The sequence below is a fragment of the Polyodon spathula genome, chromosome 17, assembly GCF_017654505.1.
Source record: "Polyodon spathula isolate WHYD16114869_AA chromosome 17, ASM1765450v1, whole genome shotgun sequence".
Taxonomy (NCBI): Eukaryota; Metazoa; Chordata; class Actinopteri; order Acipenseriformes; family Polyodontidae; genus Polyodon; species Polyodon spathula.
Genome location: NC_054550.1, coordinates 33,073,711 through 33,217,889, shown reverse-complemented (window position 1 = coordinate 33,217,889; position 144,179 = coordinate 33,073,711). Strand labels below are relative to the sequence as shown.

Genomic DNA, 144,179 nt, shown 5'->3' with positions numbered 1-144,179 from the left:
GAGCATAGAGCATAGAGAGCTCAATTAAAAACAAGTAATCAAAACTACAGATCACCCTGTAATGAAACAGTTTCAATTAGTTCTTAGAATATCAGCACAACGTATTCGTAACAGATCGAATTCAATTAATTCACATTATAAAAATGGAATCACACGAGCAGCAGGCTTCATTTTTCTTGATTAAACGTGTTTTTTTTGATCACGGTTCAAGCTCTGTAGTTTTAAACCTGCATACCTTTGTGTACCTAGGGGAAAATTCCTGTTGGAAAGCATGCCTGTTGGGTTTAATATGATGATCAGTAAACAGGTGGTCTTCAGAACAGTATAAAACACATGAAGCTCTAAAGTGTACCATTAGAGAGGTGAACTCACCGCTGGATGGTCTTTTCCTAATGTCTTCTCCCGAATAGACAAGGCATCGTTAAGCAAATTTGCAGCTTCTTTGTATTTGTTCTGATCCCTAATGAAAAAATGCAAATAAGTATATCTCTATATACACATGGATAATGATAATCATGGATAATCAAAAATAATTATTTTCCAACAAAGTAAGTAAAATAACCATATGGTTGATATGAAAATGGTGGCATTACTCAAATCCACCCCGTTTACATCAATTCAATACATCCCATTGCCATTTGAAATGGTGGTTTCCTTTGCATTATTTATTTATTTACTTTTTTTAAAGAGAGATAATAAAAATGTACATGTGTATATCAAAACAAGGCAAGCATATGAAGAAGATCCATTTGAGGTAATCTAGTGAACCCACACTGACCTGTACACCAGGGCGAGGATATTGAGCATGGTGGCGACGTCGGGGTGATCGTGCCCAGATGTTTTCTCCAGATCCTCGAGCGCCTGTTTGCACAGCGGCACGGCTACTTCATACCTGCCCTGGGACGCATACTGAATGACCAGGTTGTGCAGCGTCCTCAATCTGGCAGGGATCTCATAGCCTCCTTGTTGCAATGCTGTAGCTGCACTGCTGTTGTGCGGCTGAACTACAAACAGAGAATACGAATAGAAAAATACATTACAAGAATATAAAAAAGTCTGCAAGGCAGAGCTTGAATTTCCTTTTGTGCAATAACTTAACTGCAATGCTACTGAACTGTCATCTACTCTTACCCAGTGTACTCATTGTATATGGGCACATTAAGAAGACTAAAAGCAACTGCAATGTGTGGCTGATTAGAAAGGCACGTATTGTATGTCAGGTTTACAAAGCTGTCCTTTATTTAATGCAATTACTTTTGGGCAGACAGAAATGTATCACGATTATGGGTCTGCTTTAACAGGCTTAGCTGAGAAAAAAGAAATAAAGCGTGTGTGTATTTAAATTTTTTTTTTTACAATGCTACATTGGATAATAAAGGGTCATTTTTTGACACTTGGAATACAATTCTTCAGCAGTGTGGCAATTTAATCTGCTTAGACCTCCATTGGTTTACTTGATAATTAACATCAGAGGAATTATAGTGGACGTCTAGTAATGGGAACTCTGCATAATTTGGCAGAGACCGAGGCTTATTCCAGAAAAACAAAACTGAATTTACTTCCTTGTCCTTGATCATCCTCGTCATTGGGGAAGAGGTCGTCCAGCGGTTCTTTGGAGGAATCAGAGTCTTTGTCCTCCTGTGAGAGAATGCATGGTCAGCACCGCTTCTAAAAGATACAAAATCCTGCCTCCTGCTTTTTTTTTTTTTTGGGCTCACCCTGCCAGGGCATACATTAATTTATTCTGTTAACTACATAAAATGCCAACTTCATCCCCTAGTCAGCAACTCCTTTGTTAAAACAGCACTTCTGCAAGCACCTCTGATAAACTTTGCTCCAGCAGATTTAAAAGTGATCATTATTATGACACTGAAAAGTGTATGCAGACCTCCACTGAATTCATGGTACAGGGTTATAATGGAACGTGAAAGCAGTATTGCAAAACTAGTTTGGTCCACTTCATGGACATGAAAATGTTTGCTAAACTGGATAAGCCATCTCTATGAGACAATTGGGAAATCACCAATTCTGGCAAGCCAAGGATCAAACGTCACTGCACTAGGATTCTGTTTCTAGCAGCCTTGCCATTAATCTAATATTAAATACTTATTGTAGCATCTATTATGTTTAAATGTAAAGGTCACCTGCAGGGGACAATGTTATTGGGTCAGAGATGAAAACCAATGCGAAAGGATAATGCTAATTAGTTTTGCATCTGTCTGTCAAATGAACACCACTGGTCTACTACAGTACTGTCTGATACAGCCCATGACAGTTTTTACAAAAACACGGTTCCCTTTTCGTATTACTGCTACAGATGTTGTTGTTGTTGTTTTAATCTGCCTTTTATTTTGTCTTCTGATCGCTGCTAGTCCTTACCGATGGAGAGATGTCCTCGTCGTATTTCTTGAGCTGGTTCATGAACTCCAGGTGCTTCTTCTCCTCCTCCAGCTGGGCCACACTCTGCTCGCTCCTCTGGAGTTTCTGCTGGGTGTTGGCCAGCTCGTCCCGCAGCCACTGGTTCTCCTGGCACAGCCGCCGCACCTGGGCACGCAGCTTCTGCTTCTCTGACTCCACCGCGCCCAAGTGGCCAGAGAGAGACATCATCACCTGGGGTGAGGGAGCCGGACAGGAGGGGAGGGGAGGGGGGGTACACAAGGGTCTGGTATTAAAGAGACAGGAATGTTTCTAAAGAAACACAGATGTGATTAAAAACAATGATCCCCCCCCCCCCACACACAGATGTAAAACTGAATCAACAGACTACCACTATCATTAGTAAACAATATAGCCCTGTTATGATGCACCACCATTTAGATCACTTGCTACCTTGTAACAAGTTACTTTATCTAATGTCTGAAAATGTCAAAACTAGTCTCAATTAGCCAGAAAGTTGACCAGTAATTGATTTTTTGTTTAAATACTTTTTTTTTTCTTTCTTTCTTTTTTTATTTTATTTCTCAAGCACAGCAGTTTAATTCCAACTCAATAACACTGCAGCCTAAGGGAACTGATTGGATCTCAAGTTGAGTCATAATTAGCCACATGCACTTTTGTTTCTTGTGTTGAATAAAGGAACTAGAGGCAGAAAAAAAGGAAGCACACAAATTTGGATTTAAGATAACATAATGCCGAATTAGCTAAAAGAGAAGGCCAAAATGTTTTTTAAAAGAATACTAAATAAACAAATAAATGAAATAAAATGATCTCTCCTACTTTACTAACCTCTGACAAGCCTTGGTGACCTAATAATTCTAAGGAAAATAATTCCTCCAAGTCTAGTTATGACTTGAGCAGTTTTACTCTCTGTGCTGCAACAATATCACAGTTTGCGTTTGTATGCAGGTAATGAGCGCCATGCTATTTTTCTGAAAGGCTAGAAAGAATTCTGTACATCCAGCAAGTGCTATAAACATGTCATTTTATACCGGTTCAATATCCCTTGATAAGAATTCAGACTGCTCGATATCCCTTTACAGGAATTCACAATTGTATTTATTGCTGCAATTTTTATTCCAAGTTTTGCACCTACTGCAGTTGCATCTGCATGCTTGCTTGTGCAGGCACATCTTTACTGAAAACTAATCGAAAGATGCAGATATTGCTGCAGTCAAATACAAAACAAGAACACAAAGCAGGCGAGAACACAGATAATGAAGAGGTAATCAAATGAGCCTCTAAAAGAACAATTCCAGGGCGCAGAGCCCTTGGGCGTTACCTTGCCCCCTCCTCACCTGCGCCTCGCTGAGCCCCAGCTCCAGCATCTCCAGGGACTTGCGGATCATGCTGGATTTCTCCTCCACCAGGTTGGTCTCCTCATCCTTCTTCAGGCACCTGAGTGTCTCCAGCAGGCTCTGCAGGATGGAGTTGTGTTCGTTCTTCAGGGCGTCCAGACCATGGATCACCTGCTTCGTCTTGGAGATGATCTCGTCCTGGGACAGCTTCTCCATCTTGTCCTCCTTCGAGTACACCATGGTGGACATGTTTTCATACATTCTGCAGAAGAGGGAGACAAACTTGAATTGGTGCTGGGATGAACCTGGGTTTTTGAGGTATAAATAAACTTTCAAAATCTAAAACAAATATTTGAATATTCGCTCATTTTGAATTGGAAGAAAACAAAAGTACATTTCGTGCCGTACTACAGTAAAATAAGCCCAGCAACCCATCAAATTACCTATAAAGTAAAAGGAGAGAAACACTTCTGGACAGGATTGTGTGTTATTTATTTAAGATATCACTTTTGCATTGGTTTACTTTTCAGGATATCTTTTTGAAACAGTTATTTATAAATGATGTTACGTTATCACAACTTGGTTTTAAGCTTCACTTCAAAATAACTTGAATACCCTCATCAGCAGTCATTGCCAGTATTCCGCTCCAAACTACCTGGCCCGTCCATACAATCACAAATAGTGCACAGCCTTGCGATAATGACCAAATGTAAAATTGAACGCAATCAAACTCTGCAATCCAAACAAAGTCACAAACTAAAATTGGGGGGGGGGGGGGGGGGGGGGGGGGGGGGGGGGGGGGGGGGGGGGGGGGGGGGGGGTGGGGGGGTGGGGGTGGGAGGGGGGGGGGGGGTGCGGGGGGGGGGGTTGGGGGACTAATAATGTTATTTTGTCACATTATTAATGTTTTTAAAAAAAAAAGCTCAAATCAAAACATCCAGGATAAATAAACACAACTGAAAAGAGCACAAAAGGAAATCAAAAAGCAAATCAAGGCCACTAGATGAATGGATTAACATTACAATGCCCCCTTTAGTGTGGGACTGCCTTTTCCACTGTGCTGCAAACCCCTGAATGCAACAATCCAGCCTAATTGTATCCATCACTTTTTCACGGTTGTCATTTCTCTGACTAAATCACCGTTTTCACAATTTTTGGACATACAAATGATAGCACTCCCTGCAGACTCTGCTTTAAAACCAATGGGTTCTCCTGGGACATTAATGGCATTCTAATCTCACACATGCATCTGCAAGTCTGTCTGCAGATTGCGCTGTGCAACAAGAAAAATCAATACCAATTGGTAATTTAAAAAAACAGATGTTTGCGATTCGAGCATAATTAGAAATAAAAAAGTTCAGAAAAAACATTTAGCAAACTGCACCACATTGAAGGGGTTTGTGCTTTAGCCCTGAAAGAGGATCAAACCAGACTCTGATGTGTTGCTGTAGCAGAAAGGATATTTGAAAGATAATGTGGCTTATAGAGTAGGTTTGCTGCTTCACAGGCACCCCAAAACAATTAATATTCTAATATCATTACTGCTCCACCCATCACCAGACTATTTCATGATGATCATGATGATGATGATGATGATGAAGGCTTTGGAATGCCTTTGTTGACAAGTCTGAAATTGGCACAACAATGCCCCACCTCCCCAGTCGAGAGTCTGAAAACAGCAGTAACTTAATTTGCATGAGCATGGATGTCCTTCTATTCAGTTATTCTACACAGGCAGGGCTTCCAACTTTCTTCCATGTAAGAGATGCCTTTAACAAAAAACAATACAAAATCGAAAGAAAAAAGCAGATGGGTTTGTTCCCTGACCTTTAAGAAGAATCTACCAAGGAAAATTCTCATTTTTTTGGTCATTTTAGTGCCAGACCCCAAAAGATGGATTTAGATTCTGGATGCGAGGCTTGCTAAAGGTTAGGCCTGCTAATAACGTGAGGTGGTATGGCAAATCTCTGGAGACACTGGGCTTTCTAACTGATTGAAAAATAATATACTGCCTTAATGCTTTCTTCTATAAAATCAGAGATATTAGTTGCCTGAGCATGAAAACCTGAACACATTGTACCCATGGGATGTCAGCACAGAACAAGAGAAAAGGCTAGAATGGTTTGCTTACAGAGCATTGCACTTAAAGCAATTAAAAAGTCATGATGTGGAAGGAAAAACAGCTCTCTGGCTACAACAGAAAGACTAGATGCATGTAATAATGTAGATTATAGTAACATTTGTAATCACCAGTCTAAAGCAAAGCAAGAGATTTTTTAACCTGAGCAATCAAGCTTTGAGATTAACAGCTGAACCGTTTCAAAGAAACTGCAACTCCTTTGAAATAAACCAGTCTCCACATAAAAGTAAAGCTGCTTCTTAGCTTTAAACACGGCCAAGATGCAATAGCTCCACGCCCTTATCAATATAACATCACAGGATGAATGGTACAGAAGGGAGAGGAAGCATCGGCCCGCAGCCTCCTTTGGATCTAAGCTAACGGTTTCATTATTAAATTCTGAGGCAACTGTGTGCGGATGATTCTAATCTACCAGTCTGGTGCAGATATTCCCCTGAAGGCTCTCTCCATGGAAACAGGCCACACAGTTTTCCATTATCCACTTTTGCAGTCTTGCTGCTGGGAATAAACACCGTCTTGAAGTAAATGGCAGGAGTCAGTATTGTTTTATCTAGATGCGTGCTCTGACCCCCACACTTTAACAGTTTAACACAGTGCTGCACTTTTCAATGCCTTGTTCTCCTAAATGAATGATACTGAGGATTTGTCAAGGGGTAACAGTCCAGAAAAACATGCTTTTGTGCTATTATAACTGCAAAGATCAAGCAAACTGTTGTGAAACCACATGCCTGTGCCTCCAGAGTGACATCTGAAAGGAACACAGCTGTGTGGGAGGCTGGGTGCATTTTTCTGTTTTTTTTTTTTTAAATAGTGCATATCTGGTTTTACCTGAACTACATGAAATACCACCTCTCCAGCTGCATATCTTAAGAGTTTTGTGTTCTCTGCACGACTGAAGATGTGCACTGTAGGGAGGGCACTACTGACTATCAGAAGGGAAGGGAGGGGTGTGTGTGTGTTGGTTGTGTGTGTGTTGTGTGTGTGTGGGTGGGTGTGTGGGGTTGCAGTGACATCTGTACTTATTTTCTTAGTACGACGAAGATGTTGACGTGATGGGACTTTACCACGTCTTCAGGCACTCCTAAGTAGGGTTGTTTGTGTTCTCTGCCGATGTCAGTCTTCCACGGATGCTAGGACGGAGCCTCCTGACCATGGTGTGTGTGTGGTTGTGGTGTGTGTGTGTGTGTGTGTGTGTGTGTGTGGAGGTGGGGTTGCATTTATACGACTCAAACATAGATTTTGACATTTTTATTTAATCAACAATATAGCAACTTTCAGATGCCAGAAAAAAAAAAAAAAAAAAAAAAAAAGATCAGGGTGCCAGAAACGGACAGAACCCCCTTCACTTTCTATTGTATGCTGCAAGTATAGCTCCTCTCTCCTGCCCTAAAAAGATGCCATGGCACATTAACCACACCAGGCATGTGATCCAATTGCTAACGTTTAAGTCGCAAGAAAGTCTATGTTGCAAACAGGATCTGCAGTATTTCGCAGGGGTAGCACCAAATAAAGAAAAGGAGTTTAAAAATGACAAGCTGCTTTGGCTATGATGAAATAATGTTATACAATTAAAACAACAACAACAACAACAACAACAACAAAAAAAACGCAAACTCGAAACAGAGTACAAATTACATGAATAAATCACTGCTAGTATAAATGATTCATATTTTTTTTTAAATGTATTTTTAAGAAGTACTGCAATCCAGTGCAGTACGAGTATATGAATCACATGTGAATCATAAACTGGAATGCTGGGTTTAGCACAGTTATTGTCCACTGGCGTGCTGGCTCAACACACTGGCGAGCTGTTTTGTAGAACCACGGTCATCATGCATCCCAGCTGTATCTGCCTGGCTGCAATCCAAACACAGCCAAAGAATGTGCACCTCCAGCCCAACTGCACAGCCAAGGAAAGTGATGGAGATACCACTTGTGCACTGGGATATGGGAGGAGCACAGAACAATGCAATCTGCTTACTCAAATAACTGGCCAATTCAGGGCTGGCAGCAGATAGAGCCATAGCAAAGCCCTGTCAGCAATGGGGAATGCAACACAGTACATTTCTTATACTGAAATACTGCAGCAGCAAGTTTCTCAAAGTCTCATCTCAATAGAGACCATTTCCTTTGTGCCCATTAGAATAAACGTTTGTTCAAATTTTTAAAAGAGACCAACAAGCCAATGTTTAGAAGCATTATGCATAATGTCAAGTGATCTTAATACATCTGCTTGAGTAATGTGCATGTCTTGTCCTTACAAGAAAAGGCACAAAGCTGTAAATATCCTCACAGATCTGAGACACTTGTCTTGAATGAAGTCTTTATTACTGGTATTTTTGTTGCTGAAAACAGAGCTATATAAAGACTCAGCATATGAATAAAGGGCTCTTTACTGTACTCTTGCCCTTTACAAGCACATCCTGAACAGTTCCTGAAAATGAAACCAGCTCGTCTCACTTCCATATTAACCCTTTCCATTCTACTGAAACTTTAGTTAAGAGAATGCAGAACAATTATATTAATATACAAACCAAAAAAAAAAAAAAGAGAAACACAAGCCAATACATACGTTTTACAATACGCTTTTAAACTATTCACCATTACCAAGCACAAAGAAATAGAGACTGCCATGTACAGTAACAGACAGGGGTAGCTAGCAGTCATTTCAGGATTTACCAGGCGCTGAATCAAGCACTGGAGTCTGTCGACCTGCTCTAAAGTTTTATTCTACTTATTGCTGTAGTTAATGCACACTCGTACCTTCTTGCCTTCACAATGCAGCCTACTAGAAAATGTCGCCTGGTTTTGGCATTGTTTACCAGTAGTACCTTTGCTGTCCCGAGAGGTGGTGGCTCAAGGAGTGATAACCAGGACATGTTGAGCTTCTCACAGTGGTAACAAAATACTCAAAATGAAGTCACGGTTAGCCAATTAAATTGGCTTCAAGTGAAAAGTGTTGAACAATCTCAACAATTAATGACAACTCCAAAATTCCAATTCCTTCGAAGGCATTTTAAATTGAACAGGGAATTGATTTTAAAAAAGGAATTGGAATTGAAAAACAGGAACTGACCCCGACCCTGTTTGAAACATCTGTGTACATCCCTGTTACGCAAATAAATAAATGACCTTGTGATTATGTTGCTAACGCCTACAAAAAGTAATAAATACATATATTTTAAATTGTTAGTTACCAGTCCTTTACAGTAGTGCTACGAAACCTAATGAAGGAAACTGACTGTTAAAACATCAGCAAGGGGCCCTTTAAGTTTGCGAACTTAGATCCAGTTTCTCGGATGTCGCAGCAAACAGCATTCCAGAGGGCTGAGGCTAATCCGATAGTGAATATTCATCAGCTTCTATCAATACTCTTACATGTGAAAAAGTACTCAATTACAGAGACTGACATGCCTGAACCACTTCGTATTTCAAAATATGAATACTGTATGATAATCTGCCATAAAACAGAAGACATTGACTACCTGACCAGCGTGAATTAATACTGCATTGCAGGCTTCAGATTAGATACTACAGTGTGCTTTCAGAGGTCTCCTGCAGTATCTGGCATCCATCTGACGATTAGTAAATGGTGATCAAGTCCAATCCTTTAAAATCATCATGCTGGCCTACACCACTACAAACACTAAAGGCTCTATTTTAAAACTGTGATGGATCCTAATGCCATCATTGAATGTTTGTCGCGGACATTATACTGTATTTTTCAGTGATGCACTGAACTGCACTGTAGCCCAGAGCTGGTTTGCCAACAGCAGCAGGACACAGACCGCTGCTGGCTAGAACACCGATCTGGACAATCAGAGTACACTGCCGGAGCAGACTCAATCCAGACAAGCTCACAAACTGTGCTTTCATTTTCAGATCAGCTTCAGTCATGAACTCCAATAGCACTGTACTCTTTTTGTATCGGGGCAATTCGATGCATTGTTGTCATTGGCGTCAACAGTCAGAACACAGGAGCTAGAGGTCTGTCTTGTATCTGCAAATTATTCACGCTCTTCATCAGCAAAGCAGCTCTGATAACTTCAACCAGAGAAAAAAGTATTATCCCTATTGCCACAAGGGGTATAGAGTACCACGGACATCTTACTGGTTTAGTTTTCTGACCAAATCAACAACCACCATAAACCCACAGTACTATTTTGTTTGCAAGAGCCTAACCATTGAGAATCTACAATTAACATGTGCATAATAATAATAATAATAATAATAATAATAATGATAATAATCTGCAGCACTGCCCTACTACTGTAAACAGAAGAAAATGTCCAGTGTGGACTCTTTCTGAACTTCTGCAATAACTACTTGTGAATCCACTTTAATACTTTATTGACATGACATCTTCTCAGTGATTACCACACAGTCTTATGCAGAGACAGCACAGTACAGTACTTTGTTGTTCTACATCAATTTAGTTCCACTGCCGTACATTATAAAAACTCATCAGCAACTGCAGTTCACAGCACTTGCTTGGGCTGCACAACATATGTTATCGAGGGTGGGGAAATTCCTCTGTAGCTGCAAGATTCCATTACAGCAACTTTTTTTTTTTTTTTTTTTTTTTTTTTTTTTAATGCGAGGAAGGTGGTTTCTAAAGAAAAGTATTCCAATTGTTGAATTCCTTTGCGCTGCCAGAAACTCTGCAGATCTGGAATTTGAGGAATAATTGCTGACCCAGTCGTCCTGGGCTAGAAGTACTGGCTGGGAAACACCCTGCGCCTCGGGCAGTTCCAGGCCAAGGTACCTTGATCAGAGAGCTGGGCTGAGCATCCAAACCACAGGCTTGAAAGAGTGTGTGTGCCACTCCCCAGCCTCAAGTAATAATAATAAATAATAATAATAATAATAAACCTTTATTTATATAGCGCAATTCATGTACAATACAAAGTGCTTTACATACAGAAAAAAAATACAAAAATAGAATAATAAACAGTAAGAAAAGAGGACAATTATTAAAAACTGAAGTAACAAAATTCAGAATAAAACATAAAAATGTTATGGAAAAGCTATATTACAAAGGGATGTTTTTAATCGAGATGTGAAGATTGCAACTGAAGGTGAATCTCTGATAAAAGGGGGTAAGGAGTTCCAGAGTGTTGGGGCATGAATGCACTGAAAAGAACTGGATTTGAAAATGTCTCACCTGTACAGTGCCCTTGAGAAAAGAGCTAAGTTCCTGGGGAGAGTAGGAAGAAGAGACAACAAATAAACGCACTGCCCGCCTGCTTGTTCATGTAGCTCACACTTCATTTTATTTTATTATGCACTCCACCTTTGCCTGAAAATTCAACAACTTATTGGAATTGAAAAGCATCTGTAACGTATTAAACTGCAATCAGGAGGAACGAAACAAAAGGAGGAAATCAAGCAAATGGTCAGAAAGAAAGTCTTCCTGCTCTTTTACCCCATGCAGAGGCTGCCTTACACATTTGTAAAACGATTATAAATGAAGATATTCCACAGCACTATTAGTGCCATCATTAAGAGGCTTAACCATGCCGATTCGCATGCATTTATGTATTGGTAAAATGATATGCAGTTCTACATAAAGCGTAATCCTATCTACCAAGGTATGGCGATCCTTAGAAAAAAATCACCATCCTCCCTCACATCCTGTTACTGTAACACTGCCAGGAGGCAATTCTTTGTCCCCTCCCTTTGGATGAGTCATGTGTACCATCCACTATTACTCTTGTACCCAGTACCGCAAGCAGATATGTAAATAAAGTGCAACTTACACAACTGTGTGAAGAACTGTTTTACCCATTGTTACAAGTTTGGCGTTTGTTGTTAAAACGGTTGTTGATAAATCCATCTCCTAATTTAACTAGACGGCTCCCCAGGAAATATCAATATTATTTTTCATTAAAATACTGTTAAGCATCTTAGATTCACACTGCCCTGTGTTTAAAGGATTGTTTAGGGAAGTGAAGCAAATTAGCCAGAGAGATGTAGTTTAGCCAGATTCAGCCTGTGTTTGTTGACACCATGGTCAACACCAGTTCCAAAAGTCTACATGCCTAAGAAACACCTGCCAACCAAGCTCTTCTCTCAATCGTCTATCAAAGTTCTTTAGCACTGTTGCGATCTACAACAATAAAGAACACGCCACAAGGAGATGTAGTTCATATACATTACACTTCCAGAGGGACAGAAGCAGGTGTTTCGATTGTTTACGACCAGGCAGTGTACTGTACATGTGCCGTTACCACAGTCATGTGCGGTATCTTCTCCAAAGATCCCCATGCATTGTTCACTGGCGTTAAGGAAATTGTCTGACACGCATCCCAACAAACCGCGAACACATGATTGCACAGTTGTAAAGCAGCAAAGGTGTTTGAGTGGTTGCTTCAAATCCACTCTCAGCAGAGCGAAGGAAGACAACATGTGTTTAAGAAATATATATTTCTTCTACCAGTCGTTACACATTACCAACGGTTCCATCCATTTTGCAGGAATTTAAATACATAATGATGCCAACTACATTGTTAAACAATAAAACCATATTCAGGTCAAAAAAAGCTTTCAAAGATTCCCATCTGTCTTACTGAAGGCTAACGGGGACATAAAACGGCGTTGAAAGAAATCCTGCTTCGCTTTAATTACAAGAGTAATTCTATAATATTGTTTTTAAAAGTGGCAAATAAGATTTCCTTCTATTTCCCTAATAATACCCGCAGTCATTTGGATAATCCACTTGATTTGCATGCACTATTTGTTTCAAATCTTATTTTCAATTTTAATCTGGATGCAGAACTGAGACTACAAGGCACTTACGCCTCAGTCACTAGCCCTAGCCAGCCATCCTGACAGTCACGGTCTGGTCTAAAACACAAAAACGCAACAATGAAACAGAACACGCATTATTATTTTTCGTTCGTTTCATTGGATCGCTTCACATTAACTTGTACTGGCTTGATAACGCAATTTTAACACGATAACCCGTGGTGAGAACATTTGCCGAAACAAAACCTCATCTGAAACCAGGCAGACGTTGCTATGTGGATACTTTCATCTTATTGATAACATTTTATTTTATTTATTTTTTTTCTGTTGATTTTCTGAGAAAGTTTTAATTGCAACGCAAATAAAGCAGCTTGTCATTGCATTGCTGTACACACTTAACACAGCCTAAAATAGTTCATTTTAAAAATACATTTTACAGTGTGGATTTGTTTTTGAAAAACGAAAGTCTATACAGTGTAATACAGTACAAATATCAATGAAATGGTCAACCCGCTTACATGAAAATCAAAAAGTACAAATCAGAAAAACCACCCTACCATGAATCACACATATTCCAATATTTACCGCTGCAATAACGAACATCCAGATTCTTCGGGGAACTGTTTCACCAGCAACTTCCTCCCTGGTCTCAAGTTTTTTTGATGGCAGATAAGATGAATGAATATCTCTCCACGGGTTTTTTGATATTATTTCGATTTCAAGGCCGACACCCGGCACAGACTAAAGAACGCCCGCCTCCGCTTTCAGTTTTAAAACTCCACCGGTCTCACAGCACCCAGTTCGCGATCAATGTCATTAAAATAAAATAAAATAACCCCGCCACAAGCTAACTTAACGCATACTTCTTAGGTAAGCGTGGCTGCAGTTTGACACGTTGCTCTGTCAATTCAGAGCCCGAATGTGCAAAGGGTGTTTGCTAGTAAATAACGCATTGAGAGCGCATCACTGAGCCCCTGACAGCAGCTCTCACTCGCTCTCTATTCCTCCCTATGAAAATGGCGTTTCCTCTTTCCCCACAATCCTTCTCTGCCTTCCAGTCATGAAGTCGCCCTGTCACTTTTTAAAGCGGCAGCACACAGCAGCATCAGGGTGGCACGGTGTCCGCTACAGTGTCGTCAGATTTGGGTAAGAACATAACTTTCGAGGAAGGGCGGGTAGGGGTAAAGTGACTGTGGCAGAGCAAAGCTCTGCCCTTTTAAATTGGCAGGGATGGGGTTAACTTCCCCTGCCTGCCTGGGTTTATTATGTTCAGGTGGCTGGGGTTGATTAGTTGATTAGGTTGATTAACGATCAATCAGCGCCCAGCCACCTGATATAAAAGGAGGCCTCAGCTTCTCATTTGGGAGAAGGGAGCTGAGGAAGCAGGTTGGTGTTTGTTTTTGTGGTTTTTTTGAATTTTCTAAATCCAGTGAAGGCATTGCCCAGCCTGGAAACTTTATTTTTGTGAGTTTTGTTTTTGCTTTATTTGTGTTTGAGTATCTGTTATTTTGTCCTTGTGCACTTTATTTTTGTTTATTTATAATAAAATAGTTATTTTTTTTTGAACTGCAGTCTGTCTCTGGGCCTCTATCCACTCGCCAGCCTGCCACATTTGGTGTCAGCAGTGGGATAGCGCCACCTAGAGGCTCAGAGCAGTATTTTTGCTTTTGTTTTGTGGAATTTTTGGGATAATTTTTTTTTTTTTTTTTTTTTTTTTTGAAAAAAAAAAAAAATGGGAAAGAAGAGCAGACAGCGGCAAAGGCAGGAAAAGCAGCAGCAGCTGAAGAAATGTAAGCTGCTGCAGCCACCGCTGGAGGACCCGGCCAGCCTCTTCCCCTGGTGTTCCTGGTGTGGGAAGGAGGACCATCGTTGGCGGTCCTGCCCAGACGTGCCACCGGCAAACTGGTGTGGCCGGTGTGAGGAGGACGGCCACAACTGGGCAGGATGCCCCTACAACCAGGCCCAGGAAGAGGTGCCGTGTTCACCCCGGGCATCAGGGGCCACCCCACTACCTCCAGCACCACCACCTTCACCACCGTCCCAGGAGATCTGGGACTGGTTGATGCACCCTGAGGCAGACCTCGTCCACGATCTCCCCATAGTTATCAACACGCTGTGGCGTCGAGATGGGGAGAGGTGGGAACAGTGGGAGGAACAGCACCACCCGGCCTCCTTCCCAGAGGTTGCCCTCATGGTGGTTAATTACCTGGCGGTAGACATGGGAGATCCACCGGTCACTCCAATAAAGAGAGGTGAGCCGCCTTCCCGAGAGCCAGAGAGGGGTGAGCCGCCTTCCCGGGAGCCAGAGAGGGGCGAGGAGCTGCCGTCGCTCCCAGAGCCAGAGAGGGGCGAGGAGCTGCCGTCGCTCCCAGAGCCAGAGAGGGAGGAGGAGCTCCCGTCGCTCCCAGAGCTGAGAGGGGTGAGGAGCTGCCGTCGCTCCCAGAGCCAGAGAGGGGCGAGGAGCTGCCGTCGCTCCCAGAGCCATGAGGGGCGAGGAGCTGCCGTCGCTCCCAGAGCCAGAGAGGGGCGAGGAGCTGCCGTCGCTCCCAGAGCCAGAGAGGGAGCGAGGAGCTGCCGTCGCTCCCAGAGATAGAGGAGTGAGGATCCGCCGTCGCTCCCAGAGCCAGAGAGGGGAGAGGAGCTGCCGTCGCTCCCAGAGCCAGAGAGGGGTGAGGAGCTGCCGTCGCTCCCAGAGCCAGAGAGGGAGGAGGAGCTTTCGCTCCCAGAGCCAAGAGGGGCGAGGAGCTGCCGTCGTCCCAGAGCCAGAGAGGGGTGAGGAGCTGCCGTCGCCCCAGAGCCAGAGAGGGGTAGGAGCTGCCGTCGTCCCCAGAGCCAGAGAGGGGTGAGGAGCTGCCGTCGCTCCCAGAGCCAGAGAGGGGTGAGGAGCTGCCGTCGCTCCCAGAGCCAGAGAGGGGTGAGGAGCTGCCGTCGCTCCCAGAGCCAGAGAGGGAGGAGGATCCGCCGTCAGCTCCCAGATCTGCCGTCGCTCCCAAAGGGAGGGAAGGATCTGCCGTCGCTCCCAGAGCCAGAGAGGGAGGAGGATCAGTCCCAGCTCCGCTCCCAGAGCCAGAGAGGGAGGAGGATCTGCCGTCGCTCCCAGAGCCAGAGAGGGAGGAGGAGCCTCCGTCTCTCCAGAGCCAGAGAGGGAGGAGGAGCAGAGCCAGAGAGGGGTGAGGAGCTGCCGTCGCTCCCAGAGCCAGAGAGGGGTGAGGAGCTGTCGTCGCTCCCAGAGCCAGAGAGGGAGGAGGATCTGCCGTCGCTCCCAGAGCCAGAGGCTGCCGTCGCTCCCAGAGCCAGAGAGGGGGAGGAGCTGCCGTCGCTCCCAGAGCCAGAGAGGGGTGAGGATCTGCCGTCGTCCCCAGAGCCAGAGAGGGGTGAGGAGCTGCCGTCGCTCCCAGAGCCAGAGAGGGGTGAGGAGCTGCCGTCGCTCCCAGAGCCAGAGAGGGAGGAGGAGCTCGTCGCTCCCAGAGCCAGAGAGGGGGAGGCTGCGTCGCTCCCAGAGCCAGAGAGGGAGGAGGATCTGCCGTCGCTCCCAGAGCCAGAGAGGGAGGAGGATCTGCCGTCGCTCCCAGAGCCAGAGAGGGAGGAGGATCTGCCGTCGCTCCCAGAGCCAGAGAGGGAGGAGGATCTGCCGTCGCTCCCAGAGCCAGAGAGGGAGGAGGATGCCGTCGCTCCCAGAGCCAGAGAGGGAGGAGGATCTGCTGTCGCTCCCAGAGCCAGAGAGGGAGGAGGATCTGCTGTCGCTCCCAGAGCCAGAGAGGGAGGAGGATCTGCTGTCGCTCCCAGAGCCAGAGAGGGAGGAGGATCCGCTGTCGCTCCCAGAGCCAGAGAGGGAGGAGGATCTGCTGTTGAGGATCTGCTGTCGCTCCCAGAGCCAGAGAGGGAGGAGGATCTGCTGTCGCTCCCAGAGCCAGAGAGGGAGGAGGAGCCTCCGTCGCTCCCAGAGCCAGAGAGGGAGGATGAGCTGCCGTCGTTCCCAGAACCAGAGAGGGAGGATCTGCCGTCGCTCTCAGAGCCAGAGAGGGAGGAGGATCCGCCGCCGCTCTCAGAGCCCGAGAGGGAGGAGCCGCCGCCGCTCTCAGAGCCAGAGGGAGCCGGGCAGTCGCCGCCGCCTCCGCCACCAGAGGTAGCCGGGCCGCCGCCGCCGCCCGGTGGCATCCGCCGCCGCCTCCGCCACCAGAGGGAGCCGGTCCGCCGCCGCCGCCTCCGCCACCAGAGGGAGCCAGGGCCGCCGCCGCCTCCGCCACCAGAGGGAGCCGGGCCGCCGTCGCCGCCTCCGCCACCAGAGGGAGCCGGGCCGCCGCCGCCGCCTCCGCCACCAGAGGGAGCCGGGCCGCCGCCGCCGCCTCCGCCACCAGAGGGAGCCGGGCCGCCGCCGCCGCCTCCGCCACCAGAGGGAGCCGGGCCGCCGTCGCCGCCTCCCGCCACCAGAGGGAGCCGGGCCGCCGCCGCCGCCTCCGCCACCAGAGGGAGCCGGGCCGCCGTTCCCGCCTCCGCCACCAGAGGGAGCCGGGCCGCAGTCGCCGCCTCCGCAACCAGAGGGAGCCGGGCCGCCGCCTCCTCCCGGTGGTTCCCTCGGCCCGGCGGACGGGGAACGCACCAGAGGGGCGGTGGCGCCCTCGAGGGAACTCGGCCGGTCGGAGCCGGCAGAAAAACAAGGTATCCCTGGACAGGCGGAGTCGCCGGCGCGCTGGGCCACCAGAGCGGAGCCGGGACTAGGTCCGGCCGCTCGGCAGACGCGGAGCCGGACCAGAGGGAGCCGGGCCGCCGTCGCCGCCTCCGCCACCAGAGGGAGCCGGGCCGCCGTTCCCGCCTCCGCCACCAGAGGGAGCCGGGCCGCCTTCCCGCCTCCGCCACCAGAGGGAGCCGGGCCGCCGTCGCCGCCTCCGCCACCAGAGGGAGCCGGGCCGCCGACGCGGCCTCCGCACACCAGGGGAGCCTCCCGCCGCCTCCGCCACCAGAGGGGAGCCGGGCCGCCGTACGCCATGCTACTTGGGACCAATCGGGGGCACCCCTCAAACCAAAGAAGGCGGCTCCGACATCAACCCCGCCCACCACCACCCACCATAACAGCCCACCCAAGGGACATAATTGGACTCTTGGGGGGAGGGGGGGGGGGGGAAGGGGGGAGTTGGCCGATTGCGGCCGGTGTACGTTGTACATGGGGGGAGGTGTGTGGCAGAGCAAAGCTCTGCCCCTGCCACAGTGACCCATTCCTTTAACATTGGCAGTTAAGTATTTGACCCGTCTTTGCGATTACGCATAAAATTACTTTAACTGATAGTTGGATGTTATTCTCATTCTTGTACATTAACACACACGTCGAATTAGCTGTGCGGTGTGAAGAAATATATGTAAAGTTAAAACACCGCCACAATATAAGGATAGCGGGCTTTAAAATAAATAAATAAATAAATAATACTATACTCTATAGTGTTACTATACTGTTCCCATTTAAGCTGTTATTGTTTACCTTTGATTCTAATACAATGAAATCTAAAGACGTGGTACCCTCCGCTGGTTGGATATTTCAATGTGTTAAATAAGCTGTTATTTTATATAGAGAATTTGATTGTTCACCTCAAAGGGAAAGTCAGATCTGAATATCACAGCTCACAGGCCACAGCTCGTCAGATCTCACAGGGAATGGAACTGAAAGGCAGCACCATGTGGATCTGTGGCAGAAAGATTTGCAATCCAAACTACAGAGAGCGATTTAGGCCAACAGGGAAAGGCACAGGCTGTGAGGGTTTAATACGGGCTGTTATCACTCGTTCACTTTGTTGAGCTTATATAGAAAAAAATAACTTTCCTACAACATTTAGGACATTTGTCAAATCATGCTGAATGTTATTAACACGACAGCTGAGCAAACTGGTCCAGTCACTGTATAACCATCCCGTATGTCAGCTTTCTGTATGTTTCAATATATACGGAGACACTGACAGCTTTTTTCCTAAGTTAGACTTATCACCACATTTGCTCATAACGATAAAATCAGTACTTTTTACTAGGATATATATACAGTACCTGTCTGATAGCTGTATATTTTCTCTTGGGATCAATTACACTTTTCCACCTGAACACTGATCTGCACACTGAAAGCCATCATTCCGGAGACTTGACAGGTGCTGATATCAAACACCGACAGACCCTGTATTGTGAATGATCAAAGTCAAATTCTACCCAAGAAAAACCCACGACTCTGTTAATGATTTTCCTCCATACACACTGCCACAAAGGCTTGTATGCATGTCAGAAATTCAATTTTAATGTTGTTTGCTGTCCTGCCAAATCAATCAGTCATGTGATGCAGTACATACATTTCTAAGGTCTGTATTTTTATATATTTGTCAAGACTATTAATATCATAATATCATATATATATATATATATATATATATATATATATATATATATACACACACACACACACACACACACACTACAGGGATACCACTCTTCAGTTAGATGTTTCTTTCTTTATATTAGGTTCCAAGTGTTCAGATTTGTCACAGAATATTTCAGTGAAAATGCTTGACAATGGGATCTCTTTTAAAACAAAAGCTCTTTCACTTGTAGGACAAGCCTGCTTTATAAGCTTGTTAATTGACACTGCGTGACTGTGGTCCTGGGAGATATATTTATCTTACTGATAGCACAACACATTTGTGTGATTTGTTCTAAAAAAAATCCACAATATGTCATTTCAAAACTTATCTTTAATTACTTTTTTTTTTTTTTTTTTTTTTACTAGTATGCATTTGTCTTGTGACCTTGACTGGCAAAAGGTTAAAGGTTAAATAATACTTTAGGGGTGACCAGCAAGCAGCTCTGGAGGTTCCAGACCACAGCTTGAACAAAGCAGGTCCAAGGAAGAGAGAGAGCATCAGCGTACTGGACAGGAAATGGCCCTACATTTGCACTTCCTCTTAGGTCAGGGCTAACATCTCTAAACATTACAAAGTTTTCTCTGTTTGAAGGAAAATAGCTGAAGTTCCAACAAGAGGAATTTAACCTGAATTATTTTATTTTCAATGTCTCCCACTTGGATAATGCTTCCGTACAGACGGGTGCAAGGAGAAAATAAAAAATGATTTTAGAGGAACAATGGGGGCTTTTCATATGTGCTAGAAAGAAGGGGATTACTGAGATGCAATGCAAGGGAAGATTAAATTAATGCCAGGGATAGACTGGGATTCATCACCTGTTTTGTACAAACCTGAGGATGCAAATTCTGAAGCAAAATTAAAAGTATATACAAAACTTTGTTCAAACATTATCCATGGTGTGATTAGCTAAGAGGACTGTAAAATCTATAAACATCCCAAGCATACTGTACTGACAACCTGACAAGCAATTCTCTTCAATAGCTGAGGCAATCAGCTTTCAGTACTAATCTGTAATAAAATATACAATTACACACTGAAATGAAATATAAAAAACAACAGATAAACTTCTGTACATCTTTTATTTAATGATAACCATCATTTTAATTTAGGGTCTTGTTGTCTCCATCCCAGCTTTCTCCAAGCCTTCAGTAAGGCCACTCTTCCCATTAGAAATGTGATGGTAAGATTACGCATATACCATTCCCTGGTGACAAAAGAGACACATAAGTTTAAGTTTCAGGCTTTAAGATATATAGTATGAACAAACACACAAACAAGATCTAGTTCAACGACCTAAACAGCAATAGAATATTTCAATCACTGATTTGATACTTTTTTTTTTTTTTTTTTTTTTCAGGCTGCTAAAAAAAATGTAATTTTTTTTTTTTTTTTTTTTATGTTATCCTTTTAATTGAAAGGTATTACCGGTAAATCTTTGGAAATGATGACATAGGTGGATTGGGCTGCTGAGGAGCCTTGAAGCTGAATGACAGAATCCATTTTTCACAGAAATGTGTAACAGAACCATATAACGTTTTATTTGGTTCTAAACCTGATGCAAATCTGTTTCAACCGGTCTCACTGTCTGCTGATCGTATTTTCTGAATATCCCTGCAAATTACTTTATACTGGTGGCTTACCTGCATGGATGTCTTTAAAAACAATACTTACTTGTTGTAGGCAGAATGTTTTTGGTGGTTCTTGTTCAGAAACTCTTTGTAAAACTCTGCCATCTCGTCTGCACTCAAGGTCCTTTTTCTACCTGAAATTCAGCCAGACGACAAGAGCATCGTTTATGAGCTGTTCAATGGGCTGTGAAAATCTCTGTCTCTTGCAATACACTTCATCATTAGCAGTTATTGTCTGGCGATCACGAGAACACTATTTGCCAAGAGAGTTCGCAAGCTACACCATCTTGCTGCACTAAACATTATTTAAGAAATGTGTTTTCCCTGCATGTAAACCATGATGATCCTAAAATATCGTGAGTTTGTTACAATCTGTTACGAACACAAGCGTCAATTTTGTAAGCAGTATTTTGTTCTGATGAAATGCAGTACTAGTTTGTGATTCTATGTATTTTGTTCATGAATAACATCACCACAACACTATCTTAAGAATTCATTAAAGCTCTCTACTAACCATCTTCATCTCTCAGTTCCAAGCCTTTTTCTTTCAAGCAAGAGTAGATAAACCCTTCCTTCTCCTGTAGACGACAAATGTGAAGTTCACGGAAAGCAATAAATGAACAAACAAATAAATACAGTATGTGCATAGTTACTTGTTGGGCAAACCCTTTGAAACTATGATTGAATATGCTTTTCTTTCAGAATATTTTTAAAACTCTTCAATGCATATGGAAAAACCTGTGTGTCTTGTAATGTGGTGAATATACTACCAGTCTAATTACTACAGCTTTAAATACAGAAACAATGTAAATGTAGCTCTTCCCCCACATAGTGCTGTTATGGAATGATGGACCTGATCAATAAAGCAAGTTAAGTTATGAAGCTGCAACACAGTTACTAATAATAACCAATATTACATTCCTGGTCTGTGCAAAGGAAGTAACAATTCTGCATACAAGATCTTCATAAATAAAGCTGTGCAATCTGGCTGCAGTAAAGAGTGCCCTCCACTGGCAGAAACCACAAACATTCAAAGGAGATAGACTTTCGTTTACCATATCATATTTCTGAGATCCAGGGTAAATGGACAGTCTTCATATGAAGGTCACTATATTTAGATAAATCTTAATAAACACAAAACAAGTGCATCCTCTGTAGAATCACAGCTGTACTTTTGACCTATATCAGTTAATACACCCATAGCTTAAACTGTTCCAGTAATGTTTTTTTGCAAGAAACCATGAAGACATTAAGGCTGCACAGAGAGATATCTCTTTTGTTTTAAAGTATGCCTGATCGAAATGCTTACTTTCACAACTTAAGGCAAGGGAAAGTGATTATATAATGACGAATGATCAGCATAAGCACATGTCATTTCAAGTTAACAGTCTGAAGTATTACTTTAGCATGAAGGGACACTTTATTTCATCTATATTTCATCTTTATTATTAATATACAATGCGTTCTGTGGGACTCTCTATTGTTTCTGATGATACAGATGTTTCTGAATTATTTTCCATGCTTACGAACTATTCCAACAGAAAGCGTTTCTCAAAAGGCTCCTCAAGGCTGATTGGAAGGAATTGAGATTGATAAGTAAGAAAACTTTGCGCTGTGCAATGAAGCCCCTAGGCGAAGCGTTGTGTGCTGAGGAGTCTTTTCAGAAGCATTTTCTGCTGGAATAATTAGTTAGGTCAAAGATCTCATTAAACCTGCTCACCCTGGTGTAGAGTGGCTGTCCAGCTCTATAGAGGTTTTGAGCCATGAACATCCAAACTTCTATTTCACTGTGCACTATTGTTAATGTATTTCCACAGCAGCATACTTATTGTATAACCGCCCTGAAAAAAAATGAATTTGAATTTACAAAAATGTTAAAATAAAATAAAAAAAAATATATAAAAATATTCCAGGGGCACTAACCTTATTGAAAGACATATTCTGATTGGTCCAAAACTGATGATTCCAGTCCTCAGTCTCTTGTCTCAGCTTCCTAAGTCGACTCTCCAATGGACTTTCATATTCAGGTATGTGATATTTGATTGGTCGCAGATTTGACAGTCTATCAGGAGGACCAACCCAGTCACGACTAGAGTTTGCTGGAGGAGTAAAACTGGTAACCTATGAAGAAAATTTAAAATATCTATCTATCTATCTATCTATCTATACACACACACACCTGGAAAGAACAGAGGATAGAATATTGTAAAAAAGTGCCCCTCATATGGGTTGGGGGGTTGCTGTGTTAAATAACAATGTCTATTACCTCTGAAGTGGAAGAAGTACAAGTACTTATCTGTTCAGATTTAAAATGTGCTTCTGTTTTCAAAAGAGTCAAGTAGTAAACAATTAGTTTTGTTTAACATTTTCAGCACAAAGAATCATTTCAGCTCAAATGGACCAAGGGGATTTGCTCAACCCCTTACAATAAGAACTTATGTCACTTTACTGTTTTTAACTGGAAAGTCCTTGAAAATAGCTTTAAATTTATACAAAGGTTATCAGGTCATTGCCCACACGAAGAAATAATAAATTAGGTCAAAGGCCAGCACCAGGGATGGAAATATGACTCGTATTGCATAGCAGTTTGATCCATTCCTGGTTTTACTATGAGTTTAACAGGACACACCTTAGCTTACACTGTGGCTAATGAAGCTCGTAGTAAAACATGGGATGGGTGCGACTGCTATGCAATAGGAGTCTTAATCCCATCCCTACACCCTTTTTCTCCGTCTTAACAAAAGACAGTCAAACGAATTAAATAGTTTAATTGTTGTACTTAAACCTATCTTCAATGGGCATAGATGTAAACAGTTGTGTATTATCTCGAGTGATTCTATTTAATGTTTCCTACTCGTAGATACAGGTCAAAAGGACACATTTATAACACTGAAATGAGTAAAACTGTCATAAAAGAAACCTCCTGTACACACCCCAGCCAGTGCCCGTTGGGTCCTGCCTCGACTCTGTGGGTCACTTTCAGAGAAGGGTCTCGGTGCTGTCAAGCTGCCCACACGACTTCTGGGTCTGTTCTGCAGCAACAGCCTACTCAGCATGGCTCCAAAACCATTGCGGCTCATTGCTATTTAATATTCAATACGACAAAAATAACTGAAAAAAAAAACTAACTGACTAAAAATAACCTTAATTTCTAGACAGAGGATCACACACTGCCAACACCTCACGTAACCACTCACGGGCCGTACGTAACTTCGTACGACTTACACTTCAGGCAAAATACAAGGACAACCAAAGTGTTATCAGAGTTGCACGCTTGTTTTCTTTTTCTGAGAAACTTGTTATTTGAACTAAATATGTTAATGAACAGTATTTATTGTTACAAATATATCTAAATAATAAGTAGACACAACTATTTATATAATCTAAAATGCTGGGATGTTTAATAAATATATTTTGTCTCGTGATATTAACGTCGAGTTTCAGTCTGCTCGGCCACCCGAGTTCCCGTTTCCCCAGAGTTTCCTGTTTACACCAGCCGGCTCTGATCCACGGTGCTGAGGAGGAGAATGCGCTGGAGGTGCAGGTAAGAGTTATACCTTCTCCCATGATCTCTGCGACAAACCGAAGAGACCAGATCAGAGTTATACCTTCTCCCAGCCTCGCTGCGACAAACCAAAGAGAACAGATCAGAGTTATACCTTCTCCCAGCCTCGCTGCGACAAACCAAAGAGAACAGATCAGTGATACATTCTCCCATGATCTCTGCGACAAACCGAAGAGACCAGATCAGAGTTATACCTTCTCCCATGATCTCTGCGACAAACCAAAGAGAACAGATTAGAGTTATACCTTCTCCCAGCCTCGCTGTGACAAACCAAAGAGAACAGATCAGAGTTATACCTTCTCCCATGATCGCTGCGACAAACCAAAGAGAACAGATCAGAGTTATACCTTCTCCCAGCCTCGCTGCGACAAACCAAAGAGAACAGATCAGAGTTATACATTCTCCCATGATCTCTGCGACAAACCGAATAGAACAGATCAGAGTTATACCTTCTCCCAGCCTCGCTGCGACAAACCAGAGATAACGCATCTTTTGAGGGGCACTTTTTATAGACATGTGTATAGCTTTCTGTTTATGGCAGACATATTTCATCGACACCATCTCTCCTTGTAATCTTATCCGAATAGATCATGTTTGTTGTTGTAAACTCTGAACTCATTAATACAGATTAATGACACGGGGCTTGGTGCTGTTAAAGACTTGCAACACACAGTATGCTCACATAAAAAATAGTAATGAACCGTAATGGAATATTTAACATGACTGTTCTTAGGATCCATGCCTGTGTCTGAATAGACGAGTACAGGAAAGTACTGTACAGGAGCACAAGCCAAGACTTACTGGATACACACAGAAGAGTCACGCAGGTGACACGACTGCTTAAACACATTCACCTGGTGCACCACGTATTCTTCCCGAGCGACTAGAACGAGTCGAAAACATGCAGGCAGCAGCCTTTGGGTTTAATATCGTCCTACTGCCAATGGAATAATAATAATAATAATAATAATAAATAATAATATAATAATAATAATACAGTCGTGTTGTAAACAGTATTTGTACAGTAGGTATAATACTTAGGAACTGTTTAGTCTAATTCTGGTCATTTTTTATAGATTGCTCTTATATTGAATGGAAATGTATTTTTTTTAACTGTGTTAAAAAACAACTTTCCTTTAATTTATTGAAAGTATTTTTTATCATAATCAAAGCAAACTGGAACTGCTGAAGGATGCGTTGAACTGCAGAGCGATTAAGGATGACCTCACATTATGGAATAAATATAGTTTATTTATTTAAAACTGTTTGTGAAATACCCAATACAGAATGTAAATATTTAATAACATACTCTGTATATATTGTGGTAGTCTTACACAGCAAGATACGTCCCCCGAAACGATTGTTTATGCAGAGTTATAGCAATCGGTATCATTTTCTCAATAACAAAGTTTAATTTTAAGTAGTTCCCTAGGTAAAAGTACATTTGTAAGTATGGTGTACATAGTAAACTCATACTGCCAGGCTGTGCACGGCCAGCTGATGATAATAACTATTGCAGCAGAGCAATGAACAAATAATCATAAAGGACACACATGGAGCAGTTTACCAGTTAAGGAATTAGAATGAAAACAAACCCTGTCAGAAACTGCCTTTATCTTATAGCTAAGGAGGCTGTGTGGTCCAGTGGTTAAAGAAACAGGCTTGTAACTAGGAGGTCCCCGGTTCAAATCCCAGCTCACTCACTGTGTGACCTTGAGCAAGTCACTTAACCCCCTTGTGCCTCCCTTTTTTTGTTGAGAGGTTGTTGTAAGTGACGGCAGCTGATGTATAGTTCACACGCCCTAGTCTCTGTAAATCACCTTGGATAAAGGCATCTGCTAAATAAACAAATAGTAATGATAGTAAATAGCGGTTGCCATGCACAATGTAAAGCAGTAGAATCTGTGCATGGGTTACCAACAGTTAGAAATGTTGTGTGTTTTCTGTTGAAGGGGACTTTAATTAGAGGTAGAACTTTAAATATAATCAAGATATTCTAAGATTAGAGGATGTAGATCTATTAAACTGATCTCATTTTTGTTTCTCTGGAGTATTCATTACCAAAAAATCTGCACCATATTCTCCAGCTCTGCCAAATCACAGAGGGAAAGCATGTGGGTGGTGGAGTTTCTCAACATCCAGACGTGTCAGGACTACTGAGTATTTAATTAGTACCCCCATGCCGATCAGCAGTGCTTTTAATATGCAGTACTTGAGAAGCTGTCCTTACTTCTTACTGAAAAACAGGTCTATTTCTTTTAGGAAAAAAACAAAACAAAACAAAATGATTTTCCGTGACATGAATCTTAAAGTCAAGGCTGATGAAAACCATGTTTTGTCTTTGAGAAGGAACAAATCTACAGTCACATCACAGAGAAACACATCACCACCACAGAGGAACAGCTGAAGTGTAGCTTGCCAATACAGCGCTGCACTGCCCTGATAATCTTCAGAATGTGAGCTTGGCACATAACTTACTTATCTATTGTTCAACACAGGCGTGGTTATGAGGTAGTAGCCAGGACTGGAATGTTTGCATGAGAGGGGTGTTTTGGATTTGCAGTAGGAGCCAGATCTTTAACAAATTAGGCTGATCCTTCTCGGTGTGTAAGTAATGTCATCCTAATTCTTCTGTTTGGTAGTTAAAGCAACAGCTAGTTTTTATTTATTTATTTACTATTTCTTACCAGCATTTGGAATGGTTACAAAATAAAGTAAAAATGTTTTTTATCGTTTCCGGATACTGCTTAGGAAAAAGTGACATTTAAAATAATGGCAGTTACTGCTTTCCTTGTCATGAAGATTGAAATATAAAATACCGGTACTTGAATTGAAAACTGTGTTAAAGAAATAAATTTACCTAGGAATTGTTAACCAAGACAATGTGTTTAACGTCTGCTTCGATTACGCTTGTAATGTTTTAGTTGGGTGTAACTGAAGTTAGCTTCCAGTGTGTCGTTTGTAAAGCCCTCAGCTGATTGTTCAACTATTTTGAATCAGAAAGGTATGTAAACATTAACTAGTTTTGACTAAAATCATTAAGGAAACGCAAAAGTGCTACAGCTCTTTCTTTCTCAGTTGCAGACATTTCTAATTACTGACTTTTTTTAAATATATACTTTTCAAGGTGATGATATCTCATTACAGAACATTGCAGCATACTGTGATGTCACAAGGTGATGATGTCAGTCACTGTTAAAGCATATTTGGACACAGTGGTTTTGTGCCTGACCCGATCAAGGGTGTTACTTTAGCTTTTCAGTCACATTTTGTATTCTAATTTTGTGACTACTCTAACACAATGTAGAGAATCCCAAGCTGGTTTGTAGCTTATTTCACTTTTTCATTCACAGCCTGTTCTTTGGAACATTTGATGTTGGAAGAGCATGGAAATGGGTAACCAGCATCCCTCCATGATTCGGCTCCAGGAAATCATGAAGGAAGTCAAGGACCTCAGCTCCCAGGTGTTGTCTTTCAGTGGCCTTCAAACTGACAAGGACTACAGCAAACTGGAAAGAGCTTTGACCAGACAGCTGTTTGAAATTGACTCGGTGGACACAGAGAACAAGGGGGAAATCCAGCGGGCGAAGAGAGGGGCCACCCATGAGGTCCAAAGTCTGCTTGAGACGCTACAACAAAACGTCAACCATCCGTCCCGGGTGGAGATAGAGAGAGTCTACCTTGAGGCACAGAACCTGGTCGCCCAGGAGGTGACACCGCTGAGGGGAGGAGGGGGAACCATCAGTGACGAGTTTGTGGATGGCATCCAGGATGTCATTTTGAGACTGACTCAGATCAGAACCGGGGGAAAAGTACATTTGCGGAAAGCCAGGTACCGTGCACTGACTAGGGTGTGCGCAGTGCAGGATATCATAGAGAGCTGCATGAAGCAGCAGGCTCTGTCGCTCCCCCTTTCCAACAACACCCATGGCTCAGTCACCAAGATCAACTCCATCATGGTGGATGTCAACAAGTCCCGGGGTGACCTTATCGCTCTCCTGATGGGACTGAACAGAGCGGACAGCTGCGGGCGCCTCTCCCGGGTGCTCACAGGGTTTCTTGTCGAGCTGGATGCCCTGGATGTATCTGGGAACACAGAGGTCCGAAACTACAGGAAGCAGGTGGTAGAGGAGATCAATGGGCTGCTGAAGCACTTGGACCTGGAAGGAGAAGGGGACGCCACCTGCAGGTATGACCTGGCCCAGAATGATTCCATCCAGAAAATCGAGCAGATCCGTTACACGGTGGCCCAGCTGCGGAGCCATCTGCTAACGATCGAGAAAGCCAACGAGCTGCACTTCAAACACAAGGCAGAGCTGCAGGGGCTGCTGACCAGGCTGGATGAGGTGAGTACCGCCAGGAACCCCTGCATCCGCGAAGCCAGGCGGAGGGCGGTTTTGGAGGTGCAGGCTGTCATCACCTACATTGACCTGATGGAAGCGCTGAGGAAGAGGGCTGGCGATACCTGCACGGAGGAGCACCCCTCCCACAAGGCTGTCTGGAATGTGCTGGGGAGCCTCTCAGAACTGCAGAGGCAGGTGCTTGTCTTTGACGGCAAAAGAGCCGACAAGAGCTATAAGTTACTGGAGGAACTTCTCACCAAGCAACTCTTAGCACTTGATGCAGTAGATCCTCAAGGAGATGAAATGTCCAAAATTGCCCGGAAACAGGCAGTCAGGTTTGCTCAGAACATCCTCAGCTACTTGGACATGAAGACAGATGAATGGGAATATTAGTACCTGTATGATGTCACTCGTATTGATCATTCTTTGTACCTTGGGTTCATAACATATCATAAAAACAATATGTCATTTCCAAATGACTGAATATCGATATGAAGAGAAACCGATAAAGTGTCAGTCTCTGCAAAGAAAACTGGGTAATCCTTTCCTAGTTGTTTTTTTTTAACTCTATGACAAAATACAGATCCTTATTTTGAATAGTGTTAATGTAATTTGTGTCCTTTAAAAGCCAGCATATTTGATCCGAACCGCTTTGGTTTGTTTTATTAGAATTGCGCTAGTACTGTATGTGCTGGATTGAAGAGTGGGGACATGGTATGAAACTACAGAGGGGTTTAAAAGTCACTTTACTTGACCAGTTCATGGCTATGCCAGGGAAAAGGGATATTGGGGTAGAGCTATGAAACGTGTCAGGTAGAGGAGGGAATGGCTGGCACCTTACAGTTCCCCCTACAGACCAGATTTCTCAATGCATTTGCACCAGCAAATTATGGAACATTAATAGTTTTATTTTACTTTTACAAAAAATGGTGCAAAATTAATTTTAGTTTAAATACATATGCCCCTGGCATATTTCACTGCTTTATACTTTTCTCCCTGAATATCTGTGAGTTATTCAAGTGACCTGCGTGTAAAAATATAAATAAATAGTGTATTGTTTAGTGTAAACTCTTTAAAAAACACATTGATTTATTGTATAGCAAGTGCCAAAAAACATCATTGAACGACACTGTAATTTACCATCTTCTGCCATTTATGCCTTGTACTGAGTACAGAATTGTGTAATTGAGTGAGTGGTTAATCAGGTTACATCAAAATGTAACCAGTTATGCACATTAGAAATGTATTTCTTAGATATTTTACCATTCCTACAGCGCACTAAAGTACATGAGTGGTGTAACAAATGTTTAAGTATTTTGCTACAGTGTAATAAAAGTAAAAAAAGAATGTGTGTAATAAAATGCATGATAAACTGGATTTCAAATTTAGAAAGTAGTGAACAGCATGAAGTAAATCATTTCCCACCCTTTTTAATGTTGTTAAATTATTGCTAATGTAAGCTGAATGATTGATCTCACAACAGACATAAATGATGTACTATCTAAGAAAGCGTTTGTACAATGATGTATTTATTATGTTAAGGTACAGTTGACAAGCTTTGTACGTTAGATTATATTTTAAGCACCGTGCTCAAGCAGCCTTTTGTGTTTTAGTGTGAATACTTTGTAAAACTGGAATGGATTTATGTGCAACAATACCTGTTGGAGGGAAGTGTCCACTATATTTAACAATGCACATAAATAGACCATTATTTATTTTTAATTTGAATAAAAAAAAATGTAATCTGAAGAGCTTTGGGTGCATCTATGCATTTTGCACTGATGACAAGAGTTAAGTTAAAATCTATTAGCTACACCTTTTCAGTGTATTTTGTATTCTTGAGACATTTAATATAGTGCCTTTTACAACCGATGCTGCCCCGATGTGTGTCACATAAAATGAAGAAAAAGAAAACAGAACTGTCCTCTTTAGTACTAGGTATAGTAATAAGTGTAGTCATAGTCTGTATTATTATTATGACATTGCTGTAAAGTCCTTCCATTATACATTTTACTTCATGCGTATAACAAAACTAAAGCTATGAACTAGTTTGGTTGGTAGTCCAAGGATATATTCGCTACGGTTAATGCATATTTGGTGCCGGAGGTACTGACAGAGTTGTGCCTCTTTATTCTGTTCATTTTATTTTATTTAATACATTTTATTAAATATAAAGTATACATGATAAAGATAAGAGCAGCCATACCCCCCAATTGGAATGGTTCCATTGCTAAGGTTTTCCACAGATTTCGGGGCAGTAACCCTGTGTGAGCCGATAACAGTATCACTGTTCATTCTGAAGGTCTAACGAAGTGGTCAATTAAACCAGACCAGACCCTTTACAGTTGTCCTCTTACACCTGCTTTCACATCCATTTAATTTCAAGCACTTAAGTGCGGGTTTCTGGTGACTGAAATTAAATAACAGCAGTTATTTCAGTAGTGTGGAGATGAAAACATCAATGCTTACTAATGAAATGAAAGGGGTTGCCATGTTTAATCTCCACGGCTGGTACAGTAAATCTAAAGGAGATGCTGTTTAAAATGCAATTGATTCCAGTTCATTCAAAGTCACTGCACTGTGATTTTACAGCTTGTGTTATCTTGATAACGATACAGAAGGAAAATAGCAAATCCTTATTCATTGTGTAGATTTATTCCTGTTTTTATATATATATATATATATATATATATATATATATATATCATTGAATTCATTTGGTTTTAAAAGATTTGTGTACAGGGTAAGGCATTGCAAACTCAAACGTTTTATATCATGACATTTGCAGAGATTAGTATATCATTGGGGATTCTTTTTAACATGCTGAACTGTGAAGAAGCATCTTTTAACCGACATCATCTTTAGGGGTTTGAGGTTTTACAGAGGGGGCAGGCTTGGCTGCTGTTAGTCTCAGAGCGAGTCCTTTTGGGGATAAAGTATATTGGTAAACAGGGTAGAGGCAAGGGACGGCAGTGGCTTATGATCTTATAATATATGGTGTAAACAGAGAAGCAACACAAGGAACTCATATATATATATATATATATATATATATATATATATATATATATATATATATATATATATGTGTGTGTGTGTGTGTGTAATTTAATCATTTCGTTTTTATTAACATACGAATAGAATTTTACATAATGTAATTTTTCATCTGTTTTTTTTTTTTTTTTTTTTTTTTTGGAAATGGAACTAGAGCCAGCATCCCCACACATACTTGATACACTTGTGTATAAATTAAATCAAACTTTGGAAGGACAGTTGCAGCATTCCCCATGTGGGCATCTAGACTGGTTCGTGAACTAAAAAAATAAAATCAGAAGTGGTGAGGAAGGTCAGAAGCAGCATTTTCCCCCAGATCTAGACAACAGTACAGCATGAGCCTTCTAATGCAGGGCTCTGCCTGGCCATGTGTATTTAAAAGCTGAATCACTCATTTACTTTGCCCAGTTTATACATGGCATGCATAAAAAATTATAATTGCAGGTCCAACTATTCTTAGTAAAAGCAGAAAAATTGTAACTGCAGCCTACTTTTTTTTGTTAGCACTGATACCTGACTGGCATTAAGACAAGTCTATACCATGAACTTAGTGATGCTATGTTTTTCACTCTTTATACTCTCATGTATACTGTGGCAGCTTCCCTTAATTAGAGATCAAAGTGTTGGACAAATAATACAATGAGTAACAAAAGCTCAGTTTGCTTTCTTTTTAGTTATCGAGTACTGATCTAAGAAATATTTATCAGATTCTATTTTGTAGATTCCTTTTAAAACTATATCGATATCAGCCAACTCTAATCAGCCAAACCCCTTATCCTGCTTTGAAGGTCTTTACATCTGCTTTTAGTTATTTGGTATGTTTACAGTGATGAAGCGGCTTATTTCAATGTTGAAGATGTAAAAATGAGCTGCTCTGTTAATTCTTGCGTACAGTACCCATACTTTATGTGCTGCTTTGAATTGGAAGAAAAGTATATATTATAACTAGCAGCCAATAAAAACTTGAATTTGGAAAAAAATAACCTTTGCATGGTCTTCCTGGGTCTCGCTTGTTTTTCTTTCATTTGCAAAAGTTATGTAGGCTAGAGCTCTTTCTTGGCAGACCTCAAGTTTAATGCATGATTCTAGCAGTAATTGATGTATAATTAGGTATGTATTATTTGTTTACAGTGGCAGTGTTGATTTACAGACCCATACTTGTACATTACCTTGCAGTAGTAGTTACCATGTAATTAGTACTGAATATCACCCAGAAATTCCAAACGCTCAATCAGAATGGGCAGAACTATAAGAAACTAAGTAGACAAACATTTCAGCCAGTGCTGCCTTCAGCGTACTATTTAAAGACTGTAGATGCTGGTAATGGTGGGTGATTAGGAGTGGAGTAGAGGTGCCAGATGTGTCACATTTTGTGCCTGAAACTGCAGTGATTTTATGGAAGCACCCTCTGTGTTTCTCTCAGTAAAAGCAGATTCCCATCCATTATTTTGCCAGTATAGCTGCTTTCTCTCTTTGATCTAGTTTTCTATTTTTAAACCTCCAAAATCTGTGAATGCATTTAAAAATAACATAGAATTAAACATCCTCTCAAGAGATTAAAATGTATTCCAGGCAGAAACTTATAGTGTAGACTTGTACCGTCGCCAGGAGTGAGGTATGGGAGTGTGCAAAGAAAATGCATTAAAATGCTTCCTCTGTATTAATTATCAAAACACGAAAAACAAAAGCAAAGGAAGTTCAGCATGTCTTTGTTACAGTCGAATATTCACAAACTGATTTCCCCAACTGTGACGTTTGCTTTCAACAGACTCGTATGCTGCAGAACAGGAGATTGACTGTAATACAAAAATACATACAAAACAAATCCAATAAATACATGTTTTAATTTCATATACTCCAAAGTTTGTGTACTTTAATGTACTGGTACATATATATATATATATATATATATATATATATATATATATATATATATATATATATATATATATGGTACATATATATATATATATATATATACATATAGAGAGAGAGAGAGAGAGAGAGAGAGAGAGAGAGAGAGAGAGAGAGAGAGAGAGAGATTGCCATATGAGGTGTTTGCGCTACAGTATCTGTACTGAACAATCGGCAAAAGATGCACTGTCCACTAGGGGGCAGTGTTATGACATTTAAGCTCACATTTAAAAATCACGCGTAACCTCTTCACATTGTGCTACATTGCGTTAATATGCAGGCTGAATCTTAAATTAGAAGAGGGGAGAAATTTGCCCGTGCAATCTCCTTCAAGAAGGATGTGTATTGATGTGAAAGGGAAAAAAGTACATGGCCTAATGGCAGTATGCAACTGTATGAGCTAGGATTCAATTTTAATCATGGCACTGCTGTCCTTGTGTCACATTAAAGAAGTACCAAATAACAAAGACTGTGATAAAAAGACTGAAAGGCAATGAGAGAGCAGGTGCATCATTTAAATTATAATTTTAGTTATACAGTTAATTAAGGATTTAAATTATCCCGTCTGTGTATCTATGTGTACAGAGAGAAAGAAGCTAAAGTCTAATATAAATGAAACACGTCTGGCATGCATTTTTTCTTCGAAACCATTTCCCCATGATCGTCAATCAAATATTACAACAGACTTCATGCACAAGCATTTAATTATCTGCTCTGTTTGGCCAGAGAGACCTTTCAAGACAGTCCATTATGCAACTTACATTTTAAAAGTATAGACAAAGAGTATGACTGCCCTGCTACACACACACACACACACTGAGCGAGTTGTTGCTTAAAGGATCTTTTCCTGGCAGGTGATTAATTGCAGTGATTAATTGCAATTAATATCTCTTTTGTTTCTCACGCATTTTATGAAAGACACATGGCTGCCATGCAAAAATATATATTTCTGATAGAATGAAATGAAAAGTCTTTGCCTCGTGTTCATCTTGTTGCAGTCGCTCCCCCAAGCTCAGCTCATGGGGTTTAAACCAGTGATGTCATCACCTTCTTGATCACGTTTTAACCTGGATAGCATGGGCAGGTTTGTTTATTTATACTGGAACAATCAGACCCCCTGCCCAGTGGCTTCCTGGTGGTTGCCCTTGTTGATGAAGTAAAGCATTGTTCTGCTAATGCAGCTCCGTTCTCAAACACCCCTGGTGCCCAAGCTGTGGGTTCATTAGGCCTCCTCATGTTTCTGCCAAATACAGGCTTTCCCATAACGTCTAAAAGGAATACATTATAGTCTCATCACTACATAGAGCACTACTTTTGTTCTCATGAGCTTCGGTCAGGTTCAGACTTGCTGCTTTGCCAAAAGCTTTTCACAAGCCATGTGGCCAATGGAAGCAGGCTTTCAATCTGTCCCAGAGAGTCAATCTCTCTGCAAGGGTAAGGATTGGATGGGCCTGGAGACTGAACCAACTCCCCTCCCTCACCAGGTGAAAAAACTCCCCAAAAAAAAACACACTGCCAGTTTTTATGTCTCAAAAGAAAAACTTCTGTAGGATTCAGAATTCTTTGCTGTGAGGTTTAATATTTTTTTAAAGCAAGAAAAGACACTTGAATAGAGAGATTGATCTCAGGTTTATTTGCACATACTGGTCGAGGGGTTTCATTGATTCCAACGTGTCTTTTCCATCCTGCAGTCGAGTTTTCTACATCGCTATTGATCTGGCGTACTGTTGCATGTATTTCATAGCGAGGAGCTGAGTGCCTTTATTAAACCCCTCGCGTAATGTTCGTCTGTAATCACACTAACACATGGTCCCTCATTGATTCTCTCCTGGGCTTTTCATCTCCACAACTGACCATATCAAATGAATTTATGATGCTTGTTAATGTATCTCCACCTTTCCATTTGTAAATCTAAATATGCTTTTCAGTTTCTCTCAGGACAAAAAAAAAAAAAAAAAAAAACCCTAAACACCTGCCAAGACTCAGTGAGTAGCAGGGTAGGGTCACCTCTGATCACCCAAAAACACACTGTTCAGGGAGAAATCTACAGGCATGGAGCGCTGCCTTTTCAGTCTGTTCTTTGTATTCTATCTGTGTTGGAATTTAACCAACCAGTACACTTGACTTAACACCACTGCTTCATTTCTGAGGGATTGCAAAGGGATTTGTATTGTCCAAACTCGGTGAAAGGATGGAAACTGACCTGGGAGATGCAGCTTTCATGTGCTAGATGTCACGGATTCTATTTAATTAACACATGTATCAGTAATGCAAGGGGTAGCTGTATATTCTTTTCTACACATGCAGAAGAGTTTGTACACATTATCTGAGTACAATTCCAGACTTCATTGTTTTCCCTCGCTCCCAATGACCTGGCGATATCACTTGGTCGGTTCATGTTTTCAGGCTATAATAGAGACAGTATTACTACAGCTTTTCAGGGCTATCCTTTCAGCAGGCTCCATGGCAACAGTCACATGGGGCCAGCGTCCTATTTTTTTCTGACAATTGGCCCGACGTTCTCGACGCCGTAAGCCGGCTCCATCCATTAGGCAATCGGCCAGAAATAAATCGTGAAGAACAGCCTGAAAAGGCTTTGAGGCTATTTTTATCACATTATGACCTTACCCATAAACTGCACAATTTACATGTGTATTATGTAACACAATGCATAGTGCATGCATATTTCTATAGCTTATGAACAGTAATCAACATGAAAAAAATAAATAAAAATACTACAGTAATTCAACTACAAATTGTATTTCTAGTACCACTGCATGAGGCATTTCTTTTATATATAAATATAAACAGCTTCATGCAAGCATGTTGGGCTATTGATTTCAGTGAATTGCACATCTTCAGCAACAGCCTTAGCTAAAGAAATCATGATGTGCATCTAGTTTCTAGCTGCTCAAGGGTCTGCTTTGGGGGCTTTTTAATTAAAAGATTAAAGCAGAAATGAGAGCACGCAAGTAGACTGATCCCAGTGTAAACACTCCTTCATGGTAATACCTGGGTGTTGCCTCATCTCAGTACCCCCCATTTTAATATCCAAGGTACACATGAAGTAACCACCTACAAAACTCAGTGAAAGAGTACATACTGGACAGATATGACAGTGCTTGTCTTCACTATAGCCTCCATCCAATAGATTCCAATACCTATATTTTCTCATTTTTTTAAGAAATGTATATTATAATATAATTTTACGTGGGACATCAAATATTGTGTTTAAAACTCCTTTAAAAAATCAAGCATTGTATATATAAAATAACTGCCAATGCAGTTTTGCTTAAATGTTGTAACAATTTTCTTGCTACCCTAATAGGACATAGTAGCCATTTTCAGTTCTTTACAGTTCAGTGAAGCTCACTTGTTACTGTACTGTGCTGTAGGGAATTGCTAATAATTATGGCTCAATCTGCATTTACATTTGAAAAGCAATGTCTTCTGTTTACATAATAACATCAGTGAACAGTTAGGTGCAGAATATATCTGCCAAACCACTGAAGTCGTCTGAATTGAGCTCCCTGCTGGATGTGTTGGAAGGCCCTTGTTTTGGCTCCTTCTGTTCTTTTTTTTTTTCTTTGCTCTTGTCATGTAAATGAGCCCGGAACGTAACAAAAGCTGTGCATCGTTGGTTAAAAGAAAATCAGATGCAAAAGAATGTTTAATGCTATGGAAAATAAGTATTTAATCATGGGTTTAGTCCCACGTCCATTTTTTTTTTTTTGGTTCAGTTAACCTTTAATTCAAAACATCTTTTGACGCAGTCTTAGGAACCAGCCCCTTAAAAAAAGCAAGCCTAACAGTGAACCTCTAGCTGGAGGTATAGGAGTTTAGCAAGATGCCATTGTGCTCATTGCACTTCCTTACTGCATTTGAAGTTCTCTTTCTCAATTTGAATATAGTGCAATCATAATGTAGATTACTCAAAACTAGCCAAAACGTGGCTTGACCTTGGAGCATACATTGTTAAACAAAAAACAACTCGGGGGGGGGGGGGGGGGGGGGGTTTGTAATTTAGGGTTAAGGGAAAGGTCATTGATTATCTACTTTTATTTGAGCTATTGTTTATACAGGCTTGATTTAAGATATGCATTTTCAAACCTGATTGGTTTTCTTTAAAAGAAAAAGAACCAGTGTACTATTCCACTGCAGCAATGACTTCACCTTCAATATTTAATCATGCTAGTCCGCTTGTTCCCTGGTAACAAGGATTAATTTCCCCCTGATGGTCGTCACTTTGCTAAGAGTTTTGTCTTTGAAGCAGTTTAATATAACATCTGAAGTGCTTTTATGCTGTTATCACGTGATGCAGGTGGCAAACGCTACTCGAGCCTCTCAACCTTGAACAGCTACGTCATGGGTGCACTTGGGCAAACTGTTACATTGATAAACAAAGGATTTAAAAGTTGCGTATCTCACATTTCAAGATTCCCCCTCCTTATTCACATGACAGATTACGAGGGACAAACAAAAAAACACAGCAAAGTTAACACTGTTTTTAGTGGTGCTGGTAGATTTCAAATTGAGCCAAATTGAAATCTATAGTCGGGTCAAAATCTAGACCTCTGATACTTTTGCTACAGTTCCGTTTTTAAGGACATAACCCATTCCCGTGCTGCCCGGATACATCGAGTGGTGTAATGCAGTCAGTGTTTTCCGTCAAACGCATGAGTTGGCATGAGGGGACTCGTACTGATGTGCTGTGGATAGATTGGTGTTTCAGACATCTATTGATTTTGGATGTGCTACCCAAGGGTGATGTTGCTGTGGGGGTCACAGAGTACAGTTCTGCAATTTATTATTGATATAACAGAAGCAGCAGCAGGTTGACCAAGCCCTCTACTCAACTCCATCTGTTTAGATTAGGAGCAACAATATGGATTGGATTGGGGGGGTGGGTTAAGTTTATAAGAGAGATTAAGCCCATCACAAAAACCAACTGTATTAAATATAAAGGAGAAGCAAAGCTTGAATTTGTTCACAGATGACTTCCCCTCTTCTATTTCTCAAGTGTGAGAGGAAGCAGCATTACAGAGCCCAGCAGGTCGCTGAAGGTGAAGTTCGGTCCAGACCTTTGAATTCCAAATTGAACGATGTATTATACTGTACAGTCTACAAGTAAATAATTAAAAAGAAGCTGTTTGAACAATTATGAAGCTTTCATTTTGAAGCTTACAACAATTAAGTTGCTGGTAGGAGCAGTTTATCCCTACAAACCAACTCGTACTTTGAGTTCGGCAAATGATGGCCTCTTGGTTATTCCAAGAACTTAGTTAAAACCCTATGTTTCAAGGGCTTTTAGTGTTTGAGCTCCTTCACTTTGGAACTCACTTCCAAATAGTATCCAAAATGCTGAGTCTGTTTTTTTTTAATTTTTTTTATCTAACCTCAAACCATATCTCTTTGATTTGGTTTTTCAGTTTGGAGCTCTTTTGGTTTGCTGTTTTTTGAGGTTTTTTGTAAAGTGCCCTAGGATGCTTGCACATGAGGATGCTATATAAATGGTATGGCGTGGTATGCTATTTGTTTCATGACATTAGCCTTTGCACTTGCTTCCAAATAGACCCCTCTGTGTTCAAGTTTGTAATGCCTGGGCGAGGGGTGACTGATTGATACTGTCACAGGAGGTGACAAAGACAGATTGCCTGCGGGTTGCAGGAATTTGCAAATCCAGCAAACTTGCAGCCTATTCTGTAGATTTCATATAAAACACACAGGCTTCAGACAGTGTTCCATCTGTTTATTGTCTATGCAGCGGTGTTTAGTAAGAGACCTGTCCTCTACCTGCTGCAGGCAGAACGCTCTGCACTATAGTGATTTAGCATGCTGCAGTAGACTGCTATGGCAGCAGTTTGCTTTGTCACCATCTGCAATGCTGGAAGCACAAGCCAACTAGCACTGGAAGGACACAGTCCGATACTTTGCAAGGTTATACTCTAGTAAATGCTGGAAGCCAGTTCCCTGCCTGTCGAGCCTGGCTGATAATGGTTGGTGTGACAGGGTGAATGTCATATTAAGGCGTCCAGTAATGGCAATATGTGGCAGGGTGATGGTTCCCTGCTTGGGGGCTTGAGGGAAGGCGGTCAGCTACCCACTCCTTCTCTCTAAATGTGAACAGTTATAGTATATACAGTGTATATATTGTTGTATTAGCTTTGACTAACTTTAACTGCTTGACTTATGGCTTGGCCCTGCTATAAGCCTAGAAGCCTGTGTCTTTAACACAGTTGAGCAATGATAGGCGACACTGGCCTGGGATTACCAGGGTTCTTTTCAAAAGGTTTCAACTCGTGAGTTATTTAAATAATGATTATGGATATCAGATTTGATATTTACAAAACTGTTCTAGGACTGCTCTCGGTTCTTTAACCACAGTCTAGAAAGGGTTTCATAAATAATACTAAAAACACTGAAAAAAAATTGAGTTTGTGAAAAGGGTTCTGTTGTAAGCACAATCTGGAAAACATGTTTTAGTTCTGCTTCATTATTAATGAATCTTAATAAATGGCACCTATTTCACACTGCCCTGAGAAAAGCCTCATCTGAGTGACTTACTGCTCCACCTATTTGGAAGTGAATCCAATCATCTCTCCAGAACGCCTGGTGGCAGACACACCCCCGGCGACCGGTTGTCAGGGAGGTTACCAAGGATTGTTTTTTAACCAACCAGCTATCAGGTGCTGCAGCCACTGACACTAGTTGAATGCTGGACTTAATTTAACATTTTTTTTTTTTTACAATCAGCCAATATCAACAGCCCTTTCTTAATGTGCCTCTTTTACATCGATACAGTTTCCATAGCAGTGGCACGGAACAAAGACTTGTGGTCACTTGTGCCCTTTAAACATAGAAACAAATGTGTACACACTGGAAAATGCCTTGCAAAAAAAAATCATCTGAGCAATAAATATTGGCTGATTATTAACAGAAGCACTATACTGACTCTCTTCTGTAAATGATTTCTGTATTGTATGGCTTGCAATGTTATTGAGAGGCCGGAGCTGTCTTCCTTTGTCTTGTAGTCTTTCCCTGAGCTGTCCCACACTTTGAATCAGCGGCGCCCCATTGATGTTGTTATGGCAGGCCTCTCCAGTTTTTTGCCCAGCCCCTGTGTGGTTGATTGAGTGTTGCCTGGGCAGGAGCTCGGTTTTATGTTTTATTCTTGTTATGTGTGCAGCCCTCTGGGGATGCTCAGATATGAAGGGAGCAAGGCAAAAGCAAGTCCTATTATTGCGTTGTAATGCGATTTCTCGCAGAGTGGCACACTAACAAGGGAAGCCACACAAAATGTCTTTAAAAGGGCTGATGAAAAGAAATGCTTTGCAGTGATACTGCCTCTGAGATTCCTAGCCATGCTGAGCTGGAGGCAGTTTGAAATCCTTCAATCACACTGCCTAATGACATTCCACTGTCCTCTCACTCAGCTGCTGTAATCAACTCTGAACAGACTGGATCTTTGTACAAATGGCATCAACCCAAATGCTGAGAGACCTTGTCATTTCTAAAACAAGTTTTTAAAGTATATTTTAAGAATATTATTCTATTCTTGAAAAGAATTCCTAATGAGCAGCAGTACTGTGGCACAGAGGGGTCTCCATGGTAACAGACTGCTCCAGCTCCGGGGTTGGAAATGACCCGTTACTCTGGAACAAAGTGACCTAGAACTTGAAATAATTCTACCATAGCCAATTCAAAAGAGTGCTGCCACAGCCGTCAAAATGCATTTTAATCAACTACTTTCTGCTCTGTTCATATGGTAATTACTGTCTACTCTTACCCTTGAAACAGCTACTGTCACACACACACAGTAACCCTGATTAATTCATTGCTAGTTTAAAGGAAAGAGTATTTAGTAAACAGTGTTATTATATACATCAGATCCAAAGACTGTCAAACTAGTACATCTCTGTAACAAAAAACCCAAAAACGTACAAGTTCAAAAGTTCTGTTCGCAAGAATCCTGAACAACAGATGCCCTCTCTTGTTCTCTGCTCTGTTCCCAAGTCGTAATAATTGTGATGAAAAGTAACGATTAGACTAATTAAAGTCTGTTAATGATTCATTACAGCATCAGTCTCTGCTGACAACAGGAAAGAAGTGCGCCAAACACATCGATTAGGTTGACCTTTAATCGTAACTCATCAGGTTTTGAAAACAGAAACATGTGCGATAGTCAAGAATACCGCGTGGTGTCTAAAACTCAGCACATTGCTTCGGATTACTGCAGAACTGCCGTGAGGGGGGGGTATATTTCACTGTCATTATTGTCCTTGGCCTTCTGTGTTTGAATGTAAATTCAGACTCCTTTATGTGACAGCATTATGCAGCCTTTAACAATTCAGAAGCAATTCCACGGCTCAACACTGTGGAGAAGCCCTCCATTTTGTTTTCTGAATGTCAAAAAAAAAAAAAGCAGCAATAGATCAAATTTTTCACCGAACGTGTATTTATAGCTACCAGCACTAGGGTCTGTTTGACAAAAAGCTGACGTTTGTAAAAACTGCACTTCGATTTCTTTGCTGGCATGAATGGTGGTTACAGGCGAGAAGAGTTCTTTGGGGAATCGCTATAATAAAACCTTCACCCCCTTGCTGAACTCTGATCCTGTTACAACAGACCCTGTTACAGCAGAAATGTTCTGGTGGCATTTAGGGTATTAGCAGTTAGCACCTGTCTTGCACTTGAATTCATTTTGAAAGTCTCCTGTGCAGAGAGACATGTTTTTGTTAGCTATAGCCACTTCAGTCTTACACAGGAATAAACAGTAGAAATATACATTTTATTGTAAAGTTGTCAAACCTCCTAAGCCATTCAGTAAACAAGCTGTAGAGTAGGAAAAAAAAACAGTATGCTTGGCTTAACTCACAGCCCTACCCATAATTCTTAATTGCTGTGTACAGCAAAAGGTCACAGCACAGACATGCTACCTGGTGTGTAGACCATGTATACTGCAGGCCCACTGGCCCCTTTCAATGACTTTGCTAATTTGTTTAAAAAATGGTTCACTGCAGCAGAGGCATTAACAGGGGACAGATACACATAAATGCTTCAATTACACTTGCCTTTGACTGACCTTGAGTGAGGCAGTGTGAATTACATCACGGCTCTCCTGGACCGCTAAGAAAGAAAGAAAGCAAGCCTGGAATGAGGGATTGCAGTGTAACAAAGAGGAGTGGAATGATAAAAAGTCAAACCCATTCAGATGTAGAAAGCATTTCTTGTTTGCCATTAACTTTGTTTGACAACTGTTTAGTCTCCCAGAAGCCATTTTAAAAGTATGACACTGAATCCATCGCCCGTGTCAACATCTTCCCAGGGCTACTCCTGGTCAAATGTTTCAGAGATGGTGCTTTACTCTTAGTTAAAAACATTAACAAACTGAGATTCTTAACACCTTCTTTCTCATCATTAAACCCCAATAATTAATATAACTAGGGGAATAGTAACTGGTATAGCCAGTGATATACAGAAGCAATGCAATTTAAATATCTTAAGCAGTCATTTGTGCAGCACCGTGTACATTATGAACACCCTGTCAGAATAAACCCCACGGGATAATAAAATATCTACACAGTGCTTCACTGGAACAGATACCGTATCATTTCCAAAGTGCAACGAAACCTTAAAATGAACCGTGAGAATGAACAGCAGTAACCAACATGTTCAGGTGATAATATACAGCAACACAAGTGTTATGCAAATAAAACAAAAACCATTTGAAAACTGTCTTTTCTAGAGCTGCTTATCTAAAGTAAACACTTTTATGACAGCCTGTTTCTAATGTGTAAAAGCATAATAATGACAGGCTCTGCCAAGCAAAGTACAGCGAACCATTCCCGTATCCTGCTGCTGCTACTGCTCTACATAGAAGAAGAGAGGAGAGAGACAGGTAGAAAACTGTAACCCATAGAATTATTTAGGTTATTCTATAGCTGTACTTTTTCTGTCAATCTATGCAATTTAAATTATTTTGTTGTTATTTTTTTTTTTTTTTTTCTATGCTCCATCCCCTGTGAATACAGTAAACTTTTTTTATTGCCAAGTTTAGTAAAAAACCTGAAGGTATCCCACGTCTGTCCTAATTAATCTTAAGGTCTGTCCTAATTAATCTTATCTGTGTCCCAGACAAAATATGCATCCTTAGAAGGTCACTCCTTAAATAAATCACATGCTGTCCTACAGCTTTATAGTTCAAGGGGTGTTCAAGTACAGAGAGAAGTAGAGTTGTGCTCAGGTGATTTGAAAGCAAGCTGGATATAAAGCGTGACCACTGTGCAGGGTGACAGCTACTGCAGTCAGGGAGATGCCGTTTACTGTGCATCACTAACAGCCTGTGCTTATGCGTGTGTGTGTGCAGCAGGATGAAGGAGGGAGGCGTGCAGGTAATTACAGAGGAGTACAGTGCGGGTGAATTTCCATTCATGACTGAGCTTCCTAAGAGGCAAAACAAGGTTATTGCCACAGTGGCTTGACCTCAAAACTACACCAGCCAATCAGGGCTCTCCATGGTCTTACACTGAGATTGATTTATAATAGTTTTAAAACGGTCAGAAGGTTGTCCTAAAAAACATATAAGGGTCTGTTGCATACAGCAATGAGATGTTAAATCAATGTCCTATTTTATATTATAATGCATAGTTCACAGCCTACCTCATTAAAGCACTTTGTGATGGTTGTCCACTATGAAAGGTGCTACATAAAAATAAAGATATTATTATCATTATTGAGATCTTAGAACTGCAGGCCAAGGATAAGGGTCAGTTATACCTGAATATCACAGCAGACGGAGTTTTATCTGCAAGGAATCCTTTCTTACACAACAGTGAATGGGCAAAACAACTGCACCATTCACAGAACACAATCAGGACTTCAAACGCCTCTCTTGCCTTGTTCCTTCATAAAGTGTTTTTTAAGAAAACCCAATCCAGCCAGCCAGAGCCTTGCCAGCAACAGAAACACATTAGACTTGGAATACATACTGAGCACAACTTTCAATTTGGTACCATGGCCCAGTGAACAGGGTATAACGGAAATAACTGGAACTGAGATACTATTCCACCAATGACTTAATGTATCAATGGCTTATACAACCATAGCTGCCATTATGTTACCTTTGAACCTTAATACAAAACCATAAACCCTTTCCCTTGAAGATCCACTGGCAGGCTGTCACACTGACAAGGTTTCTGACATTTTCTGACAGTGCATCCATGCATATATTGTGTTATCTGATAAGGGCTTACAAAAGACCAACACAGCAATGAGACCAACTAAAAAAACCTTCACGAGGAGGAAGAAATACCTGCTGGCAGTTTGACAGCTCGTAAGCTGGCACCAATAAAACCATAACGTTGGTGTTAGAGATAAAGTATACTAACAGTACACCGTGAAGGTGATCACGTAGTCTTACTGAGCAAATAACCTTTGAATTCACAAAGGTGAGGTGGTAATGACATCACCAACCACTGTGGCAGCCTCCATGAGTCCTGAAAGATCTGCTGAATGAATTGACCTAGTTACACCCTGAACCCGACAAGACAAATAAGTGCAGTCTCTTTCTGAAGGCAAGGAGTGAGAAAGATGAACCACAGCGTTATTGACATTAAACAGGAAACCTCTTCTGTCCATTTTTTTTTGTTGCTTTTATTTATTTCCAGCTTTCATACCAGTAGTACTTCATTGAGAAACAGTAGTACACTCTTGTTTCAAAAAGGCTCTCATGCTTTATTGTTGTGTTCTAACAGGTGAAACTGGAACAGTTAAATTACACAGGCTAGTAACCTGCATGAGACCCCAGCATCACTGTGACCTCCCAAACACAACACGAGAAGATCAGAGGAAAACTGGGCACCCTGGCATCATAAGTATTTTAAATGCCATGGAATAGAGCTGGCATTTTGACAGCTGAATTATTGAACAATCAGTACGTCTTTTTGCCACTGTGCCACTCAACAGCTTAATTTGTATTTTGTTCCAAATCATTATTGCTGATTTTTGTTCCAACTGTACTGTAAATTACTTAATTGGGCCAATTAAGTGCTTATTAGAAGTTTAATTGGTCCAGTTAATTAATATAATGTACAGACAGAACAAGAACCAGGAGAGACAGCAGCCCTGCAGGACCAGGATTGGAGACCCTGCTTTAAAGGGTTACTGCAGCGTATACACTACATACTATAAACCAGTTCCAGTACATTTTAATCCTTACTGATTCTGAGTAGGAGTTGAAAAGCTGTTCAGAGATTCAGGTTTGCTTGAACTTGGTAGTGAAAGTAATTGTAACTCATTAATGGGAAAGGAGGCTCAGAATAATGTTTTTTTAAATAAAAACCTCAAATAAATTTCAAATTTGAGAAAAACCTGACTGTACATATTTATCTGCCAACACTGGTAAAGCACAGCATTTCAACAAAGACTCCTTTGCATGGAACTAATGAGTAAAATGAGACTATTTACTGAAGCTGTAAGCAGGTATAAAAAGACAAGCCATAGCTTCTTGCATAACTGGTTTAATATATAAAAATAATGACAGAAGCAGCAGCAGCTTTCCAGAATCGCTTTCCCTTTAATCTGCTCAGAGGTTTATTTTTGCTGCCGTGAACTGGGAGTTTTGTCTCTTGGAGATTACCTTTCACTGGAAAGTGACGGAGGGCTGAGGCCGAGCAGCGGTTATTTCTAACCACGAAAATTAGCCGTGATTTTATCTTCTTATATGTGGATCTCACGTGGCTCACACTCTGACTGAACTATCCAAAACCATTTGTATATTATTGAAACAGTTTCTATTTAAAAGGATTTTAATAATTGATGCACAGACGCAACAGAGAACACATGCATCAGCTTTCTCGACTGCACAGGGATTTACTCTCCTACAGTCTCTCTCTTTACGACACATGGATTAATCAGGCTGCAGTGCTGCTACTGTTCTTAACAGACCGATTTTATTTTTATCTATCAAAATACATTGATGCATGTTAATCACTGCAGTGGAATCCAATTTCGTTCCCTAGGGCTGAACTAGCTGCATTATTCATTACAGTATGTGATATTTCACAAAACAGGAACAATCTCCCAGTTCCTGATCCTTATTTGGGGCTTTCACAAGCAAGGGGTTGGACTTGTGGTATATTTAACATTCAAGACAGCGACAAGTTTGGGGAGGGGCATCTCCAGAAATGATTTTATGAGTTACTTAATTAAATGTATTAATGCAATCCCAAGTTTTGGAGATTTATTAGATTTGTGTTCCCAGAAGGAGCAGAATAATTATAGAGAAACCTCATCATGTCGTTCCTTTGTCTCCGCGGAGGACTCCCCTCTGTAATTAGCCTCACCTGAACAGCCCCATAATTAGACTGCCATTTCACACTGTGCATGCTGGCTTCAGTTCCGTTACTCACCAATCCTGTGCCTTTGCTGGCAATAACTGATGCCCCCAGGGAACGGCCTCAGCCGTCCACCTGAACCAACACCTCAAAAAAAACAACCGACACATCACTGAACGAGTTTGCATCGAATCACGTCTAAACTGGAAAAGGTGTCAAATCTGAAGGGCAAACATGGAATACAACATTTTAACATATTCTTCCATTTTAGTTTTTCTAAAAGCTGCCTGTACACAACGAATGTTACATTTTGAAATGGAATCTTTCAAAAAGTACAGGATATTCTCACAGGCCTCTCAGCGCAGAACATCGGGTCAAAAGGAAGGTATGGAACAGATGATCACTCCACAAACACTCGCTGTGCAGGATCATACCACGTGCTTCTGGACAGTTCACTCAACCTCCCCACTCCCTTCTTCCTGTGTGTTAGTCTCATAATGATGGTGCTTTGATATTCTCAACAATCTCCAAACACACCCCAGATGTCAGCTTTAACCCTTTCAGTCCGGAATTACTTTGTCGAGCTGAAAAATGAAATTCTTTATTCATAAGAACAGAGACAACATATATTTACACCCTACCTCGGACTGAGACCGACGAGTCCCGTGAGGTTCCAACGTGATTTCTGACGGCATACTGCATGTTAACATACAGCGCTATGATAAGGCGGGCTCTTGAGGTACTGCCAGGACTGAAAGGGTTAACTGGGACACTGGACTTGGTGGGCTGTGGAGCTGAATATATATTTTTTCTTGTTTAACCCATACAGAACATGGTTATCAATTAACACTGGTCAAGAAGCATGAAACCATGGCAACCAGATGACCTAAAGAACCTAACCATTTAAGTGCATCTATTAAACCTGCAGTAGAATCATGGGTATTACAGAACTACCCCTGTAACAGCCATAGCATAATCACTGCTATTTATTATTAATACTATTGATTGATCATTAAAGCTAAAAAAATGAACCTCCACAATGCTTTTTATTTAGGAATTGCATAAAATAATATGAAAGGGAGCAGGATTATTAAAATGTATCCCAGTGCTGTAGGAGTGGGTTTATGCCAAGTCCAACCCATTCATAGACATTCCATGTATACCATTAATCTTGCAACTCATGACACAAGGTCTTTACTATTTAAAAAATCTATAAACATTCTGCTTCTGCTTTTCCTGTCCCTCTTGGTTTGCTGTTGAAACACAAGTGCTCTCCTAACCGATCTGGCTATTTATGGAATTCCTTTGGAAGTAGTGCCACTCTGTGTGTGTGTGTGTGTGTGTGTGTGTGTGTGTGTGTGTGTGTGTGTGTGTTTATTAAGGCAGTATCTCAGCCATTTCAGAACAGATTTCTCCACATGACTAAAACAGGCTTTTTGTGGCGAAGGTCAGATAGCCGGTGTGTCCGGCCATGCCTCTGGGGGTCACACAACTCTTGCAGACTGCAGTTGCTTGCTGGCCGGAGCCGGTTTCTTTGGGGTCCCTCTCAGCCGCGCTGTCTCCCTCCCCGAAGTCCGGGAGCTGCAGGCTGACAGAGCGGACATCGTAAACCCGCAGCAGCACCTCCAGAGTGGTGATCTCCTTGAAGCCAAACTCGTGCATGGCCAGGCACGTTCTCTGGACCTGCTCGATGCACGGAGAGAAGGAGCACATCCGCCCACCTGGAACAAACACAATTACAGATAAGAGCAATGCCAACCCCACCTCCCCCCAAAATAAAACAGAAACAGCAGCATACGAGTATTGACCAGGAACCCCGGTACAAGGCTTAACACTTGTGGTACACGTTTTGCTTGCCTATTCCCTAGAACACACTACATTTTTTTTTTACCATATTTGGTATACATTTAACTGTATTAAATTGCAGTTCTTGGCATCTAACTCCACGCTGTACAGCTCTAAAAATTGAAACGTTATTGCACAATAGGATGCTGGGTATACTGCACATTATATTCTCTCCTGCTATAACACAAAAGAAACAACAAATCACACCAGGCCAGGTCTTTAGAAACACTCTGTATTGAACTGTATTGTACAGTATAGCCACTGAAGTCACACACACTGTCTTGGAGAACCCAATCAAGAAGGCCAAGGTAATTAACATACCTCACCTCCTTTGAAAAGCTAACTGTTTATCACACACTCATTTTCATATTAAGCTGATCTTACTGTACGGAATGAATGACCCAGTCATCACTTTCAGTTCTCCATATTGTTAAAGCTTTGTTTACTCTGACTAAAAAATTCCAACAGTGAGTTTAGAGAGCGAGCAGTTGAATATAAATAATCTTCAGGGGTCTATGTTTGTATCAGAGCTGTGCTTGGTTAGGATATGTTGAAGGTCACCATGGAGATTATTCTGCTGCATTTTTCTTTCACCAGCCGGAGTCCCATACTCAGTATTCCCATTCCTCATATCACCATTGCCAGCAGCTCTCCATTAGAATGCTAATGCAGTCTTATCTCATTGCCCCTTGGCTGTGTACCGAGCCTTGCATCCATATCACTTCAGAGCAGCAGATAAGGGGACCAGGCACACAGCACACTGGGAAGAGCTGGCGCCTATGGCTCAAGAGGCCATGAGTTGAGATTTTAACAGAATATGCCAAAGACCCTTTTAATCAAAGGAGTCCAAATCACAGTCCACGAGGGCTGTTCCACTCCAGGTGTAACAGGTAAAATGAACTAATGAACTACTTCAGGGTCTGGATGCAGGTTTAATTGGTTTAATTAAATAATTTAGAACAGGGCTGGAACAAAGACCAGGAATGGAAGGGCCAACTTTGGTCACCTCTGCTTTTAATGTTGCTTCTATCTATATTGAAAAATGTCTTATTTTCACACGCAAGCCAATCCAGACTAGCTGCATCCCACGTCACTGTGAGTTAAGGTAAATTCACTCAGCCTCTGTAACCCAAAACAGTAACATTCAGTGCAGCTCAGTGTGAAATATGTACAAAAAAAAAAAAGAGTATTTCAAAATCTGAGGATTAGGAGGCATTACATCATGCTGAGTCAACTGTCGCATACTCGAGCAAGGAAGGAGCCCCTCACCTGTGTTTACTGCACCAGGAAGTGACAGGCTGAGTGCAGCTCACAGCGAGGCTCATCAAATCTCAGTACACAGCATTGTTAACAGCTTGGTGCAGAACAGCGTGAGCAGCTTCTCTGAGGAGCTGAAAATCTTAACGGAGGAAGACATTCACACTTACAGATGCTTTGATTGGAAAGGGATCTCTATAAATATTTCTCCTGCACTGTATTGTACATGTAAATACAAAGAAATGATCGTGTCACAATTACACTGAAGACAAGACGGAAATGAATCGGCGTTTCCTAGCGATCAAATTAGTCACAGTCATCAGCACTGTCACAGTCATCAGCACTGTCACAGTCATCAGCACTGTCACAGTATAAGGGATTATCAGGGAGTGATGTAGACAGATACAAAATCTTTAACTTAAAACACCAGTGTTAATTAACACCCTGATGTCGTTAATCTTTGGAATAGTTATAATGCATTGCTGCCAGTAATGGAACTCACTGGGTCTTGGTTAATGATCCACAGTGTAGTGGATCGTAATACCTTAAAATGCATATATCTGATTTTTTTGTAGACATCATTTTGCTATATATACTTTTTCTATATAGTTACTTTAAGAAGCGTGTCATTAAATCACCCCAGCTTGATCAGTACAGAGTTCAGAGTTAAAAGCAGGTGTTTCATTGAACTCTGCAGGTTTGTTTGTTCACTTATATTCTTCCTGAAATCCCCCTGTTAACGGCTTCCTTTTCGACATGGCTTCACTGCAGGGTTCTCTACCTCTCCTGGCAATGTCACGTCTTCTGCATGCCAAATAAAGATTACTGCAAAGCCTGGGGCACATGAGGGGTTGTCAGAAGGACTCAGTGATGTGCAAATCTTTGTCGTGTGACCCCACCCCCACCGCTTGAGTTCCTGAATGAAAAAGGAAGCTGGCATGGTCGTGGGATTGGAGGATGCCCATGAATCTTCAGGTCTCCTGAGCCATGCAGGAATTGCTGCAGTGAGGGGAAAAGTGATTGGGCATTCCAAACTGGGAGAAAATCAGGGGGGGGTTTGCAACTGGACACACAAAATAAAATAAAAAAACCCAATAATAATAATAATATTAATAATAATAATAAAGAAATAAAAATCCCCGGCTTTCCGGTTTCCATATCCCATGCTGTTACTACAGCAGTTGCATTCTTCTATATTTGACATTCAGTTAATGTTCCAAATCATAACTTCTTTCCCCAGGACATTTCATCCCTTATGCCTGAGACGCTTTACAATTTCTGCTTTTAAAACATATACCTCAACCTTTTTATGCCAATCAATCTTCCTGATTCTCATGTGCCCCTCAGCAATCGGACAAATCACTTTCAATTGCGGCTTGACCTGCACAGGAAATAGACTGCACAGCAGCAGCTCCCTCACGGACGGTCTGAAAGTCCATTCAACTTTTAAACATGCCCCCCAGCTCCCTCAAGCAATTACAGGCAGGATCAGCACTAAATCTGGAAATAGCTTGTACTTGACTGCCTCTAACCTTGAAGAAAAAGGACCCAATCTGGTATCTGTAAAATAATATACACTGGTTACGACAACTACTAGGTCTACGATTAGCAGCACATTTCCCCTCCCCCCCTTCTATGTCAATCGCACTTGACGCAACCTTAAAAATATTCTGCAGCCTGGTCTGATGGCAATATCCGCACGCATCTGCTTAACCCTGCAAATACACCACTTATTTAAGCATGCCAAATAGCTATGAATCTTGAAAGAATAAAAATGGTTAAAGCAGGCACTTAAGCCAGCCGGCTTAGGATGCATTCCCAAAAAAAGCAAAACACTATTATTATTTGCATTATATTCATGCCGTCACAAAAGCACGAACCTCAATGACACATAAAGGACAAAGGTAGATACTGCATTGGCCATAGATCACTGCTGATGCACAGCTTTGTGCATCCTACTGTCTCGTCATATTCACACATTTGTTTCTATATGCAACAGGAGAAAGCAACCCTATGATTTGAATCCAGAATTTTATTTGATTCCTTAGAGGTTGCCCGGGGAAGATGGCTTTTACTACAAGTACCCCTTGGTGTTTAACCAGAGCACAGCTGAGACTTGTATACAAGCATTTCTTGAGACATGGCCAGTAACTGCAGGAACTGAGCAGAGTAATAAGGTTGGAGGTGAAGGTCACATTCACCAGTAAATATCGTCAGTGACTGGGGAAGCTCAATCAATGAGGAGTATCAATTTGAAACCTCAGCTCAGTTACATATTTCAATTTAGGGGGGCGGTGCAAAGTCTTGAATTACTTTTCTAATTACTTCCTTAAATATTTACTACCCCCCCCCCCCCCCCCACACACACACACACACAATTCCTCTGTACTTCATTTTTGTTTTGTACTCCCTGAGTCTCATTGTTTATTCCACTAGCTTCACAGTGTCTACGTGGCTTTATTTATAATTCAAACACTTTCGCTCACAGCAGACACTCCAATACATGACTTTTCCATCCAAGCAGGATTTATGGAGACACTCTGACAAGGCTGGGGGGTGAAGCTGAACCCCAGTGCAGAGGGCACCTAGAGACTCACTACATAATTTTAATTTAATCTATCTAGCATCATCAAGAATTTTATGGTCCACTTGAATCAAATTAAACCTGTTTTACAGTTTAAAAGAGAAATACAGAGAGGATTTAAAATTATTTGAACCAATTTCTATACAGTACATTTCCTGCCTGTATCATACCGAATAAACACCCAGCATATGTAGCACACCTTTGTGTAAATGATCCGCTCATCACATGACTCATTGTTATAAAATCAATCCCAGGCATGTATTCTGTACTGTAAAAGCTAGGGAAGAGAGCAGGTAGATGGCTGACAATAGGCACTTAAACATGCAATTTTCATGGGATACAGATTCAAATGGGATGGCCTCAATGCATACTGATTACCCTAGCTTCCTAAAGGCATTACAGACTGCAATCATTGATAAATGAACATGCTGTCCTGACCGCCCGTGGTAGCCCTTTACCCTATGTTTTGGCAGGTAATTTCAATTTTTGGTCTAGCCCTTGTATTTTATACATTCCCACTAATGCTTATGAGGTGTACCATTAGCATAACAAGTCCAAATGGAAAACAGTTAAGATGAGACATCAGGCACGCTTTCAATTGCAAAGAGTCAGCTGGGAAATGTCACTGACAAATAAGGAAGTTGATTTTCTTGAACATCTTTCTTGGTTTACAGCCTTGTTCCAGCAAGGGGGAGGAACCCAGCTGGTGAGTGATGAAGCTTAGGAGACTGGGGTTAGAAGAGTGTGATAGGCTTAATGTTTGGAGTACAAGCTAACACAGCAACAGACCACATTGCAGCATTAAAGTATGCACAGGGCTTTCTTTAAGAGCACATCAGACTGACCACTAGCTAATAGTATACCCCTATTGATTTGTGCTGAAGCAATAGGTTTTGTCTGCAATTAAGCAAACTTTATTCCTAATGGCTTTCCATCTTCTTGTATTCAGTGCGTTCAGGATATTTTGGGTAACTACTTCAGTTCAGCTGGAAAAGACATGATTTGCAACTAATAGATTCATGAAAATAGCCGATTAACGCTTCCTTACTTGTCTCCCCCCCTCATTGGCTGTGCTGGTCACATGTCTGCTGAATGACATATGCTCTCTCTTTAGTAAGCCTAAGAAGAGTGTTCAAAGGACCTGTCATTCAGTTTACTTGTTTAAAAGGAGCTGGTATTAGCCCTATATTAATCACCAATGAATAACTGTCGGGAAACACCATCAATGTGTGAAGAACAAATTACTAGCGAATTTAAAGCTAACGCCTTAGTGTTCATGAACCATAAACACACAAATAACAGATTATAGTGCATAAAAAGATTTGCAAATCTTTAATTAACAGCTGCTTTCTAACTGTGCCACATCTATTAATTCATTTTAACTGAAGTATTAGCAAAAAAAAAGGTGAAATTTTAAATGTGTAAATGACACTGTGTGGCAATATAAAATAATAACCATAAGAATGATTAAAATAGACCCATCTTAAAAGCAAACTAAACTCCCTTCCAGATCTCACTCCCTTTTATGGGCATGCAATTCATGCTGAAATGGTTGCGTTGCTAAGGAGACCAGTGTTCTCCTCCAACAGTAGCTTTGCAGTTCATGTCAATCTGTCATGTGACCTTGGCAGGCCCCCTCTGATGCTCTCTTGAAACAAAACAAAACAAAAAATGAAAACAAAACAGGGAGTGCTGATATACTGTGTAATTTTTTTTTAATGTTTGGTTTAAGAAACATAACTCTGGAAGCAGATTTTTTTCATGATCTACAACTATCCTAATACATGCCATAAAATACTGCATCTACATACCGCTCTTGCAACATGGAAAAAAACAGCTGCTACAAGCTGAAGTCATTTTCAAAAACTGCTCTTTCTGGCTGGGATCAATTCAATTCAGAATAATGTATTATTAAGCATGTCTGTCTGACATTGTACTTTTAAACATGCAGCTGAGTTGTGACCCTCACTAATATTTTGTCAGTGCCAAATCGAGGGACACCACTGGCCAATACAATGATCAGCTTTATTCCTTCAGCAGTGTGACTGGCCCCATTCACAAAAACCTTAAGGACTGTTTTAAGAAACACTTTGTTCGGGACTGTTTTTCTAAACACTGAACAAAAAAAAGTCCTCTTTAAAACAGTCATTAAAGTGAAATTAATAGGGCCCTATAAGTCTCAAATGTTTAGGGAGATAGGATTTGCAAACTGTACAGTTAGGTAAATGTACATTTTAACTTGAGGGAACGCATTTGGGTCCACAGGACGTACAACGAGTTAAAAGCTAGGGTTCTAGTTCAGCTATGAGACTGCCAGGAGGGATGCTAAAAAAAAATGTAATAATAGTGCCTTTCATTTATCACTGAGACAAGTACACAATCAGCCACAAGAAGTCTTGCCTATTGCATTTACCTCTCCTGATCTTGGCTATATTGTGCATCCCATTACTGTGATTCATTTTTCTCTGCAAACACAAGTAAACTCCCCGGAACTCTGATCAGGACACTTACCATGAGGAATACTAAACAACTTCACAGCAAAACTGAGTAACCAAAAGGGTGGTCTGCTGCACCTTGAAGACACGGGTTTGCACGCTATTCTTTTGGAATTGAAAGCACAGTTTCAGGTAGTTAGGTGAAACGGAGCACAATACCTATACAGTGTGCATCCCTGATCTGCCATACTTTCAAAATCAAAGCAGATTCACTACAGTTTTATCAGATTGAATCCAATTAAAAGTTGAAATCTCGCTTTCCTAAAGCTGTATTTCCTACATGCGGATAAGAGAAATACTGCAGCTTTGAGATGCATGCAGATCAGGATTTGGAGGGCAATTTCTCAGTTTTCAAAGTGCACTGAGTTTCTTACGGACCACAACAACCATCATGGCTGTTTATCTATTTATTCAACACTTAACTAACATTGAGCCTAGTAGGAGCCAGAGGAAACCCACACAAATCCTTTTAAACAGCTGCAGGAGTGTCTAAGCCTTCGCTCTTGTACAGCACTGCTAAGAGGATTAGCTGTCTGCTTGTGCTGCTGCTTTCAGAAAGCAGGCAGGCAGGGGGGCAGGCAGTGGAGCTACCAATGGTGTGTGCAAACCTCTGAACATATCCTGATCAGACCGGGGGTCAATTACAGTTAGAAATTACAATTACAGCAGAATTGTTTGCTGAAATTTAAATTGAATTTACAATGCTTTTTTTCTTCAATTGCCAGTACAGTTACAATTATGCTGCAGTAACCCCCCCCTCCCCCTTAGTCCCCTTTATAAAGATCTTACCGAAAGCCACAAACAAACTGATTGTAGGGATGGAAATAGACTGCTGCACAGCAGTTTCACCCATTCCACGTTTACTATGAGCCTCATAAGGTAACAAGCTCAGGTGTGTCTTATTAAACATGGTTAAACTAGGAATGGATGAAACTGCTATGTTCCCATCTCGGTTATTGTAATGTCATCAAATTTACCATTTATTAGTCTAATGTTACTGTTTATTGACATCTAAATGTACAACTGTCTGAACACAAGTGCCTCTTACAAAGGTTAAGGGGAAACCAGATACCTCAGGTTTGTCATTTTGAAATGGAATAAAAACTCAGGCATCCTTCTCAGGGTCTCAGTAAGATGAGCTCTGCAGTCAGCAGCACAGTACACAATCACATCAATGAAGAATTATTATAGAAACACTGTATGAGCGTGCCTGGCAAGCAAAAATGAGAAATCCGAATTCAGCTGGAGCCTGTACAACCTGTAACAATAATATGAAACAAACGCTCTGCCCAAAAGCAAGGTCATCAGTTTGAAGGACAGTTCATCCAGGGACAATCCAGGTGGGGGAAGGGGGGGGGATTAACTACCTGTGGTTAATATAATGTGTATATAATATAATAAACTTAATAAATAAACAGAGAAATGTAGGTCTGGGCTGAGCTGCTAAAGATTTGTCGGTTCATGTTTATTCCATTCCGCTGGATTGAATTTTTGGTCCAGGTTAAAATGTAGTCAGGACACCACACTGCAGATCTGCCTTCAGATGGAGGAGATACAGAGGCTGATGCAGCTGAACTCCCTCCAGCACAATCCAACCCTGACGAAACACAACTCACTTCTCCAGTCAGCACTGCAACGGGATTGCATGGAGGCAGAAAGCTGGGGCAGAACAGAAGGATCAGACACCAGACAGCTGCCATGACGACAGAACAAGTGTGGCTGCCAGGGAAAGGTGTTGCATGCTGGTTATTAATAAATTAATTCCCCCCCACCTCTTCACACCTTTGACTAACAAGTTAATAAACAAATCTTGGCAGATGTCACATTAGTGAAGGAAATTCTGAATAACGAGTAGTTAAAAATGCTATCTAGACTCCTGAGAGACCAACCTATCAACCACAGGCAAAATAGTACAGCACATCCAGTACTTAAAGCAGAACAGGAGCAATGAAGCTGAAAAGCAATTCAGCTTTTTGTTCACTGGGACTGACCAAAGCAAAGACATCAACAGTACAGTACCGTACCAGCGGGCTTTGTGTTGGTAGGAGGGCCAATTGGGCATGTGTGGACTAGCCTGAGAGGCCATTATATCGATTTTGCTTCCATGTAACCAGGATACTCTCCAAGCACAGCGACTCTCCTAGCAGAACTACTGTAGGAATTGCTAATGCCACTTTCATAAACATTGTTTTGCAGCACAATGGAATTTTGTAACCACGAACACAGTATAACTGTGGATTGCTATACCCCCAGTTGTATCAATATACATTTTCACTGTGTCTATATACATAGTCAGTATCCCCTGAGATTCAGGTTACTTCATAATGCGAGGCTCCTGCTGTTTAATAAATCTATGTATGCAATTAAACCCAGCTACCAATTAAGAACAAAAGGACGTGGAGGTACACGGAGGCTCACTGACTCTCACTCCCCCCTCCAAAGTAGGACTCTGCTGCCACTTCTTTATCATAGTCCAATATAACCTGCAGTCCAGTCGTCTCCACTCATCAGGAGTCAGACGCAGCATTACATTAAAGGAACTGGAGCGAATGCAGAACCTCCCTCATTTAGAACTGAGTGAAAGACTGCTTGGTTCTAAATCACACTAACAACTAACAAGGTTTGGCGATAGAGCGGTTGAAAATGAGCTGCCTTTCGATAAATCAGAAATAATGCATTTTGGTGCTTAGAAGTGGAAGTCATCACGCATTGACTTGGAGGAGCAGCATCGACCAAGGGAGACTGAAACTGCAGAAAGGAAACAGCGTAACCAGCACACCTCATCAACACAAACCCTTCTGGATCTCTAAACAGAAATTACACAGCCACCTTCCGAGTCAATACACAGCAAGCAGCACGGCAATGCAGTTGGTTTACCCCTATTGATTTCAAAATCTATTTCATTCTCCATTAGTCTAAAAACAGCACGTCTTGATGCATTTTCAAATATCTACTTTTTTTGTTCAATCTGTGGAACAATCAATCTTCAGACCTATCCGTCTGCTCGATCAACAGCCCCACAAATAGATGAAAGAATCACAGTATAAACAGAAAGAAAGACTGAACTTGCGGATGCAATTCAAGGGTAAAACAACTGGTTTAGTTCAACTTCTACCACATGTTAATGCGTGTAGCTGTGACAATTACTTTTTAGAATAACTAATTATAATTGTAATTACTGCAATTGTAATTGCAATTTCAGCAAACAATTCTGCGGTAATTGTTATTGTAATTATAATGGACCTAAGATCTGCTCTACAGTACTTATCACTACAAATGCAATTTTTTACCCATCCCTTCATTGATGATGTTTGTTATGTTGCTCTCTCTGGCTACCATGTATGTTTTTTTGCTTCCTGAATTGTACAAATCACATGATATTGTGACCTTTTAACTCGGATGCCTCCCCTTGACAGTGCAGTCAGCAGGGGTTCTAGTGACGAGGAACATAAAACAAATGAGTAGGCCCAGGGACGATTAACATCTGTGCCGGTATCTCTGGCTTTGGAAGATGAGATTAAAATTGCCAAATTTTCCACGCAATAGTTCTAGAGTGCTTCAAGACTGTAAAAACTGAGGGAGGTGTCTCCTATCTCATCAGAGAGAGAGAGAGAGCTTTTTATAATCATTTATAATCATTATAATCTGATTATTATAATCAGCTGGAGTGAATTCTAAGTATTGCCGGAGAGCTGCAGATGGCTGAGACATCTCAAAAATGTTCAAACTGTAGGATGAGGAAGACAGAGAGAGAGAGGGTCTGCAGTAACAAGACACACATGGGGCTTCTGAAACACCTGATCTAAACCCCTGGAAAATGGAGGTACTGTATGAGCGGTCTATTTATTGGCCAGTTTAGTTTCTTGCTGGTTTTATACTGAGTTCATCACGTCCATGCTAATTCCTCATGGACTGACTCATCTGTAGGTACAGTCAAGTCAAATTCTCTTTGCATCATGTTCCCATACTGCATAATTACCTAGAACGAGCATGTTATCATCTCCTGATACCATAACCATGACTTATTGACACTGCCTTCGCCTCAGACGATTTATAACCTGGCTCAATAAATCTTCATATTGACCTTAACAGAAACCACTGCACTGCCTGCTTATTATACAGAGTATTGACTGTTGTGGTTTGTCGAGCTGACTTCAATTTATAGCACCGGGGCCGAGCAGTTTTAAACTGACAGAGCCAACAAACTCAAGGCCTTCCAAGGGAGGTTTGTAAATGAATCTAGTAATAGGCAGCTAGACTGCTGTGGAGAAAGACAAGACTGCTGGTGCTGGAAAAGCTGACATTGTTGGGGTGAGGAGAATACGAGTTAGATTCAGAGAAGAGGAAAGATTCTGACTCAGGATAGGAATATTCAGTGCAGGCAGCCCAATACTGGTTTATCAACTCCAATTCCTTTTAAAAATCTATTCCCAAAATCCAATTTCAATTCCCACTCCATTTTAATCAATTCCAACATATCATTGATGAAATATTGCAATTAGCAGTACTCTGTTAATGAGCTTCTCACAGTGGCAACACATGACATGAAGTTACTGATAGTCAATTAGATTGGCTTCAAATGAACGTAGCTGACCAATCACAAGAATTATTATGTCTCTAAAATATAAATTATAATTCCTTTGAAGGAATTGGATTTGGAATTGATTTTAAAAAGGAATTGGAATTGAAAAACAGGAATTGACCCCACCCCTGTTTTCAGACGCTCTTATCAATAAAAGGGGGAGAAACATCACCAGGGTGGCGATACGAGCAGATAGCCGCCTTACCTTCTTCTTTGATGGCAGCCTTGGCATGTCCGATAGCTTCCCATGGGGAGGGGATGTCCAGGAACACCGCGTCGGCAACTCCGACCACGCCAAAGCCCTCTTTACACACATCCTGGTTCTTCACCGTGGCCAAGTGCGCCACCTTGTGCTCCCGGAACTCCTCGGCTGCTTTCTCGGCTCTCTGCTCGTGGAACTCCACGGTGTACAGGTGGCCAGTGGGGGCGATGGTCCTGATGATGGCATGGGAGAGAGAACCACTGCCAGTACCTGAAACACAGCCCAAACAGCACATCGACATTTACACCCAACCATTGCCTTCCTACAGCCAGCAGGCTTGAGCTGCAGCATCAGGATTGTGCTACATCTCTCCTGCACTGGTCAAGGCAATTCTCCAGTCCTGGAGGGCCATTCCACTACAGGTTCAAGAAGAAGAATCACACGGATATTGTACCTCAGGACCTGGTTAAGGGTTTGGTTGGTAAGTTTAACCCTCTCATAAGCTGCTAAGACAGGTCTGCAATACTGACACATCATGGTATCCTAACAAGATGGCTGAGGGTATTGTATATACACACAGAGGGTATCATATCTTCTATATTCAGAACACAGCTTTGATGTAGAACTCATTAAGACACACAATAAACCATCAATCTTACTCCAGGTTGAGTTCACATCGCACGCATTTAACATTCAGGTTAAAAGGTAAATGCTTCGGGATGCAGTTTACCCACAAGAAGTGATGTTTTAGAGTGGAGCGGCTCACTTTCACACAGCCAAGACCACAAAAACACAGTTTTTGTTCTCATGGCAACAATGAGAGCAATGTTTATCCAGAGGTCCCACATTGAAATGCAAATGAGGGCGGTTGAATGAAGTCAAACAGTTTGAGCAAACCGAGGGGAGATTTCCAGATCAGACTCATATTAGCCCCTACCCCTCCTTTTGAAAATGCATTTATTTAGTGTACATAAACACATAAATGCAATTCGTGCTTGCAAACAGATTAATAAAAAAAAAAAATTAAAAAACATGCACTTTGCAATCCGTTCTAATCCTGCCCTTGGGAATGTGACATAAGGAAGTAGACTGCAACAGGACTTAATGTACTGTGCTTGAGAGCTGAGCCATGGAAGACTTATATCAGAGAATGCATTACAGCACTGAGACTCAAAATGAGAGAAGACTACTAACAAACTTTACAGACCAAACCGGACACACGAACCTAGCTGCCGTATAAGCACCATCAGGTAGCCTTTCGTGTTTTCAATACTAAAACATATCAAGCTATAATGCAAAGATACATCTTCAGAGAGTAAAAAATACATAATTTGCATCATTAAAAGGGGAACATAGTTGGTTGATAGATAGGTTATCAATCAACCAGCTAAGGAATGCAGGTAGGTAGGTAAAGTAGACAAATGTAGCATGTCACTTCCTTGACCTAAACAACAGACAAATACCTTACAGAAAACAGTCCTGTATAAGGCTTAAGTGACCAATGTCATGTTAGCAAGGATAAGCTGAACCCGCACAGCACAGGCAGGAAAACAGAAGAACATTTAATACTACAGTGTGCATGGCCCCTGAGTGTGTGTGTGTGTGTGTGTGTGTGTGTGTGTGTGTGTGTGTGTGTGTGTGTGTGCGCACCAAAAAAGATACTGCAAAACTCAACTACTGGCTATTAGCCATCATGCACACACGATACAGACATACTGTATACATTTTATTGGTGCAAGCCGAGTGGATGTCCTTGGGATTATGCAAGATCCTTGACCTCAAAGAGCTTGTCTAAATTGAGCCCAGAGCAAAGACGATTGCCAGTCATGTCCCTGTGATGACACTTCCAGCGCAGCAGGGAGATCAACTGCCCAACCCCCCCACCCACTAATACTCCACACCACTGTTTATCAGTCTTATTACTCAGAGCACGGGGCTAACTGTGTATGAATCACCCACTGCATCACAGTGTTGGAGGGAATTGAAATATACAGAAGTGGAACTGGAGTTCACCTAACATTTACTTTGATGCAGAATGAGGTACAAGTCCCAGTTTACAGTCCTGAACTATATGCAGAGGGCATGATTCAGACACACAGAGCAACAAGCCCTAGGTCCAACAGCTAGCAAGCAGATGAATTTATATTTGAAAGTTGCTTTTGCTTTTTTGTCAAACTTTCAAACTGCAAATACTCATGGATAAACGCAGCCACAGGCAACACAGGCTGCTGTATTGCAGCATCTCTATAGTTTGCAGAATCCAGAGAACAGTTTTAGATCCTACAAACAAACCCTTCAACAGGCCTCTGCTCATTCCCACCCATTCTGAACACTGTCCTACCCGACAGAAATAATGAAGCTCAACAGACAAGCTGTCAGTCACAACACCCACGCTGGTATTCATACATCTATCCTCACAAGACTGGGAAATATTTCGCATCGTAGATTTCAGTTCTAAAAATGTAACCGCATTACATACTACATACACTCTGCAATTACTGTAAAATGCAATGTTGTACAACAACACACACACACAAACACACTACAAAATGGTACTACAAAAGTTTCCCAATAATAAGTAATGTCAGACAGTTATTTACAGTTGCAGTACACCATGGGCACAAAAAACTGCAAAGAGCTATACTGAAATACAGATTAACACTGCAGCTCAACAGAACCATGCTGCTATTGTTCTTTTTATCAAGGTCCTTTATTCACCGATAAACGTTATCTGTAATTATTATTTTCCACTGACAGGCAAATAAACTGGAAAGGGCTTTTCATTATCCAGTCTCCATTAACCAATTACAACTCAAAACACCCCAATTACAGATAAATATACCAACCAATCGGAATGAGTTAAACACGACATCCAAACACAAAGCAGTATACCACATTACATCACCAGTATCCAATCACAATTAAACTCCCCTTTTCACTATTCATGCTCAATTAAACCTTCATTTCAAAATCACCTTAGCATTACCGAAAAAAACAATTCAGATATCTTTTTTTAAATGGGTTTTCACAAAACACATGTGAAATCTTGAAATGCATCCCCCTCCCTATGATGGATTTAAAATATCTATTACTACAATCACCTCAAAGGAAGAGTCGCTGGTGTGCAATGCAGAGGAACACTTCCAGCACTGAAGCTTCCAAAAACATAAAGCTATGAGCCATTCAATAGTTCCACTGTCTTATATGTAAATATGTGACATTGTTTAGGGACATACCCAAGACCTAGGTTGCCTAGCTCAGTGAAGTGAGTTTTTTTTACCCTAGACAGCACTGCAGCGGTGGTTATTTTTTCTCGAGCTCTTTGCAGGTCTGCAGTGCTCAAACGGTAAGGACCTCCTGAAAAACACTAGGTGAGTACTATACACTGGTTAGTGCTGCACTAAATGATTATCGGGAGAAGCGCTCCATGGTTGCTTGGGTTTGTAGCGATTGCTGCTTTTCTTACTCTGTGGAGAAGCGCACTCCACACGAATCCAAGCTGCTGTTTCTTCACCTGTTTCCCTTGGAATGGTAAATTAGCCTGATCAACACCAACGACCCTCGTCTGTGGAGAGCTTATCCGAATACCCGCTTCGTGCAGCACTGAGATATATATATATACTGTTCATCAAAGACAGAAAAGAAAAAAGAAGTTCAGGCTTTCAGGGCTGCAGAAGTTGTTCCTGCAAGGGCATTTTAAATCAGCGCCCGATGGCCGTTTATCAACACTCACATTCGACTTTCCTCAAGATTATCACTCCTACCCCCATGGGACTGCTGATATCTGTGTAGGAAAGCGATGGCTGATAGCAGGGGGTTTCAACTCCACCTCTAAGGGCAATATGAAAGTTGAGGCCTGGTGACCTTAGCCGCGAGTTACGGTTGTGCAAACATGCACGGTATCTAGACTTCTCAGTTTCGATCAGCTGGCTCTCGTAATATAAACACGTGACAAAGGCTGAACGGACCACCTTCAAATCTCAGCCAGACCTTGACTCTGATATCCTTCTCTCAGGTTGACCTGGCTGCAATGTGTGAGAGGGAGGCCCATATGCACAGCCCTGCCCAGGACACACCCCAACACACCTATCCTGCTATCGCTTAACTAATGCTCCACTTGTCAGTTGGGGACAAATCTAAGATAACGGAACGCTTTTACAACTAGTAAGAGAGATCTCAAAACAATATCTGGGCTGTTTCAAAGGAGTTCTTTAAGAAACCGATTCTGTTTGAAAGTATTTCAATAGTTTGAGCCATTGGTAACAGCAAGCTGAGCAGCCATAGCAATGGATTACCAATTTTCAGCTCATGTAAGAAATTGCAGACCCTTTTCATTGTAAACTGTATTCCCCTAGAACTTTCATAGTGCAAGAACAGGCATGCATACGAGCGATGGTACAAGAAACTATCCTCATCAGCAAGAGAAGTGGGTGGAAATGTGGACTACAAAAAATAAATAAAAATCACGATTCAAACAGCTTATTAATAAGAAAAGCAAACACTCACACAACGACGACTCAGTAATAACACATCATGACAGAGACACATTTCTTAACAACGGAGAGCTGGAATCATTAGCTAGCAGTATGATTATCTATACCAGAGGAAATGCCGATTCCCACTCCTGTCTGCAGAACCGGAGCGATCCATTACCCGCCTACACAACCGCTGCAGGGACGGGGGGGTATTATTCACGCTTCTCATGGGTTGTTCTCTTGCCTATCACAATCAATGCAGATTCAATATTGATCAAAAACTGCCCCCCGCTTCTGAAGAAAGGGGAAATCTTGTAAAAGAGATTTGCTTTCATGCATGTCATGAGTTTGTAGCTAACAACTAACCCTCAATCAACTCTCTCTGAGACATGTGACTACAGAAGGGGCTGGGTAACTCTTCCCATGATCTGAAAGCACAGAGAAAAAAACAACTGATCATCACTTGAGGGTTTTTACATATTTAAATCTGCAATGATTGGACCGAGCACTGGGAGAGAAAGAAGTATTATGTAAGGAACCAAATGAGCCAACAGCCTGTAGGCAAACTGGAAAAGAGCGTATAGGACCAATAGCATTTATTTACTTATTTAGTTTCACCTCCCCCGTAGATTCATTATGTTGTCTGCAATGGTCCAGTTACAATTTGTTGAGGTATTGTGAAGACCAATACTAACGAATTTCAACAGCAACCCAGTTCAATGTGTCCGACAGCTCCATAAATCGTGCGGCAAGGACTGCTTCAGTCAGCTTTTTATTGTTTGCTGCTGTTGCCTTTATTTTTCTTGCAGCCCTTACTTAACCTTAGGGTTAAGTAAGTCATCAGTGTCTGGAATTAGAGTGACACTTCGCCATTGTTTTCAGAATGTCAGCTGAGCTGCACTCCACAGGGACCCCAGACCAGCTCTTGTGTCACAACAGTCCTTATAAATATGCATGCAGGACTGCGCAAACCACTGACGCTACAGTCCCCTTCCCAGCTCTCCTCCCTCCCTCCGTCCCTCCTCTGCGCACTGTGCTGCACCATGCTCACTCACGCTTGCACTTGCAGTCCTGCTGAGCACACCATTTGCTTCACAGACAGAAGGAATACTCAAGTTAAGAAGTGATGTTTTGGAGTGGAGCGGCTCACTTTCACACAGCCAAGACCATAAAAACACAGTTTTTGTTCTCATGGCGACAATGAGAGCAATGTTTATCCAGAGGTCCCACACTGAAATGCAAATGAGGGAGGATGAATGAAGTCAAACAGTTTGAGCAAACCGAGGGGAGATTTCCAGATCAGACTCATATTAGCCCCTACCCCTCCTTTTGAAAATGCATTTATTTAGTGTACATAAACACATAAATGCAATTCGTGCTTGCAAACAGATTAATAAAAAAAAAAAATTAAAAAACATGCACTTTGCAATCCATTCTAATCCTGCCCTTGGGAATGTGACACAAGGAAGATGACTGCAACAGGACTTAATGTACTGTGCTTGAGAGCTGAGCCATGGAAGACTTATATCAGAGAACGCATTACAGCACTGAGACTCAAAATGAAGGAAGACTACTAATAAACTCTACAGACCAAACCGGACACACGAACATAGCTGCTGTATAAGCACCATCAGGTAGCCTTTCGTGTTTTCAATACTAAAACATATCAAGCTATAATGCAAAGACACATCTTCAGAGAGTAAAAAATACATAATTTGCATCATTAAAAGGGGAACATAGTTGGTTGATAGATAGGTTATCAATCAACCAGCTAAGGAATGCAGGTAGGTAGGTAAAGTAGACAAATGTAGCATGTCACTTCCTTGACCTAAAAAACAGACAAATACTTTATAGAAAACAGTCCTGTATAAGGCTTAAGTGACCAATGTCATGTTAGCAAAGATAAGCTGAACCCGCACAGCACAGGCAGGAAAACAGAAGAACATTTAATACTACAGTGTGCATGGCCCCTGAGTGTATGTGTGTGTGTGTGTGTATGTGTGTGTGTGTGTGTGTGTGTGCACCAAAAAAGATACTGCAAAACTCAACTACTGGCTATTAGCCATCATGCACACACGATACAGACATATTGTACAGATTTTATTGGTGCAAGCCGAGCGGATGTCCTTGGGATTATGCAAGATCCTTGACCTCAAAGAGTTTGTCTAAATTGAGCCCAGAGCAAAGACGATTGCCAGTCATGTCCCTGTGATGACACTTCCAGCGCAGCAGGGAGATCAACTGCCCAACCCCCCCACTCACTAATACTCCACACCACTGTTTATCAGTCTTATTACTCAGAGCACGGGGCTAACTGTGTATGAATCACCCACTGCATCACAGTGTTGGAGGGAATTGAAATATACAGAAGTGGAACTGGAGTTCACCTAACATTTACTTTGATGCAGAATGAGGTACAAGTCCCAGTTTACAGTCCTGAACTATATGTAGAGGGCATGATTCAGACACACAGAGCAACAAGCCCTAGGTCCAACAGCTAGCAAGCAGATGAATTTATATTTGAAAGTTGCTTTTGCTTTTTTGTCAAACTTTCAAACTGCAAATACTCATGGATAAACGCAGCCACAGGCAACACAGACTGCTGTATTGCAGCATCTCTATAGTTTGCAGAATCCAGAGAACAGTTTTAGATCCTACAAACAAACCCTTCAACAGGCCTCTGCTCATTCCCACCCATTCTGAACACTGTCCTACCCGACAGAAATAATGAAGCTCAACAGACAAGCTGTCAGTCACAACACCCACGCTGGTATTCATACATCTATCCTCACAAGACTGGGAAATATTTCGCATCGTAGATTTCAGTTCTAAAAATGTAACCACATTACGTACTACATACACTCTGCAATTACTGTAAAATGCAATGTTGTACAACAACACACACACACAAACACACTACAAAATGGTACTACAAAAGTTTCCCAATAATAAGTAATGTCAGACAGTTATTTACAGTTGCAGTACACCATGGGCACAAAAAACTGCAAAGAGCTATACTGAAATACAGATTAACACTGCAGCTCAACAGAACCATGCTGCTATTGTTCTTTTTATCAAGGTCCTTTATTCACCGATAAACGTTATCTGTAATTATTATTTTCCACTGACAGGCAAATAAACTGGAAAGGGCTTTTCATTATCCAGTCTCCATTAACCAATTACAACTCAAAACACCCCAATTACAGATAAATATACCAACCAATCGGAATGAGTTAAACACGACATCCAAACACAAAGCAGTATACCACATTACATCACCAGTATCCAATCACAATTAAACTCCCCTTTTCACTATTCATGCTCAATTAAACCTTCATTTCAAAATCACCTTAACATTACCGAAAATAACAATTCAGATATCTTTTTTTAAATGGGTTTTCACAAAACACATGTGAAATCTTGAAATGCATCCCCCTCCCTATGATGGATTTAAAATATCTATTACTACAATCACCTCAAAGGAAGAGTCGCTGGTGTGCAATGCAGAGGAACACTTCCAGCACTGAAGCTTCCAAAAACATAAAGCTATGAGCCATTCAATAGTTCCACTGTCTTATATGTAAATATGTGACATTTTTTAGGGGCATACCCAAGACCTAGGTTGCCTAGTTAGTGAAGTGGAGTTTTTTTTACCCTAGACAGCACTGCAGTGGTAAGTTTACTTGCAGTCCTGCTGAGCATGCCATTTGCTTCACAGACAGAAGGAATACTCAAGTCCCAAGCCCTTCTGGTGAAAATACCTTATACTGCAGCATGTGGCTGCAATTCATGAAATACAGGGTAGTTTGGTAGCACTATTAGTCAAATGCATAACAATACTGCATTGCCACTTTCAAAAGTGAACTAAGTCTACTAGTTTGTTCGACTTAATTACTTAGCATACAGTGACGTTTCAAATAAATGTCCACAAACTAGACGAAACACCCCAAGGCACTCACGTATAATCAAAAAAGAAGAGCTGTTCTGTGGTTTACAGGCTGCAGAGTAGATGGCTGCTTATTTATGTGCCTGTAAACAGACGTTGTATAAAAGCAGAGCTGGTTCACTGTCCATCTGCAGTCACGTCTTTCTTTCTCTTGACCCCGAGGATTTCTTTTTAATTCGGTTCCGAACCCACAGCATGTTTCATATGTGCGTAAGGTTTTAATTTCAACAGAATTCTGTTTCTCAGTTCCTCAAATTACCCAATTTAAAGTTTTTTTCCGTCAAGCTTCGAAGTCACAAAAACGTCTCAAAGTGTTTTGGAGTTTAAAGAACTCTGCTGTCATTGGCCATTTCTACAACAAAACTGGACAATCGCGACCAGGTTAGTATAGGTTTCCAACAGTGTTCAAATAATCATTTTTAGAAGGGCTCTTTAATCAAGTTACTAAACTATCATTTCTATTATATATAATGCATTATTAGGTGGGGAGTACAGGGTATGTATTACAGTATTTTGCATACTACTCAAAAAAATACAATAAATAAAAAACTCCCCTAATTAAATAAATATTACAACACCAGAGCAGATATTGAGATAAAAGATCGCTAACGCAGGTTGCACTGCAGGAGCGATGCACATAGCCCTTCTTAATGAAACACGCACCTGATTCACACACCACTGATCCAGGCTTCAGCTCCAGCATCATAGTGATCATGGAGATGTCGGTGGAGTAGAGGATCTGGGTTCGATGGGGCAGGTTCTGGGTCCACAGCTCAGGGGTGGGGTGGAGGACGTAAACCCACCCGCCTTTGCTGCAGGTGACCTTGGATCCAAACCTCTTCCCGATTAGGTCAGAGGAGTGCCGGATGACACCGTATTTAGTCTGGGTCTGGGTGCCGTGCTGGGCCTTGACTGGAAACATCGACTCATGTCCCAGGAAGACAATGGCAATGTCACCTTCCCGGATGTACTCTCCATACTCCACGAAACTCATCTGAGACGAGAGCAGAATGCTTCAGATTGTTACGATCTCAGTCTGGAATTAAAAAATAAATTAAAGACGAAAAGAGGCTCTTCAGTGTCTGACTCTTACAGCAAATGAAAACAGCAATTCAAAACCCAGTGATTATATACAGCTTTGATGAAAAAAAAGCATAGGAACAGTAAATAAGATCACGACATGATGTTTTATAGGCTGAAGGGGCTTTCCCTTTTGCCAACAGAGAAAGTGACATTACTGAATTTGATTACAGCTGCCAATGATCTTCATTAACTGACTGAATTAACACACAATAGCACTGCTAAAATGTTGACACGGATCCTCTTTTTGTTGTTGGCAATGCAATTTTAAACGATGTACTGAATTTTCACACACACACACATATATACTGTAGAAGCTTGATGTGAACGGCAGTATTCAGGGATCAGTATCGTAATGCCAGCTCGTACCAGTGGAGAGGGTCTAACCATTCTTGGTGACGGCTTTGACCGCTGAATAGGAATCTGCAAAAACATTCATTAAGGTGATCCGATTGTGTCTGTCCTGCAGAGTGTCCATTAAAATAATTACAGTCTAATAAACATTATGCTTGCAATATTTAACCTACAGTATATTTGCTAAGTAGGTAAGATTTCCTCAATAATGTAATAACACTGCAAGGAAGAACAGATTGTAAAATGCAAGTACAGTGTTGACAATCAGCAAAATCTGCACTAGAGATACATCAGTGTAGAATGAGACCTTTCATATATATGTATATATCTTTCTCTCCCCAGGCAGTGAAGCTATCACTGTAATTCAATGGAACTGGTGTCAGAGCAAAAAAGATCTTCTGGGTTAATTTCCTAGATAGACGGTCACAACGACAGGGGAGTGTGGGAGAGGGCTTGGTAATGAGAAGTGTTCGTGGCTACCTCTAATCGAGTTGAGAGTCAGGTCTGCCATACAAGTACATTTCTCTTAAGGGGCTTTACACACATAGATAACAAAATACTGCAGCGCCCAGGCATAGACAACGTTACTAGATGTGTTAAGAGAAGAAGTGGGCTTGTCTAACACGCTTATATTTTATATGTGGCTATGCTTTGTCTGTGTAATCAATGTAAAGGCAAACTTGTGGGATGTTTATTAGAAGGACCAAGGGGATACCACAGATGTAATGAAGACAAGGCACAAAATGAATTGTGAGTACCAAGAGGATACCAAGCTATATTGGAAAACAGTTACAAAAGAAAGACTTGTTAAAGAATGATGTCACCAGAGGTTAGGTACAAAAACGCTTGTTTAGGAATCATTTGGTAGACCAGAGGACTGAAAAACTGCACACACTGCTGTCTCTGGAAAAGGTATTCTTGAATATATGCCTTTTCTGTACTATTGCGTGCTGATTTTGATGTTTAATAAAGCATTAACAGACTAATTGATGTACCAAGCCAACCATTCTGGGTTAATCCACAAAATAAACCTTGCACCGGTGAGCCAGTAACATCTGCATTCCACAATATATCTATTAAAAACAAACAAAGCAACATTGTATTGCCTTCAACTGCTTTTCATGCTGCTACCATTTTAAAATATGCATATTTTAACTAAAATCCTTGAACACTTGTTATGCCAGGAGCAGGGGTGGAAAGAAGACTCATATTTCAAAGAAGTTTCACCCATTCCAGCCACATTCTATCTCCCTCTCTAAATGCTTTAAAAAAAAAAAAAAAAAAAAGTTAATTCAGATTAAAAGAAACTGAACAAGCGGTAGCCCGTGCTTTTGCTTACGATTTTCAGGCAGATTTAGGGAACACTGTTTTGTTTGTAACTTTGTAAAATGCTCGGTTTCGGTTCACCTTCCTACACGCGCATCTTCCAAACGCACGAATCTTTCGCGATTAAACGGTTTGATTCGGTAACGGCGTGGTGTGCTGGTAGCTCTGTCGACAGGAGTATGTATGTGATAACGCTGTTATCTTATTTTCCACTAACACTTTAACCTATGAATGAAACACAATCCGTTCAAACCCCCTTTAAAACACACCGACCGTCCTAGAAACGCCAACTAGATAAAATGCACACTAAAAATATTTTGAAACAAATTTTGTAATCATTGTATTGCAATACACATGATAGACAGATAGATAGATAGACAGACAGAAAGATAGATAGATAGATAAACAATCGGGTTGTTACCTGTAACACTCAATAGTGACTCGCTTCTCTATTACAGAACAAAACCCCGTTGATCTCGGTCTGAATGATCTGATCGACAGTACTGACCTGTGTGAGGTCAACAGCAGAGTGGCCCAGACTTACTAGCTCCATCTTTATTATTTTTTATTTAGATTTTTCTGATCAGAATGTCTTGCCCCGATACATTACGTGTATTAGGTTGCTGAATGATTTAAAATGACAACCTTGTTCAGTTTAATCGTTTTTTACGAACTAAAATCTACAAAGAGTATATCTGTTATTTATTAAAACGATTAACATAAAACAATACGCATGCAAAGAGATGATTCCCTAGACTGAGTACATGACTGAGTTAGCATGAGAAGAAACACACGTGCCTCTCTCCAAGTATATACTACAGCTACACTGATTTCCACACGTTTACACGCCATGTAAAAACAATGAGCGGTATTCCATGCACATATGTAATTAAACAGTGTGAATGAATCCCCTGCTAAGCTGTTTCTGAAGATGTAAAGCACTCACCTGCAAATCAAGATGCACTTCGCAGATCAACATGCGTGCAGATGCTCGTCTCAGACTGATGACGTAACGGCAACTCTTAAAAAGGCAGAACATCATTTCTGTACTGTCTCGTTACTAAACGATCTTTGAATGGTTTGGGATCATTTTGTGTGTGTGTTTTACTTATCGGTCTTTAGAAAAAGAAAATAAACCGCACATCCAAAAAGCAATCCCTTTAAAATAAAATAATTTTGTTTTATGAACCAAGGTAACCAGGCTTGATACATGCATGCCAGTGGATATCTTTTGATGCAGAGATTTCTAATTGCATAAAAATGAATGGAACTGATCAAAAACAAGAAAGCAAGTTTAATTTGTATAATTCTGGAATGTTTGATTTCTATAATCCTTAGCCCCCGGAGCTCACCTTTTCTACGCTTCTCAATACAAATGTTTTTTGCTCCTTTTTTTTTTTTTTAAATCCTTTTACATTACTAAATGTCAATACGCATTTAAAATAATATCGTGCATTTAGAACACAACAGGACGTTAATTCGTTTTTTAGTGAACGAATGCACATTCTCTGTACAGCAGAACAAGTTTTGATTTAAAGTTGTAAATCCTGCAAACAAGTTATGCAGGTAAATTTCATTTTAGTATTCCGTTGGTATATGAAAGTATTTTCGATCAATACGTATCATGTGGGCTGCTTTTAGCCCTTCTCCAATTGAATGAATGGACTCTAAATAACAACCAATAGGATTGGCGCTCTGCTCATATATAAAAACACCAAGAGCCTCTTCATTCGGGACATCAGATTAAGGCTTGGTGTGAGCACTCCAGGGGTGGAATAAAAGACACGTCCAGCTCTATTTAAATTGCAAACCCATCAGGTAAGATGGTTATTGGTCTTATTTAATGGATGTTTTACTCATTAGACTATCACAACTGGTCCGGTTGTGATTTCCTTGTCTTCTTTAAATATAACAATGCAGCAATTCATACAAAATAAAGTGCTAAACTGCGCGGTCAAAAAAGTAATACATACGCTGTTGTTGTCCAAATATGTAGAATAGAAGGAAAGTGAGCTTTATTTACATTGTTTTTTTGTTGTTTTGTCAAGCAATGACCATAATATAGATGACGCTAAAAGCTGTATATTTTTCCTGACCCAGATGCAGACCGAATCCATAGGGATTACTAGTGAATATTCCAACAGAACGAATTGTGAATTTTACTAAACCAAGGGGGTCGCTGGTTGACCATTTAAACATGCTATCAATTCAAGAACTGATTATGTTCTTTCACTGAGACCGGTATTATTTTAAGTAAAGGGGTGGAATGCTTGCTTCGATAAATGGTTTGGCAACAATTACAGTAATAACTAAATTCAGGGCTTTTATTATATAGGCAAGTTATTTAACACGTCTTAAACGACACGCACAAGCGATTGCTCGCTAAAAGCAAAATTTAAACTAATTTAGTTTCAAATAAAATTACTAGCCTTTTAATCGGGAGCATAGCTTTATTTTCATTGGCGTAAAAACGCTGGCACCGCGATTTACTATTCTGGTTAGTCTTGCTGTAGATATTTGACTTTTGCATGATGTTTCGTTGTTAAATGCACGCGTTTGTAAAGGACATTCAAGAACTGACCTCTGGCACTTCAGATAAATGCTTACGAATTGCACGCATACGGAAACACTGTACCAAGCCTGCTTTTAACCCTTGTGTGTCCTTACTCCAATCCTAAATATCTGTTTAGTCGCACACAAAATCACTGAACAATTCCAAACGAAAACGATGCAAAGGATGTGTTGTAAGCAAATTCAATGTTACTTTGTTACCAACGTTCCCCATCAGTTACCAGTAGTGTTTCCTTTAAGTGGCAATTGTTTAAATGATATTCTGTAAATTTGTAACAAATACAAAGCTAAGTGCGTCTCAAAGAATTGATAGTCTTGCCAAGAGCTTTTCTGTTCACGAAAATTAATTCCACTGATAGCTATTCTTTCCTTGGTGCTTAAATTCTAGAATCCAGTGCGCTTTGAGAATCACTGTCCAGTTGACCCATGGGATCAAATGATCAATTCTGAGCAACGTCACGGTTTAAACCTGGAGTTACAGTAAAATGTGCTCACCGTTGTGTTAATTTAAGAAGGAACTCTTAATCAATTCGTAAATGCTTGTTTAAATGTAACGTATTTCTTTTGAATGAGCTTGAATAGACGTCAGGTTTTGTTCAGACACAATAGTTGTGGACAATATACATAATGTTGAACCACTATTAATTAAAATAGTATGAATTCATTCCAAGATCACTATATAAATAGAATATCCCTGCTATTCACTTATTGCAAGTCCCGTGTGTGTTTGCAAGTCTGCACATTCAGGTTTTTAATTACCTATTTCGTTGTGGCTTTGAGTGGAGGGTGCAACCTTTATTACGCATTTTAAAATGTATTTTTGTTTGATGGTTAAATGCAATTCTTCACCTGACAGAGTGTAATTAAGGTTAAGAGCTTTGAGGGAAGTAAGAGGCCTGTTCTGCATCATTGGATTTCTTTTTGTTCTGGTAGAGTTCAAGGATTGCAGTGCTTTGATTCAGCTTCCTACATTGCGATTGTTTAGAAAATGTAACAATTAGTCGTTTACTGTTGACACGGAATTGTTCTGAAATTATTTGATTTTCAGTTTTGGTTCTCGGATATACCTACTGTGAAATGTCGTTTTTTTTTTTTTTTTTTTTTTTTTTTCCGTTCAGGTTGCAACCATGCCTTTCGGAAACACACATAACCAACTGAAGATGAAGTACTCCGCGGCGCAGGAGTACCCAGACCTGAGCAAGCACAATAATCATATGGCGAAGGTGCTGACTGAGGAACTGTACGCACAGCTGCGGGATAAGACGACTCCCAGTGGATTTACGCTGGATGATGTCATTCAAACTGGGGTTGACAACCCAGGTAAAGCACGGAAGCAGCTTTCATCGAAAAGGGCTATCTGCTCTCCCTTATAGAAGTGCTTCTTTTACAAATAGTTCACCAGACATTCCCTGCAGCAGTAAAGCATATCACTTTAGGGGTTTATTGTCGCGTAATGACCAGGAAAACTATCAAGGGCAAACGTTTTCCCCGACCTCTTTCCAAGGAAAACGGTAGTCTTTTTGGCCTAGTTATTTGCACAGGTCAAAAGATTGACTCATTTTACTAACCCATTTTGGTAAGTTTTAATGCAGTGGCAACCCGTGAGCACTTCATTAAGGGATGGCAGACGGTTGCTTGTTTTCCCCTCTTACTATGTAGAATTTCTTTTTGTCTAGCAATAAGAATATGGCTCCACTAAATATCAAGAGGCGGTCTGCCGAGGAGGAATATCCTGACCTAAAAGCTCACAAGAACCACATGCCCAAGGTCCTAACTCTGGACCTGTACAATAAATTCAGAGAGCGGTCAACCCCACGTGGATTCACTCTAGACGCTGTCATTCAGACTGGGGTTGATAATCCTGGTAACCAGTGTTTTTATTTAGCTGTCTTGTACCTTTTTAATTTCATAAATGCTTGCATGTTAAGCTTGTAGAAATTGTGTTGTAAGAACTCGGATTGTCAGTCCCATCTCCAAATCCCCTTGAGCACCATAATGAACACTTTCCTCGATATGCCTTTTCTATTCCAGGCCACCCATTCATTATGACAGTGGGTTGTGTAGCAGGTGATGAAGAAACCTATGAGGTTTTCAAGGATCTTTTGGACCCTGTTATTGAGGACCGACATGGGGGGTACAAACCTAGTGATACACACAAGACGGACTTGAACCCAGACCACCTGAAGGTGCTTTTTCTTTGTCGCTTGTAAATGCATCTCATTTGACTTTATTCAATACGTTCTTTGGTACAAACTCCCTTGTAAAAGGTTTACAATGTACGACTTGCTACAAAAACTCCAAATCGTCTGCTTTGTGCAACATCTAAGCCATACCTTGTAATGTGCGCGTCATGGAATTGATGGCAGTTTCCGTTGGTGAAACTATTGGTGTTCACACAGTTGGATTCATAGCTAGAAACTGAACAGAATGTGATCATCTTTGCAGGGCGGTGATGACCTGGATCCAGACTATGTGCTCAGCTCCCGTGTCCGGACTGGGAGGAGCATCCGTGGATTCTGCCTGCCCCCTCACTGCAGCCGCGGGGAGAGACGGGCCGTTGAGGACCTGGCAGTGGAAAGTAAATATCTAGCTGTGAAAATGGAGGCAGACGAGAACTATGCACCAAAGAAATCCTTGCACACATTGAGCTGTATAATTTCATCTTTAAAATGCTCCCTCTGGTGGAATAAAATGGCATTGCAGTATTAGCACTGCCTCATTTACATTGCCTTATGACGCCACCGTCGCTGTTGGTCATTTAACCATTTAATGCAGCCGTACTTCCCTGCTAACGTGTTTGCACAGAATTGGTCAATTATCTGTTTGTGCTTTTCTAGGTTTAGGTTCCCTGGATGGTGATCTGAAGGGTAAATACTACGCTTTGAAAAACATGACCGATGAGGAACAGCAACAGCTGATTGATGACCATTTCCTGTTTGACAAGCCTGTCTCCCCTCTCCTGTTGGCATCTGGAATGGCTCGTGACTGGCCTGATGCCAGGGGGATCTGGTAAGACTCCAGATTCTGCTCTTGGGAACAATGATGTTCTGAGGAGCCCTTCTAAAGCAAAGCCATCTTTAGTATGATGGCAGAGAACTGCTGTTGAATTACAATTCTTGGCTCTGACGTTGTTTTAACTAATTAATCAATCGAATAGCCTTTACTACCTAATATAGAAAACAAAGGATTCAAATTGCTAACGGTGAACAGTGGCGAGTGCATATAAGGTGCAGAATATCTACTTTTAAAACTATTTGCAATAGATGGGTGCGTTTTGTTAGTTACTTGCTTGGCATCCAAGTTGTCCCAACACTTAAATCGTGAACATGTGTCCCTATGCTTGCATAAAGTACCTGTATATTGAAACTTGTGTAAAACCCAGGGTTTGCATTTATTGATTCCAAGGCACAATGACAACAAGACCTTCCTAGTTTGGGTTAATGAGGAAGATCACCTCCGCGTTATCTCCATGCAGAAAGGAGGAAACATGAAGGAAGTCTTCAACCGATTCTGCACTGGTCTAACCAAGGTAATGTGAAACTGCCTGTAACTTGCAGTCTTCTGCAAGTGGATGTGAGTGTTATTCCGGGGATATCGCATGTCAATTGTGGGGTGACTTCACAATCGGCTACGTTTTCCACAAGCCATTTAATTAGGGAGCTGTGCAATTGTGGGTCTCCAATGGTGGTACTGGAATTTCAAATGTTCTCTTTCCAGGCCTGTTATTTGTAGTCTCTTAGATTTCAGATTTTTTTTTTTTTTTTTTTTTTTTAGATTGAATCGCTATTCAAGGAGAAGGGTCATGAGTTCATGTGGAATGAGCACTTGGGATATGTTCTGACCTGCCCATCCAACCTGGGGACTGGTCTCCGTGCCGGTGTCCATGTCAAACTGCCCTGTCTCAGCAAGCACGAGAAGTTTGGAGATATCCTAAAGAAACTCAGGCTGCAGAAACGTGGAACAGGTTAGTGCTATAGCATGCTCTTCCATTCCTGTTGGAGGGGAGGTGAGCCATTAAATTCAGTGTAAAATGCAATGCAAATCTTTTTTTTTTTTTTTTTTTTTTTTTTTTTTTTTTTTTTTTTTATTCCACACCAGAGCCAATGAGTACTGTCCATTTGCCTGGTACTGATCCTCCCTGTGTTCTCCTCTAGGTGGTGTGGACACTGCAGCTGTGGGAGGTGTCTTTGATATCTCCAATGCTGACCGCCTGGGATTCTCAGAGGTGGAATTGGTCCAGATGGTGGTTGATGGGGTGAAGCTGCTTGTTGAAATGGAGAAGCGTCTGGAAAAGGGCCAGTCCATTGATGAACTCATGCCCACTCAAAAGTAAAGCTGCACACTGTCCTACCCACTCCCTGCTACCCTACTATCAAATCGAGGAATAACACTCCAAGCAGACTTAGTGGCACTATATATTTGTAGACAAGTCTTCCATCAATGTGATTGAAGATTTTTGTATTTGATGGTTTTGCAATATTCTTGCTGAAGATTTGAAACGCTGAGAATAAACTTCTTGTCCCATGTAATGTGTTTCTCTTTCTTCTACTAAAGTAAATCCAATTCCCAGGGGTGACAGAATCTGATGCATGTTCTGTACATGAAGCAATCAGATACTGGAATCTGTCTTATTAAATTTAAGCAATTGCTAGAGATGCATGGATTTGGCAGAGCGCACCACATGGAGGCTTGTTTAACATGTCTTGTATGTGTGTACAAATAAGGACTATATCTACCAAGGCTTGCGTCATAACGCTAATCACTTAAGCAAAACGCATTAAGACTTAAATTGGTCTGGCTTTTATTCTGTCTGCTGTATCTGACCTGTTTTAATAAAGCACCTCTACTGTAGCAAAGCCAATGCCTCTTGGGGCTGGGATGGAGGCTATGCTGCACCAAGGCTGGCATTTTTAACCTGGGCTGGAGTTGTCACCAGAGAATGGCTTTAAACCAATTCTGGGAAATGGTACAATCTTTGATCTCAAATGTGGGCCCCCAAAAAATGGGGGGGGGGGAAGAACAATCTCCTTGCCTGTAAAAATATACGTATGGAGCATTAAAATAAATGTATCACTTGGATTTCAGCATTGAAAATTGTATTTGGATGAAATTCACAAAATCTGACTGAAATGACAAACTCTGTTTTAATAGAGGTACAGTGACCTTTTATTGTGCTGATTAACATGCTACTGTCTGAAGTTATGGGGGGAGGGAGGATAATGTGAAAGGCTAGTAGTATATGTGGCCACGGTTGGAAGCAGTCCATCTGTCCTGTGGAATCCTGGCTCATTCCTCTGTGTCTGGATAAGCATCTGCCTGTGCAGTGGTCCCTGAGCATGGGAAGCCACATGTCTCCCTGTTGGTGGCCTGTCATTGACAGTGTGTGTCTGGCTATACCGTCCTGCCTGGTTTGAAATTGCTGGCTGTGAGCACCCAAGATGGCGAGCCACAGTACGCTGCCCTAGTCCATCCTCCAGCATGCTGACTGCACGAAGGCAATGCTCTCTTGCCAGCCGTGGCATATTTCGGTGATTTTCTTTATTGCTTGTATTCAAGCTTGCAAGTCAACAGCTGAAATCACTTTATACCCAGTGTGCAATCAACTGTCTCACTAATTAGGTGATTAAGTGCATATCCATCAGTCATAGTCACTCAAGTGTATCCTGGTCAAGGATGAATGATCAAGTGATTAAAAAGAAACCAAAAACATTTTGTCAGTGTCCATCATTTATATACTTTTTTTTCTTAAAAACATGTTAGAATAGTGATGCTTCTTTTGATGCTCAGTGTGTGTGTGTGTGTGTGTGTGTGTGTATATATATATACACACACACACACACCCCTGAGGTAATGTTATATGATCCAGTAGACCTGTATCAGTTGTGTGCAACACCATACCAAAGGGTCTATTTCCCAAAGGGCCTGTTAGCAGATGCCTGTGTAATACTAATGCTGGTCATTTTAAATATTTTGCAAACTTTTAAAGTCTGTTTTCATATTAGGTGCTGCTTCTCCCCCTCTTCCTGTAAGCTATAGTATTGCTTTTGCATTGTTTGCCTGTAGATGCATCTGAAAACAAGCCATAGACGGGTGTTTGTCACATTCGATTATTCAGTGAGTTTCTCCTAAATACCCAGTTTTATTCATGCAATCGACACAAAATGAATACAAAGATTTTATAAAAATATTACACTATTACTTGATCTCAATTCCAATGAAATGTAGAACGCATCCCACCTGTAAAGTATACTAAACAGCTCACACAACAGGGCCTGTGTGACATTGGCCTGTTTCCATATGACCCCTGAGAAACACTGATGCATGAGGCTTTATTAAAGCTTAATCTTCAACCAGGTTCAGGTTTGTTTCATCTTCTTTGTGTTGGAATGTTGCTAGGGAACGGAGAATTAAATGAGACAGGCAGCATCAGTTTTCATTGCTATTTCCCTCCATGATCGTGAGCTCTGGGAGACATGGATGAAGGTCACTGCTATGACGCACTTACCACTTTAATAACTTCACTAACCTGCTTTGCGTTTGGAAGGAGAAGCTAATAAACCACACAGGAAGAACAGCTCCAGGTTTCCAGCCTACAAATGAAATATCACTGAATTATAAAACATTGAAAATGATACGCACAGACAAACCCTGGGACCCTCGCATCACATTAGACTCCCCAGATCCAGATTGACATGTTAATATTATCCTCCCAGTGCTAGACTACTGTGTTTATCAGTGCAATTGTAAAGTGGGTCACGTCTGCCCAGCATTGCAGCAAATGTATTTATCATGATATGAATGAACACAACTGGCAGGGCTGCGATAACAGTAACCTGGGGTATGAAGTCACATAGGGTGTGCCACCAGGACATTGAGGATGTAATAAAAGGCACTGCTACGCCATCTTCTGGGACAGTGGGCACACCTCATTAGAACAATGCTTGTGGGGCTGTATAATTGCATATTTATAAGTTTAATACATGTGTTTCCATGCCATGCTAAAGTGGCATATACCAATTACTATGTGTGGAGCATCAGTGTGCCCCCTGGGTGTTAATAAGGCAACCTGATTCTGGGTGGTACAATAACACACTGCAATATACCTCATTTCATAGGAGGCTGTGTGGTCCAGTGGTTAAAGAAAAGGGCTTGTAACCAAGAGGTTCAAATCCCGGCTCAGCCACTGACTCATTGTTTGACCCTATGCAAGTCACTTAACCTCCTTGTGCTCAGTCTTTCAGGTGAGGCGTTGTTGTATGTGACTCTGCAGCTGATGCATAGTTAACACAGCCTAGTCTCGAAGTCACCTTGGATAAAGGCGTCTGCTAAATAAACAAATAATAATAAATTGATCAATATGCAATAACAACACGCCAACATTATAGTCTTATTACAATATATACCAACTGGTAGAGGTGCACATATAATGATATTGCTGCATGTCAGAGGGTAAAATAAGCTTTTCTTTCTGTGAACAGCTACTGCTCTAAAAATACTGGGCACACATATAATCATTTCAGCAGAAAAACACATAACTCAAGAGACACATCTTGTGGCCAATATGATTACTGCAACATTAATGAATGTGCGAAACAGGATACATTAGTCCCCATTCTTGTTTAATTCTAGGTTAATAAAAGGACTAAACTGGCTTGTATCAACAGGCTGCAAGGATTGCTTGTGGCAAAATACTGGAATGATAGTATATAATATGCCAATTCTCTTAGTAGGTCAACACTAACAATTAAAAGAGACCCTGAAAACATGCAGAATTGTGGCTTTCTAGGACCAGGGCTGGCTACAACCTGCTCTATTGCATATTTCATAGTTTTATTTATTTATTTATTTTTGTCTGATGAAGGGCAATATTTATAATTTAGTATTTATATGTAAATCAAGCGTATTATGCTATATATTATATATATATAATATATATATATATATATATATTATATGATATTATAGAGGTATATATGATATCACATTCATATATGTATATATAATATAAAGAACATATGTATATATATTATATATGTATATATCTACTATAGTATATCTATAGTATATATTGGATATATATATATATATATATTACTATATATAATATATACATATAGTATTATGTATATATCTAGATATAATACATATATATATATGTATATATCTATAGTATACCATATGTAACATAGAGACACGATCTATTTGTATATATATCTCTATAATATGATTATAATATGTATCATATATATATATATATACTATACATATATATATATATATCTATATACTATATTATTAAATATAACATATGTTATATATACTATAGGTATATATATAATATATATATGTATATATATATGTATATATATATATTATATATATCTATATAATCATATATATTATATGATACTATATATAGCTAATATATATATATATAAGAGGTATATATTATATATATAATATATATATATCTATATATATATATATATATATATATATATATATACATATATATATATATATATATATATATATATATATATATATATACAATATATATATATATATATATATATATATATACATATACACACAAAAACACACCGCCACACAAGCAGAAAACAGGTTGTTTTAATGGAGACACTGGCATTTACCACTTAACTGTAGACAAGCCACACAAGCAGATTTGAGGTTGTTTTAATGGAGACACTGGCGAACCTTAACTGTAGACAAGTTACATCAATTCCATCATTCCTGGCTCATTACATGGTTTAAAAAAAAAAAAGGAAAAAAATGAAGTATAACAATATGGAGCTGTTGCAAAACTAAGTTACATTATTTACATTCCAAAGACTGTGCTGAAGCTTTGGAAAAGAACAAAATAACTAAAGCCATAAAACTGCACACTGTACTTAAATGAACATTGTCCCACAGCGGCAACCATTAGAAACCTAGTCTGTGCGCAGGCTAGACCTCAGCTGGTATTACCCATAATTACAGCTGAACAAGCTACAAAAAAAATAAATTAATTTAAAAAATTGCCCAAATACTGCATTGAAATCTGCCAGAAGAACCTGGGAATAACAAATGATTGCGGAGGACTTCGTTTGTCTTTTCCAAAGAAAAACATCAACTCAGAGTTGCACTGATGCATTCCCTTTCCCAAAATGTTACACCTTTTTCTCTTTTTTTTTTTTTTTTTTTTTTTTAGTTGATCAATATAATTTCTGCAAAACAAACTGCCTTGCACTGCCAAGCATCTGGTCTAACAGCGAGCGGCGGAAACGCCAGAGAGGACAACTTCTCAGGAAAGTTTGGAAAGAAATGTGTTAAACAGGCTCTCAAGCGCAATACGTCCTTCACTGTCTGAGAAACGGTACTTTTAATGCTCTGTTTTGGCGGCTCTTCGAAGATCCTTTGGTGCTGCGAACTGTAGGTAATGTGCTCTGTCGAGAGACCTACAGGATTCACAGACATCCCCACCCATCTACTGTAACACTGCAAGGATTAGAAATTGCGTTGTATAACAGGGTGCATACCAAACACGTTGGTCAAATATATTTTAGCTTCCTTTAAAAATCGGTTTTATGCAGCAGAGAAAAACTTGAGTAATGCTGTTGTGCACTTAAAGATCAAATGTTTACCCCCACCCCAGCAGCTCAAGAACGTTCGTTACTTTAAATAATAATAATAATAATAATAATAATAATAATAATAATAATAATAATAATAATAATATTCCAAAGATGCAGGAAATTATTGCCTAAGCATTATTCTATAAATTATTTTTCCTTTTAAATACATATTTTTGCCAGTGTTCGGGAAAAACACTTTTTTTTTTTTTAAACTGCTACTTTTTTTTTTTTTTTTTTTTTTCTATTACTATTTTACAACTTTAACTCGTTGGCAATTTTGGAAGCTATGTTTTTAAAAGCTATGGATGTCCCTGATATCCTCTTGAAGCGAACGCCATTGAGGGACAGTCTGGGCAGTTTGCAGACCTCCACCTCCCACTGCACCAGGTTCTCAGCTTGCCCGTCTCCATAGACACAGAAAAGCAAGAACCGCTCCCGCTGCTCATAGTCACAGTTATTGGCGTCCAGTACCTTGCGGATCTCCCTCATCATATCGCTGGGGTCCATGGAGCTTGTGGTTTTCATACTCCAGGTAAATCGGAGGGAACGGGGCTTGGTTTCTTTGTTTTCGTCTTTTTGATCCCCAGATACATTGCGACTGCAAGAGAATAAGCACTCATTAGGCAGAACTTCCACTTGTATTTTTTTTTACATACATTTAACATTTACTTACCGTGCAATATCCATCATCATTTCTATACCAATTTATTTATTTATTTATTTATTTTGGGGGGGGGGGGGGGGGGGGGGGGGGGGGGGGGGGGGGGGGGCATCTTGGTGTCTCTTTAGTTTTAGATCATGGAATTAGTAACTAGATTCACAGAGCTTGAGAGGCAAGAAGTTTGGTCAAATTCTTTTTCATTTTTCTATCATCGATTCACATTGGACAAAAACAGCTGGCCAAATGAAAAAAAAAAAAAAACGTTTAAAATGATCTAGTTGGATTCTGGACAAGAGGCACAGTGCAAGTATAAATTGTGTTTTACCATATTGATCAGGATTTCGACAGTCACTTCATTTAAAAAAAAAAAAAAAAAAAAAAAAAAAAAAAAAAAAAAAAAAAAAAAAACCGACGAGTGCTAAACCTTCGCACCGACACAGACACAATCACTGACATTCTAGAAACTAGCAGGGCTCTCTCATGAATACTTTACTGCCCGCGTACCGATAACGCATTCAAAACAGCTTTCAGGACCCATGCGAGAAAACAAAGCAGTCTGGCATAGGAAGCTGAAAGAGACTCGAGTGAAAATGACAAAGGCACTCTGCATTGATTAGTTTAAAAAGGGCAATCTTCCTTCTGTGCTTACTCCTCTAAACACAGCGTCACGACTTTGCATATTAATACATTTAGTTCTCATTAATAAGGCTGTAAATAGCAATAAAGAACGGATAGCGGTTATAAATCTATAGGCGGGTATATTCTTGCATCGTTTTTGTAGGGCTTCTTTCTGTATAACGACATTGAAACTATTATTTTTTTCTGAAAGAGTTCATGCGTGTATTCAGACTGCACGGATGTTCATTAGAAATTAACCAGGTTAGTAATGAACCTGTCTGAATTTTCATTAAAAAGCAGAGCGATCGCTACAAGGAAAGACCAACTAGGACTTTAAAGTCGAGGTTGTGGCCGATTTCAGGTAATAAGCTTTGACATTTTGACGCCACTTCTAGCAGCAGGAATCCTTCTGAGAGCCTTGTAGCAGCAATGCAGCGATCACATCATTCCCTCTCCAGACAAGCAAGTAGACCCAGCACCTCTGTGGAACCAGCACTACAGTCTGTGCCACTGTTACGTGAACAGTAAGGTTAGGTGCTAAATCCATCTGACGTCTCTGAAATATCATTGTCACACTGTAGGATTATTCTTTGCAGGGTACAGCATTTAAAAAATTGCAAGTTATTTAAAAAAAATAACCCCCAAAAAATAAATAAATAAATAAAAAAGGATTTATAACAATGCAACCGTGCAATAATACGTTTATGGACATGCAACATTTAAAACAAGATTATATAGAAAGGTTGGGTGCTGCATGCACATGTGACATTAGATGGCATTCATTCAGGGTAGTTTCTTTTACAGCTAGACAGTACTACATACAATACTCTGGTACTTGTGGGGATATGCTACTTAATAAAGGCAGTTTGAAAGCTACAAAGATTAACACAGGTTAAGAATTGTACTGTTGCAACAGTAATAGACATTGTTGCAAATAAGACTCAGTCTTCTATACCAGTATATCTATTTTGTTAATGTATGTGTATTTGTACTAATAACCATGGTTCCAAAGACTTCACCAGCTGCTTCCATTAGGTGGCATTGTGAGACAAGAGTCAAAGAAACATGATCTGATAAAACAGCAGCAGACAAAAACAATACTTGGTTCACAGCGCTTTCAGGGAAAAAAAAATGTGCACCACTATTCTACAACAGAAACATGATTATTTAAAACAAAACAGACAAAAAAAAAAAACTTGTGGAAATCTGTACTGGAAAAAAATCTGAAGGTTTATAAAACAAATAAAGCAAACTTAAATAAAAACAAACCCATCTAGCACAGAGCAGGAGGCGGGTGTCAGAAGGGAACCCTGTTACACACCCAGAACCCTGTTACACACCCGGAACCTTCCTCCTCACCTTGAGCTCTCAAATCGCCCGTTTCTCTCAGATTCTGTTGGGATTCTTAACAAGACAATCCGAAAGCAAAATGAAAGGAAAGAGGAACAAAGCTTAGACACAATAAAAAGACAGATGACACTGTAACTGATCATTCTTTATTTAAAGAGTGAAAGAAATATGTATATTATAAAAAGATCACTGCATGACAATTTGCAAAACCAAGAAAGCCGTCAGCCAGAAATTAATAATAAAAAATTGTTTCCTCACACTTCTTGCTTTCATAGTATGAGCAAGACTCCCAATTCATTTGATCTGTTAAACAATAGTGAACATGGAAGACAATGTAACCATTTCCCTGTCATTCCTAAGGATGCTTTTGAAAAAAATAAATCCCTTTTAAAAATATCACTAGCAAATTAATGCAATTGAAGAAACTATGCCCATATGGGACAAGATAAAACAGCATTAATTGCATTGAAATCCCTGTTTTAAAATCATAAATACCCCCCCCCCCCCAACATACTTAATTGCGGACAAACTGGCAATCTACTTTCTTGCTTTATTAAAACAAAAAGAAAACTAGTGTACAAACTTCAGTGAATTCAGGGGTTTAAACCTGTGGCTGTTGCATGTGAATGTGCTTGTTTGTGTATGCCGTAAAAACACACACACACACACTGACAATCTGACACGCACACACAAAAAACACAGATGCATGCATACATCTTAAACTTTAGGCTTCATGCAGTCTTTTCTAAAGTTGAACTGGGAGTGTAGGTGGTGAAAATGCACAGAGCCAGTACAGTGAAACCCACTGGTTTTCTAATTGAGATATAGTTGAAGAAGATCAGACTTGGTGGAAAGTGTCACTCTCTCTCCCTTAAGTTCGACAGAACAGACCTGCACTGACCTGGGGGTGGTCCCAGCTGATAGAAACACTGCTGTCAAATCACATACAGGAGAGATAAAAGCCTAAGGCAGGGATCATTTATTACATGTTTTCCTCGAGTCCAACATAGGAACCAATAGAGAAAAGTTACATTTACAATCTATAACTTAGTTGCATTAATGTCTAAAAAAAATTATTACAATTAAACTGCTGCACAGGCAGGCAGCTGTAGTGGTCCATTTAACACAAGCACTTTACATTTACTAGGGCATGGGATAAATCATCAACGCCAATGAATCTGAATGGCCTTCTTTCTATGCACTGCATTTATAATGCTTCTCAATTCCTTCAGAAACTTCTGTGTTGATGTAGTGTGTTTTGAGTTGCACTTCAAGGCATTCCATCCGGTTAAAAATTTGGAATTACTGGTACTAAAATAAAAACTGCACTATACCAGCATTTGTTTAGATTCATGAATCTGATCTTTCAAAGACTAAAATGTACAAGACAACACAGGATGCGCAGGTAGAATGAAATGGTCCCCATGTTGAAATGCAGCTGGCTTCCCTTCTTACTGGATTATTAAAGCAGGGAGTAAAATATAAAGTGCCCATGAAATGACTGCTTTGGCCACTTCATCCTCACCTTGGCTAGCGTAGGTAAAAATGCTGTTTTTGTGGCGATACCATCTTTTTATTTTGGTTTTACAAAGCTTAGAAAATATACATAAATGTGCATAATTTAATATACAAGGAACTCATCAAGCTTGAGTTCAGTTTTACTCTGTAATCCAACCTCATCTCATTAGTCCAGCTTGGTTTATTTCTGTGCACAGGTTTGTTGATAGCTTCACTGCAAAAGCAGGGAGAGGGGGCAGGGCAGTGGGTATCTACCTCTGTGTAAAAGGCACATGCAATACTGGTGCAGAAACACATATACAGCGAGAGTCTTTGCATTTATGCGTTGATTTTTCTGTGAGATGTAAAGAGCCACTCTTTCTGCAGATTCCTGGGGGACCACAAACTCTAGAGCGTTTTTTTGGAATCGGTTTTAAGAAATCCCTTACTCTAGTTCTCCATCTCCGATTTTCTACAACTTTTTATATCTTCTGCTCCTGAATCTGCAAGAAAAGATGGATTCTGAACATATGTTTTCAGATGTAAGACACGATCACATACAAATGTCAAGAGGAGGAAAGATTTAGAGACTGAAGACTTACTAACAGTCTTTGATCCTTGGGCAGGGGTATTGGCAAGCCCTGATTTGTTCGATGTCTGTCGTTTGGTTGGGTCAATACTGACCCTGAGGAAAGGAAAAATGAAGAATTAAACTGCACACACAAGCGAGGTTTCATTAAATTCAGTGCACTAAACTCAGTTGATGTAAATTACCAAATAGGCACATTTAACCCTGGTCCATTCCATTCTGCTGAACAGCTGAACTGTTAAGTATCTTGCTATTAAAATCGTATCATTCCCCAGATTAACATACACAGCTAAAATATGCCTGGGGTAAACTGAAACAACACTTTCAAAGTGAAAACATGTTTCTGTAAGCAATTCTAAATATTAGTTCCTGGCTTGATTCTGGAGAATGTTTCATACCCCATGATGCACCAAGCCAATTTCCTGCAGTAGTTTGGAGGTGCCAAACCCCTCAATAAAGCTAATTTAAAAAAAAAACTAAGCGTTTAATTTGTCTAGCTGTTTAACTGGTATGAGATCAAATAGGAAAACTGATAGAAGTTAAGACTGAAAGCAAAAATATTACCTTGATGTTTAGAGTGCAATTTTAAAAAGGGACCAAAAATATCAGGGATACGTACAAAGTTGTAAGGATAGCCACATGACCCACTGCAATTAACTGGTTATCCAACAAACTAGCTAAACTGATTGTTCATCCCCCCAGGGTGTTAATTGAGGCATTTTCCCCAAAAATTTGCAAACATGCTGAATCTGTTGAAAAAAAAAGGTCAATGTCATTTGTTTTTGTTTGTTTTTAATATTTGTCAGCAAAATGGATGTACAGAAATTAAATGCCTTCGAAGCTTCATATGGAATTATCCGCAGCTCTGACTGGTCTGTAAATCCCTCCTCATTTCCAGACATTTGATCACACACTGGCCCATGAAAGTCCATAATCATTAAGTAAGGATGGTATGGATAATAACAAACAAAAAACCAAAGATGTATGGATAGGCTGTGATAACAGGCCAACTGTTTTCCACCCAGTTTGATCAGCATTACTAAAATGCTCTAGTTTTAAGTCTAAACCAACCAATATGTAACACGCTATACTTGTGTATGCCCTTTCTCTGTCCAGCAAAATCTTCCATGCAACCAGGAAAAGAAACCCTGAGCCCACCACCACAGTCTAATTATTTATGCAGGTTATGCTGAAGTTGGGATCTGGCCAGATCCCATTTGTAATGTTTTTGCAGATTAGTTAAAGTCTTGGTTTGTCCTGGGCTCCTCTAAATTGTTTCAAATACACCTCCCCCTTTCTTTGATGAAATGTAAAAAGTAAGAGACAAATGCGTTTAATATCTCAAAAACATTTATCATCACTTTTTACAATAGTGTATATATATATATATATATATATATATATATATATATATATATATATATATATATATATATATATATATATATATATATATAATATAATTTAACCCTAAACCCTTTTACATTTAAAACATTCAATTTAATATCTGTAAAATGTAGATATTTAAAAACTACTCTACTTTGCAATGTTAGCTGGAAATGAGGCGTTTTTCAACACATTCTCCAGGTTAAGCTACAATGGGAGTAGTTGCGTTTAATCTGTTACGTTAAAAATGTCTGGTTGAACCCAAACCATGGTTACGGTCTAAAAGGAAACTTGTCATGAAGCCGTTACAATTACCACGACTTCTGCAATGGAAAAAACCCTGTGGCCTACCCTAAGAAAATGTAGCAAACTACACCATACAGTATGACATGTCTATGCTTGGCTTGCGTCGATTCGACAGCTACAAGTGCACTCATATTTTTCACACCAGTCCTGTTCCTCAACAATTGTTTCAAGGTTTTTAGAAAGACGAATTTCCAATAAAACAGGGTGACAACACGAGGTATAAGCAGCCCCAGAGGAACAGAGAGGGGAGGTCAAAAGGAATTGGTGCTGCAACAACCACTGGAGCATCCAAGACAAAAGCGCTAGAGAGTTCTTAATACCTGTGAGAGTCTTAATGTACAGTTTCAAAACGAATCACTCATCTTTCAGCAGCCCAACTAAAGTGCCCAATGCTGTGGCCTGAATTACATAACCAACAGCTTATTAGCTGGTTGCACATAAAAAAGTCACAAATGAACAAGCACAAATAAAAAAAATAAATAAATAAACACTATACAACTTATATAAACCACTATCTTAGTTTAAGCAAGATAAAGTACAAGATACATTAGATACTGTAATAGTCCTGTGTACACCCATATAAAAGTCAGATTCCCTAGGAGCTCCTATATGAAACTATTCATTTTTAGGCCGACGTCTAGACTGATACTGATGCACATAGCCTAGTCCCCGAGTTTATCCAGTCCAGGGAAAGCAAAACGTGGGTCTGGTCTGGGTCAGAAACAATACAGGCTTGACTGGGTCCTGGTCTTCCCATGTTTAGGTAGATTATTGAAATGATCAGGTGCCAGAAGCTTAAACAATCAGGCCCCAGCTCGGAACTGATTGCTCTCATCACAGCATGAATAAGTCTACAGGGTTACCAATAGGAGTTGTTCATAAAGCTGGAAAGGGAGGAACAGTTTATTTAATATCACAACTCCTGGCTTGATCACTTAAACAATATACTTATTCAAAGGTTGTTCTAAAGCCCAGGACTGGGTGCAGGGCCAGCATGAGCTTCGAGCCCATGTCATACATAGGAGAGTTTTGGGGTTTTGGGCTAAGACATATCATCAAAAACTACTGTCGGGGACAGATGAACAGAAACACCATCATCCAATGAAATTAAAGATGACCGAGAAGGATACTGTGTAATTTCTTGCATCATTTTAATTATTGTTTTTCATACAACACCCATCAAGCCTGCCAGCTAGTCTCACTTTCAACACTCACCTGAAGAATATCTTGTTGCGTGGTTTCAATTAAGAATTATTACATATCACATAACCCATTCTGCAGATAGGCATGCATGGTTAATGAGTAAAGAACTAATTGAACTATCTGTTGGCGAAGTACTGAAGAGAGTGTGCAACAGGCATGCTCATCAGAACGTTATAACAGTCATGTCAGTCGACAATCACTGAAAAGCAGCTCGCTAGCACACAAAGTTTAGTTTTTCAGTCAACCAAGGTTCAGAAGCCATGTCGTGTGTGTTAATCGCAAAAGCAGCCAATTTGAAATCCTACCTTTTTGTAAATCTGAATGACATGTTTCTATAGAACAAAATGAAGAAAGAAAACAAAATTAGAAAAAAACAGAATCTGAAAGATTAAATAAAAAAAAAAAAAAGGAAAAAAAAAATCAAGGCTTAAAATCAGTAACGGTGGAAATTTGTTTTAAAGAAATAAAAAAAAAGTGACAGTGGTGAAGAATTTTCAAAATAGAGTTTGTTGAGGCTGCCTTTTCAGACCAGTCAGGACTAGCTTATTTAAAATGATCAATAAAAAATATATAAAAAATAGTGCAGGATATTTCAATTGCATTTTTTTTTTTTTTTTTTAAACAATGAAACTCTGAACATGTATTTTATTATGTATTGTTAAACAGCAAGCAGATAAGGTGAGCAGTGAAGCTTCAGTGGAGTATCATATTATCATATTGAGTTCAGTTGATGGAAGAAAGAAAACCAAAGCTTGTAAACACAATGCCTTATGCCTCTCCAGCACCTCTAGCAAGAACACATGGACAGATTTTCTATAGGACAGAAAAGGGACATCTTTCTAGCATGTACACCAAACAGTAGATGGTGAAATCATTCTATAGAACTGGACTGCACACAGCAGCCCCTTGAATCACTTGGGCACGGTGCTCTGAGTCCCGTTCAAGCCTGTTACAGCATCGCCATGTTTGAGAATGGAGCCTTAAAAAATCAGGCTCAAATTAGACAGGACTGAAATTAATTGGGAATGTTTTGCCTTGCTAATATTTTAAGTGCAATCCAGGAAAGAGGAGAAGTTTTTTCTATTATAGATTAGTAAAGCTATAAAATAAAATATTTTTTAAGCCTTATTTATTATGCTTTTTTTTAATGGGTGTGATTCCCCAAATATTTTTGGTTGCAAATATTTATGGCTTTACCATATTATATATGTCATTTTAGTCAGGGCAACACTTGGTGGAACAATCTAATTGGTAAGCAATATACAAGGACACTAACAAATATCTTAGAATTGAAAACAGTGCCTGTTACACATGTATTTAACTGATGTCATGGCAAACTGGCGCAACAAATAATCTGAAAATCTGGCGCAACTAAAATGCAGCATAATCATGGCCACTATAATGTGGGAAAAGGTAAAACGAAAAAAAAAAAAATTGTGACTGTGGTTTAACACACTAAACTGCACAGATTAAAGCACAATATTATACCAGGGTAATCTGGAGCAAACCACCAAAACATTGCAACAATTGTGTCATAAATGAACAAAGAAACTATTCTAGAAAATCTGGCCAAACCTTACCATTTACATAAAATTACCGCTATCCAATTTATCACCTAAAAAAATAAATAAAAGGGTGGTCCTTGCCAGAAGACTGACTAGTATTCTTTGCTTTAAGCTGGAGCTCTACAATGGGCTCTACTTTATGTCCAATAGTGCCTTCTGCAAACCCAGCTCTAAATAAACTGAATACGCTACGGGCGTGCTCTGGCATGACTGAAAGTACAATAGAAAGCCCAAAACGCCTTAATGCAGGTGTATAAAAAAAGCAATTCCTTAGTTCTCTACCTTTTCCTGTTTCTTTCCCTTACATGACAGGGCAGGGATACTGCGGCAGTGCACCTACCTCCTTGTGAGTTTGGATGTCAGTTTGCTGAAAAGGTTGGTGGAGCCCCGGGTGCGAGTCTGGGACAGGGGCGTGGCATCGTGCGACAGGGTGGGAGAAGCGGGTGGCCCGTTGTAGGTGGCGGTCCTGCGTTCTCGGAGTTGGCCACCGTGGAAAGTGCTGCGGCTGGCAGTGCCCCTGGGGAAGCGCATGCGGTCGGGGGTGGCTGCGCTGCTGATACTGTGGGTGGAAGCCACAGGGTTTCTCTGGCCAGGTGTAGTGCTGTAAAAAGGACCAAAACCAGCAAAGGACTTACAGTTTCATTCAAGGAGATTTAATGGAAATTTTGGCCGAATCTGTAACCTCCTAGGATATACCGGACAGGACTTCCATTACAGGCAGAACTGTGGGGAAGGGGTTTCAGGCATTTTAAAAAAAAAAAAAAAAAAAAAAAAAAAAAAAAAAAAAAAAAAGGGCATGCATGTGACTAGTACAAGTCAGTTTAGAGACTTCTGTAATAGAGACAGGTCACTAGGAGTAAGGAAACAGGACTAAAGAGAGTTCTTTTTATTCTGCAAGAGAGAGAAGTTGAGCTGTTCCTGTTTAAGGCATGGGAAATTTGGTGCTGGAGGACCGAGCACTGCTGCATAACACAGAAAAGGAGTGGGGCTGCTAAGAAAGCTTTTCCTTAAAATACTGAAAGATCAGGACAGAAGACAATTAAATTAAAAGTGTTTAATCCAGTTGCAAAGAATGGCTTTGTCAAGGTGGAAGGAATCTTGGCAGAAGAAATTTCCAAGGATGAAAAATGTTCTCAATCCCTTGAAATGCGACAGCTTGAGCACAGGAACAGCTTTTTCTCATGGAAACAAGGAAAAGTTTATGATACCGAACCGACACATCATGGAAGGCAAGACTTACTGAACTTTTATATGAAGGATCTAGAATTAAAATGTGCATTTGCAGTATCACTGTAAGTTTTGTTTTGTTTTTGTTATTTAAATCAAAACAAAACATTTTTTTCAGTTGCCTCAGGTCATGATTATTAGCTGTAAACTTTAGTTCTAAACAAGTTCTAGAACCTCCAATACACAGATACATGCCTAACGGTTTGTAGTCAAACCATTTTCAGACTGATATTCGGCACAAACAGAGACATCATAAACTGGATTTTGGTCCACTGGGGAAGAGCTATGACAAGTCATGAGCTGTTAAAATGCGATACAAAAAAAGACCTTGGGCTATATAAGGTGAGGAGTCCACAACAACAAGGGCTTTGAGAAGAACAGGTCTGGGGTAGGGTTTAATGCTTCATGCCCGGTAAATCACTCAAATGAAAACAGTACAAAACATCTAGAAAGAAATAAGCAGCCCCGTCTTGCTCCTACATCAAAACTGACACATGCCCTTGCTTCTGAAATATCCGGGGAGGAGGGAACCAGAAATGCAAACATACAGGACTGCAAGAAATAGTAAGACAAAAGCAGAAGGATCAGAAAGCAGGTAAAACTACAGGTTAAAAGCACACAAAACTGCCCCTTTCAGTTTCTTACACAAGCCTGAAGATATCGGCTCCACTTTCTATGGGAGGCAACAGCATCCTGCTGGAGTAGCCCGAGGCTGACATGGACTTGTGATGTTGCAGCTGGATGGTGGATGTGGAGCAAGCTGATGCGTATGCGGAAGGACTAGTCGAGCAAGCGGACATTTCTGTCAGGCTGTGATGCGGGGCATATGCCAGGCAGAAGCATACAGAAAATACAACAAAATTATAGAAAAATAAAGAAAGAGAAATCACAAAAAAAGAAAAAAAGACCCCCAACCTACCCCCCCGGTTTTCTTCATAGAATTATAAATGCAACACCGCTTTAAACATTCTGCAAGCTGCATTAAGCTTCTTCAGGCTTCTGTATTTAATGAGCGTGGCCAAGTGGCTTTGCTTTCACGACTGAAAAGGATATTTTTATTAACTTTGTGACTTTTATTTAGTCCCTCAGGGTTTCTTAAGAGGGTAGCATCCAGTTATATTAATCTGCTCCCACACAAAACCATGCAATTAGTAGCAATAGTTGTAGCAGCAGCAGCAGCAGCACACATTATAGCTCCAGGCTTCTGCTCCATACAGTTGTCAGCTCGTGCAAGTGGTCCATAATTATTTTCCTAAAACATTAGCACTGAGAGTTGTGCAATTCTTTCACACAAGACAGCAAATTCATTAGACAATTCCTGAGATCTAAGTCTACTTTCACCCAGCAGTCCTTTTAAAGAAGCTAATCAATATAGTGTACACATTGAGTAAACAAGGACGTTACCTGTTCTCCTTGCCGTTCTGTATTACAGACTGCCTGTCTGTGTTGTTTCTTTCACTGCACACGTAAGTGTTTCTTCGGGTCATTCCACCAGAAACCGAATTATTCTGAAAGCATAATTCAAGTGTTATGAACCTTAGAAGTTTGCAGAACATAATTTAAGTCCAATAGACAGTCACTTTAATTGGGCACTATAGTGATAAGCCACTTGTTTAAACTTAAGTGTGAATTACTGATTCCAAAGAACCAACCCAATAAACTATTAAACATAAAAGGCAGGTCTAAAAAAAAAATCTAAACATTTAAATAAATAATTACAAATACACACACAAACAGGATAAATTGTTTTGCTGATCATAGTGGGCTTTAAAAGGTGCCTGTGGGAACCATAGTCTTAATATTCTCACCAAAAGCAACACATTCTAAAAATATTTGAACTACTGACCCCGTTGTAAAAACAAAACCCACCCTTCCAAGCCATAGTGATTGAATGTCTGACAAATAAACAGTGTGTAAAGTCTCGAACAGACGAGTTTACTTACGCTAGGGACAGCTGAGCCCTTTTTCCGGTCAGGAATATCAGCCTTGTTGGGGTTGCCAGCATTCCCAAGCATGGGGCTGGCAGGAGCCACTCCCCTTCCTCCCCCAGCGCTGCTACTGGACTTCCGGGACTGACCTGCTTCCTCCTTCAGGTCATTGTCTGTAGTGCTTGTCTGGCTTCTCTTTGGGTAGCTCACGGCCGGGGGAATCAAGGGTCCAACTGAAAAAAGAGAAGTCTATTATAAACACTGACTGTCCTAGTGTTTCCTCACTGCAAGGGCTATCTGTGTGAAATGACATATCACTTGAATGTCATTATTATGTATGCAGCTGAAGCGAGGAGTGTATTGCAATAAGATATGTCTGCCTGTGCAGTGTGGTCATTAAGGCAGCCAGTTCTGTAATTTCTCAATTGCTACATTTGACATTGAAATAATACGTGCCTCTCACGTTCTGCCTGCTGCGCGTATCGTTTTCAACGCAGCCACTGTGTTTGCAGCATTTGTTTTTGTTTAACTCTCACCTTGATCACTGTACCTCCTCTGTTTCTGACTGGATGATATTCTCTGGACCTTGTGATGTGCCGGGGATGTTCCAATGCCGTTGTTGAGGTCACTGCTGGGTCTGACCTTTGCTAAAGACAGGTTGCTACTTGAGCTGGAATCACTTGCATCCAACTGCAAGAACAAGAATACATAAAATAAATGAATACCGAGTTTAAATACATTTTTTAATCAGAATGCAAGAATTTCATGACACTGCCAGTGGAACTCTTACCTCAGAGGATTTCCTGCCCAGCAGCAAATAGGTGGCCGTTATTTCATCATATTTCATTTTGCCGAGGGATTCGTGAATTTCTTCAAGTGAATAGCCCATCCCTACCATTATGTCTATTAAGCAATAAAACAAATAAAATAATTAAAGCTCGATAGACTCGCACAGTTACAATGAGAAACCCCCCATACCGTTCTTACTTTATGAATGTATATGCAATGCATTTTGCATTGAATATTTTCACAGCCAGCTCAAGGCCAGGGCGCAACAATAGAATAGACATTTATACATTAGTCTTTTGTGCAGAAAGAGCTTGGGACTTGGTGGACTGCAGTGTTAAAGCAGAGGATTGGGCGTCACTATGCCACCCAGTACCTTAGCCACCCCCTGTCTATAAAACTAGACAAAAGCAATAACCCTATAGTAACTGTGGTACAGCTAGTCATTTGTGCTACTTTATTTTTAATTGTAAAAAAAAAAAAATAAATGTATCTATACTGTATTATACATCTAAAAATGTATAAAATGTTTGTTGCTTATCAGGTCCACTTATTACTTATGAAAATAAATTTTAAATGCTGTCTGTTACAACAGCACTAATAATGACGTGTACCTATTCGCTTCTGATCTGCAATATCCAATTCTGGTTCTGCAAAAGGCTCTAGTTCTTCTTCCTCATAGCCTGCATTGATCCACCGGTCCTTCATAGTTTGCTGGAAGAGAGAAATGCATTTGTTGCAAATCACTTTTACTGTATTTGGGGGTGGGGTGGGGGGTTGGATAATAATAACAATAATAATCTTTATTTTTATATAACGCCTTTCATAGTGGACCACCATCACAAAGAGCTTTACAAGATACAAGACTAGACAGAGCACAAGGAGGTTAAGTGACTTGCTCAAGGTCACGCATTAAGTCAGTGGCTGAGCTGGGATTTTAACCAGGGACCTCCTGGTTACAAGCCTGTTTCTTTAACCACTGGACCACAGAGCCTCCACTGGAATGATTTATTACTATGGGATAAAACCCATTTGTTTTATTGTCTCTCACCTCAAGTGTGCCCCTTTTGACTGGGTTTAGCACTAGGAAGCGTTTGAGAAGGTTTTCACAGTCTGTTGACATGTAGAAAGGAATTCGATACTTTCCTCTTAGTACTCTTTCCCTTAACTCCTGAAACAAGACAAGCACGTTACACGTTGGAACAGGAATCTCTCTGAACCCTGGTCTGGGTGCTGCTTTCAAACAGCACTGTGTCTGGCTGTACTTTTACGAAGAACAGTTACAGATTAGTGATGAGCAATAATGACATTTTCCATTACTGCCTTGATAATATTTCACCAATACCAATTTTTTTTATTGAAAGAAAGTCAACATGTGTTCATTAAATCAATTACATTTTTCAAAGATACAGAACAGCAATGGCAGTTTTGAAATTGGTCTGAGACCAGCAGACCCAATCCTAAAACAGCATAATATTTTAGCAAATGTTTGAGAAAAACAAAAATGTCCAGAATCATAGTGCCATCAAAGACAGACCTATGGCAACTGGTATTAGTAGAATAGGAAACTAGGCTTCTTACTTTCAAGTTCTGTCCATCAAATGGTAAGGATCCACTGACTAGTGTGTAAAGGATCACCCCTAAACTCCAAATATCAACTTCAGGTCCTTCGTATTTCTTTCCCTGGAAGAGCTCTGGAGCAGCGTAGGGGGGGCTTCCACAGAATGTGTCCAGTTTATTGCCCAATGTAAACTTGTTGCTGAAGCCAAAGTCTGCTATTTTAATATTCATGTCTGCGTCAAGCAGCAGATTTTCAGCCTGTTGAGGGAGAAGGACAACACAGATACATATATATATATATATATATATATATATATATATATATATATATATAAATATATATATATTTTTTTCTTTGGCGCGATTAATTTCTTTAAAGATTTAAGTGAGTTTCCAGATGATTTTCATGGAGGGATAATGAAAAAATCTAAAGAAAGTTATCATCCAACTTGTTTTGCTGACAGGCTGAATACATCCTATCTTCATTAATGTAAATCATATCTGTGCAAATACATTTTTTTTTATTTCAACTTAAGCAAAAAAAAAAAAAAAAATTAATAAAAAGCATCGGAATTTGTATTTAAATATCAAGCCTCATGGCTTTAGGGTACAACTTGAAATTTAAAAACATTTGACGTGTTTTATAGCACAACAGTGATATCAGACAAAGGAAACCACATACAAAAGATTAAAGTTTGAGTTTGCACTAAATATTAAATAAATAAATAAAAAACAAAAAAAAAAAATCAGAAGATTTTATTTAGTTTCATTATAGATTAGGGGAAGCTTAAGACAAAAAAAAAAAAAAAAAAGTTTTCCTCATTCTCCATTCATTAAACATTAATTCATTTTAAGCGTGCTAATAGCAAAAATCAAAAAGGTCAGTATTAAAAATAGATGTGCTGCAGCTGCTTACCTTCAGATCTCTGTGCACAATGTGTTTTTGATGACAGTACTGCACTGCAGACACTATCTACATTAAACAAAACAAATGCATGCTTTTACATTTTCATGAAATTACAAACACATGTGCATTTAGTTAGTACAGTCAGTTTAGGACATTTCATTTAAACTAACACTGCAGACCTGGTAGAGAGGTCTAGGAAATAGAACTCTGCTTTGAACTCCGGTCCACCAACTGCACGGTAGAATAAAATTCAGTGAAATCATTTAATACAGTAGACCAATGGACAGCGTTGTCTTGTGTATCAGCATATAAAACATACATGTCATGTTTCCTTTTTAAAATTTTGTTACCCGTATCTTTGGGTTATTTTTCTCTACAGACAGTGTGGATAGACCTAATGCACATTTAAACAGATCTCTCGAAAGAGGATTCACATTAAGGAGTCATCAGTAGGTGTAAATCACATATCTTTGCTTACAACTAAGGCTTACTTTTCCTGAATACTAGCACTTACTATCTACAGTAACCCTGGACTCCTGCTGTTGACCTGTACTGCTTAAAAGTCCACAACTGGAGGTCATTGATGATTCAATGCTACACCATCATTATATTCCCCATGTGAAGCTTTTTTTTTGGTTTTGTTTCAGTAGTTTCTAAGGGGAGAAAAAACAAAACAAAAAGTTCTAGCAGGAGCCCCCTAAATGCCTGCAATACGTCTATAAAAGAGCACTTTAAATAGCAATTTAGTACAGGTCTGGGAAGGGTTATTTTAACTAATGTATTCTTCTTGTTTAAAAATCACTTGGCAGATAATTTTATGTTTTAATTTCTAGTGGATTCAAGAAATGCATAAATATCTACAAAAAACAAAAAACACATGATGATTGAAAGCCCTTTGGTGTTTTAAACTTCTGATTTTTAAAAACGTCACCAGGATGACGAACAGAAAATGATGTACAAAGTGAATCGAAACAAAAAGAAAAATCCATATAACTAGGGCTTCTGATTTTCCAGTTTAACTGATAAAAAAATTAAATATGTATAGCCAATAAACACCAGAAAAGGGATACTCAATTCACATTGCCTTCACCCCTTTCCCCACCCCAGCTACTGAGGGGCAGCACATTCTACATTTCTACTGGAGACTCTGCTTGGGAGATTTAAAACGAGATTACAATTACAATAGAAGGCTTGTTCGCAGGATTTAAAAGCTGCATTACAGTTAGATAATGAGAATTTAAAAACAGAATTGCAAATTGTAATTGTAAAAAGCAAAAGCCCCCCAAAATATAAGAACTGAAACATGTAAACAGTAGCCCCACATAAATGATGTTTCACACATGTGCATCAAATTCAGTGCAGCACATCTTCGAAATCTTCTTCCTGTCTGCAGACAGTACATTTATCTTAACAGTCCTCATTTTTAAACACAGAAGTCATTTAATGCTGCTGTGAGGCTTGTTTTTCATTTTTTTCCCTGCTGCATTTTCTAGCTTTGATGCTGACCCAAATACTGGAAAACCAGAGTGCTGAGGGGGGGAGGGAGACCTACATCTCATCTGCTCACCTAAATCTAGGAAGCCCTTGAAATCATCATCATTTTGTACTAAAAGTTCAGGGTGCCCCACAGTCTAGAATGAGTCTTGTGTCATTGAAAATGTAATGGGTTTTAAGTTTTGCCAGCAGCTGCAGAACTAGCAACAAGCTCTGACAATGAAACCACTGTAATCACTGCCTACTCCAGGAGATGCTGCTATTAAAATCAGGAGGCGTTTCATGTGTCTTTCAACAGGAGACACATTAAAAATGGTCAAGGTCTCAGGACTTTTTTCCTTTTAAAATTGTGTGTACCAGAAATGGAAGAAGCTGGCTTTTCAGACATGCTATTGTGGGTCTCAAAAAGGTTGAATACTGTTAGAATCTTATAAAAAAAACATTACACAAGGAAGAAATAACCCCCCCCCCCATATGGTTGAGAATCTTATAAAACGAGCACACTGCAGTACCTGTCTAAATTTAGATCTGGCCTCCTTTTCCTTCATTCGTCCGTGTGCGACTAAGTAGTCAAAGACCTCTCCTGCAACCCAGACGAGAAAATAGTTTATTTTAAATAAATAAATAAATAAATAAATAAATAAATAAAGTAATGGCTAGCTGCTGCAGAATTTAATGCAGTCAACAATACCCCCACCAACCAACATCCCTATTAATTAAATAGATTGACCAATAAAACCAAGATCCTTGACAGTCAACCTATATTAATACAGTGTTACAGTGACACACACAGTACTGGAAATAGTTGTGGAAAACACCGTCGATAAGAGAGTCTGCTGAAATGAAGTAAGCAGCACTGCACACTGGATCCCTGTGGAATGTCCACTATGAAGTAAGCAGCACTGCACACTGGATCCCTGTGGAATGTCCACTATGAAGTAAGCAGCACTGCACACTGGATCCCTGTGGAATGTCCACTATGAAGTAAGCAGCACTGCACACTGGATCCCTGTGGAATGTCCACTATGAAGTAAGCAGCACTGCACGCTGGATCCCTGTGGAATGTCCACTATGAAGTAAGCAGCACTGCACACTGGATCACTGTGCAATGTCCACTATGGCTTCTGCCTGAAGGATTTTATGACAACTCCTTCTCTCTTCCATCCTTAAATCACTGTGGAGAAAGACATGCCAACCAATTCCTCTGATGTAAACCTGCACAGGACTAACACACAACCACTGTGACAGCTTTCCTCTGTACAACCGTCCACCTCCGCTCTGTTCCCTGGACAGTTTGTTCCATTTGTTTAGTATGCATGCTCTTTACATCTAACTATATTAAGCAATTACATTATTCTTCATTAATCCTGCTACTCTTTTGTTTTCCTCTTTACATTTTAAGGGCATCAGGTCTTTCATACAGCAGATATGCTGTATACACTAGAATACAGGCATAGTGCATGGCACTTCACTCATTATCAATGACAAATGAAGGTCAGCTTTTTTTTGTGTGTGTGTGAGATCAACACTGCTGAACAGCCCATTTGTCTAACATTCATATCAATTGAAAGCAGCACTAGGACGCAGCCTGTGGCAGAACCTGTTCCCAGCTTTTATTAAAAATAAGGTCAACATATTAGGAGACTATACTTGGTTACTCTGTGAATGTATAAGCACAGTGTTCATACTATAAATCAAGAATCTAAACACTGTATACAGCAAATACAATCCGACGAAAAAATAACAACATTTAAAAAACACGCAATAGCAACCCCACAAAGGTCTAAACAGTCTTTTTGTTTTACCTTTTAAATGGACTGTGTACTTCAAAAACAGGGTTTTAATGTCCTTGCTTATATTGATCCCATACCTAGCAGTATACAGTTACCAATGTGAATTATGTAGTCAGGAGATAAATAGAAGGTATACATTTTTAGATGTTTATACAGCGGTACGGGTTCAGTATAATTATTATGTGCCTCAATGGAATAAATGAACAGATATTGACAAAGGATTTGCTTCTCTTTGTGATCATTTTGGTGCAGATTGGCAGATTTACAGCACTGGCAATTTAAACTCCCCATCTTTTCTAGATCAGCTCCAGCGTAGGAGGACAGAGTCTGTGCCTGCCACCTGCCTGCCTTCCCACCCTCTACTATGTAAATATATTTCAATCTAAACCTGTACAGACTATCCTATGCTGTGATGAGACACTGGGGATACAGGCTTCAACACCTTCCTGCCAGTGTGCCTTTACATCCCTGAAGGGACCACTCTCTGAGGGTGCGAGGAAGGTTCTGTATACATGGTACTGCAAGAAATTGCTTGTCAAGGTGCCCATTAATGATCGTGGTGGTGGCGGTGGTGGGTGTGACGTGGACTGGGCACAGGTCAACAGAAGTCATTTCACATCTAGGCAACAAACTTCCACCTGATCGACTTTTCGATTAGTGCTGATAGATCTGAACGGGCAAAGTGAATGACTTCAGATCCCAATTCACAGAGGCACCACAGACCCCTTTGCTTCTTGTTGCTATTTGTGCTAATTAGTATCATACAAAACATCTGCAGTCAACTACTGAACACCATCAGTGCTTTCTCTGAGCCTCTTACAATCTGCTGGTGCACGATGGAGCAGTGCTGCACTATTTAAGTATAAAAAACCAAACATATCACTCAATAACAATGCAATTCAAATTAAAGATTTAAACTCACCTCCACTGGCATATTCCATTATTAAGTAAAGAGTCTTGTCTGTTTCAATAACTTCAAATAATTTCACTATTGGGGAGGGAAAAAAAAAAAACACTATAAAAATTACATGGAAAAAATACTTTAGTCTTTTCCCTACTCGGATACTTTTAAGCTGAAAGCATCGTTAAGAAAGACATCTGTTCCCGTCACCTGCTGAAGAGCACACAGACGTGCTGTACTTACCTTGGAGTTTGACAACTTTCAGTCAAGAACCAGGGAATTGTTCACTAGGTAACACTGTACAAGATGTAATGAAAACAACACACATCCCCTTCAATGTAGTAAATACAAAATTAGAGCCAGTGTAAAACAGACCACAGGCTGTGGCAATATGTACAGACATATGTGCTGATACTGTCAGTAACTTCTTATAGCTACAGAATAAAACCAAATGTCATCATAACAATGTCATGATACACATTCCTAAACATGAGTTACAACAACAATTCTTGTCTTTCTGTACATATTTGTTTTAATAGCACAGGCAGTATACATTCAGTATATATTCAGCTATTTATTAAAATCTAACACTCTGGCAGCTTATTAGACTAGAACTATAAAATACTAACTGAAAAAATATGCTTGAATAGCTGTCCGTGGGATGTCATATTGAATTCATGAGTAAGAAATACCTCACAGTCATCAGGGAGCTTTTAAAAATACTCATCAGCTGGTGTGATGTACCGGTATTTTAGTGTGCCTAAAATAAACATAGAAACGCTCTCAACACCCACAGACACGAATCAGGAGCATCACCTTTCCTTTTATGCTGTGAGCGCTTTGCATTTTTTGCTTTTATGCGTTGGATTTGAAACACGACAGACAGCTGATAAAAGTTTTAAGGAAGGTTGAACAACATTTTGTGCAAACATCTTATTAACTTCTTACTAGTTATTAAGAAAATTACAGGCTTAACAATCATGGATCACATATTATACAGTATCTTGACGCCGTGTTCAGTATTTCTATGCACCGCATCCCAGAAATTCTCACTAAAAACTGATTTTGTGGGCTAGAAAAAAAAGGTGTTTCAAAAGGGTTCAGCTGAAGCTTTCTAATAGAATGTGGCCTCTTTGGGGGGAATTGTTAGAGATTAATGGATTGCTTACTGAGCATTTCAGATGCCAAAGCCATAGAGCGGGATGTTGGTCTTACGATCAGTGTAACAATGGTAAACACTTCCAAAAACTGATGTTCTTTACATTGAGGCAAAACTAACTCCTCTTTACCCTACATTTTACATATCATTGAGTTGTGTGTTAATGTATTTATTGTTGTTCAGATTAATTAAATATAGCACGGTTAGGGTCGCATATATGAGAACAGTCCTCCAATTCTTTATGTATAATATGTCTAGACTGCAGATATGAATTATCTTCAGGCTGATTGTGCAACCAGACACAAAGAGGGATTGATCCGTCTAACCAGTCCCTGACGCCTTGTGAAGACCAGCCGATTTGTTCCCATGCTTTTATTTTGAGTTGAGCAGACTTTAGCTTTACATTTCTTTTCATCAGCAATTGTTCAAATGGCACATTCATAACCACTGAATATTTAAGGGTGATTTGTTTTGGGGGAATTTATTTCTGGTAAAAACCATAAGCATACTGTATTTCAGTTTAGTCATTCTCATCACATATAAACAAAACTTCCACTAAAATGTAAAAATGAGATTAGAACTTCATCCTGAAAGTGACACCCCACAGCCTGTACATAAACTCACCAGTTCAGTGTGAAATTATAAAATTAACCCTTGGAGGCAATGCAGATTATATTGCTTTGAAATGCATTCAAGCAAAAATATAGCTTCACAATCTCTTAATTTCCCCAACTCATTACACACACTTGTTTTCTAGGAAGACTAATCCTTTTAAAAACATGGTCGCCACACAATTTGGGATTAAGAATTTGTCTGCCAAAGCAAGGCTAGGTCTGGTCCATAGATGGGAGACTGCCAATGATTACTTGTTGCTACATGAAGTTCAGTGGACCACCAGGGGGCAGTCTCTCCTCTTAAACACACCAGTGGTTTTACACTGAAAACTGACATCTTAATTCACTATATTGTTATTTTTTTTTTAGACACTTCAGATGTGTACAGAGCAAAACCACTCCACTCAACAGTGTCTTGGGATGAAATTGTTTTCATCTGTAGATGGTTCAATTATAAGATCCACCCAGTATAAATACCCATGGATTTATTTATTTATTTATTTTTATGTGAAATGGATTACCACAATATAACCCACTATGTTTAATCAATCATGTACCAAAACATAAGCAGACAAATGATCATTTTCTACAGGCATCACTGACTTTTCTATAGTGTTCAGCTTCTTGATAAATGCAACAGTGTTTTATTTTTTTGATTAATGACTAAAGCCCATCTCCGGTCTCTGCCGTTACTCAGGTTTGAACTTCTTGAAATGCTTAACAAGCACATGTTGCAGGGACATGTGCATTTACTAATCAGATGAGACGATGCACTTTACAAACGTACACTTCACTTGAGTAAAGACTGGGTCAAGTGGGTTTCCAAAACAGAACTGGAGACCAAAGTCATACTACGCCCAATTTCACCAGTGCAAGATATATTCAGCAGCTTTTATCAAACTACTCTGAAGCACCTAATCACACCAGATCCAGGCTGCTATATTTACAGTGCCATACAGCATCCCACAATAGTCAGATAGCAGACCACAGCTGTCAGTGGAATTCACATCCTTCATCCCAATTTGACAAGCAGGAGCCCGAATCTCGCTATGTGGCTTCCCCAAGCAAAGGGCTGTTACATTTACTCTGCCCACTAAGCAAAGCACACCTGCTCCAGGGCCAGAACCTGTTTACACTTTGCATTTCATGCAACCTTTTCTTAGGGAGTTCAAAAGACCCCTCAGCCCACCAGCAAGCTATTAAAAAAAACAAAAAAACAGCCAATGTGGGCATTTCAAATCCACCTGAATAAATTCTTCTATACCAGCTTGACTGTTACATGAAATGAAAAGACAAAAATCAACTACAAGTGAATGTTAGCATCACTTGGCAATGGCAGGAGAATGAGGAGCACAGCTTTGTACTGGTTATCGCTGGTCAGGGCTGAGAGGAGGGTGTGGCTCAGAAGAACTGTTGATACAATTGCTCAGAGGGAGACTAAGACCATGTGAAAATTGATCATATGACTCGCAGCAGAACACACAATAAAAAGACAAACCAAATAGCACAGACTGGCATTTGTAATACTGTCACACAGTGGGATGAATGCAAAACAAACACAAAAGCTACCGTTCTTCTCTGGGAGTCTGGGAATGTAGGAAGAAAGGGGAAAGGTGTTATTGAATGAACACTGTTGCAGCCATACCACCTTGGATTCCTGTCTCATCCAGTTTCTGTCCTATCTAGCTTGCCAGGTTTTTGGTACGCTGTCAGAGGACACACCAGCAGCACAGTGCCACCCAGTGTATTGTGGGGTTAGTTATTAAGCTGGTGCCTTCCAGGTGCTGGGGATATTCATTTACATACAGGATACACCTGAAAACGTACATTAATTCACATACAAGTGAACCTAAACAACTACGGGGCATTAAACTTTACATTTAGTTATTAAATAAAAATGACTTACCTATATTTGGATGATTCAAAATCTTCATTATTCTTACTTCCCTGAAAAGCTGGAAAAAAAAAGAAAAACATTTAAAAAAAATAATACTGCAAAACCTAATTCTCTATATTTCTGTGTTTAATTTCAATCTCTTGACATCATTGTTTTGGCACTGTTACAAGTTTTAGTATGCTGGATCGTATTCAAAAAAAAAAAAAAAAAAAAAAAAAAAAAGAGTAAAAATACATCAAAATCTCTTGCTTTAGATTTTTTTTTTTTTAACTTCAGCACACAATTAATAAGAGGTAGAAGGGGAAATATAGACGATTACTTCCCATTATCTAACTTCCTCAATTTGTTGCTGAATAAAATGCAAGCAGGGTAGATACTTTTACCCACGGTAATGCATTTATTAAACCGATAACTTGACAAATTAATTGGATTTAATGTGCTGTACAAAAAAAGTTCTAAAGTGACCTAAAGCCTGATTACCAGCCTGAGGATATTCAATAATAATGTTAAATAATAATATACAAAAGGTAAAACAAAAAGTGGTGCAACAGGATACACTTGGGGAAGAGTGGGAGAGGAGACCACCACTGGATTAGGCTGGGAGTACAGACAGGCACAGCTATCAATTGTAGCAGTTCCTGTCCCAGTCTATAGTAACAATAACTGCAGAGAAATCACAGTATCTCACTGATTGGATCAGGGGCTTTAAAAGGGGATTAGAATTACATCACAGAACACTAACCCAGAGGCACAAAACTCATGACCAGTGGATCACTTCAGAGCCAGAAAACCCTTTTGAACCTCAAGGTGATTCCCTCATTAGTAAGAATATATTGCAAGCCCTCCTTCACTGCCCTGGATCAGGTGTCCGCCACTTTATTTTTTCTTTAACCCATTCCTTTAATAGTCACATTTTCTTTAATTCATGGGAATTGAGTTCAACATACTCCAGGGCAGTTCCATTATAAACAGAAGAAAACACATATTGGAAAGCTGTCCCACATGATATTCAGTGACCACCATTATACTGTACACACTCACGCAGATAACAGATTATGTAGCCTGTATTTTTCCTTGGAAATTTTAGTATTCTCTGTGTAAAAAAAAATAAAAATAAGTCAATCATGGTTAACGTGTCCTGTTTTTCTGTAAGTTCAGTTTTCACATTAGAAGAATAAATACCTGGATGCTTTGACAGGTCGACTCAGCATTCTGGGCTTGCTGATGCTAAGGACCATTTGTCTACAAACCACAAATGCATCATACAGTATATTTAAAGAATATTGAAAAGATTAATGAAAGAGATACAAAGCTCGGCTAACGACATTCTTTTGTAAGTCAGCAGTTTGTTAGTAAAACGACCTGGATCAATGTGCAACCCACTTTCCTTTAAAAAAGCTAACCGTTAGCAGTTTCAACAGCTATTGTCTTTAACTTTCCCATGTCCTTCCGTGCCCTACTCCCCCCACCCCCATCTGTGTACCTAGACTATTAGACCCGTATGTATATTGCTACCGACAACAGTACTACAGGCAAGTGCAGAATGAAGAGCTCATTGAATAAACATGTAAATACTTCACTATTAATTAAATTCTGCAATGGTTTTCTAAATTTAGTCATGGCCAAAAATCCCCCTGCGATACCCTGTGCCAGTGCAATCCCAGACCAGGATTACTTCAGATAAGGGGGAGGTTGCAAATTATTTTTAATACACAGAATGGAAGCTTCTGGTAGATATCCCAATAATATCAGATTGAACTGAAACTGCTTTTATGAATACAGGTCGTACATGTCCTTGAATGCAATTAATTTAGATTGTATCAGGACACCACAGCGGCTTTAACATACACCCAACTGGCAGCCTCAGCTAGCTCTGATTCGCAGAAGAGAACTGCATACAGTATTACGCATCTTCCAATATCTTCATACGCAACACTGCCAGAGGGAATTCCACACATTCGATTCACCTTTCATCAAAAGAGACACCCTTTTGCTTTTAAAAGCCCTTATTTATTTAATGCCAACAGTGCTGGTAGAATAATAAGCCTTGTATACAAGTCCACCTTCACAAAGCCCTGCACCAGTAAACCTCTAATGCAGCCTTGCTCTCGACAAAAATCTGTCTCAATATAATACAACACTTGGCATTGATCCCCCCCCCCTCCCCTCCACCCGGAGTTTCACTGCCAGTTGATTTCCCACTCTTACGAAGAAAGTGACCTTTTCGAACTGTAGAAATTACTAGGCACACTCCCGAGTGGATTTTTGTTTCGGAAACTAAATGACCTTTTTGCCTGTATTAGGCATTTACAAGCAGAGCTAAATAGGAATATGGGAAGGCTCGTCCTAATAAATTGTCAATGGTGTTGATACAGGCTTTTAAAAGAATACATAGACAAGAGTTCATTGTGCTCCACTGAACTGCTAAACTGTTTCATCCCTGACATACTGTATAATGGATTGAAAAGCAGTCAAAAGCAGCAGAATGCTGCCTTTTGGTGGGTAGCAGCAGGGAACCAACGGACACTAACCTTGATGAGATGACATGATGGGTGATGCCCCAAACCCCAGAATAATGAACATAAATAAATGACAGACACTAATCAGACAGCCATTTAACCTCACTGTGGGGGAGGAAGAAGATTCCCTGTGGACAATCTCCAGCTCCAAGGCACTGCACTACAATGTACTTGTATAAAGAAATGTTATTATTCCAGAGGATTGCATGATGAAGTGTATGATGGCACTATTCTCATATTTTTACCATAAAACTGGTATTAAAGAAGATGCCTCACTCCGATGAAATTTAAGGGGAAAAAAAAAAAAAAAAAAAAAAAAAGTACTCTGCTCATCCAGTAATGGGCAAAAAATAAATAAATAATTGCTTCTTTCTCCACAAAGGAGGTACATCCATTCAAATTACCCAAGATGCAAGTCACGTTGTGCCAGCTTTAAAGTAACAAAGCCATTAAAAGAAAGTAAACAAAATGCTAAAAGAAAAGAAAATCCCTGTAAACACAGAGCTGTACCAACCCCTTTGTGAAGAGATTTCCTATCGGGATAAAACTACACTACCTAAAACATACGATCAACACACACTGAAACCACTGGACTGCCTGTCAATTAATCCAAAATGACGTTTTACAAACATGACGACTGCGTTATTTAGGTGGTGTGGATCGGGTATTAGTCAGTGGAGTTGATTAAAAAGTAAAATAAGCTAATTAAGGTTAATGAAGTCAGTGAAAAAATGCTGTTCCCACTTATGCAACCACGATGCCCTCTCCATGTCTTCCCAACACAAACTACTCCATTTAACCTAAACTTCAATGCCTTGATCTTAAATTATCCAAGTGCTAAAAAGCTATTTTTGCAGTGTCTGCTTTTTGATTCGAAAAAAGAAATCGACAGCAACATACTGTAGAAAAGATCCAGAGAGCATCTTAACCAGCCTGCAATGTTGTATGCACTTTGCTATACTTTAATAGAAAAACAGATACTGTTTCGGGAAGGGGGGGATAAGATATTTAACCATATTGAAGAAATTAGTAAAAGCTATTATTCGAGACCAATGCCTTTTTTTTTTTTTTTTAAGAAAAGTCTTGGGGATAGTTTCTGTATGCTAGCATGTTCTCAGCTGATTCACAAAGAGGCCATTGGGGAGCGAGTAAGTCCTATCTGGCTAGTATCTAGTTACCCTGCCAAGTTGCACACACGCTATATTTAGTTTGAAATGGTCTGTGACTTTGAATATTGAAGTGCAACATCTACAAAACACAAACCATAAGGGCAAGTAAAGTAAATATTTGTAGATATCAGACCAGAAAATAATTCAATTCAAAAGAATTCAAAGCCTGCCTCTAGTTACAGTCAAAATGCTCTGCCAAATGTACATGTCCACGAAATAGCGCTGCAAGCCAACTGCTTTGAGTGGCTAGAGCTTAAAAAGACAGCCGCCAACTCTGCAGTCTGATCAGGAGGCGACCCATAGTTTAACGGGCTGGTGCTAATTACATGTTTGCTTCTTATTATGGCAGAAACAAGACGGCATTTTAAAAAAACAACAACAAGGTGTAAAATGACAATTACGATCACAAAGCCAGCAATTAGGAGATGATGCTGTGTGTTGACAGTAGGGCTGTGTTCAAAGGTTCGAAGGTTCGTTCACTAGTCAGGAATTCGAAGGGAGTTCTAAACCAAACTTAAACAAATGCTGCAGTGTTAAAATCCATTACCAAAACATTATACACAGCACCTCTTTATATGGAACCTCTACACTGTCCAAGAAACTGGTTTCGGAAAGGCAGAAAAAACCTATAGAAACCTCTCGTCTACAGTTTGCAAAAAGATGTTCACCCAGTCTGAAGTATTTCGTTGAGCTACGTTGTTTTTTGAAGAAAGTGTGCATTTATTTTCAGACTAGGGTGGAACCAGGGGAATAAATGTTACAAAGACACATCGGGGTATCCTGCACTGTGCAAAAAATGTTGTTCAACAGCTGATTTAGAACTTGTACGAACTGGAAAGCATTTTTAGAAATGTTGTTTTCTTTTTGATTTTGTAAACAAGTTACAAAACTGTTACAAGAAATATTACTTATGTTACTTATGTTATTTATTCAGCGGACAATCATTATTATCGTGATAATTTACAGCACATAATCTGTAACAGAATTGCATTATTGTCCAACACTACTGTATGTGTTTCACAAGCAGCATCAATGTACATAAACAACGTGTATTTTAATTATAAAAACATGATTACTGTTCTACATGATGTATTTTTAAATACACATGAACGTTTTATTCCATTTATATGGCTTACCTGTAAAAATAGGATTTTCAATTAAACATCAAGTAGTAGCTATGGTAACATTCAGCAGGTCTGAGCTTTCGAGGTCAAAATGTACCCTTCGTTACAGCCCTAGTTGACAGTATGTATTTTATGAATGTTCAACAAGCAAACAGTCTTAATTGGCTCTAATTTTAGCAGCTACAAAAATACCCAGTGTAGTTCAGTTATCAGGATCAGGTTTTCCAGAGCAGGTAATGCAACATATAGTGCAATATGACTTTAAGATGGGTAGATCACGATCATGAATTTAAAATATTAAATTGAGGGGTTATATTGCAATCACATTGTGTAGTGCAGCCATATGGCTCCGGGGATGCTATAGGCATAAATAATTAGGCAGACTAAAAAAAGGCTAATTGCACAACCCTCCTAACTCCTAGTCTTCCACCACTGAGTAACACCACTGCCTCCAGTGCACCTGTTATGGTACACAGGACCAATACGACAATACTTCCCTGCCTACTCGGGTTGCTGCAATGGTGCTTCAGTGATGCAGCTGTAGTCTCACCCTCCATTCAACTACATATTGGAGGATAGCACATCCTTTTGCATGCAATTATGCCTGACAATTATGTTTTTTTAACCCCCCTGTATTTTTCCACATCAGGCTCAGTTGGGAGTTCCATTAGGTTTACAATGAATGAAGGAAATGGAACTACCAGAAATGCTTTTCTCTACACTACAAAAGAGGTTTATATTTATAATGAGCGTTGCTGCCTCTTGATAGACAGCCTTTGAACTCCAACAACTTTGTTATAAAAGTGTTTAGTTTTTGTTTTCGTTTTTTTTTTTTTTAGTCATTCATTGTGGGGTTTAATACTGTGAAAATAACCAACTTAAAATATCCAAGGCTGTTCTTGGTCCCCAAACTGTACAGTAATTGGAAGTGTCTTTTACTGCCCTTACCCTGATAACACAGCAGGACTGTGCGTGTCAGATTATCATACTGTACATTTCATTAGCAACTACAGTTCAACACATTGATCTAAAAACAATGCTGGATCTTAATACTGCCACTATCTAGGGTGTTAGCGGTATTTTTGTATCATGTATTTGTGTGCATATTACAGTAGGAAGAGGTTACTTTTGAAGCAACGTACTTCAGCTTCATGCTGGAACGCCTTTGCCAGTGGAAGCCCTCGGAATGCATCCCATAATTCAAAGCTGAGCTAATTGAGATACTCAATTACATTGAGGGGCGCCCACTTGCCAAAAACTGGCCAGCGTCAGTGTACTGTACATTGCCAACCACCAGGATGTGAAAAGCTGCCAATATGCTGCACTTCACACTCAATACAACAAAGAGCAGAATTAATTAATCTGTATCTGCCATGTATAATTCCATTAAAAAAAACAAATCCCTTGTTTTAAGTAAATCCTACATTTGGACCTGTATTAAAAGTCTATATTACGACTACTAACACCTCAGTGAGAAATATTTCAGTCATGCTAGGGTGGCAGTAGCTATTCTGTACTCTGCAGTCAAGACTACTCACAGTGCTCTGCAAACTATAGAGACACACTTGCGTCACAGCCCACTGAAGTACTGGAAATCACTTCAGGTAGTTCTGTTATAACAGGCAGCAAGAATGCTGCAGACCTGTCTATTACAATACTGAGGAGAGAAGCTTACTGTACAACTGCCCACACGTCTACAGACAAAAACACACACACACACACACACACACGGGATGAAATGTGCATGCTGAGGTTCTGTAACAACTCAGCACAGAGACACTGGTTTTAGTGTCAGATACTGTCAGGCATTGGTGAGGTCAATACATTCAATACCAACTATGAATGAATGAAACCTACACACATGCAAATGTACCTCCTGCACATTTGACGTCAGCAGTTCATTCTCTACTGCAGACGAGAAAGTAAGGAGTTTATGGATAGAACATGTAGATCAACTAGGGTTTTTCCAATATTAAACAGATGTTGTATAGAGTAAATGGCAGCAGGATTCATTAACACAAACTAGATCATCAATATAGAGCGGGGGGGAGGTTGAAGGTGCAAAGGAATGTTTTTTTCCTTTCCATTCATAGTGCACGCACTTAACAGCTCAAAACGGGAGGAAGCTTTCAATGCTTTTCTAGATTGAAAATACAATAAAACACTGAATACAAACCATAAAGTTAGATACTAAACTGCACATCTATCTAACTTTGGGGGAAAATCAATGTGTCTATGTACTTATTACTAACCTGTTACTCTACATGTCTGAATAGAAAATTTATATAATAAAACAAGAAACACTAAACAGCACCTACACAACCACCACGTGTTCCAGAAGTTATGTGGCCCTATTGTTATCCTGCCACCACCACTGAATCTCCTTCTCAGATTAAAAGGTCAAGGGTGGTAAGGATTAAAAGGAAAATAAAGGCAGCCCCAGCATGCAAGCAGTGAGAGAAAGAAAACCAGTCTGGTACAACAGGATTGCACGATAGGGGGCAGAAGACCAACATTTCCAGACTGGCTCCTTTACCCCTTATAAGCGGGTCTAGTGTGCATACAGTACAAACAGCATGCCACCAGTGCACATCTATATTATTATGCAACACTTCTGTATTTTAGAAGCGATAAAAGATTTCCTGCAGATTAAACCTACCCCAGTCTGTCTCAGATGATTCCAATAATATATAGCACAACATATCATACGGGCGAGATTCTTTCCCCCCTTATTTGTGTCCCATAATATAATAATATTCATCATCATCAGGGAAATGTGGCTGATAGGAAAATATTTTTTTCTCCAACAAGATTGTATGACGCATAAGAACATTACACCCACTCACTGAATGCATCGTGAGTAACTGCAGTCGCTCAGCACAGCTGAATACCACAAGCAGCACTGTCAAAATGCAGTTGCTCCATTTTGGTCCAGCAAAACCACGGCTTTTACATGCAAGGCATCTGTGCAAAGGCTATACCCAAGAGTCATCACTGGTCTTATAACAGACCTATATAACTAGGGTCACAGACACGATAAACCGGGGATCGATCTAGGACAAGTTATTATTCTCAAATTTAAAAAAAAGACAACTAGTTAACCGGTCCCAGTCTTGGGTATGCCCCAGCCAAAATGTTTGTATGCAAGACACTTAAAGCTATTCATTAGTTATTGTTGTCTTTTTGACAAGTTACTTAGGGTTGGATTTGATGAACCTAAACCCTGCCAGGATAAGCCACAGCTTTTCATATAGATAGATTAGACAGACAGATAACATCAACCACACATTTATAGGGGTCCTAGGATAAACACAGATAAGGGATTGATGCAATCCAGGGTAATTCCCTGGTGCTGGAAAATATTCTAAAAAAGAACAAAATCCAGCTGTGGCTTATCAAAGCGGGGTATTGGCTAATCAAAATGACCCCTTAAGACTGAGAGTTCAAATCATTCTACAAAGATGAAAATGGCAAAAACTGACGGCTCATACTGCCCTGACAAGTTAAATGTAGCTTTTACAATCACTACCGTACTCAACACAGTAAAATGATACAGCAACTAATACAGTAGCACAGCAAAAAAGAGGACCGTCTGCTCAGCACGAGTTGCTTCTGCTCTTTTGATGCCATGATGCCCAACACAACAGTCTCCTTCCTGTGTAATCTGAACTGTCCGCTTTGCGAAAACAAAATTCAGATTAGTTTTCATTTTGTTGTGACTCTCCTTCAAAAACTGTTGATGACAGTTACTGTTATTTAACATACTTAAAAACAGCACTCTGGTTTAATTCATGCAGCAGTGAATGAATTCACAGCAACCACTGCAGCCCCACCATGTATAGCACTGGCAAAAAGTTCTGCACCACCTAGAATTTTAGGGCTGATAAACTATATGAACATAATTTAGATATTTTATTTAACACAATGAAGTTACAGAATGATACTGAAAAGTCTACCGGTAGCCATAATAGCAGTACAGTACATTATGTTAAATTTCAAAATGTCATTAATTCTATAGGGTGATGCAAAACTTATGGCCATACCTGTACAGTACTTAGACCTCCAGAAAGACACTGGCCACATTAGCCTGCACATAATGTCACCCTGTAGCGCTGAATGCTGAATGAAATGCAGAGGCTGTGAAGGCAGTAATCACTGCCCATATCCAGTGTGGAGGGGGGTGTGAGAGTTAGCACCTTTTTATTTCACTAATCACAAGTGAAGAGTAGCCCCATGATTGGGGGGCTTGACTGCCAAGTGAAGCTCCTAGTAATGTGAATGGAATCTTCCAAAAGGGTAGTCAGAGCTATGAGTACTGAAAATAAATTACTCTAAATGTTCTGAAACATCTAGAATGTGAAGAGCGCTACCATACATAAAGGGCTCCACTATATGCCTGTTGCGGGGGAAGTTTGGAATTCCACATTTACATAAAAACAGAAGTAATATAACAAATAGCCTTGAGTATGCCTTCATCTCTTTTAGGACTAACTCGCTTACAGGATCATAGTCTCTCTGTTGGTTGTGATGTACGGATTTCACTGTATTTAATAATATGGGGTTTACAGGAATTTAAGGAAACACAACATTAGGTCCACTAAGACACAGTGTGCCATTTCAAGTGGAAACGCACTGAAAATGTGCTTCCGTTTCATCAGTGAAGTGATTAACCCGTGTCAGTCTGCAGATGGAGGATATGTGGATTACCGAGGTGTCATCTTATCCTCAGGTGTGTGATGCCACTCAGACTGCCTGCAGGGATACAAGAAACGAAACACAAAGAAAGCTGCTCCCAGGATGATGAAATAACTAGGTTAGGTTAATGCGTTTAACAATAATAGTAATCGATGACTGTCTTTGTACAATATTTCACAAGACTGTCGGCAGGAGTTACATTGCAATTGTTTTTGTGGTATTTTATTGACAGTATTTCACATGAACCTGATAACTATTCATTGCGAAAATATTTTTAAAAAGGCTTAGATTAGGTGATGCAATCTAATACATAAATGTTCAGACCCGTGCAAGTTAGCCAAGGTAATATGGTTTTAGTGTACAGTATCGTTCATCAAGGGATTAAACTGGCTAAACCTAAGACCGGTATTCAAGGAGCACTTGAAAATACAGTACAGCTGCAGCCCACCAAACTGTTATCCAGTGACCACTTACATTCATCTTCCTTTTTGAGTGACCCACAACATCCGGCTGGACATTTAATCCCCAGACAATCTCCCCACAACACCCACATCACAAACTATTTTGGAATGGGAGCTGCAAAATGCCAATTAACCAAGCAGCAGAACACATAAAAAGCGCGGGCAGACTGTTTTGTTAATTTGAAACTCAAGACCTGTTGCTGACCTCCTCCAGATGCTTGGCTTTATCCCAAACCCAGGAAAGCTATTATTTGGTGCAGCTGATGAGGGTGGTAAATGTTCTTGGCTTCCCTACTTACTAAAGCACCTCTGAAAGGCTTCTCTACAGATTCCATGGCTATCTGAATAATTAACAACCAGCTGCAGGCTGGCGTTCCCTAAACTGTGTTGTCAGGGATTCTTTTCATTTTCAGGAGAGGCAATTTAGAAAACAGTTTCAGAAACCTTGGAACTATTAAGTTTCCTTTTACACAGCAGGGCTATATGAAAAAGTCACACAATGACTCCACATGCCAGACCATGCAAGTTTAAAATTACAGAAAACTAATGGTCCACCCCAACCCTCAGGACTGTATAATTAGGGTTTCTGAATTTAGGATTTAAATCAATACCCCAAAACAAAAATAATAAACTGAAAGGCAGAGTTGAAAAGCACATCTTGCAGTTTTATAACACCTCTAATACGAGCTGCTCTACTACGAACAGAAAGTATATTAAGTTACTCATTTTAGCTTTCTGGTTTTATTGGTCACAGTGGATGAAAACGTACAAGGTCTGCTTATATCACCAGCTCATCATGTGACTGTATTTAAAACAAGTCCTCCTGTTCACACTTCCTTACAGTAAATAGGCAGGTTTGCTCCAATGGGAAGAAGCATGAGACACTCCCTGAACATAAATCATAAAAGACAACTAGTGGGAAATGTAATAAAATTGGTGTATATTAAGTTCTCTTTGGCTGCTGGACTACTACAGACTGCTACTGATACCACGCTGTACCAATCTGCTTTGTGGAACCACAAAATTAATATAATATACCAATTTCACACCCACCCTTCCCCCCACAAAAAACTTCAAATATAAAATCTAGTTATTCCACTTTGATGGTCCTTCTAAAAAGCTACATGCTTTTGCACTTCAAAAGATAAAAATGTGTTGCTTGGAGTCATAGGTGCCAATATTACACACATAAACAAACGAACATAACGAAAAAGTAAACTGACCAAAGCAATTATCAGTTCTTTGAATGAGATACTTTAGCGGTCACCTTGACACTGCACTCTGAATAACTTCAATGCAAATACATTCTTGCAGCACTGCTTATAGATATTTGAGCTGGCAAAGTGGCAAAGAAAAAGAAAAAAAAGCAAATCCCTCTGTGCCTCGTGACTCAAAATAATGGAGAGAGAAAACCGAAGTGCCAAACAATTTCACAGCCGGTCTGCTGTCTTAAAGGCTTTGCCAAGCACAATTCCTGAAATTTGTATCCGATTCCTTCACAAGAAACAGCCTTTCATGAATTTTTTACAACCCACAAAGAACATGTTATGAGACGCAAAAAGCTCTATGCAATCTGTTACTTGCTGAATTTTTACATTGTTGAGTAGAAGGGGAGTCCACAAGCTCTAATTTATATAAAACACTTTCTAATATCATAACTACCAGAGAACATATGAATACGGAAACATAGAAAAAGAAAATAACCCAAATGTTGATCAAGGAGAACCAGGCAAATATACAGACCTTTCAATTAACATACTAACAGATAAAGCATGCAATACAAAAACAAAAAGTTGCTTGGTTTTGTCTACAACAGCAAAAATCGTTGGTTTAAAAATCACACATTTAACCACATTAACCAGTTTCATCTACAGCTACACTGAGCCGGTGTACTGAGCAACAAACTGCTGAAATAAGATCAACTAATTCTGAGCTACCCTGCCCCCCACCACCAGGAAGACTGACGTGCTTGCTCTGACAAACAAAGATAATTCTGAGTTTCAAAGTAGAGTAAAGCAATATTTTAACTGGCAGACAATATGCTGCACAGGCTAGCAGAACATTACATACCAAATCACAGGGCAGCTTTCGGTACAGTGGTGTCACTGTACTTTTGTGGAAGTAGCACTTCATTACAATTCTAGTCTGTTTTCAATAGCTGAGGCGGTTTATCTTTCATATGGCAATCAACAGCATGAACATTAACCCTACCTGGCTTTCCAAACATCGTATTAAAGCTAAAGAGGTTTGTGTGAAGCCAAAAAAGACCTAAAACATAAGAGGAAACCCTTTTAAACAGTGGATTCACAGAATATAAAAAAATACATAATATTTGAGAAGAAAATTACTGAATTGTATGTTTAGCCATGAGCACCATGCTGTGTTTGCAATGGCATGGATTTTTCACAGTGGTGCTAAATGTCAAGAAGCAAGGGCTGGAATACTCCCGGAGGATCTCTGATACACACAAGCTACAGCAGTACTTTCTACCAATCACAACAATTTGTGACCTTTAGGTTTATATCGTTTAAAAAGTTGACAAACCTTCATACTACAAGAGATTGCAAGCCAGGATCACAGCTAGCATACCAACAAATGGTAGTTAGAAAAAAAGGTTCTGAATTTTACAAGACTGGGGTTTAAAACCAGAGACCCTCTACCCACTAACAAGATCATTACACAGATATCCTCAGAATCAATTAAAGCAGCATTTACAAGCTACGAGGGCTCTTCAAAGCCTTCTTCAAACTAACAATTCCAAAGGTTCTTTATGGTCACTCGTCATTATCCCCAACGCAAACCTCTATACGAAATAAAAACCCTCAAAACTACCAGGAACTGGGGTTGGGGATCCATTTATGTTCTGGTCTAGGCTTCACTTTTTTGTAACTATTTTGTAGTTCAGAGACTAAAGACTTCCTCAACTTGCACAACACTAATTAAAAACCACAGATCCTGAATGTAATGCTTCACTCTGACGAAAAGCACAAATCTGTGTGACACTCAAATTAGGAGGGTTCTCGTCTCCTTCTCAATGACTCACATTTTCTATGAGACAGGAGTAGGTCTGCTGGAAAACAAAACCATTCCCAGCACTGCTGTTACTGTTTCTAGAAGCCATACAGTAAATTTAACTCTTACAGACTGCAGTTTTCTACTAAACATTACAGTAGAATTCAACCAATTAGCATACAAAAACAATGATATGTTTTTAAGAATTAGATGTTTACAGGAACAATGGCAAACTGCATCGAAACATCCAAAGGCTACACACTTTACCATCGGATTAATCACATTCCATGCACTTACAAGAAACCAAGTGAAGTAGACAAAGGTATTAGCTGGGAAGGTTGACTTTTTAAAATGTATAGTAGAAAGAATAGAAAATCGAAATAGAAGTAAAGAGAGGAATTGGAGGAAAGGGCAGTTAGGGAGGGTGGATTTTCAGGTAAAGTGGTGTGATCTTGTTATGTCACAGGGATAAACTGTATAGGCAGGGATATACTGTTATTACACTATTAATCCCTGCTCTTTTCTCTTGCATTTGTCTGAATTTCTATGCACTACATCGGTCAGCATGCTACAGCTCATTGTAAGAATGAAGATAACGAAGAACGTTTCACTTTTGTTTAGACTCAGTGCAGGCCAGTATTGGACAGGCAGTTTCTAACAAGAGTTTTATTACACAGCTTGAAGGCCTAAGGAAGCAATGCATAAGCACCGAAGAACAAACATGTTTACTTCTAGGTTTAGACACCAGAAATTTGGCCCTGTTCACAATACAGTTTGAGCACAAACAGAAAGCAAAAATGGACGAGGCCCTGTTAGACCACAATGTAACATTTGTTGCTTAAATTATATCTGTAAAACATTTATGATAGGGGATAGAGGTGCAGAGTTGGATAAGGGGGCAAAGTTCCTAAAATAATAATAATGCTGCTTTAGCTTCCACGGGTAAAACACTTTGAATATTTAAGGATGTACACAAGACCACTAAACAGGTTTTGTTTAACTGCTATTATAGCTGATCTAATTGTTATCTAGATTTATAATCTGGTAGTAAATCATTTCAGTTAGTTATCGTTATAATAGGATTAATGTACACGGTTATCACAGCCCTGACTGCAACAGAAATCCATTTGAAATTTCCAAAGAAATCACAGGGTATCCCTCTGGGTATGCATACTTTCCCACAAAGAGTCAAAAGAAGGAAACACCTCATTAACTCCAATGCTGAAACAAACAGTAATGTACACATACAGTACAAACAGCCTATTTTAAATGTCATTAAGAACTTTGTGGCTGTTATACACTGTTCTAATATTTTGTGATGCGCATCATGCATGTCATACACTTGGCTGCTTCTGTCAAATCAATATAGTAGATGCACAGATCCACAGAAGTACACTTCCTTTTTTAGTTATTTACAACCTACATGAAGAAGAGTCTAGGGTAAGCAAAATGTACAGCTTTCGGGCGTGCAATTTTATTTAAGCTGAAGGCTGAGTGGTGGTCAAATGACCCCCTCTCCACTCCAATGACAGACAAACATCCAACATTTTTAATATCCTAAACGATTCAATGATCATAATTTAGGTGACAACACATTCCCTTTCCCTGTAAACAGAATATGAAACAAGCCAAGGTCAACACAGAGTTCAAAAGGGAAATTAAAAAGCAAAAATAATCTTACTGTACCAATAGTTTCCTGGATAGAACATCTACAGTGAGTGGAAATTAAAGCCGAGACTCTTCACCCCTTCACCTCCGTTCAATAATGCTTAACACAGAAGTCTGTATAGCATCAAGCTATAATAAAATGTCACATAACCTCAGAGTCAGGTACTACATTTATTTCTTCTTAGCAGCAGGGTGGTGACATTATTTATCCAAGAACCAAGTTCCTAGATATATTATTCAATACTGGCACAGTTAGTGCATATTAATGACATTTACAATAAAATTGAACAGCCTACATTGTTATTGAATCTGCTAGTTTAGAATCAGCATTATATTACTACCTAACCACACTCCAACACTGGAACACATGCAATGCCCAGCATATTTTGAAAATTAAGAAATTGCATATTCAAGCTTACTTTGTTTTATGGTAGTATTAGTCAGAATGGACTGAAATGTGCTCTGGATAATGCTGAACAAATTATTGTTTGTCATTCTTTTATCCTGGGGATATTTTAGCTATCTAGCATTTGTATTTGTTTTTATGGCACACAGTACTTAATTATTTTGTTATTAGATATTTCTAATTGATTTATCTCCATTTCCCAGGTTTGTGTACAACCATTGTAACACTCAAATAAATCTATGTATACATGTTGCCTTATAAAGGCTAAAAAAAAAAAAATAATAATATTAAGAATTAAAAACTAGTAAAACAAATTGTGCATTATAAACACTTACCTGGTTTACAGAAGTTTCATACATTCCCCCATGCAATACCACTTAAGGCATCATCAGTTATAAAACAGTTCTACCTATCAACACTACAGTAATTTGCTCCCAGATACATTTGACGTTATTTCTGTCAGTGAACCATTGCCTAACCTCAATCCACTCTGGTGTGTTATACTCCAAATGTTGGTTGAATTCCATGCATGTTTTCATAAAAATCACATTTCTAAAATAAGAAGTAACCTGTGCAACTGAACAGCCAACACTTCCCACTTCTCTGAAATTCTATAATCAGAGGTCATGCGGTTTAAAAAATACATAAACAAATAACACATAGCTGTGGCAAAACATACTTCATTATTAATCAAAGAGCTGTTTTAGTTCTTAAGTCTAATTATCCAGTTTATTTGCATAATTTCCTACCCTTAAAATAAAATCTCTCATGGCATCTAAAATTAACACAACTCTCCCCACTCACTACTACTTCAGAATTGTGAATTCTGTGGCACAAAAAACAATGAAATGCTCCAACTCACAAGTCATCAGGATATACTGCACGTCCAATGAATTTGGAGATATTCCTTAATATAATTCAAGACAAACTAAATATCATTACAGTGTTTGTTTTTCAGGTCACTGACTTATGTTGTCACCCTAGCCATGTCCTGTTACCTGGCATTCCCAGCTGAAACACTAGGTGTCAGGACCCAAGAAAAACGAGATGTATTCTCACGGCTGCACACACATGGTTAAACAATTTGCTGGAGATCTTACACAGTGAAATGTCGCTATTGATAGCTAAATCTGCTCTGTAACATCGTGAGCTAAGTGATGTTTGATGTGAAACAGACTTCTGTCAGGTGGACATATTGTAAGAGGAATATATAGGCTGTGTAGTCCAGTGGTTAAAGAAAAAGGCTTGTGACCAGGAGGTCCCCGGTTCAAATCCTGGCTAAGCCACTGACTTGCTATGACTCTGAGCGAGTCACTCAACCTCCCTGCGCTCCGTCTTTCGACAAGACGTTGTGGTGACTTTGCAGCTGATGCATAATTCACACACCCTAATCTTTGTAAGTCGCCTTGGATAAAGGTCTCTTCTAAATAAACTAATAATAATAATAACGTGCTGGGCCTGTTTTTGCCTCTGAATATATTAAGTAGTATTTGTGTGAACAACTGAGCCAGCATCAATGGCAATAGCATAAAACTAGTAAGAAAGTGTACTTTTCTTGTATTTTGCTAGTTTTATTAACCACTCTCACTGGGTAGTAAACAAATAGGAAGACATGTTACTGTTATTGTATGACATATAATAAATTGCATACTGTAAATAATAATTGATATATATAATAAAAGTAGAAGTAGTAAATAACCAAGTTTGATTTACCAATGTTGACAACAACAACTTTTCTTTCAGGCCCACTGTGAATGTCAAAAGCTATGAAAATCGATATGGATTTGGAAAAACAAGCCACAGCAGGGCTAATTATAGAGGTGCTTAATACAGTGAGTCTGTGTTCAGTCACAAACTGGGAGACGCTTGGGATTTATATCCCCTTTCTGTCATCAGCTTCCACACACAGTTGTTTGATCAATATTTGGATCTCAAACTTGAACCGCTTTGCAAAATGCAAATCTAAAAACAGCTGTCGTGCAAATATCTGTCAATTTCTATGAGGAATGCAAGAACCGTACCAGCAGTGAAAAACACTTTCAACTCACAAGTGCTCTATCTCTGCAACACCCCCACATTTACTTCCCGGAACTAAAACACAGTTTGCTCACAATTGTGAATACAAGACCAGCCACTTTAGCTGTGGCACTATTTTCATTTCATATACAAACCACTATATGACTACTGAACACAAATTAATTGTACTCAATCTTTTAAATAATGTTTTGTTTTAATAATAATTATTATAATTATTATTATTAAACTCATCACAGGTTCACTTTGTCAACACTTATTTGGGAACCCTAGACCTACAAATTTAAACTGCAACACTGAAAATTCCACTTGGAACAGCTCACACCAAAGGCACGTGTGCTTAGTTTCCAAACCTGGTGCCTTTACATGTATTGAATTTTTTTTTTTTTTTTTAAATCACCGAACTCAACAGCCGCAGCAAACGTGAATGGTACCCATATCTTTCACATGTTGGAATGGAGAATCAGTGCAATCTCTTAAACATATAAAATATAAAATGCATTGTGCACGTATAGCACCATGCAACATGGTGGTCACTGCAAATACCAACATGAAACAAAAAAGAAAAGTTACATCCCAGGAATTGTAAATAGAGGATATTGAAGAAATCCCCCAAAATAATAAATGTCATACATAATGTAATAGGCAACACATGCAAAACAGTTTTACCTTTTGAAGACTGGTAGGATTCAGTTGGGTTTTGTCAATTATTTTTATCGCAACCTGAAAAAACATAAAATAATGAATACAGACACCACAGGTTTAATGGGGTTTAATTAACTTTGGATTTCTCGATGACACAGTGGAGTCAGATAGTAGCCAGACATTTAACTAGTAGCTCACTGAAGACAACACTAAAGTTCTCTACTTGATAAAAATGTAATGAAAACCATTTAATAAGCACAAAAACTCCATCAATTGTCACTGCTAATCCTAGATGTTACAGCAGGCAGATGTGTTTAACAATATCTAGACGTTGAGATTCTTTTGGGCTTGAGGTCACACTAGATTGTAAGTCTATACTCTGTTTCAATATTACCCTGTGTTGATATTACTGCACTTAAAGAGCCTGACCAAGCCAGGATACTGCCCCTGTCTCTATCTTATCTATCTGTCAAACAATGCTGCAGTAGAAAACAAAAGAAGGTATTTTTTACCTCTCTGCCAGTGAGGATATGCCTGGCTAGCTTCACCTTGGCGAAGTTTCCCTTGCCAATGGTTTTGAGGAGGCGGTAGTTTCCGATGTGAGGCTGTTCGTCGGCGCACGAGGCGATGGAATTCCTGCAGCGGGCTCCAGTGCGGCTCGGCCGCGTCGCCACCTCCGAGCGCCCATCCACACGAGACGTGTGCTGCGTGGTGGGGGTGAGTGGGTTAACGTTACTATAGGCTCAACATCAATATTAAAAACAACAGAACAACAAATCTTAATGGATTTCATAAATAGTTAACTGATTTTTTTTTTGTTTTCTTATTCATTGACATCAGCCTGCTTTATTGATTTTCATAATGTAACTTGGTGTATATGAGCCTTAAAAGATAAAAAAAAAAGAAATAAAATCTACAGCACACACCCCCGCCCCCCCGCCAATACCAACAAAACAACTGGATGTCACTGGATTTCTCTCTCATAAGAAGCTTATAATAATACACAGAGCAAAATATTAGCTGCAAAAGAAACACATAACATGCAATAGCTCCCACTTAATCACAGAAACATATACAAAACTTTTAAAAAAATATATTAGGTTTATTTTGACCTGTCAGAGTATTTTACCAACACCTTAAACTTCCACCAGTTCAAATATTGGACCTGATGTTGACTGCCAACAAAATATGTGCTCAAACCTTAATTTCATTAATATCTCACACTAAAAGCTATAAACTATAGACCCCCCCCTGCCCCTCGCCCTGAAAACTGCCCAGTGTGCCTGCGCATTATGCAAATGGCCTCTTATGCATTTCTATCAAGTGCACTTCTAAACTGGCTCAGCACCATAACCCAAACCATGCCAAATGATTGCAGATCAGAGGAGTGCACTTCAAGATCGATGGGAGGCTTTTAAAGACACCACCAAAACAAAACTGGTTTGAAGCTGTTTGCAGTGCGAATCGAACGCTAGTGGGAAAACCTGACTTTGATCAGCTTCCTCTGTCTCTCTGAGCAAATCTCTAGGCTATTTCATAAACTGTTACCTTACCGCAGCAAGAACAAATGGGTGTGTAACATCAGCTGCTCCTTTATCATATCTGTACAAACACCGAATGTTCAATTTCTTACTGGCCAAAAGTAAAATACTTGACTGAAAAAAGCCTACAGTAGGTCACAGGCTCAGTTTAAATCGTTTTGTTTTTAAAAACCTTTAACATTGAAGGTGCTCCGGAAATATTATCCGCTCCTGCCATGGTATAACAACATTTGTGACAAGTCTTTGGCACATTTTTGTATGTTTTCACTTTCCTACACCACACTTGCTTGCATGAAACATAAAAAGGGGCAGTGCCAAGGCCCCCAAACTAGTGAACGTCAACTGGACTATATAGCACTGTCGGGCAAAAAATCATGCTGAAACAAAAAAAAAAACAAAAAAAAACTGTGCTGCTTTAATACCGGCAATAAATAAACTTCTGGTAAACCAAAATAATGTTGTCATCACATTGCATCATACTTAACATTCATAAAAAGTTTCAGGATGTGGTTTACAAAAAAACACATTACTTTAAAAGCAGGACTTGGAAAAGCTGCATGACAGTAGTTTGCCTTCACTATACATTCACATCACAAGACAGTCATATCAATGGACAATGCACAATGCATTTCTTAATACCACTGAAGGGTTTCCATCTGGAGTGACATTCTGAGAGAATAAATTACTGTCAATTGCAGCCAGATATTTGAATCATCCGTCATGCACACCTTTCATTTTGAGATTTGAGACGGGCTGTGTTAAATATAGCAGCTGTCAAAAAATTACAACAAAAATACTGTAAGCAGACCAGACTAGTTTTGGGATGGAAGATAAACTATAGAACCCACCCCCCACCGCCACAAACTCAACCAAGAGTATTGAAATGACTCAAAGTTCTCCTTTTTGCTAAAATCACGTTGTTGTTTGTACTAAAATCAGCCGTTAGGAAAATCCAGTATTCCAGTCAGGATTTATCTAAACTACATCTGAGAAAGCCTGTCGTTTATAAAGTTAACCAAAAATTATAAATCACAAAAGGAAACAGGTCTGCTCAAAAGAAATGAATGCAAATATTGTATCAAATATACCAGCTCAATCCAACAGCGATCTGTCCAGGGTTTAGTAAATCTCTAAACAGGTATTATATATAAAAGTTAAGAATCTGTACCATATCATTAAATCCTGCTTCTGTCCAACTTGTATATAAAATATATCGAAACATTTACATGAGCATAAAGACTTACAATGATGATGCGATGCCTCTTAACGGAGTGTGTCCCTTTCATGTTTGCATTGGTGATTTGAATGGCATCAAACCAGACTGGCCTATTGCTTTTGTTGCGAACAATCATTGATCAGCCAGACCTTTAAGTCAGTGTGAAAAACAGTCTGACAACTGCAAACACCACGCAGCAGATGGCCAGTTAACAATGGCTCTTGAACTGGTTGGTGGGCGATTCACAAAAAAATAAAAGATGTTGTCTGACTGGAGCAGATGAAGACCAGGTAAGTAGCATTGCAATGTTATATAAACTGCTATAGCGTTCTACATGCTTGAACTTCTAAAAATTGTTTATATATCTATCATACACACACATACACACAATGAATGCATGTTTTTAGTTATCAAATGTTTACAATACAGAATGGACTTTAAACTACAGCTGAATGCATAATTGTAGATATAACTGCTTTAAAAACAATCATACTGCACTGTTATAAATTATCTTTTCACTGAACTGTAACAGCGTGTTGGTTTATAACCCTTTTATTTGTTTAACGAATATATAACAAAAGCATTAGTGCTGAGACATGATGTACTATGCATCTCACTGGTCGTGTAATAATTTCAATTTCACCACTTATGACATTTAATGAACAAAAACGATTTTTTAAAAATCTTCTGTAACCACCCTTTAGCTACCACCAAAAAAAAAAAAAAGAGAACGTCTATGAATTGTTTACTGCAACAAGGCAATTCAATTTGTTACTGTAACACTGTCGCAGATACCACCCTTTTTCTCTCGATTGTACCGGCAGCGAGCTTACTACACAAACAAAACCTGTGCTTCAATATAGACAGCAAAGAATACGCTTGACTGCGAATTAACATATTCACTGCAGCTAGCTATCAGTGTCAGGTCACTTTTAAACAATATGATGCGTCCCAAGTTCGTGTAACTATCAAGGTCGCTATGCTTCCAAAGCCATTTGCGTGCAGTCAATATTTACCACCGTAACAAAGGCTGTATGCAATTCCTTCCTTTTAGCTTTACAACAATATATGCTACCAACACAAGACAAGCTGTCAACACTTTACAGTGTGCTGTACAGATGAATGAAACGATACAGAGGTCTGATGAAAGCAAAACAAAATCACAACAAAATAGTTATGTCTAAAATGTATTCAATAATACTTCTAATAATAATAATAATAATAATAATAATAATAATAATAATAATAATAATAATAAAATAATAATAGTAATAATAATAATAATTAGAATGCCAGATGATAATAGTACAGTACTTACATGTTCGGTGTCGCGTTCATTAACCGTGGGCAGTGGTGTTCTCGCCGACATTCTTCTCAGCCGTGTTATTAATATTTCCAGGGTCAGACCGGATCTTTTGTATTTATTTTGCAGCAGTTTTCAGAACAGCAGACGCCAGACAGTTCTGTGACGGTTTTTAATAAAGACCATTGATTCCTTGTAAAGTTAAACCAGCCATTCAAACCTACCAAGTTCTACTCTGCGATGCTACCGGTCGCAACCTAATTAAAATATAACTTAAAGAACCGCATCCTGCCAAGAACGGTACAAACTATTCACCGGCGAAACCAGCGTTAGAAAGGCAAACAGATTGCGTCTGTGTAAAGTGAAATAAACACACCGAAACGGGCCCTGCTTCACTGCATTCACACACAAGAAGAGGAGACGGGAGGCGGGGTACCCGCAGAGATCCTCAAACCGGTTATCCCGTCAACATAAAAGTCTTCCGGATGTGCTAAATAAAAAAAAAAAAAAAAAAAAAAAAAAAAAAAATTGGTTTTACAACGAGCTCCGACCTGGGATTTTTTTTTTTTTTTAATGTGATAGCTAACGTCTAAACCTCCAGCCGGCTTGATATCTCCCCATCTCCAAGCCAACCCAAGGTAAGGTTTGGGGGCTCGCTGAATCCAAGATGGCCGTCCACTGTCAGGACTGTTGCAAGCCAAGCCAAGCCCTGGGACTGCGAGAGGAAGTGAGGAAAGCAGCTGCATTCAGAGCTCATTGGCGCAGCTGCCAGGACAGCGCTGTTTGTTGTTGCTGGGGTGATTATAAGACACTCACATTACCTGCCCAAGACCTTCAAGTGAAGTCATACCCAATTTTTATAGTCCTCAGCCCAACCCCCTCCCCATTATTTGTTGTAAATCCCTCAACAAATAATTGAGCTGCGGCTCCCCATGCAGGATATATACTCACCAGATCAACCGCTATGTTTATCTTGTTTTCTTGGTTTCTTGTAGAAGTCCTATTGCAAATGAACCTAAGCGACTGGCAACTAGCATCAGTATGTTCATTACAACAGAGGGGCTACTGCGTTTGTTGAGGAATAGTGAGATGATACATGTGCAAAATGTAATGCCCACTAATGTGTAATTACCAATAATGAAGTGGCTTATATTGACATGTGTCTGCCTTATATAAAGACAGCTAATGCAATTTTGTTTTGGCTAATTTTACTATTGTAATTTCCCATATAAAACAACCTGGGTGTGAAATATCAGTGCGAGCACACTCCTGTTACAGTTCGCTGTTGGGAGAGTGCATTAATGATTAGTTAAAACTGTTCATTGGTCATCATCACCCCCCACTGTCCTGACAGAACCTCAGAGAGCTGGGGGCTACTCAAAAGCATACTCCTCAATCCAGCCTTATGATGCTGTATGACAGCATTGACTCCAAAGCATGCTTATTGACTGGCCCTGGCAAAAGCAATTGTTTTCCCTTTACATTCTGCTTAAGAGATATAATGCATGCCCAGTTAATGTCCTTGCTGTGTCCTAGTTGCCCAACAATCCTGAAGTTGCCACTGGTGCTAAAGAGTATGTTTTAATTGACAGAAAAAACATAATTGTCACCCTGTATATCAGTTTTTTTCTGTTCCTTGTTTTGTGTTCATATTGTAAATTATATATATATATATATATATATATATATATATATATATATATATATATAGCGATAGAGAGATAGATAGATAGATAGATATACACACATACTGTGCAGTTAACTACCATTCATTTAACTGTGAAGAATGAGAATCTGGTTTCAACTTATTTCACACTCTCTACTGACACTTGCATTAGTTTATGTATTTATCTCCATTCATTTCTATGAGATAAGCAGTGTTGCTTTGGGATACAATTTAAACAAGAATCCATTCATTTACAAGTCATGGGTGTGGAAGGACCCAGCCTTCCAGCTGCCTCTGCCTCACCCTCCCAGAGTCATTCTAGCCTGGGGGTTCAGAAGGGTGCTTGTTCAGTGGGGATGGAGCTTGAAAGTTGATTCATGATCAAGACATAAAACAGCATTCACAAATTGTGATACTTTTTAGCTTATATGCCAATACTATCTTTTTAGATAATATTGGTAATTGCCTTGAGGAATTGCAGAAAAAAACAGCACTTTTACAGCTAAATAACAGCAGAGGTGTAAATATATGGCTTTCTATCTACTTCTGTAAAATGTAGGTTTTGCAAACTGAATGATATCAGAAGTCCCTGTACTAAGATGTAAACAGTATTGTTTTGTAACACACATATTGAGCTGGAATGTTTCTGTTCCCCACAAACCTCAATAATTATTACAGTAATTAAAATTTAAAAATCTATGTTTTGATTCAAGGAGCTGGTGAAAAATAAAACAAACATTCAGGCTCCTCCCATATCCTCCTCATTGTGTTTATTTAACCAGCTAGCTTTTAGCAGCATCTTGTCCGAAGGATAAGCTGTCCCTCCCACACTGCATTTCCTGTGTGGTTTACACAGTATAAAAGACCATTCACATTGAAAGATAAAGAATGCATCTGAAAGTATTATTCAGCATCAGACAAGAGCTGGTATTGAACCACCTGAGTAAATATTCAAAAGCCTTTGTTTAAAGATGGCAGAATATATAAGTAGTATATAATTTGTAACACAAATGGAGAGCCTATCTTCCAATCACAATCAGTGTTACCCCATTCAAATATTTCCCAAAATGGCATGCAATTAATCAGAAGTTTGTTGATCTATGTCAGTCATACTCTGGTTCTAAATGCAAGGGAGCATTGGTCATTAAGAATAAAAGGTAAAAAAGGTTGGGTTTAAACATAATTTGACAAAATGTTACCCTAGGTTTAGGTTTATTAGTGGTAGACAGAGAATGCCTTAAAGGCAAATGAAGATTGCTATACCCTGGATTCTCTAAATACCGTACACCAGACGAAGTAATTATTATTATTATTTTTTTTTTTTTTTTTTAAACGTAGGCTCATCCTTCAAGACAAAGTTTGGGTTATGTAAATAACTGCTGAAGTAGCTATATTTGCTTATGCTTTTACTAACTCATGCTTTTTCTATTTTTAAATCGTGATTGGCCAACACTTACTTTTTTTAAACCTGCCTCCTTTAACAATCATAACAAAAGTTATTGTTTCAGAAGTCTGTTTATGGCAAAACGTTTGCTGCGGTGCAAGCTCTGTATACTCAAGTATCAAAACCTACTGAATATTACATTTAAATGATGCAGCACACTCTAGTGGTAATAAAAGACAACTGTAGCACATTTCAACTGACTGCCTATGCATGTTTAAATCTTAACCCCCCCCCCTTTTTTTTTTTTTAAACATTATTCCCCAATTACATCAACCTTACCCAAATTCTTACAATAGATTGTGTGTAAATTCCCCATTTGTTTTAACTCAACTCTGCACAGAACAACTAGTGCAGTTTTGGAAAACTCAGCTCAACCTCAATTTCTACATGCCTTACTTCTATACTGGACACTGAAACCACAATTAATACTTTTCTTTTTGCAGTTACTCAGTGCAGGAGTTAAAACAAGTAATCATCAACCAAGTATCACCAGTGATAGGATGTTATTTTACCAAGCTGTGGTTTCATCAGAATATAACCAAAGTTCATTTAAGAATCTCACTATTTTATGATGTTCATGTCAACTGGTTGGCTAATCTCATGGTAGTGTTTTTATTTATTTATTTATTTATTTTATATAAATTGGCTTTTCATGCCAAGCTCCTGCTATAAATAGGAACCAGACATCACACTCTTGTATGCTTAAGTAAAATCATACAAACTGTAACTTACTGATGTCATTTGTTTAAAGGTTCATCCATCATAATAACATTTAATGACAAAACAAGACATCTTTATTTCATATATGTACTGTTAGTGCCACATATCCATTTTTAAAAACAAAAAAGATACTAAATAAGCCCACTCAATAGAATCGATGATAGTCTTAGATTCCACCACAACTCACCAATAAGAATGTCAAACACAACATACGATATTGCAAAGCTGTAAAATTCAGGTTAACAGAAGTAGCTGTGCAGGAATGCATGCTGTATTATCTAAGCTTTGTAATCTACTTCAAAAGCAGGCAAGTTTTACTAAGCTCAAGCAGCAATTTTAAATGGCATCGATATCAATGTCTTCCTCTTCCTTGGCAGGTTTGACAGTTTCAACTTTCAGTTGTGTAGCAGAAGACAAGTACACCACCTACAAAATAAAAAAAAATAGATAATGAACTACAATACAGGCACAAATTAATCATTTTAGAATCCTGAGATTTAAATAGTAACACTTCATGTTTTAACATCACTTGGATGACAAATAAAATCAGCCTACCTCCACTTGCTCATCTTCCTCCTCCTCCTCTTCCTCCTCTTCACTGCCCTCGCTTTCCTCCTCCGCTTCTTTCAGCCATTTGATAAAAGGAGCAGCCTTAGAATGTATCTCTTTGGCCAGCTCCTTGGTAACGTATTTCTTAGACACCTATTCAAATAAAACATTTATTAGTGTAAAAAGAAAGTGGTATCTTCATAGACAAAAGCAGACCATAAAAACATGTCAGAAGTCAACAAGATAAACCAAAGAAAAATCTTAGCAGCTTCATGGTTATATTTGAAACAGGTCAGTGACAGCATCACATGGAATCATCTATTAATTTAAGCCTTGACCTCTGTATGAATAAATATGAAAGCTATGCTCTTCCTACACTATTAACAAGGTTAAGACACTTTTTAGCAAGTAGCAGGAATCAGGAAGCTTACCTTTTCGGCCCAAGCAAGGATAACGTCCTCATCAAGAAGATCAGCATCATACATGTCCTTCAGCACAAGCGAGACTCTTGGAAGCAGCTGAGTCTGATGAATCTTAACCAGACATTCGAAGCCTCCAAGCAGGTATTTCTGGGCTTTTTTGTTGTTGTGACAAAACTAAGGAAATAAAAAGTAAGACAAAATGACTACCCAAATGTCCCCATTGTTAACCAAAACAGATATATGTTATCATACAATTTGTTTAGCAACTCCCCCACCCTCCTGCAAAACACAACTAAAAGGGTCTTTAAAACATTAACAAATTAGTCATAAAATTGTGTAATACTTACACGCAAAAAGTGACGCTTATATTTCTTCATTTGGTCCCGGATGTTCTCGTCAAACAGCAGCTCACTCAGGATTAAGGGGCCCATGGCACTCACATCCAGTCGCTCCGCTTCAGCAAGGATCTCTTTGTCTGCAGTATCGATGGATCCTTCTTCCTTCTTTTGCTGCAGATTAGAACAAGATTGTTAAGAATTTGTGGAATCAAGCTACCAATATCTCTACCGAGGCACAAAACTAAATTTAAAATAAAAAACAAATTGGTTAAGAAAGTCTAATTTGTGTTAAACGCTGTACCAGAACAAAATACATCAATGAATGGAACAGCAAGTTAAAGAATCCAACTACTTTAGTTAACCAACTGAAATCCGTACATTTCAATCTATTTTACTTGGTAATTCCTACCCTACCAACCCCCCACCAAACCCAACCCCAACCTTGTACCACTGCAGTCTAGATTACCTTGACAAAGTTATAAAACAAATTGACTCTTTCCTCCAGGGTCTTTTCCAAATCTTCAGAGAGTGTCAGGTTTTTAGCATGATCACTAATTTCCTCCATTCTGCGCCTCTGAGCTTCTTCTGTGGTTTCTTCACCCCAGTCTTCATCATCATCATCCCTATCCTGTAGCAAGAGGAAAAAAAAAGTGTTACAAAAGGTTCACCACTGGACCTATAACCAAGCAAGTCAAATAGAACTGACAAACATAACGATACAAAAGTTCTGTCGCTTTTATAGATCAGCAAATCAAGTGTAATATAATATTATATATATTTTTAACATGCACTATACAATGTGTCTTAAGTTTGACAATTACAAGAAACAAAATGTGACAGTAGCGTTTCAGTGTGACCTGGAAGAGCCACTGAAAGCCATAAATCACAATTTCTCCAGGTGCAGGTACTTAACTGCCGGTCTTATTGGTTTGCTGTTATCACCACTCTTCCCTCCCCACAAATGAAAAAGGAAGCAGCTGTCAGGTGTTTGAAGTACGCAAAATGCTACCCTGTATAAACTTTGGCTTCCCAGAAGAGGAAATACATACAACTAAAAAGATGTACGTTTATATAAACATTGACTTACAACTGCGTCAGGTGCATCTATATCATTAGGACTGCCAGCTTCTCCACTGCCAGATCCATTTTCCTTATCTTTACCCTTGCGGTTCTTCTTATCCTTCTCTTTTTTTGCAGATCCACTCTCATTCTCTTTATTAAAAAGAAAAAACAAAGTCAAACTGCCTACGGCAACAAAAAAACACAATTAAACTAATTTGAAATTGTAATTCCTGAAAAATAGGTCGTAAACCAGGAGGAGACAGTTAATTAACCGATATTCTTGTATGCACCATTCACATTTTATTACTTTGACAAATTACTCACCAGGTGGGTTTTTAAGAATGAACGTGCAGAGCTTGTGTCTTGTGTCAAGCATGCCTCGGTATCCGCAGGCTTTGCAGGAATTACCTATGGTTTGTTTCTTAGTATTGATATGCTAGGGAGAGGGAAAAACAAACAAATTGTTTATTCAAAGAATAACCAAAAGGTGCAAAAACAAATGTATTGTATAAACAAATTTAACTATCCATAAATATTTAGTCGCTTTTGTTCCAGGTTAACAGGGTTTTTTTTTTTTTTTTTTATGTAGACTGCCACCACAGAGTCTGGTCAGTGCAAGTAATTTTGGTCAACAGATTTTTTTTTCTTGTCCGATTTAGGCCTACAGTGTTATGAAAAAAAAACCTACATGAGATTGACACTCAAATCAATAGTCTTCTTTGCTGCTAAAAGCGGTGTAATATAAAAGACTGGTATTTATCAAACAGTATACATTAATGTAGAGTTTTGTTATCAGTTAAAGTCACTGCAGATAAAGAGGTGGTCAACCTTACTGATTAAACATTAATAATGTACACTGGTGCTAGTGTTGTAAACACTGATGCCCTTAGTTAACAAATCAGGGAACTCTAACTGCAATGCAGCAAGATGAACAGAAAGAAAAAAGACATTGCAGGTTTTACTCTCACATGGGCTGGGGTTTCTTTTCTATTTATTTATTTATTTTTTTAGAACCACACCAAATCCCTTACTAATATTTTGTAACTGTTCGCATGACCCCCAGTTACCCTCAGGACTATTTACCAGGTCAGTTTCTGGATTATCACACTCTGGACACAGCACAAACTTTCTAATGAATCCATCCAACATGTCTTGCAGCTTATTCGCCTCATGAGATCCATTGACAATAAAGCGGTCATTCTTGGCATCAAACTGGGTCTGTGCTCCCAGCTCACAACCAAAAAACTTGGTGGGATCTAAACAAAAAAGGAGTAAAGTTTATGCACACTCCACATAGGAGGATGTGTCTAAAAAAAAAAACAAAAAAAAAAAACATCTCAACTAGCAAGACTATGAATTATTCCCCAAATTCATACATTTCAAATTAAAATATCAACTGGTAAAACTACTTTATATACAAACATGCATGTTCTACAACAGACATTTAAAAGACCCAAGCATTCCTTATTTTTAATACCAAGAATAGCACATCCCCAGAATCACAGGTAATAAAGTTCCAGTTATGCTTAAAGCTAGTACTAGATTGAGCATTTTGTTTTAAATAGAAGTCTGTAAATTGAATCAACCCCCTGTAGTGTTTTCAGTTCAATCATTTGAATAGTAAAGGTTACCATACATGCATACAAATAGGGAGATCAGCTGACAAGCCACATTAACTTTGTATCACTTAGGAAAGGTGAATGTTAACAAGACTTTTCAGCAAAATACATAAAAGGCATCACTTACACGTTGGAGGCCGATTAAGTGCCTTTGCAACGTCAACCATGTTGACTATAACTGTCTTTATTCCATTTCCTTTGCCCTCAACCTATGAAAAAAGATCAAAACACATTCGTTTAAACACTATTAGAACATTTCTCCTATGAAACTGGACCAAATCGGTTAGAATTCCCCATACTTTAAAAACAATAAATCCTGTCAAATTAGGTCATGCACAAACATTGATAAAATGTCGAGTTAAAATTACGCATCTTTGACAACCAACCAATATTTTCTAGAATTCCAGTCAACAGAAAGTGTGACTGGAACTGAAACATGTTTAATATGGTAATTGGTAATGACTGCTCACAGGAGATTATTCGGAGACCAGAAACCCCTATGTGAAACTAGCTAGGCCTAAATTTAGATAGGCAAGTCTCAGGTCTCTTACAAAAGCTAGACATCGGGATTTCAGGTTCAGTTATAATGCCATATCATTTTCTTAAATGCACAAAATCATGTTCATGAACAGGCACTCTGAATGAATCAGTCAGGTCCCTTTACAATGGTGAAATACATCTCAGACCCAGTATCTGTGGGGATTACTTTGCTTTCATCCCACTATTCAAAGAAATAACATTACCTTGGCAATCAGACGGGGCATCTTGTAGCGATAGAACTGGTCTAAGACGCTGCGGTTAACGTTGACAGACATTTTGGCTTACTAGTAGTTTTGTCAATAAGATAAAAAGATCTTTGCTTGCAATTTTTTGGTATCTTCTGTCTGGAGAAGAGCGGATGACATAAACGACTGTAAGTGTACTCGGTCTCTGACATGAAAAAGTTTTCGCCACTGAGGCTGCAAGCTCCTCGATTGTAGTCCAAGTTTCCCCCACACTGGTACCAGCGCAACAGCTCTAAAGGAATAATAAAAAAAAGGTTTTGTTTTTTTAAATGCAAGGGTAAAATCAGCAAGATCATTTAACAAAATTCTGTTTTTAGCTAAATTATCAAACGTAACATTTGGTTGGCATGGCTGTATAACTCATAGTAATTATTCCTTTTGCTATCTTTAGTTTGGGCAGTCTGGAAATGTTATTGTAAAACACAACATGATAGAGATATTTATACCTATACACACATACACCGCTGTCTCCACTGGTGTCCTTTAAATCTTAAAGGTTTGTTAAACGAATACTTAAACCAGATAGCAGTTGCATCATATCAGTTTCTCAATTATAATATTATGTATCTATATGTATATCACACCGTACTGGCCCACACATGCACTGTAAAAGCTGGATAAGCAAACAGCATTATCTCGAACACTTGCGCAAAAACTAGATTAAAAAAAAAGGACACGGCACATCTCCCCGGGTTTGTTTATATATGCTTGAATGTATTACTTATATTTTTTGATAGTATTTGCATATACTTTTACAGTAGATACGTTTCTCGTGCTAGAAAAAAAAAAGTGTTTTATTGTGTTATATTACACAACTAATTCTTGGCAGGTATTGTAACCCAGTTAATGGCAAACTGCTTTCCCCTTGGGACTTGTTCCTCTGGTCGTATCAAAGATCAATAAAAGGTGAACGGCACTGTTAACACGAGTAAACTACACGGTTCAGCAGGGCTTTTAAAACCAAACAGTACCTTGTCGTACGATTCGAGGTCGATCTTTCCAAATGATGACTCACTAATGCAGCACAAAGCCACGAAAATAGGGTGATCCCGCTGAACCAGCCAATCGCATGAGATTAGATCTAACTCAAGTCACAAACTACTGACCAGGAATTTAAATACACACGTGTTCTGAGAATCAAGTGGGAATATATCATTTTATACATCAAGTACTCACAGGAACAAACGCGACTAGCTTCAAAACCCAAACGAAATATAAAACACCACTTCAGTCCCATATGCTAAAAGTGGTCAGAGTGCGTCACGAGAATATATAGTGCGAACACAGGCGCCATTTTGAAGCACATTACAACACTCGCTCCACATTTCTTTAAAAGGGAGAAGGCAAACCATGAAAAAGTCACAATAAAAGAACAAATACCTTTCCCATCCGTCGCTCCTGTCGTCCGGGTACTCACCGTTTTCGTAAAATAAAGACATAAACACACCGCTGCTCGCCCTTGGACGCGATGAACTGCTCGGTCGCTGTGGGGGTTTGTTGTATGTTATTATATTATATGAATACGGCACGGCGGCGGTGCAGATAACACAGGGTCAGACCTTTTCGGCGAAGAGGAATTCTACCAAAAAAAACAACAACTTAAGGTCAACGAGACGCCCTCAAAAGCAGGGTATCTGGGAAAAGGGGAAAAACAACGTATTTTAATTGAAATTGTATATTGGGGTTTAGCTACCAATTTCTGAAGCTTGTAAAACACGTTTGTAGCCAATGATGTGGGAATTACAGATAAGGTATCAATTTAAGTGAGAATTGTATTGTTACATTCCTTCAGTTAACTCAAATTAATTCACACGCTTCGCTTCAAACCCTACTTACCTCCAGAAGGTTCTCTCACGACCTGAACTACGCCACAGTGATTCGACGCCAGTAACCAGCTGTCAATCCTAGCCCAAAAAATACTAATCCCACCCCCAACAGACACTTGATTGGACAAGGTTATTTCAGTGTGATGTGATTGGCTACAGATAATGACAATCATTATGCGACGGCGTTCCAATTCTCAAGGTAGGTCAAGTGGCAATGAATATTAATAGTCTCGCGATATCTATAAACGTGGTTAATATATATATTTTTTTTATTGATGTATTTGCAGTTTTAACAATTGACATTGTAATCTCCGTGTAACAAGATGAATAATATCTTTGTTGATATGTAAAAACGAAAACCTAGAAAGATCACAATAAATATACTATATTTAGAGTTACATTGACGGGTTAATTCATATTTAGGTAACGCAACGGTCGTTGCCTGAAGTGAATTGCATTTATTTATTGATCAGTTTCCCCCCCAAAAAATTGGTGAAATGTTAATTAAAGTGTGTTCGTTTGCAGGGACCAGAAAATCAAGCATTAAACGGCTTCCAATTAACTAAACAGCACAGATGAAAACACAATGCTGTCGTTTTATTGTTTCACATTAAATAGACGAGGTCTAGTCACTGAGTCGTGTGCAGGCAGGTGTGTTTATGGTAAAGGCCACACACTGAGAAGCTTGATCTGTGTTTCGTATTTAGATATGTATAAACACATTTTAGCACATTTGAACATGTAGCCGTGTGGAAGTTACATTTAACCCTGAACTAATTCATTATATAGACTGCATTCATTTATTATGAATCTGTTTTTATCCAGTGACACAGAATAGTTGCACTGCATTGCACGAATAACAATTGCACCATGACATAGCTGAAGCTTGACACAGCAGTTACGTTGTAAATCGTATAGTTTCCACAGCAATGTGTAGGCTGCTGTCTGTATTGCCTGCTACATCAGCAAAGTGCATCAGTAAATGCCACCGTGGTTTGTATGGACTGTTTTCTGTGTTAAGGTCACCACCAAACCCTAGTAATAAAAATGAAGACAGAACAGTAAAATAGTGACTTTTCGGTTTATCATATATATATATATATATATATATATATATATATATATATATATATATATATATATATATATATATATATATAAAACCGTTTTTGTATGTAATAGCTCTAGAGGAATTACCAGGGTTCCCCAGGCCAAGGGGTCCCCTGATGTAGAAGGGAATTTCAGAAGGAAAATTTAATTTATAGTCAAAATTAATCACAATCTACTGTATCAGTAAATCATGACATAGTCTTGTGTTTAGTGAGTTTTACGTGTCGAACACAAAATTCCTAAAAATTTCCTCTCTCTTTTCTCTCTCTCTCTCTCTCTCTCTCTCTCTCTCTCTCTCTCTCTCTCTCTCTCTCTCTCTCTCTCTCTCTCTCTTCTCTCTCTCTCTCTCTCTCTCTCGCTCTCTCTCTCCACCAAGGACAGGGCGGCTCTGTGCTGTACCACCAGACACTTTTGTGAATAAAGCGTATTACATTTTTTTTAAAAGGGACGTTTTAAATGCGAGATTCTGGCTGAGTTTGGAAGTACAGCATTTTACATTTAGGGCAGAACGGCGAGGGTGCATACAATGTTTATTGTTAAATTATTTATTTATGTATTTATTTATTTGCCTAAGATGGGGGTTGGGGTGGGATTTGCCACTGTAAACAGTTACATCACAGGAGGAAAATACTATGATTATTTTAATAATTTGAAACCTTCTCATAAATTACCTTATTAGTCCAGTAGATGGTGCACTATAGCTGTTATGTTTCGTCCAATATAACATCGGAAAACCTGCTTCATTGTGACATCACAGATTTATATCATATCACATTTAAAGTACACAGACTCTTGTGATAGCACAAAGGCATACACACTGCATACAAGAATAATGTTAATGTATAGCTTTTGGAGGTTAAACATCTCTGTTGGCAAGAAAGTGTATGCTTTAGGATTAAAACTACAGGGAGCAGGGCACTCGCTGTTAGCTAACAGCCCCGTACCAGCTATGGCTAAAAAATTAATCTGACCCATTACAGTGGAAGCGTCTAAGCATTCTGCTTCCCTGATAAAGAGAACAATAAGAAGCCTATACCAGTTAGAATGTAACAAAGTGTTCTTTATTTCAGTACCATCACATGGCTAAGGGGCCCACATGGCACACAACTACAAAATATCTTTTTAAATGTATGTATTGAAAAAAACAAATACTCCTGCTTTGTTTTGTATGTGAGCATGTGTTATGTAGCATATCCTTATCTTGTCCTGTTCAGATCCAGTGGGTTTAGTGTGATACCACAGGGCAGACATCTAGAAACATGGCATGCATATCATTTGGGACAATGTTGATTCTTTTGCACCATTAAGACACAGGGACTGCTGGCGGTGCTGTTCTTATAAGGTGTAGAGTATTGGAATAGACACACCGTAATGCCACAATACCATTGACTCTAAGAAGTTGGGTATGGCCTGGAAGGTTTCCCATGCATGTCTTAAGAACTAAATAGTTAGAGGATATGAAAGAACCACAGCCCAGGCTAAATTATTATTGCATACATTTTGCAAGCAAAAGAAAAAAAGGGGATTTCTTTGTTTTCCCAAGTGTTTTTATTATTAGTATTATTATTATTATTATTATTATTAAACCAATAAACATTTATAGGAAAACCCAACTGAGTTTTGCTAAAGAAATAACCTTCCGAAAAATAAATTTTCAAAGACTGAAAATGAAAGAGTATATTCTCCTTTTATTTAAGCACCAAATATTTGAACCACAAGAGATACTTGTGTATCAAAGCCAGCTTGGGGGAGAGGGTAGAGAGTAGAGGAGGGGTAGAGGTAGGGTAGGTGGGGGGTATGGGTAGGAAGAGAAGAATCCCTTATTCAAAGCAAAACTCATAACATGAGAGAAATTGAGCATCATGCTTTCTAAACTAAGAAAATAAAAGCCCCGTAGTGCAGGTCCTGTCATACCGATACTGCACTGCCGAGCATGGGTATACTCAGGCTTTTCAAAACAGTAGCATGACAACACAAATTTACAGCTGTGGCCAGAAGCTTTGAATCACCTACAATTTTAGGATTGACAAAAACAATATGAACATAATTTAGATATTTTATATAGCATCATGTAATCAAAGAAACTACAAAAATATAGTTGTACAGTATTTCATCTTAGATTTCGAAATGCCACATTTTTCAATTTGTGTCAATTTTTTGATAAGAAAATGGAAAACGTCAAAGCGGTATGCAATTCAGTGTGTTAACATTATTCAGCAAGTTTCATTCATCTCTATGAAGCAAAATATGTTAATTCTGTAGGATGATGCTGAACTTTGGCCATAGCTGTAGACAGAATAGTTCAAGCAACCCCTTGAATAGCTTCTTGGTTATTTTACATTACTTCTGTATGTTAAAGAAAACTCTGGAACCGATGTTTTTTGACTTCTGTATTTCTGTAAGAGCTTCCTTTAACCAGAAGCAGTACCAGATATCATGTTTCTTTTAAAACTGTACATTTAATACGTTTGCAGCTAATGGAAGTGCACAATAGCGAAGGGTTATGGAATCATTTTGTTAGCTACATTTAGTTTAGGAGTGGTGGGAGATTTTTATTAGGCTAAAATAAAAATACACTGCAATATGGGGTTAAACAAATGAACTATTGAGGGAACTGCAGAGGCTGTTGGGAAACCTCTACCCCAGGGATTCTGCACCAATCATGGGATTACTGATCTGCCAGTTTCCACACTCTGGGTACATGAGGTTAAATTAATAATGCAAAATCATCAAATAACACTCTAATATATATATATATATATATATATATATATATATATATATATATATATATATAATGTGGGAGTATAACAGGGTGATGTGTTACATGTGGTGTTACATGTGGGAGTCGTCATGAGGCGGACACAGCATTGGGTGTTGACACGTCACACAGACATGCAGATTTAATGAACACAAGTGCTGACACTAGAGTTACCAGCAACGGTAGCACTAGTGTCACATTTAATAAAGAAAACAAAACAAAAAAAAGCTAAAAATGAAAGTTTGCCACAATAAAAAGAACGTCTCTCTCCAGGAAACTACTACACTACGTTAACACTCTGTATACTTGGTTGGGATCAACATATCCTAAACTAACCATGTTGCTGTTGATCCTGAAGTCCCAGCCTCCCAGCGGGTCTTTGTGACTTGCCTGGCTGAGCAGTCTTCACAGGCACTGTCTTGCAGTCGAGGGGTTCCGTAGTTGCCCTGCAAAGCGGATGCTTTTCTCCTTGATGTAAATTAGCAAGCTTTACTACCCAACTGGTTGCCCAGCAACAAGTCTCAGCTGCACACACTTCAAGCAAATAAAAAGTGGAACATGACTCAAATAAAACAGCCTGCTCCAAACCAGAAAAAAAACCTAAAGTATACAAAAGTGCAGGCAGGATGCATTTTTATAATGCAGTGAAAACACTCTTGCTATTTATTTTAAATAAAAAAGTGACCACAAATTAATCTGTGTTTAATATTTGTATTATTTCACAATGTTCCTAGTAAGTAATGGAGGATATACAGAGCTATGAATGTTTGCAGCTGTCTAAGCCTGTAAAGCTGGTGAAGGTTACAGCCATGTTTGTACAGAATGTAAAGTCAAGGATTTCTTGTTATAAATCAATATTTGAAAATGAAGGCCCATACACTATGTTTCACTGTAGAGACAAACTAACAAGAATCAATCAATTAAGAAGTGACCACGTCAGATATATAACTGCATGATATAAGTTTGAAAAAGAAATACAGTCATTCCTATGTTGTATCAAAACAGTATGCTTTGCAATACTTATGACTGAGTCACCAAGGCAATCCCTTCTGATTCCCAACACACACAACAAGGTACATACAAGTTCCCCTTTATTAACTAATATAGTATGACTCTGTAGTTTTGTTTATTTATCTTCTGTAGTGCCTGGCGTTGATGACCATATATGTTGATTAAAAACAGCCCCTGAAAAAATACCAGGTCAGGAGTTCCTGATTTCATTAGCAGTTTGTCAGACAACATGAGCTTCCAAACATTCTTTCACTTTTTAAACAAGAATGTCAGTTTCATTCATTCCCGCCAGGCTATGCATTGTAAATTAGAGCTCACAGCAACATGAAAACTAGATTACCTTGAAACAGCTTGACATACACACTGATCGACGTAGACCTCCAGATTCTGATACTCTTAATAAGTTATGCAAAAATGTCCTTTTTGAGT

General features: G+C 39.6%; 7 protein-coding genes across 32 annotated transcripts in view; 2 read left to right on the top strand and 5 right to left on the bottom strand.

Annotated features, from left to right (window-relative positions):
* The window catches only part of klc1a (kinesin light chain 1a), a 32,663-nt gene extending 19,016 nt beyond the window's left edge, over positions 1 to 13,647 (bottom strand). For 4 of the 6 annotated variants that reach the window (XM_041275171.1, XM_041275168.1, XM_041275172.1 and 1 more), the window contains exons 1-5: positions 3,735 to 3,996; positions 2,380 to 2,610; positions 1,560 to 1,638; positions 779 to 1,004; positions 373 to 460 (exon numbers count right to left, since the gene is read on the bottom strand). In XM_041275171.1, the coding sequence (XP_041131105.1) occupies positions 373 to 460; positions 779 to 1,004; positions 1,560 to 1,638; positions 2,380 to 2,610; positions 3,735 to 3,995 (885 nt within the window). In that variant the 5' untranslated portion in view covers position 3,996. Of the gene's footprint in view, positions 1 to 372; positions 461 to 778; positions 1,005 to 1,559; positions 1,639 to 2,379; positions 2,611 to 3,734; positions 3,997 to 13,178 lie in introns of those variants that run through there. The other 2 variants (XM_041275170.1, XM_041275169.1) reach the window with 2 other exon arrangements.
* Positions 13,648 to 20,073: 6,426 nt separating this feature from the next.
* On the bottom strand, positions 20,074 to 23,866 carry LOC121329594 (cytochrome c oxidase assembly factor 8). Its single transcript, XM_041275255.1, has 5 exons — positions 23,575 to 23,866; positions 22,565 to 22,762; positions 21,156 to 21,219; positions 20,685 to 20,775; positions 20,074 to 20,217 (listed from the first exon to the last, which is right to left on the bottom strand). Exons 1-5 carry the CDS (start codon positions 23,719 to 23,721, stop codon positions 20,109 to 20,111), a joined length of 609 nt encoding a protein of 202 aa, XP_041131189.1. The 5' UTR covers positions 23,722 to 23,866; the 3' UTR covers positions 20,074 to 20,108.
* A 154-nt stretch (positions 23,867 to 24,020) lies between these two features.
* On the top strand, positions 24,021 to 31,193 carry LOC121330184 (BAG family molecular chaperone regulator 5-like). Of its 3 annotated transcripts, none has more exons than XM_041276516.1 (2): positions 24,021 to 24,185; positions 27,560 to 31,193. In XM_041276516.1, exon 2 carries the CDS (start codon positions 27,593 to 27,595, stop codon positions 28,940 to 28,942), a length of 1,350 nt encoding a protein of 449 aa, XP_041132450.1. In that variant the 5' UTR covers positions 24,021 to 24,185; positions 27,560 to 27,592; the 3' UTR covers positions 28,943 to 31,193. The 3 variants fall into 3 exon arrangements, with proteins under 3 accessions (XP_041132450.1, XP_041132452.1, XP_041132451.1); XM_041276518.1 differs by lacking the exon at positions 24,021 to 24,185 and adding an exon at positions 26,002 to 26,662; XM_041276517.1 differs by lacking the exon at positions 24,021 to 24,185 and adding an exon at positions 26,679 to 26,813.
* A 16,243-nt stretch (positions 31,194 to 47,436) lies between these two features.
* trmt61a (tRNA methyltransferase 61A) lies at positions 47,437 to 72,001 on the bottom strand. 2 transcript variants are annotated; one of them, XM_041276498.1, is made up of 4 exons: positions 71,944 to 72,001; positions 68,901 to 69,273; positions 59,820 to 60,086; positions 47,437 to 48,572 (listed from the first exon to the last, which is right to left on the bottom strand). In XM_041276498.1, exons 2-4 carry the CDS (start codon positions 69,229 to 69,231, stop codon positions 48,274 to 48,276), a joined length of 897 nt encoding a protein of 298 aa, XP_041132432.1. In that variant the 5' UTR covers positions 69,232 to 69,273; positions 71,944 to 72,001; the 3' UTR covers positions 47,437 to 48,273. The 2 variants fall into 2 exon arrangements, with proteins under 2 accessions (XP_041132432.1, XP_041132431.1); XM_041276497.1 differs by lacking the exon at positions 71,944 to 72,001 and adding an exon at positions 71,419 to 71,758.
* A 711-nt stretch (positions 72,002 to 72,712) lies between these two features.
* On the top strand, positions 72,713 to 78,097 carry LOC121330245 (creatine kinase B-type-like). Its single transcript, XM_041276600.1, has 8 exons — positions 72,713 to 72,815; positions 74,687 to 74,888; positions 75,600 to 75,754; positions 76,014 to 76,146; positions 76,406 to 76,577; positions 76,974 to 77,097; positions 77,343 to 77,532; positions 77,723 to 78,097. The coding sequence occupies exons 2-8, from the start codon at positions 74,696 to 74,698 to the stop codon at positions 77,899 to 77,901; spliced, it is 1,146 nt and encodes a 381-aa protein (XP_041132534.1). The 5' UTR covers positions 72,713 to 72,815; positions 74,687 to 74,695; the 3' UTR covers positions 77,902 to 78,097.
* Positions 78,098 to 83,429: 5,332 nt separating this feature from the next.
* Positions 83,430 to 129,132, bottom strand: LOC121329798 (MAP/microtubule affinity-regulating kinase 3-like). 17 transcript variants are annotated; one of them, XM_041275624.1, is made up of 20 exons: positions 128,453 to 129,126; positions 124,890 to 125,081; positions 124,402 to 124,455; positions 106,654 to 106,702; positions 102,996 to 103,061; positions 100,793 to 100,863; positions 98,796 to 98,852; positions 97,901 to 98,137; positions 97,371 to 97,490; positions 96,934 to 97,033; positions 96,324 to 96,436; positions 96,070 to 96,223; positions 95,549 to 95,766; positions 95,010 to 95,113; positions 92,719 to 92,979; positions 91,119 to 91,145; positions 87,932 to 88,014; positions 87,779 to 87,832; positions 85,842 to 85,886; positions 83,727 to 83,801 (listed from the first exon to the last, which is right to left on the bottom strand). In XM_041275624.1, exons 1-18 carry the CDS (start codon positions 128,501 to 128,503, stop codon positions 87,780 to 87,782), a joined length of 2,010 nt encoding a protein of 669 aa, XP_041131558.1. In that variant the 5' UTR covers positions 128,504 to 129,126; the 3' UTR covers positions 83,727 to 83,801; positions 85,842 to 85,886; position 87,779. The 17 variants fall into 17 exon arrangements, 15 of the variants coding, with proteins under 15 accessions (XP_041131563.1, XP_041131549.1, XP_041131564.1 ...); XM_041275620.1 differs by lacking the exon at positions 87,779 to 87,832 and having other exon boundaries at positions 83,638 to 83,801; positions 128,453 to 129,125; XR_005951812.1 differs by lacking the exon at positions 87,932 to 88,014 and having other exon boundaries at positions 128,453 to 129,125.
* A 3,256-nt stretch (positions 129,133 to 132,388) lies between these two features.
* On the bottom strand, positions 132,389 to 138,978 carry LOC121329944 (eukaryotic translation initiation factor 5-like). Of its 2 annotated transcripts, none has more exons than XM_041276045.1 (12): positions 138,879 to 138,978; positions 138,423 to 138,621; positions 137,001 to 137,274; positions 136,385 to 136,466; positions 135,722 to 135,894; positions 134,963 to 135,074; positions 134,664 to 134,788; positions 134,043 to 134,204; positions 133,586 to 133,747; positions 133,248 to 133,412; positions 132,823 to 132,969; positions 132,389 to 132,693 (listed from the first exon to the last, which is right to left on the bottom strand). In XM_041276045.1, the coding sequence occupies exons 3-12, from the start codon at positions 137,070 to 137,072 to the stop codon at positions 132,604 to 132,606; spliced, it is 1,290 nt and encodes a 429-aa protein (XP_041131979.1). In that variant the 5' UTR covers positions 137,073 to 137,274; positions 138,423 to 138,621; positions 138,879 to 138,978; the 3' UTR covers positions 132,389 to 132,603. The 2 variants fall into 2 exon arrangements, with proteins under 2 accessions (XP_041131979.1, XP_041131980.1); XM_041276046.1 differs by having other exon boundaries at positions 138,460 to 138,621.
* Positions 138,979 to 144,179: the final 5,201 nt, after the last annotated feature.

What these genes read in the sequence shown, in the direction of transcription:
- LOC121329594 (XM_041275255.1), bottom strand. Translation starts at nt 23,721, where the DNA reads ATGAGCCGCAATGGTTTTGGAGCCATGCTGAGTAGGCTGTTGCTGCAG. An exon ending in CCCAACGGGCACTGGCTGGG is followed by an intron (nt 22,763 to 23,574) that starts GTGTGTACAGGA and finishes TTTTCTTCATAG; the next exon opens with GTTACCAGTTTTACTCCTCC. An exon ending in AGAATATGTCTTTCAATAAG is followed by an intron (nt 21,220 to 22,564) that starts GTTAGTGCCCCT and finishes TGTCGTCTACAG; the next exon opens with GAGAAGGAAGGGTTTATCTA.
- LOC121330184 (XM_041276516.1), top strand. Translation starts at nt 27,593, where the DNA reads ATGGAAATGGGTAACCAGCATCCCTCCATGATTCGGCTCCAGGAAATC.
- trmt61a (XM_041276498.1), bottom strand. Translation starts at nt 69,231, where the DNA reads ATGAGTTTCGTGGAGTATGGAGAGTACATCCGGGAAGGTGACATTGCC. An exon ending in ATCAGTGGTGTGTGAATCAG is followed by an intron (nt 60,087 to 68,900) that starts GTGCGTGTTTCA and finishes GCTGTGTTTCAG; the next exon opens with GTACTGGCAGTGGTTCTCTC. An exon ending in GGCTGCCATCAAAGAAGAAG is followed by an intron (nt 48,573 to 59,819) that starts GTAAGGCGGCTA and finishes TGTTTGTTCCAG; the next exon opens with GTGGGCGGATGTGCTCCTTC.
- LOC121330245 (XM_041276600.1), top strand. Translation starts at nt 74,696, where the DNA reads ATGCCTTTCGGAAACACACATAACCAACTGAAGATGAAGTACTCCGCG. An exon ending in AACTGGGGTTGACAACCCAG is followed by an intron (nt 74,889 to 75,599) that starts GTAAAGCACGGA and finishes TTTCTATTCCAG; the next exon opens with GCCACCCATTCATTATGACA. An exon ending in TGAGGACCTGGCAGTGGAAA is followed by an intron (nt 76,147 to 76,405) that starts GTAAATATCTAG and finishes GTGCTTTTCTAG; the next exon opens with GTTTAGGTTCCCTGGATGGT.
- LOC121329798 (XM_041275629.1), bottom strand. Translation starts at nt 128,503, where the DNA reads ATGTCGGCGAGAACACCACTGCCCACGGTTAATGAACGCGACACCGAA. An exon ending in GAGGAGGTACAGTGATCAAG is followed by an intron (nt 95,767 to 96,069) that starts GTGAGAGTTAAA and finishes CTCTTTTTTCAG; the next exon opens with TTGGACCCTTGATTCCCCCG. An exon ending in GGGCGATTTGAGAGCTCAAG is followed by an intron (nt 83,802 to 85,841) that starts GTGAGGAGGAAG and finishes ATTCTCTTGCAG; the next exon opens with TCGCAATGTATCTGGGGATC.
- LOC121329944 (XM_041276045.1), bottom strand. Translation starts at nt 137,072, where the DNA reads ATGTCTGTCAACGTTAACCGCAGCGTCTTAGACCAGTTCTATCGCTAC. An exon ending in ACTTAATCGGCCTCCAACGT is followed by an intron (nt 135,895 to 136,384) that starts GTAAGTGATGCC and finishes TTTTTTGTTTAG; the next exon opens with ATCCCACCAAGTTTTTTGGT. An exon ending in ATAATCCAGAAACTGACCTG is followed by an intron (nt 135,075 to 135,721) that starts GTAAATAGTCCT and finishes CCCTCTCCCTAG; the next exon opens with CATATCAATACTAAGAAACA.